The following is a 116,392-nucleotide window of genomic DNA, read 5'->3' as shown; positions in this document are numbered from 1 at the left end:
GATTTGAGTCACTACTGTTTCCATCCTGCCCTCACAGCTAACATAAGGGAAAAGGCAGGAAAGAAGGGCAGTTGGAAGTGCAAGTTCTTGCCTACACAAGGAACAGCCCTGCTTTAACAAGCAGGCAAAATGTATTTGTTAACTGAAGTTAAGCCAATGCTAACAGCATACACGCTCACAGATTAACAAACAAATGCAGCTTTAACAAGCTTTCAGGTCAGCTGTGATTGCTGGAACAAATACAAGTTCATGAATTCAGAACACGTTAAGGAGGATAAAATCTCTGGACAGAGATTTCTGAGAGTATCTTTTGCAAGAAAAGTACCCGATGGGCAACACCATTTGTTTTACACTGAAACAAATAATGAACAGAAAACACATTTGTGAGGGATGCATCCAAATGGGGTAATTCCAGAGATAAGAAATAACCCCTTTGTATTCCCATATCCAATCCCTTTTGAAGAGTTCTTTTAAGCAAATTACAGCCTCCTCTGGAGAGCTCTAAGTGCCAAACTCTACAGAAGTGCATCATTTGCTCATTCCATTTTTGTATCAAACAAAGGCAAAGCACAGAGAAGACAACCTCTGATGGAAGGAGGGAACCAACGAGACAAAGCATGAAACTGTAGGTAAGTGAAACAACCAAAACAAAGAGTTTTAAGAACCTCTGAAATAAGTATCACAGTTTTCCAACAGAAGAAACAACTTAAATTGACTAAAACAAATTTATACTTATAAATGTATACTTTAATTCCAAAATAGTTGCATACACATTTACAGTCACTTAAGCAGCACACTGAATAAACTGCATATATTAAACCATTGCCTTTCTCATCTCTGCAGGTTTGCTACTGAGGCCTATCAGTTTTTTAATTTCCTCTCAATATGTCTGTGTGTTTTGCTGGGGTAAAAGGCTTCCAAATTATTAATGGCAGTTTTCTAAATGAGCAATGAATGTAAACATAAAAATCAGCAAAAATATATGGAATTGCATACTTTTCTGCAATGAAGTAATGATTCATTTTTCGTAACAACTTCCATGAACCATGCTGTACACACAGGTAGTTTCTACAGCTGGCTAAGAGAGTAACGTGTTCAGATGGATAAAGCTCTTGCTTATACCTTCAAGTTAAAGCCACAGAAAAGGTGGGAACAATTTGTTGTATGATCCTCATTAGCAAGCAAGAGGCTAGGAAATTAGTAATAATGGTAGCACAGTGTGAGATTTAGGAAAGCAGTTCAATGAAGTTTACCAAATACTTATTTTCATCATTTTTTCTTACACTGTTAGTACAGTCTTCCCAAAATAAAAGGGAAGATTCATTTCTGAATAGAAATGTTGGAATGTGCAGAGTAATATTTGTATGGCTTCTGCAGAAGAAACAGTTAATTTTTGGGCCAGAATTTCTATCCTGACAGTGCCACAGAAACTGACACAGATCTTGGGAGTCTCCACTTAATCAAGTGAAAAAGTTTTGAGTACCCTAATTTGGATACACTAGTAATATATTGCAGCAGGGGAAAAGGGTGGATGGAGAAAGGGAAATGCAGAGGTGATAACTGGAGTCAGAACAGAGACAAGAGAGTGCTTCACTGGTTAGTCCTTTTCAACTGATGGATGGACTTGGCAGGGAGGCTGGAGCTCGAGGATCTTTAAGGTCCCTTCCAACCTAAGCCATTGTATGATTCATTAGAAAGATGCTGGAAATAATAGATAAATCTGTCATTAATTGGACAAAGAGCTGGAAAGTTGATGGATCGCCACCAAAGGGCTGCATTTACTACTGGTCGCTACACAGTAGTAACAATTGCTAAATTTCTTCATCACCCATTAGGGAAAGCTGTTCTCCAGTGCCAGACAGTGCTAAATTCATGGTGATGCACAGCAGGTTATCTAGCTTCACTCTACACAAAGGACAAATACTGTTGACAGGAGCTCAACTATACTGGTCTATTTAATTTTCAAATAAAGACTTAGAGAAGGAAAAGAGGTGAACGGAACAGGAGGTAATTTTCATCTTGGAACCAAGACTATCTTGTCTCATAATTAAATGTTATGTTGCAATTTGTTTAATTCTATTTTACAGGAAATAAATTAATTCTTCATCAAATGTTATTAGTCACAGACAAAGCTATTAGTCTGGCATTACTCAAAACAGTTATTAATTTGTACCATGTAGCTAAGCCTCTGAGAGAGAACTGTCACTGATTTCTCTGCAGTGACTTTTAAGTCTGACTCTTTGAAAGGGTAGATAACAGCAGGAAAAGGGGAAATGGTTTGAAGTTGAGGGAGGGAAGATTTAGGCTGGATGTCAGGGGGAAGTTGTTTGCTGTGAGAGTGGTGAGGTGCTGGAACAGCTGCCCAGAGAGGCTGTGGATGCCCCGTCCATCCCTGGAGGTGTTCAAGGCCAGGTTGAACGGGGCCCTGGGCAGCCTGGGCTGCTACGAAATGTGGATATTGGTGGCTCTGCATGTGATGGGGGGTTGGAGCTTCATGATCCTTGAGGTCCCTTCCAACCCGGGCCATTCTGTGATTCTGTGACTCAAAAACCCAGTTCTTTTTTATGACATGTTTATATTACTCAAAGTGTTAAAAAACGTATGTACCAAGCACCTGTTACTCTATCAATGATTTTAAATCAGGAACATTTTTAATCTGGAAATCCAACAGCATCTGCCCAAGTGCTTTGCCCTGTAAGGAGAAAAAAACCAACAACCACTTACTATCTAAATATAAAGTCTTTGTAAATTAAAACTGTATCATATGTATATATATATATATATATGTATTTAATCAGTGTAAGTTTTACCATCAGTGTAAAAATTCAGCACGGTCAGTATGTTTAATGTGTATTTATCATTATATATACTTAAGAGATTTCAAGTGAGTTTTCAATCAAGATTTGGACCACAGATTTGCTCAAATTGTATTTATCTTTTCCATAATTAATATTTCTCTCTTCCATTTAATTGCCTCACTTGTGAATTAATGTAATTAAGCATAAAAAAACATTTAATCTTGAACAGATTGAATAGTTTGTTGTATTTGTTACCTACTGGTAAAATAAATTTGAGTTCAGCTCTGCTACCCAATTCACACCTAGCATCATCCTACTCTGTGAACAGTCCCACAGCTAACAACAAACTCCTGAGAAAACAGTGGAATATTCAGTTACAAAAGATAAATGCATTAAATCAATACATGCCTGTGGGTCACTTCTTAGGGATGCTACACCACCACCACCAAGGGAATTCCTCAAAACAAAATTTAATGCATGGATTCCTGGCAATTCATATCTGTAAAATAAAATATACATTCTTGTTGTTATACCCCCTCCAACTGAGATTTTGGACAAAAACTCATTTAAACAGAACAGAAGCAGAAGACTGTGCAGAACAGAGGTGCTTCTGATAGCATCCTCTACTGGTTAATCAAGCCTAGGAGTTAACTGAAGATTAACCTTTCCTACTTTCTTATTTCTCACCCTTTCAGCCACTTGTCAGCCCTTAATAGTTCTAAAGGAGGATCATAAAGTATAATTCTCCTCCTATTCAATGTCAAAATTCATAGATTTCTAATAAGCCACTTTTCTCATTTCCATCTCTCCAGCCATTCAGAAAGGTCTATAGGCATGAGTTTCAAATCCAGTGTGATTTATGAAAACACAATGGACAGAGGGAAGTATTTTTAATATTTCCTAGTTCTGATACTGAAAAAAATGATCACGTAATAACCAGAACTCACTTTTGCTGACACTGTCTGCCAGCTGATTTGGAAGTCATGCTCTCTATTACTGAGAAATAACCGTGACTCACTAGCTCAAACTCTTGCAACTACAGAGAATTTTTAATAAATAACAAGTAAAGCTACATTTCAACACTTCACTGGAGCCACGTGCTTTGTTAAGATAAAACAATTTTATTTTAGTATAACAGACCCATTTTCCTGTTCCACTGCCACTGTATGCTTTTTTTCATCCTTGCTTCTGGCTGGTGCATTTACAATTTGGAAAATTTTGTGGAAGTTTGGCAAATGCTTCATGATTTCCTAGCAAAACTATTTCATATTCCATAAATAGGTCTATAGATATTTCCATTTGCCATTCCTTGCACAGTTTTCCAGTGCTTTGTCTGCTTCTGTGTACTCTTCCAGTGCTCCTTGGTTTTTTGTTTTCCTCCACTACTTTCTTTATCTAAGGACTTGATGGCTTTCCTTTTTTTTTTTTTTTCTTCCCTCTTAGGAAAGAATTTCATCACAACATCAGCAAGACACGAGGAATAATTGAAAAAGACCTTATTCAGCTCTTGCTGTGTCTCCAGATGTTTGACTGCTACAGTTTAAATCACATTTCCTCCAGCATTGCTTGTTTCTCTTTAGTCATTTATCTGATCTTCATCTGTTAGCAACAAATTCTTCAAACCTGTCCTCTAAAAAAGCTGGAATTGCTTGCAGTACTCTTCTATGGTTGAGGTTTATCTTCTCCAGTCCCTTTTAGCATTGTAAAAATGAGGGCTGTTATTGATACTATTCAACATTCAATAGGAATGCGTAGAATAAAGTAATTTTAGAAATGTCATCTATGTAACTGATTAATAATGTGATCAGCAAGGATTAGAGAACCTCACAACATTTTCTTTTTTTTTTTTGCCAACTCTGCAAATTCCAAGTGAACACACACCATGTCTATGAATATACCATACTGCAAGTTTTACCCTAAATAAAATCTCCCAAATCTTCCACGTAAGAAACAATTTCACAACTGGTAGATCTCTGCATCAGAATTAGAATAACGGAACACATATTTAGAAGCTAAGACCTCAGCTCCTCAAACAAGTTCCATGAAAATCAGTCATTCAGATAATCAGGGAGAAACTGGACAGCGTAAACAAGCAAACGAGAAGGAGTGGAATACTTTAAATTTCACCTTCCTCAACAATTCTGGAAGCATGCAATATAAGCTATGGATCTTAATTCAGAACATTAAAGAGAAGCACATTAGCTTCACACGTTTTCAGTAACTAGAGTACGATGTTCTAGCTAGAACTAGATTTACAGAAGCAATATTCAGAGGCAGCATTTTCAATACATTCAGACCTATCTGAAGTATCAGAACATCCTAAATCTTTCTGCACAAAAAATACACTCCTACACAAAAATAAAACACTTTAGCAGAACCATCATAGCAGTCTTAAGCAGCAGCAATGTATCAATTACATGTTGTCGTGCATTTACCCGGCATAATTAAACAAGTTAAACTGAGATCTAAAGTAAGAAAAACTTTTGATTGAATTGTATTAGATCATGCTTAAGAGCTGCTTTTAAAAGTGCAGAAAACAAATCAACTCTTCAAAGAATATTAAGGCTGTGACAGAAACCAATAAAAGAAGGAAAATTCACTGTTGTAGCTCAACTCCTATGCTCATGCACAATGGGGGGCCTCCTTAACTACTTCCTTTAAAGTGCTGCCCATGCCTGTTCAGAGAAGCCAGGTTTCCCTGTAAATTTCCTGTTAGAAATGTACGGAAATAATAAGGTTATAAAATGTGTTTATTGCGTTGGTATCAAGAAAAAGACAGCATTCCTCCTGTCAAGGGAAAGCAGTTGCTAAAAGAGATGTTTGCAATAAAATATACTGTAGAGAGGTATATGACTTCATGATTTTTCCCCATAATAAATGTATATGGAAAAGCAATTTAAAAGTATTGGTATCTGCCAAAAATTCATTGTTTTGTTCCCCAGTTCTTCACAGCAAGAAATCCTTAAAAAAATACCCTCACGGATACAGTTCTAATAGAAATGCAATTCTATGTTACAGAAATAGGTAACTGCAGAAATAATACTGAAAGATGCTGTAGCAGCAATGCCAAGTCACGGCTTGAACCAGTGGTTGAGCACCTGGTGGGAAGGCAGGGCCAACCCAGGGGAGCTGAGGTGCACACACTGCAATGCCATGCAGTGCAATCCCAGATCTCATTTAAGGAATCTTTTGCTGCTGTGTTACCTACGTTCTGCAAGCTTCTGAGTTTACAATGCTTTCTACCAAGAATAATCCCATCTTTTTAATCTATTTTATTAGCCTTAAGGAAAAGGAATGAAAAGCAACCAGCTGTCAATCTCTGTTCTGTACTGAAGTAGAACCATAGTTTTTAATAATAGAAATAATGTCTATTGCTTAACGACTCACATTTCAAATGAAGGAAAATAAGCCCTTCTTATGACAGTAAAATCTAAAAATAAATGAATAATTTAACAGAAATTATGCAATCTGAAGCATTATACTTACAATCCTAAACAGTTCCACATATGGATCTATTCTTTTTCCCACAGACGTTTTTCAGTTGTCTCACATAGCTCCACTATCACATCATTAAAAGAAACCAAACCCAGGAACAGATAATCTAATTAATCAAATTTAATTGGCTTTACCCAGACACAGCAAATTGGAACTTTTATTTATGAACATAAACAGCATTAAGGAACCACAATGAATCTATTTCTATAGGTATCATTAGAAGGCTGACATTTTTTATTTTTTTTTCCCCTTTCTCTGGTCTGTTTCAGAGGAAATGTAATTATTTTCTAGATATCAGAATTTCTTAGATCCGTAGATTTGTTAGCACTTATGGAACAGTGGGTGAGATCTGCATAGATCTGTTCAAGTTCTCTGGGCTTTGAGCTGCACCTTTCTGATTCATGCTCTTTGACCAAGCAAAAAGACACTTATTTCTTGGCATCCACAAAAAGATGTAATGATTTTGGCAAAATGTTGATTGTGGTAGAATAAATAACATTATATCAAAACAGGTTTTAGAAGGGTAAAGAGTTTGTTGCAATATCAAAGTACTTGTTTTTAATGAGACACAGCAGGCTTAAAACCTCTTCTCTGCTTTACTGGGCACACTTAGAAGAATGAGCACTACTTGCTCATCCTGCAAGAACAGGATGTCTCATTTGCCAGGGATTTCCAATTCCTTGTCATGTAGTGACCTGGATGCTTGGGAAGCTTCAGTTACGAAGGCTCCTGCAGTTTCAAGACTAGGAATATGTTTCTCAAAAGTAGACTACAAGTTATTCCTATTTTGTAGACATTCTTCATTAGAACAAAACAAAAAATATAGTGCAACAAGTTTTTACTCAAAAATGCAAAGAAAGATACATTAAAGAAAAAAGAAGTTGAATACAGATAGGTCCGCAATACTCAATTTAATTTAAAATACCTTCTGATACCATCACAAATCTATCGTACAACTGTACTGCACAAGTTCCTTACTACTCACCTTGATACCAGCTCTTCTTCAGGTTTTTCTCGCTCTAAAAGGTGTTCAAAGTAGTTCTCCAAGGCTTGAGCAGTTAAAGTTTTCTTTAGATATGGGTAATACAAAGGATGCCGTGCTATGACACCTGTTAGGTAAAATTAGTGTTAGTTGAAATATGAGCTGCTGAAACCTATTTGTAATTATCCTTTCAAAACTGATTTGAGGTCATCCTCTCAACTGAAAATGTACGTGTGGATATTCTTTAATGAACACCTGAATAAAGTAGCAGGACAGCCTTTCCTCTGTCAACAGAGAGGTAGTGTGTTGCGTGACATGGAAGAAGGCTGCCAAACTACATGATATTAACAGTTTCATTCTTCTAGCTGCAAGCGGACCCTGCCACTGGGAAACACCGAAAGAAAAACAAAATACCAAAAAAAAAAACCCAAAAAACAAACAAACAGACAAAAAAAAAAAAAACAGCAAAAAAAAAAATATATATATGAAGTTATCTTCCCCTAAAGGGTGTGCAGGACTTAGAAAAGTAATTGTAGCTGACCATTAACAAAGCATAATCAGATCAGTAGTGGGTTTGGTTTTGGTTCTTACACCCTCTAACTGCAAGAAGTGACAGTTTTTTATTGCTGTAAGTATTCTTTGATAAACTCCAGGTAACTTTATGCTGAAACCAATGTTCCACAGCAGGATCAGGAAAGCAGATTCATGTCACAGATCTCTTTATCTAGGGACTTAAAATTAATTTCACCTCATAAGTAGTTTGTTGTTCATTTAACAAAGCAATAGTTTCTTTACATCTGAGGAAGCCTACTGGCAGTGCACACATAATTCATGACCTGACAATGTTATATTGTATTAATAGTCAACCACAGATGGAACAAATAAAATAAAATAAATAATAATAATAAAAAAAAAAAAATCAACACCTCTTCACTCTTCAACGCAAAGAAAAGCTTCACAAAGAAAGAAAGAAAACCTCTTCCTTAAATATAAACAAAATCCATCAGTCTTAGCATGACAGCTAATAGCAAATCAAATCCCAAACGCACCTTTAATTCATACTGAGCTTTGAACACCACACGCTCTCATCTTCGAACAAGTTAGAGAGCCAATTGTTGCATGCAGAAGTAAGGAACAGAGGGAATTATTAATCAATACAAGCAGCAGCATAATCAACGTAAAGCCTGCACACTGAAATATACCACTTGGATTTACAATATAATTAAAAACATTCTCTTACAAGAACAACTTTGGTATTTCCTAACAATATTTTAGCCATCTACATGACACAGAATTAACATACACACCTTCAGACAACCAAGAAATTATATGTATATAATAGACAGACACAAAGAAGTAACAACAGATGTGCAGAAGAAACTCTAAAAATATGTTTCTTAATTCTGGGGTGCTTACTCTTTGCAACCCTAAACAAAACTTTATATTATAAGACATTCAAGTATTTTTCTTAATACCTCAGATGTCAAACAGCTGCTGAACAAAGACCTACAGATACTGCATTAGTTAAATATCGTTTCATATGGATTATTTCATTTGAGAAATAATAAAATAAATAATCAAGTTATGCTAAGAGATTTCCCAAAACTTAAGGAGAGCACTTGGTGCCTCTTAGCTGAGAGACTTAAACCACCTTGAGAAGAGAGATAAATACCTATGTTTGCAGAGTTGCCTTTGTCTCCACTTCTAGTATAGGCAAGATCCTCCAGGCGGTAGGTATGGTGACCACTTGGCAGATCTGTACAAGTAAAAATGAGTGCACTGTAATGATAGCTACACACAGTGGTACATTTTAAAGAGGTAACTGTCTTTACAGTCCTCCTGCATTGTTTGTAGTACTCTCACAAACAATGTCGAAGTTTTCTTACCACAGATACCAGAGGAGAAGCTGTGAGGGTGGGGGCAATATCACAAAATTGACTGTTTCTGCCCTAATATGTGTATTTATAAGGGCAAATCAGTTTTACTTTTACATAGCTGAATGCTGTGCCACATGTCCCCAGTTCCGCCATTGAATATGAAAATTCATCTCCATCATAGCAGTGCAGTACCTCTGAAGGAGGCTTAGCAGATATGTGGTATTTCTTGACCTTTTCCAGTTAACACATAGATCTCTCTGCTTCCAATGTGGGTAGAAAAATACATTTAGTTATTGATAATTTGTTGTCTCTAGAAACCAGTCACAATTTAAAACTCCAAAGACTATGTATCTCTCTTGCCTTCCTACATGCTGCTAGAAGGGTTATTTTTTCAGCTGCACTGAAGACTTCTTTTTCAAATAACTAATTTTGCAAATGTTTCAGTGTCATATGGAAAAGGCACTTCATGGTCATAACTGCATTTGCTATCAGAAGCCAGTCAGTTTTTTAACTTGTCTGGAATACTGGACTTTCAAGTCTTCATGAACATTATTACTATTGCCCTTCATAGAACAAAAAGTATTATTTTTATCTACTTATAAATAAACAAATAAAAAGCGGCCCTACTCCTTCCCAAATCCAGAAGTCCAATCTTGTTGAAGCCACGGAGTTTATAAACAAGGATTGATTGTTTAGTCATACATCACGGACCTCCTGCAATTCTGTAATGTAAGCAGCAGGCAGCCACCACCTAGCTGTTCCCCCGAAGGAGAGATGAAGTGCTCACCTTGCACTCAGTTATCCATTGACAGAAACCTAACACTTAAACTTGAACTACAGTTTATATCCATTTTTTTTTTAGGCGGAGAGAATCCAGTCATTTCAAGCTTGTTTTGCTTCTAACCTAACTTCCCTCTGGACTTATCAGCTCTCCTGGCATCCCTGGCTTCAGTGCCAGCATCTCAAACTCATCCACCTATCTGTCTTGCATTTAGAATTCCCATTCTTCATCCTTTCCTATAACCCCTTCCTGTGATTTTCTATCTTTCTGCACATGAGTGGGCAGTTTATATCCTCTCTCTGCTCCTTGAATACCAGTAAAGGGAACATTCATAGCATAGAAGTGACATTTTTCCTGCTTTCTGTCATGATTTCTGGTGTGACACCAGGTGGCATCAGCCACAGGAGACAACTGACCAACACCTTAAAAAAAAAAAAAAAAATTTTTTTTTCTCTTTCTTTTAGAAAAATAATTCAGCCTAGAGCACATTGTCAGTCTAATGTGTTAAAAACTCAAACTTGTATTGAAGAGAAGGTCTTGTAAATCAAACATCAGGTAACCTTCAATGGAGAAAATCATTCGCAGGGAACAATCTGGGACTGACCACAGCAAACATTTTCTGATCTAGCTGTACCAACAGAAAGAGAACATTACTCACATCCTAAAGAAAAATCTAGAAATGTTAAATTACTGAAATTAATTATGGGTTAGTCTAGTATAATAATACTTCACTGATAATAAACAGAACTTGAAGTGTTGAAAATACATGACGAAGACTTAACATAGTAGATGTGTTTTGAGCTTGATACTCAGTCTTTTCTACATTCACTTCCATGAAAAACAGTAGAAGCGTGCCATAAAACTTGCCAGAAAATATTAAAGGGTATATTTATATAGCTGAGAATATTTTTGTGATTAGCAAGTCAGATCCTCTTCTGATGCAGAAAGAGCCCAGGTAAAGCTCATTCCTCACTTCGGCCAAATCTGCCATACTTTGTACATTACAGAAACTGCTTTTCTTTTTTTTCTTTTTTTTATTTTTATTCAATCTGCAATTCCAAAAGAAAAAATATCTTTCAAAGGTTGAAATGTGGTAGTGTTCAAATTACAGAAGATGTAGAAGTCATCAACAATGTTTTAGACAGACTCTGACAGTCTTCATTTAAACAAAACCATTTCAAGATAGCGCTCTGGTGTTCTCATGTATTGATTTATTGATCTATCCTTCATGATCTGTTTATCAGGAAGTTGTTTTCATTTCACAAACATCTTAAATCTACAGAAGAACCCTCTTCGAAGCTAGGGCAAACAGTAAATTCAAATTCCACCCTTCCAGAACCACATCTAGCAGAATTTTTGAAATCCACTTTCGCATATTTCTGTTATCTGTTCAAAGACAACTAGCAGTCCCTCACACTTGAGATAACCATGAAACCAAGAAAAAATATTTCTTTCCTTACTAAATGCTGACAAAATGCTTTAGCAGAGTTTACTGCTTTTACAGTCTAATCCATCTATTTCTCATCTATGTTGTCCATATGTTAAGTCACAGAAGTAGGTAAGTATTTAGTCACATAGAGAAAACATTTCTATTTACAACTAAGGGCAAAAGTTTAGAGGTCCTTCTCAGGGGAAAAAAACAGAGGAGATCTGCTGACCCTCAAAAGTAGAGTTCTGCCTGAATAAAGCCTGAAGAATTCAGTACTTATAAACTGATCTCAGGCACCTCAGAAAGTCTTCTCGAATGAGAAGGCGGCATTTGAAAGCAACAGGAAGTCTGACTGCTTTTTTTTTTTCCCTCCAATATTTAGTGTTGCAGTTATGTTGAAATCAAAAAATAAATAAATGAATAAATCAGTAAATCTGCTAGCCTCATTATTAGAGAAACCATGATCTTCTATTCCTTAACTCACCGAGTCTGATGACGATAATCCCCCACTGCCCTCCCTGGAACTCCCATATATCAAAGAGATTCTGCTATGAGCTTTGATTAGCAACAGACATAATCAAGAGCTAAACACACACTGAAAACTAAAATTTATTTCTGTTTGATGCAAGAAGACTTCCTTGAAGGGATGTCTGAAAGGACAGAGAAAACAAATTCACACATGGCAGTTAAATGTTCGGTATCAGTGACTTCCAACACACAAACACATAGCCACACATGTATTTGAAAATTTCTCTACATTATATAGAATATCTCCCATAACTTATAATTACAGATTCTACTAGTAGTTTTGAGAAATTCCACTCATTTATTTTGGATTCCAGATATGAAGGCACAAAATGTTAAGATGCACTTCTTTTTTTGTATATACACATACTCGAAGATCTAAATTATTCTTTCAGGATCAGTATTATATTTAGAAATAATTTGAACAAATAATCTTTACGTGAAGTTACTTGATTTAGATTTGAAAGGCTCCACCCACAGCTTTAAATTAATTATCACATCTCTCTAGAGAGCAGAAATATAACAATAACGATTCTGTCTGGATCAAAAGGAAATTATGAAGAACGTTATGTGTTACAAAATGCAGCATGCAGTTCTGCCATTAGAAGGGATAAGAAAAACTGTAAATGGCTAGGAGGTTCTGTAATCCTTAATCTAATACCTAGCATCCATGAACAACTCAGACTGAACACTTCATTGCAGACATTCAGACCTGCTCGTCTTAGCTCACTGGTTCACCCAGGTATCTTCCTTTCCCTCTTCAGACATACGATTAGAAAAGTTGAATAAAAATGACCATAAGGAAGCATTATTCTAATATCCTTCCTTCAAAACTTACTAGTTGCAGAGCAGTCCCATTCTTATTCATTTCATGAAGCCCGATGTAATATGGCTGAATTTATTTATCCACATTATTAAGGCTTCTGTACTTCTGCCTTCTATTCTGAGTGCAAGTATTTTGATTTAAGTAAAACCAACTTGTACCAGGATTAATACAATAATCTTGAAATATACTTTGAAACCATGTTTCAATATCAAGTCAGAGTTCAAGTGTGGCTAAGGCTGTAATTTTTTTTTTTTTAAAGCAACTTGATATAGCCTTGTTATTGACTCCAATGTAATACTGTCTGATGCTAATCGCCATCCTTCCTAAGAAAAGTGGCTTAAGACTTTCGCAAAGGAATTCATAATGCATACTGTAAGGAGGTAAAACAAATTTCTTAGACAAAATTTAGCACGTGATTTTCTGGGACAAAGATGGGAAATGATACATTGCAAGTAAAAGATGATCATACCTTTCAATTCACCATTAATCTTGGGTGGATTAAAGGAAACAGTCTCATCTGATGTAAACGTGAGATCCTCCTCAAATGTCTCAACATACTGACCATTTAGAAATAAGTTGATCTGGAAAAAAATACCAATTTCCAAACTGTCAAATTAGGCCAAGAAATCCAGCACAACACATGAATTTTTCTAATTAAATACTCATCTGCCACATTTTAAATAGAATCTTTTCGATCATTTTTCTCAACTGCTTTTCTTAAGATTGTTCTTAGAAAGCAGCTAATGGCAACAAAGGCCTCCACTGGTTATTTAAAGGGAAGACCAAAAAACAAGAATAAGGAAAGTTATTCTTGTCTTCAGAAGGCTTGCTAAGATTCTTTCTCCTAGCACAAGTTTTAGGTTACCCCTTAAACATGAAAAAGTATACGTGGAAAATAACTCATGTTTGCACTGTAAAACCACTCGTGACCTACGGTAAAATCAGGACAGTTGCATAAGAGCAGTGAAAACAACACATAACCAATGAGATATTGAATCCAACCTGAAATCCAGAAAAGCGTTATCAAACACAAAACAAAAGAACCCACTGTGGCAATATTAATGTATCTGAAAATCTCCTTATGTAGTATTTTTGGGTTTAGATCGAATTCTAGGTTTATCTCTATGGCAACTGCACTCTTTGTAAATGAAATTCCAATCTAGAAAAGCAGTTAATTCATACCTTATTTACTCTGCAATCTCTATTGAGATCTTTCTTAATACATGGCTAAAACTTAGGCCCAGGGACTGAATCACTTAAACCATGCTTTTATACAACCTTTGTTGCATTTCAACGGTGACACCGGACATCATTACGAGCATACGAGCCTGCTCACCACATCAGTTCCTCAGAGCAAGCATCCTGATTTTCTGTATTGCTAAGAGACAGTGCTGTCTTCCCTTGCTAAATGAAGTTACTATTTTATCTTAGCAGGCATTTGACCACATTTGGAACACAGTGCTCATTAGTAATTTTACATGTGATTTGATAAAGCAGTAGCCTGAAGTTCCATAAAGACAGAACAACATTCTGGCTTTTGACTGCTTTCTCAGCTGCTGAATGAGCGAGGAAGCTCTCATACCATTATTAGGAAGTGTTGATGTGAGATGTACGCAACAGCAGAAAGTCAGTTCAAAGTCTTAGAAAAGGAAGGACGTGTTCAGATTTTTGCCTGCAGTATCCAATTAAATAATTAAGTACATTAAATTCAGTATCTGATGATATTCAGAAAAGCAAGGACTGTCATTTAAAAATTCAAACGTTTTATATTCAGTAAAAGATAGATTCTTCCTCTGGTCTACCTTGAAGAATTCAAACTATATACAGAGACATACATCATGGAAAAGAAGCAGGGCTCTAGCTTAATGTTTCACCTCATACTGGAATTTCACACAAAGGACTGCTCATCTGAACCATAACTTTTCAGACTGAAACACACTATTGTTACAAACTTAATATCATAAAGCAAACAGATTTCGTTTGCAGGCTCCTCTATAATAATCATCAGCAGCACAGAAGCATCTCAACCTTCTGCAATTTTAGACTTTCTGGAATATTGGTAAGAGTAGGTATCACTTCTTATACACAGAGCATCCAGAAGGAAAAGGGCAGCTCTCTGCTGATATAAAACCTGTGTTCCAGAAGTTCACTGATTTTAATAGTTACTTCCATTAGTATATACAGAGAATGGCAATGGTTTACGGGCTGGTTCAGCCTGGTTCCCTAACTAGAAAGGCAGGGGGACCCACAGACCCATGTCCTAGATAAGGGAAAAAGGGAAAAAGGAGAAAAGGGTAGAGAGATGGGCCTAAAATCAAAGCAGCAGCAATGATCTGAGGAGAAAAACTAATCTATTAAATCAGATATCGGAATGCAAGACTAACACACTGTAATACAATATAATTGGAATTGAAGATAATAAATCAAACAAAATGAGAAAGAGTGAAAACCAAAGGCCTTACTGTAGTGCTGAGCTGAGAATCTAGCCAGGCAGAGCAGAAGAGAAGAGAGAGACAGTCTTGTGACTTGCCAGGAGTTTTATCCTCGCTCTGAACACAAAGTCCCCTGGGGTATATAGTTCTCTTCTGGGACTTTGAAAGAAACAGAGCTGGCTTTAAGTATTAAGTCTTACCTGGACATTGCTCTTCGGATAATGGAAGAAAAATGGCTTCAAAACTGGAGATCTAGGCACACAGAGCAATCATAAATGCATTTAAATACAAATGAATGAAAATCCTCAAATTATTCACGTACTTCACAATCACTTGGAAATCTGAAAGCTTTTTACCCACGATTAGCAACAGTTTTCTGAACAATTTTAGAAAGCTCAAGGAACGCAGAAATTACTTAAATTTAATTATTAATAAAGCAAGATTTTATTTTAAAAAATAAACTTACATTCTAGGGCGCCCTCCGATAACTCCAGTGAGGCCAGGTGCTGGAGATGAAAATGAAATTCACAAAACAACCGTTAAATTCACCTTCAAAAATATCAAAGCTCATTGCTTAAGGCAGTTAAAATCATTTTGTAACACACATTTATTAATACTTAGAAACATCTAGCAAATTACATACGGTATCAAATTAATACAACCAAACATTTTATAGAACGGGTAAAATAGCTAAACATGTAAAAAATACTGTGTCTTAAAAAAAAAAAAAAAAAGATTTTGTCTCAAGACGTGCAAAGCATAAACTGCTTCAAAAGAAGAACCTAATGATTTTTCTTTTTGTAGCCAATGCCAGTCAGGCAATACATCTGGCAGAAGAATAACTAGTCTGAGAGATGGGAGTGTTACTGGTTTGGTTTTTTTCACTTCTCAAGAGAGCAGAGAAACAACTCCGACCAGATCCATACACAATTTCCTGCTTCTTTATTAGATTAACCATTTCAGATGCATCTCTCTCAAGCATTTTCACTGGCTAACATAGCTGGTTTTGGGTTCCTCTACACTGCAGATCTCATTCTTTCTTTCTCTTTTCTACATAGGTAATTTAGGAGCTTTAATCACTAGCATGATTCAAGATTTGTAGTAAATCAGTACTGATTAGATTCTTCTCAACATCTGGTTGTTACACTTTATTGCCATTAAACTCATCTAACAGATCAGTATTCCTGAAATAAACAGTTCTGCTCTTCCTAGCTTATCTTCTATCCTGTCTGCTTGGCACAGATAGTATGAGTACATGATATATCTACTATTTCTTTCCTCTGCAGTTCTGTAAAGTGTGTATGTGAAATCAGCCTAGGAATTAAGCTTCCCAAATGGTGTGTTTACCCAAGTTTACCCTGGCTAACATGCACCCACTTTCCTTCATGCTTCTTCCAGGTGTATATTCTCTCTGACCAAACGCCAAGAAACACACTGTCGTGGCAATAGGCTCACACTGGTAACCTCTACCACTCAGCAAGTTGCCTGAGCTTAGGTTTGGTGCCTTGGTAATGGAGATCAAGTGCTAGCACAGGAGCAACATAGCACAGGTCAATGTTACAGTCCAGATCCACATTCACTGGAGGACTGATTTCCCTGAAACAGCATTTAAGCAAGGTGCCTTACTGAAGTCTTTCATAAGGAATGCTGTTACAGAAATAAACAATCAAACAAACAAACAAATAAATAAATAAATCTCAAGTAAGTTAGCCACGAATAATCAACCCTCTACCCACCAAGTTCTGCTGCAAAGAATATGGTTGTGGACAGAATGGAAACTAATCTCTTACAATTACACCGTTCCAAATGATCCAGGGAAGATTAGACTCTACAAACACTACCTGTGTGTTCTTTCAAGCAAAAAATAATAATAATAATAAAAATCCATGCAATATTAAAACCAATTGCCATTATTTCCTGACTGAATTATGCTCCTAGTTTATTTAGGTTGTTGAGCAAGGAAGTGGGAAATGGTAAGGTCATGTTGAAAATAGGCTCAGAAAGTTAATTTAAAATTATCTGTGGATTGTCACATGGCTCACTTCCCACTAGGCAGCTGAACTGCTCATTAAGGGTACCAGATTTTGCTCCAAAATCTATTTCAACTTCCTGAAAGCTTGCAAAGAGCTGTCTGCTCTCATACAGTGAAACTTGGCTTCCAGAACAAAGCAGTTCTCTGAACACTAACAAGAAAACAATATAAAAATCTAAAAGCATCAAGTACTCACACTCTAAGGCTATGATAGACTTCTATTACTGTTTACTATCACTACTCTTGCAAACTCCTCCAGTATAAGCTTCTGTAAATGTGGGATCTTTCTCAGGACATACTGCACCTACCCTGCACATAAATGTAACTGCAAAGCAACCCTATGTTGTTACATCCCAGCTGCAACATTATTCAGTTCTATGTTAGAATTATTGAATCCATTGCCTACGTTAACGTACGTAGGACTGAAGCACTTGGAAGTATAATTTAACATACACACATCCAATTCCTGTTTAGACTTCAGGCAGAGAAGATGAATCAGATCTTAAATTGACTGTGGTTTATGACTGGTTATTTGTGTGAACAGATTGCACCAGAGCACAAAACCTCACCTCCATCCCAGGGCTCCTATTGCATTTCTCAGTCAAGACTGAAAGAAGGCAATTAAACGTTAAGCACCACTCTCCAACAGCAGGTCTGACCACAGCAGCAAGCCCACTTCTAAATAACTTGTGGTCTCCTTAAATCAACTGTTGTCCCAAGACACCTTCGAGATAGAGAGATCTTCCTGTGCTGTAATTCATGCTTACTATATGTTCCTTATAAATACCTGTGCAGATGTTCCCCTCCTTTCTTGCTGGAAGAAGGTGTACCTATCTACAGTGAAATCTAGCATGAATAATTTGTCATACTTGTGGAGAGTATCAGTCAGACTGTAGCATCAAGTACATAAGGCCATCAGCTAAATCAAAGTTGTTGATCTATTTTCCCAGAAACACTGCATGAACATCTTCTGTTATCAAACTGCATTCATTAGTCCCCCAAGGCAGATAAGCATTGCTAAGAATGGTGTCATCCAATCTGCAATCAGTCCCTTCAACTGAAACTATCAACTCAGTTCAGTTACTCAGCACCAGTCTTTATCAGCTTCTGTGCCTCAGAACAGCACTTGTAAAAAGGATGTGAATGCCTTCAAGTTGATAAAACAGTTTCAGACTTTCTTAATCCACCTATATTCTGTTCATCTGCACGTACAGTACCATCATACTGAATATTTCTTTTGTCTCAAGGGTCTGATCCAGTGACTTGCCATTTCCTAGAACAATTTCATTCCCAAGTCTGAGGACATGGCCTGAAATGACAAATTATCAAGGTGGCTGGGCATTACAAGCAGTGAGTCAGTACAGGAGATTGCGCCACTTCAGTTCTACTGATTTCACTTCTGAATATATGGCGAGACTGGAGAGATGTCTGGCACTAAGTCCACTAAATTTACTTCTTTCTTTGGTTATCAGGGTTTTAAAAGGTGTGAATCTACATTCCACCATTTTTTATTCCTTCAAGCATGTTTTTACTCTGCAGCTCAGTGTTTTTCACTTTCTCACCCTACAAAACTCAAAGAAGAAGTCTTGCCAATACTTTGACAGTCCATATCATGTTAGAAAACACATCTAGTAGAGATTTAAAAGCTTTAAGTAGTTTAAATTCAACAGTTGATACTTTCTTTGAAACTTCACTGTGTTCCAAAGTGCAACCGTGTCCCCTTGTGACGGCTGAATTAGCTCAAATAAAAGCTGGTTAGTGTATTTATGGTATACATTAAGGAATTACATTTGCTATACATTTACAGTTAGTTCTTACAATGTAGTTTAATAAAAGTACAAACTGTATACTTTTTTTAAATGGTGGTCAATTATACATTCTAATTATTACATATCCTCTGCATACAGCAGATAAACTATCTTCTGCAATATTATTCTCAAACAAAAACGGAGACTGCAATAAATTGTCAGAACTACGACGTTCCTTGAAGTATCTTCCAACGCACTTATGAGATCAGTCATAATATTTACATACACTCAAGTACTTTAAAATCTCAAGTTGTATTAACCAGCTGTCATCTTAGTGTCAAACTCTGGTCATTTTAATGTGAAATAAGGGTCAGCACATGATTTGAGCTATTAATAAAACTCTTCTTAGCTACTGAACTATTAAACTACAACTAGTGACACTTTCATTCTGCAAGGCTCTTCTTGAGACTCTTCCCCACTAGGCTTTATTCAGAACAATCTATCCAAATTAAAAAAGTACACAAAAGCACACTTTATAGAGCAAGAAAACAGCTCTAAAATTGCACTATTAAGTCTGAAAATTAAAGACTAAATTGCTAGCAACTGTTAAATAAACTCGCTATTATCAATTTTCAAATTATCGAGAAATAAACCCAGAGAACAAAAAGCATTCTTTCACCAAATGGAAGTTAACCAATCTCAGGTACTAATTACAAAAAATAGAAAATGATTGATTTAATTTTTAATAGCTTGTATCTCCTTAAGCCCATTAAGTAACCAAACTGAAAAATGATTGTTTAAACTGGTAAATGAGGTATCCGGCTCAACAGCAGTTTACAGTACAAATGCTGTATTCCAAACACAAAACAAACAACAAATCATTCTTTCCTGGATTCTTTCCTGTCTACATACAGCAGCATCAAATTCTTCTCTTTGCTTAAGCATCTGCAACTTTAATAATATGAAAATTGTACAGCAGAATGGTACTGTGCAAGTATGCTCAAGTGCCTCACTGGTGATCAATAAAAACAATTAACAAAGCATTACAGAAATGAGCTAAAAACCACATCTCTGACATTCAAGATATAACAGCCTGAGTTTTAAGTCTCTGCTGTGAAGCATTATGCAGGACACTGCTGCAACACATCTACTAATCACAAGGAAAAAATACTGCTTTTTACCCTGCTCTTGCTACCTGTAAGGACTGAAAAGCTGAAATTTCCCTCTAAGTTTTACCAGGTAAACAGCTCAAATATTTTTGGACTAAAGTGATTAAATTTCACTTAAGACACTGCTCTGATAACACGAGCTGAAAGCTGGCCAGTCACCTTAAGAAACAAATGTTCACATACTATGGAAACTCACTGTTAATACTGAACAGTACTGTGCTACTCAAGTCAAGTAACACAGATTTTTTACTATTTATTCTATAGACAACAGTAGTGAAACAAAACTGGACAGAGCACACACCAAGAATTTGGAGCGAACAATGCATGTACCAACTTCAGATCCTAAAAATAAGCAACTGTTTTAAATCCAACCTTTCCTTTATTCAAAAAGACACCTGCCAGGGGATCATCTATGCACATATAAAATAAAGAACTAGTAGAGATTTTACTTTCAGGAACAGAACACAAGAATGACGAAAAGGGAAAAACTACTTCAATTATGAATCTTTAACTAACTTTAGAAATGTTAGCTTGATCTAACCATGAAAACGCTATCATTAATTAACATAACAGTGTTTGGAAGTAATGCACATCTATGGTAAATGCTGATCCACTAAATAACCTTCACAATTGCAAAATATTTTAAAATGAATCTTCCTAATTACTTCTAACTGATTGTATTCTGTCTTGTAGGAGGGAGCAAAAAAAAGGGAAGAAAAAAAAAAAAGAAGATAACCATGCATCGATCCTTCTTTTATAAACACAACTAAAAAGAAGTACTATACTATCTACAGCTCTGATACCTCTGTAAAGACAACAGAGAACATGCTTAGTTCCATCCAATTTTGAATCCACTAAAGGAAAATGTTGACCAACTGTTTAATTGCACAGCAACATTCAGCCGCCATGAATCAAGATTCTAAATGTCTTATGGAAGCTGACATTCAAGTTAAGTAATTTAATTTGAAGATTCATGTAAATCCCCAATACATTGCTCTGTTAGGTACAGAGAAGCAATTGCAACACAGCCGACCACCAGTCTTCCAAAAGAAGCTCTCCAAACTGTAAATGGATTTTAAAAAGATTAAATGAGTATGCATAGCAGAAGCAGCAATCAAATCCCAGCATATGAATGTAGTCCTTACAACTAAGATGGCCACAGTGGTAACACTTAGATTTGACGTGGGTGGAGAAGAGAAAGCAGAGAGAAAAAAAAAATTTGCTCAAAGTGATCAGTTAGTAAGTTCTCCTAGAAAGTTATGACAATCCAATGAAAATTACAATGAATAAATGCAAAGTTTTTCTTGGAACAAATATCCAATAAAACAAAAGAAGCACAGACGATTTCACAACAGGTGACCTTTGTGCAAATACTTCAAACTATATACTCTTAAAACCAAGACTGACTTTTAATTAAATCCTGGTGTTTTGTCCTTACTTCAGAGGTCAATGAAAAAAATCCAGTACAACACACTCACTCAAAGTCAAAAGTTAAAGACATTAACGTGAGGCTAGACATAATAGTGCAAGATCAGAATTTAAGTTGGGGAGCTAACAAGCACAGTGTGAATAAAGACTTAGATGGGGACCATCAGCATTCTCACTGCAGTATACTATTTAAAACTTTTTAATTAGATCTGAAAGTTTGACTTCTCTACATAAGCAGCTAGATTATATTGTTGGAGAAAGATATGAATGTTTACCCATGCCAGTTCCAGCTGGTGCAATCTCTTTGGAGAAGATTTCTAAAGCTTCTTTTTGCTTATGATGTACTGCAAGCCAAATAACAGCTTCTCGAGGACCCTGCTTTAAAAAAGCAGATTAGCTTAGCAGCAGAACAGCAGTTATATCTGTCAAATCAAAAAGCAACTGTAGCTCAGCATTCAAAGCAAATCTAATGGACATCTCGTGCTCAGTACTAGCTACAGTTTTAGTTAGTGGCTTTCCATCCAACAGATCTGTAACTTTCAGTTAACACCATCTTTTACCAGTACATCAACCATTGGGTACTTCAGACTGCTACAATGCTGTGCATCAAAACATCCTTCAAAAATCAAGTACTATAACAAACACTAATTTGTAAGGAAATTGCTTCACTCATGAGACGGGCAAGCAAACTGTACTCCTGTTTCTACATGCACTGAGAATACTCTGGGGCCAAGCCTACTTCCCTTAGCATCAAAAAGTAAATAGATCTGCTCACAGAAAGGAAGTCAAACCCAATCTCTGGAAGTTTAAAGACAGAAAAGAACTAAAAAAATAGCAGGTTTCCAACAAAAACAATAGACACAATAGTTCATCCCAACTTCTTTTAAGTAGCAATTTCTGAAGTGTTTAATAGCTTCCCTAATTATGCATAAAATCATGAATATTTCAAAATAGCATTTCTCCTATTAGTGTAAAACATTCAACAGATTTTAGAGAAAAGCCTATTTCTTTATCTATAGAGAAATTGATGACATTTCCACAAGAAGGATCAAGTTCCACATGCTGCCAGAAACAAACACCTATGAACACCTACAGCCTCAAAACATAGGAGATGAGGTGTGGAGCAAAAGTGCATGTTTTTATGCCAGTTGAATGGAATGACTCCTTTAGGGAGTTTTTTCTCTGGACTAGGGAACAGCATTACCCTACACTTGACCAAATTTTTCATGACTTAACCCTGAAAAGACAAGAGAGTCTTTGTGCTGACAGCATTTTTCTCCTAAGAGATGGGAACAGGAGAGAAGATAATATATGCAGGCAGTTGTTCAATGAGCTGACTTAAAGTTGTGGTCAGACAAAACTCACATCTCAGCTTTCCTGTGGTATGGTTAGATGCTTATTCACTGAACAAAGTTGAATGGGTGCTCCTGATTTCAAGAACTAGAACTCAATAGTTCTATAATGGAGCAACTGCTAATTTGCTCAGCTGGCATAGGGAAAAACACTAAGCCATCATGCCTAAAAAAATACATTAATTACAATTCAAGTAAATTTAACAAGCATCATACAAGAAAAAAAAAATTCTTAGCAAGTTTTAAGACTCAAGTAAGCATTTTAAAGTTAAAAAAATAAATACTTTCCTCTTCAAAGTAACTGGAGAAAACACATGCTGGATCCAAACTCCTAAACTGCTTTTTAATACACTCCTAACTTTAGCTCTACTTATTTTAATTGTCAGTGTTTCTGTAAAGTTGCATTCTTTAAAAACACTGCATAAAAGTAAATACAGATGTCCCATAAGTATAATTTCCAAGCATATATACCATACATTTTCACAAAAATAATACTGCAGAACATGACAACATTAGAAAATCTCAAGTCAGCTTCAGGAACTTAAGTAACTTCACAAATGTAAAAACACGGTCGTGTTTCCTACTGACAGCTGCTGAAATGGTGCTCACAGTACATGCTGCAGTACTGTATGCCAGTCATTCTGGCTACTGTAAGATCATCCCAAAGAGGTAGTTATTTTAACAGACTACTAAGTCTTGTACCCCAACTCAAATACATACTAAAATCCCAAAATGAACAAACCCACAGTGACACAAAAAGCTCCCAGCTCTCCAGCTAAAACATAGTAGTGAAGGGCCTCAGTAGAAAAACGTGGCAAATTAAACTTTCTTTCCACTTTTTTATTTTTAAAGCGCTCACAAAGCTGTCTGGAGATTCATGATATTACTATTACTACTAATTAATAGGAAATACTCTCACAAAAGCATGCTCATGTATTCACATCTGCTTCCTGCTTCTGCACTGCACCTCTTCAACACTGCATTTAAGCCCCAACCTTCTGCTCTGTCCAGGTGCACGAGAGTATCAGTGGTCTATGAAAACAGAGTCCTGACCTCTGTGTGTTAATCCAATACCAAAACTGAAGTCGCAGACTATTTCAGTCATTTACATTACTGTATGATTAAAAAACAAAACAAATTTATCTTTCAAGTTCAGAAATGCGGTGTAGAAGGGTTAGAAGAAAACTACTGCATTTTGGTTAACGAAGCATTATTTCTGTTCTGTTAAGAATCTGCTCACAGCCATGCTCAGCCTGCTTTTGTAAAACCAACTAATAAGTCAGGCACTGTTAATATATAACTTTCACGTGAAACACATCCAGTATTTCTGCATCATGAACTCATTGATACTGTGACACTGCCATAAGCCCTTCTTCCTCAAGAACAGAAAAATCAGAGCAGGAAGTATTAGCAATTAAATACCACGGAGTTACTCAGTGCTGACTCGAGTCCACTGTTTCTGCTGATAAAGCAAGCTATCAGAGTGGCAAAGAACAGCTATGGAAACAGGTGGAGAGACTGAAAAAATAGGAAAGAAAGCAAGGATTTTTGTATTTCTCAAGGCTATTTTCTGTTGTCGGGAATATTCAATGCTATAAACATCATCTCACTCTAGACTAAATGGATCCAACTCTGAGATACACAGCCAGTGCACAATTTAAATTCAGATAGATGAATCTCTGAAGCACGGATTGTTTCCCTCATGTGATAATGTACCACTCAGCACAACATGGCTCTGCTTTTGACCACTGTTATTTGCAATCCAAACAAGCACAACTAATTTTGTGCAGAAAGACATAAACAGAAAGAGAATACATCTACCAAAGGGCATGTGTTTCTCTCACTGGTTTTCAGCTTTGTTTTAAATGGTAAAGCAACCCTCACTCTTCCCCTATTCCTCTGAAGCAACTGCGACTGCTTTCCAGACGAGAACTATTTGGGTTAGGTTCCTCTGTTGGAGAACCAGAGTGAAGAAGATAAGGTTGTAAAGCAGCTTCCTGTGTTGCAGCTTTAACTTTCCTATTGCAGGCATGTATGGAAAGCACGTACAACAGAGATACTGCTGCATTTAATTTTATTGTAAGACCTGGAAGCTGAGGCTAAAATACAGGAAATACTGTAAACATTCAACTTGGTTTGGAAAATGTTTTCAGTATAACGTAAGCAAGGCAAACTGAACAGTAAGAATAGAGAAGCTGTTCTTTTCCAAATCATTATTCACTCTAGTGAACAACACAGAAAACTTCTCATGTAATGATATCATTAAAAAATGAATTACAATGCCTAATCAAAAGGAACTGGTACAAAGAGAACACTGAAGTTGAGTATCTGGAAAATGTGCTCCTATGCTCCAGTATTTTCCTTCTGCAATCTCAGTAACACACTTAATGTAGCAGGGTTTGTCATCCTGAAAAGACCACATCATAGATGGCTCTGCAGGAAGCAACTCTTCCTGCTGGGCAGAATAAAACTGAAGCTCAAGCACTAAAGCACACACAGCTGCAGACACAACTTGTCTCATTTCTAAGAGCAAATAATTTCTATAATAAAAGTTTCACTATCTCTTTTTTTTTTTTTTCTCCTTACAGAGACACATTTTCAGCTTTTCATATGCTGGCATTTCTAAGACCAAACTCACAGAGCTGAGTTTTGACAAGTGTATCATAAGGTTTTTGTAAGGCTTTCATTGACAGAAAAGAATTAGATCCTACTGTTTTAGAACAATCTAAACTGTCTAAATATTTTAAGTGTATGTAAGTGGGGACAAAATTTACAGTCTTCTTCCTATGAAAAGATCTTCCATTTCTAGATAAGGAAAGCAATCTGGGTATCACAGCTGCAGTGGCTACAGTCATCATTCACATTCTTACAGATGAATTCAACAGGCCACAAAACATGCTACAGAATTGCGTAGTTGAGGACTGTTCCACAGATAGGACCCACAGAGCTTCAGTACAAGCAATAATAATTCTGCCTTTCTTTTATAATGCTGTCTTCTAGAGTTGTGCCCTAACGCAATTAAGGTCTACATCGTAAGAACATTTAAGGTATTTCTTCAGATGAACACCACTAGAACAGATCAGAACAACATTTCTGTAAGATTTCTTATCTGCTGGAAGACCCAATACTCCAAAGACTGTCAGTAATTTTGTACACTAAGTACAACACTGAACTCCTTGCAAGATGGTGGGGTGAAATTCCCAGGATGACAGTGACTTTCTTTAAAGTTATGGAAAAAGATAATGATATGGAGAGATTAAGAAGAGGAGGTCAGTGAAAGTTTAAGAACACTGCACTGAATACTTACACCATCTATACTCCTTCTAGCATGCGGTCCATACGTATCTTCAGACCCTAAAACCTGTATGTTAACTGCACTGTAATCTTCGTACCCAAGCTGACTGAAAATAAGACGCGTCCTGCAACAAATGATTTTTTTTTAATTAGTAAACTGTCTCAAAGTAATTCTCTGTAGTAGCCCTGTGTGATTACAGGAATTAGCTCTGCAATGTAAACTGGTTACTGATAGTTTTCACTACACAAATGAACAGAAATATTGCATCCAAAGTGATATGGGCTAAGTACCTGGAATTACGTTAGGATGAGAACATTTGCCATCAATTGACTACTTTGAAGACACTAGCAGTATCACTACTGTTGTAAATATTAAACATGGCACCTGGAACATGATATCAGCTTAAATATAAAGTGAAATTCTCATTGATATATAAAAAAAAAAGAAGGTGCTCAGTATACAACCACTGAGGCCATTTCTCTTCCAATGAGCATGGGAAAAAAAAATAATACTTGATTTACTTGATTTCTAAAAGGTGCCTAGCCCAGAGAGCTTCTTCCACTGGTGTATAATTTGATGGATTGACAGAAGAGAAGTCTTATATAAAACTGAGAGGAAAGCAATAGCTCACATAACTAGAAAGTTTGGGTGCTATTGGAATAAATGGTCCAAGACTTCTGTGAGTACAGAGAACTATATTTAAGAGGAATCCCTCCTGCAAATATCCTGGCATGACAATATGACTAGAGATTTGTCAGGCTGTTTTCCATCCGGAAAACTGATCCAGCAAAAAAAAAATCTTAGTCCCATATTCAAGGTAGTAAGGTATTTTGTTTAAAACAGTTTTGGTAAACTGCCTACATTTCATAGCTTCGAAGTTTTTGATAATAAGTTCTGTGGAAAAAAAATTAAATACAAATCTGTCTGAAATCTAAAGTTTGGGTCTCAGCTGTCCATTTTGAACAATATTTGCTAACCTTTTCCTTTCTGTCAAATAGTTTAAAAGTGTAGTTACAGATTGTTTAGGAAACCTCTTTTCAGTTAACTAAAGTCTTCAAACATCCTCTGACTTTCTGTCTTCTATGGTTCTTACAAGGTTAATGTGACTACCATCACGTCACCGTTCAATTTTCATTATCTCCAAATATCAAATAACCAAAACCCCTTTTGAGCAACAAATACTAACCTTTTGAGAATACTTTCTGCAGTGAGTTTTCCTTTTTGTACTGCCTTTGGACCTCCCACTGGACAGACAGCAGTAGCTCTGAAACCATCAAGGTAAGTGGCACTTACCTAACAAGAAAGGGATTAAAAATTACATGTGATTCAGTACTGATATACTATAAATGCTCTCTAACGGTTATATTTTTTACAATCTCAGTAGTGGAATGATAAGAAAGCACGATAATGAGTAAACTTACTCTACTACTGAAAATGTGAAATGATCACAAGAAAAGTCAAACCTGTAGAACTGTAAAATTCAGAATCGCTTCTCACTGTCATCTTAAATATCTCCTACCTGTACATTTTGGTACGTGAGATACATTCTGGATCTGAAAAGCTGAGTAATCTATCACAATTTATTATTAAAAAAAAAACATTTCAGCCTTTTCTGGCTATATCTGGATTTTCCTGTTACATAAATAACCACATTTTTATGCATCCAGCAATGTTCGTTTGGTCTTTTTCATGTGTGCACTGATGTGTGTCTGTGTAAAGACATTAAAGAGGCAACAATTTTTGGCAGAAAATATTTTAATTTTCTTCAAAACATCAAATTGTATATGGACTGTAAGGTATTCCTTATTTAGAAAGAAAGTAATACCTTATAAAACGTTGAAGGAGGTGATCCTTTCGCTCCACTAACTTTCACTGCACCACCTTCAAAACCTGGAGTGGTTAAAAAAAAAAAAAAAAAAATCAATACTTAAGCTTCTTCAGAATAACTTCAAAGACATCCTTTATGTTAATCAAATGCATTTTATCAGAAAAACAAATCACTGATAGCTGTACTACCACAGAAGAAAGAACCTTCTACAAAACAGTCCTCTCTGCCTTCTGAACTGAAACATGATGGCCATATTTCTAACTTCAATGAGTCTTTTAACAAAATGCTTGAAATGTTTATATTGACATTATAATCACTTAACACAGAAAGAAACCTTAGAAGTTCAGATCCAGTAGTTATTTTCCACTTAACAACCAGTCACTGCTCACACACACAAAGCATATCGTTTACTGCAGCTTGCTGGAGTGGACAACAGTCCCTCACACTTGGCAAAGAAACAGAACCAGAACGATATGAAAACTGAGGGAGCTTATTTGCTGATAGCTCAGTAAGTGGAGGGATCATTTAACTTCAGCATTCCTTTTGATAACAGAAACAGAGCAATTTGAATATATGTTCTTGTGTAACTACCTTGTTCAGTATTAGATATATTAATAAGAAGAAGAAACGAGAAAATGCTGCGATGTCATCAGGTTCAAACTTTAAATTTGAACTGGAATAAGTAGGTGATGTCCCTTAAAAATCAGCAGTACAGGATCAGCATCTCATGTCAAACCGACAGCACTATCCTGTAGCTAATCTGTGCTTGCAAGTATGTAGGAAACAGTTTCAAGCTTTACAGAAATACTTTGATGTGATCAAAACAAAAATCCCTTCAAAACATATCTGAAAAACGGAATCAGACTGACCTTAGTTTTATGTATCATGCACAAATATCATCACTCTCTGCAAGGCTGAAATAAGGTTTGTTCAACAGAAGAAACTTTGTTTTTTTTTTTTGTCAACAGAAAACAATCTCTCTACATTCAGTAAAAATCTGGAAGACTTTCATATGGCTGGTTAAGGAGTAACATAAACAAAATGCATGACATCCATTGACTAAAAGAAAACAGAAGCACCTCTCAGTTCAAACATTGTCACTAATCCAGCAGGACAATAAAATCAGCAATGTAAACAGCAAAACCAGATAGCATGCCCTGTTTTTACTGGTGTACGTGTCAAAGCACTTCAAACTAAAAATATTTAAGAAATCTGTCTATTTTCCATCTGCTATATTTCTAAGAAGACTAACTGCAAGTTCATGTGAAAGTTCATTTTAAGTTCAAACGTGTCATATTGGGTCATTTGTAAGCTGAAAGTTCATAGGAAGGTTAGGGTTCTCTTTTCCTTTTTTCTTAAAAAAAAAAAAAAAAGACAAAACTAGTGGCTATGAGCAATAAACTGCTCTTATCAGAATGTCATTCAGTTATGTTGCACGAGCACAAGGTTCACTGTATGATTTTACAGTACTTTTATTATTGAAGCAATGTATTTTTCCCAGGAAGTTCTTAATTTGAAACTTCAGTTGTTGTAAGTCTTACAAAGGCACTCACATACTGTCACAGGTTAAGTTCCATTAGAATGAAAATGAATATACATATTACAGGTGCAGTAAAACTTTATCACACGCTCTAATCCAATCAACAAATCTTGCAGTTCAGGGCTTTTTGAGTTTTGTTTCGTTGCTCTGCTTTCAAGTCAAACTCAAAACAAGTGTTATATGCACCTTTAGCCTGTTGGCTGTTCATGTGACTGCTGTAGGTTTGAGGATGGAAATCTACTTCTAACAGAGATTTTCCAGTGGATGTTCTCTACCTAAGCAAGTTTCTGGCACTGTGATCCCACTAATTATGCCTAGGGAAAACACTATTATTAAGTGATACTTAGAATGACAGAGCTGTTCATTGCTGTGTTTCTAATTAAAAAAAAACAAACAAAAAAACACCTCTTTGAGCAAATAACTGAGCTATAGTTTAAAAAAAATACAAAATCACAGTGGAGCACAGTTCAAAGTCTTGGCTGGTGTTAGATATGCCTTAAAAATGAAGCAGTAAGAGCAGTGATCAAAGACTTAGATTGCCAACAAGAAAAGTAAGAGCATGGTTACAATTCCTAAGACAATTTCTAACAAAGTTCCTTGAAAGAAAAAAAAAAAGAACTTAAGTCCTTTCGAGGAACTTTGTTTCTATGAAAAAAAATCAGTTGGTTACAGTATGATGCTTTAAGGAATTGATATAGCAAGGAATACAAGATAAAACACAGAAATTAAAGCAAAATAAAGTTGGATCACCCAGTTTACACATCTCTTAACATACAGGCAGACTAACCTGGAATTTCAGTGATGGAAACTTCAGAAAAATCACACGTGACATCTGGTAGAAGGTAGCACTGAGGATTGCCCACTTCATACACCAACTGTTCAGCCACAGTGCCAAAGGAGATCAGTCCCCCTGTGTCCGGTGGTTTGGAAATAACAAAGTCTCCTTCAGAAGAGCACTCTACAATGGGAAAGCCTATGTTGTGCCTAAAATAATGAAAACATTGAAAAAAACCACTATAAATACGAGGTGAAAAGAGGAATGACATAGCAGAATTTCATGGTAATTAATGATTAAATAAACTCGATCAAGATTTAGAATGTAGCTTGGCATTTCTGCAGAAGTGAAGGAAAAGCACTAAATAAGTTAACCAAAATAAGAGGATGCATTTTATTGCCCATCAAAGAATGACACATGTAACACCAAACACCAACAGCAAGCAGACAGGAGTGGAGAATGACACCACTAATTACATTACTAATGCAATCACCAAAAGCAGAGCAGAAGCTGAAAGATTTAGATAGCTTTTATTAAGGAGGTAAATTCAGCAGAAAAACATGATTGCTAATGCTAGCCCAGCTGGCTATAGCAGCACTCCCAGCATCAAGGGTGAACACAAGTAAATGTATCCTGCAGTCTGGATTTGTAAAAAGGATGTCAAAGCACAAAGTACAAACTGCTGGGAATAGGAAACAGAAATAGTCATAAAGGACATGAAGGACAGTATTTCCTTTTTTCTGATAAGTTTTCACAGAAAAGCTATAATCAGAAGACAGAGGAACACGTGGAAGTAAGATCTCTAGCCCAAAACAATAATAAAAGCAGGAATTAACAGAAAATTACAAGGCGTAACAAAGACAAAAGCAGTAAAAGAGAAAACTGCAATTCTCTGTAGATTAACGTACAGAAAGCAATCAAACAGCTCACAGTAATGAGCTCATGCTGATTTATACAGTAGCAGGGTAGAATTTTCAAGGTTTTGTGGAAGATATCTAGGTATTTGCTTTCCATGTTATAAGGCTTTTCTTTTACAGATCATTTCTCTGAGCAAAAGTAATAACCTAGAATTAAAAAGCTGAAAATTAAAGCAGTCTTTACGCTCTCAAGAAGGGCTACCTGGCTCACTTCTGCTCAGAAATTAGAAATCTGTGGAAATACAGCGTTAGAGAGAGAAAAAGAATCCAAATAAAGGAGACTAAGCCCTCTGAAAAAGCAAAACTCTTCTCAAATAAAAAGGTGCTTGATATCACCATTCCCATTACAGTCAGTGATCTTCACGTCCTTTGTATATAATTAAAATCAGTTCATCCCTCAAATTAATTATGTTTGGGTGCTGGAGGGATCCATGTGCTGAACATACAGCCGAACTGGTTGTTAGCAAAAGTTACAAGAACATAGTTTGCATAACATACATTCACAAACTTTTAGAGGAAGTAAGCAAAGAAACCAGTGAACTCTGAAATGACATTAGCAAAAGTTCATGGGAGTTTGGACAGATTCCTTATCTTGGGAAGCTTAAAACTTAATCCTTTTTTAAAATAATGGGGTTAAGAGAGAAGATCTGTTACCAGAGATCAGCAACTTTAATACTGCTAGCATACAAAATTTTGAAAGTACAGTAGCTGGAGGACACCTAGAAAAGCCCACCAGGAATCAGCAAGGATTATACTTCATTTGTCTGGTCTTTGAAACTATTTAAACCATGAAAGAGATAGAGGGTATTAAAAAAGGATAAAAAAGAAGAAAAAGAGGGGAAAAAAAGAAAAAACATAAACTGAACCCTGCGAATACAACAAACTATGTATAAATCTGATTCTAAATATTTACAATATGGGGTTTGTTTGGCTTTTTGTCTGTTCAGAGGGAAAGAAAGGGATGAAAGTTGGCAGCAGGATGTAACATTCTCCATTTTGAAGTGACAAGAAAATATCCCAGAAACTTCTCAATTATCAGTCAAGACCAATCATCTTTTATCTATTTTATAATATCTATTAAAGGTCTGCAACTATTCCAACTTTACAGGTAATGAGACACATCCAGGAAGCAAAGTAACTCACACACAGTCTATGATCATAGACTGAACAAGACGAGAATTAAAGAGCAGTCAACTGCTCAAAGCTATTCTCATATCACCTATCTGCCTGCATCAGGTGCCTTGCTAGCAGGCTGAATGCAGCTTATTTGAATCACTCACCCAAAGTGAAATCGCTTCCACTGAGACAGGAAATCCAGCCTGCCCCACTGCTCCAGGAGCAGACATCCCTACCTGTAACCTACTTTCAGTCGTCGTCACAGACAGGATGTTCATGCACCTACTCCCCAGAGAACTTGTTTTGAAGGAAAAAGAGGTAAACTGCAGACACACACCTTCCCATCACTGGTTCTGAACTACTAACAGAGACTAAATTTCAGTTTAACTAAGCCTTACCCTCAGAAGACTGGACTCATTACACAAAACATGACTGCAAAAATCCTTGTGTCCTATATTACCTCAGAGATGTCAGTAACAATTCATGTTAAAACATAGCTTCTTAAAATAAAAACCTATTTTTATGCTGCCACAAGATAATACTTAAAATTAATTTTTAGCTTGGAAACAAGCAGAGCTAAGCCACCCCTATGATACGATTCAGTCAAGTGACAGCTATTTAAACCTGGAGTTCCAGCTACCTAGCAGCAAACGCCTGCACGAGGTCTTCTAGTACATACCATATGGACCTTCCACTGGAAGAAGAAATTCTTTCCCCAGCTTACCATTATGCTGAATGACTATGGAGCATATGACACTTGCTTTGTAGAGCCAGCACAAACCAACGCAGCCCACAGCCACGTTGTAATTTAGCACAGTACAGCAAGATCACAAAACTGAACCTGAACGTTTCTAGTAGTCACATATCCAAAGTGGCAGAGAGTCAGGTGGCACTGCAGTTCTTTCTTCAATAAAAGAACTGCAGCAGTTTAGTGATAGAATCATAGAACGGCTTGTGTTGGAAGGGACCTTAAGGACCATTTCGTTCCAACCCTCTGCGACAGGCAGGAACACCTTCCACCAGGACAGGCTGCTCACAGCCCCATCCCGCCTGGCCTTGAACACCTCTGGGGAGGGGGCATCCACAGCTTCTCTGGGCAACCTCTTCTACTGCCTCATCACCCTTCTCAGGGAGGAACATCTTCCTAATACGTGATGTAAATCTATACTCTTTTAATTTAAAGTTGTTACTTCCTCGTCGTATCATTATACTCCCAATAAAGAATCCTTCTTCAGCTTTCTTTACTGGAGGAGATAAAATCCCTCAGTGGGATGAGGCAATATAAATGATTCTGAAAAGAAACTCCTGAAGTGAATTCTAATTATTATATGATCATGTAATTAGCAGAATACAATACTCAAGATAAAGATGAAAGTACTACTCTAGAAACATTTTGAGCAGTTCTTCAATAGTTAAAATGCAGAAAGAATAATAAACATGAGTTTGTGAAAGGAGAGAATAACAAACATCACTTTGTCCAACGTGTGTTTTGAGTTGCATTTTTGGTATTTAACAATTAAATTGTATGTATTAGTAAACCACAGAACTGAATAAATCCAAGCTAAGACTAATCCTCAGAAACTCATTCCAATTGGTTAGAGGAGGAGTTACCAGTTAAAGTAGGTCCTCACTGACTACAATGGTAACAAAGGCCCCAAACTGGTTTTGCTGAAGAAGCCATCTTCTGATGATTGGCAACAGAAGACGGGACAGCATACTATTGTACATTCACTAGCAGAAGATCACAAGAAAGAAAAAGAACCCACAACACTGCATACGACATGTAAGCAGACCAGAGTTCAAGCTGGCTGTGATATCAACTTTTAGCTTTATAGATAATGCAGTTTCCTGGGTGACTGAACAAACATTATGCTGAGGAGAACTCTAAACCATGTGTCTCAACTCCCTGGGCACCTATTTTAGACAGAATGTTATTGGGCAAAAAGTAAGAATTGCTACCGCTTCCAGGAATGTTTTTATAACCCATTCAAAACTATTTATCTGTGTCCAGCAAGGTCAGCACATGTTTTTGGATAGGTAACACACATGCATATCTACATGTAGGTACCAACACATTTCCCAAGCACTGCTGCAACTCCTGTTTTAAGAAAGTGTACTGATCATAACACCTACCTCCCCTAACTAGGGCATTTCACAGTATACACAACATGCATACTCTAAATGGCTTGAGAATTTCAGGCCAAACAAGCTGCCAGACAGTTTCAGCTGCGTGCAATAGGTGGTGCTACAGAGAAAAAGGCATACCACACTGCTTAACCTGGGACTTGAACAGAATCCAGTACGCAAGTCCCAACAGCAATCTGGATCCAGCCCCTAAGCGACTACAACTACTGACTTACCCTTTTGGTCATCCCAGGCCAGAGGATTATGCAGTCTCAACCACTCTACACTCTTAGCTTAGGGCAAAATTTCAGTGTTTATCATCTTCTCAAAATGATTATTTTACTGATCAGCATTAGCTTATTCTCTCCTGCATTTCAAAACAAAACAAAACAATGTACTAGTCACCCACTGACACTAAATAATAATGAGACAGCAACGTCTGGGGTTAATTAAAGTGGAATACAAAGCTGTGCATTATCAGTATACTTCTGACATCGCAGTCCATTCTGACACTGGCATAAATTCTGAGTGCCATGCCACTAGGGATTAAATAGGGAGTAGTAATGTGTTACTAACTTCTTTTCTTTACCTAATACATATTACTGCACAAATAACAGAAAAGGAGTAGGTATCTTTTTTGACAGCATTTACTTATAATCAGTAATTTAAGAACGCTGATTAGTCTTCTACAAACTCAGTGATTTCTTCAATTTTCTCTGCTAAGCATCAGAGAATCCACACAAGGAATGACGCAAGCAGCCTTTGCCTAACTGGAAACAACACATAGTTGAGTTTCATAGGCCTAAAATTTGATTTTTATTTTTTTTTCCTTGTTTAAAGCTCAGAAAAACCGGTAGTTTTTCTTAGCAGTGCACTTAGATCTGCTTCAGCAGCCAAAGATTGAACAGCAACTTGATCACTGTTCAAAACCAAACCTACCTTCTGCAATAAAACATGAGGGAACAAGAGAGATTGCCTTCTAGCGTTCACTGGAGAACAGTGTAAGTACTGTGAAAATATCCTTAAGCTCTAATGTAAAGGCCCAGTAACTGTTTGCAGACATGAATGCTAAGCATTCTCAGCCGCACGACTACACTCACGGTGGTGAGAAATTAATGTGCCTCTGACATAACATACTATTGAGAACAGACATTTCAGCCTGGCTTCTTCTTCCCACATTTAATGACTTCACTGAGCTGGTTTAGATATAAACTTGCATATCATACTTAATCTGATTTATTGAGATTTAGATTACACAGATTACTTCAGAAGACTTAAAGCTCTTTTTAAACTAAGTACAAATCACTAACAGACTATACTCACGTGAATTCTGCAAGCCCCTTCAGAGCTCTGTCGACCTGGCGTCTATAGAAGTTATACCTGGAGCCAGCAGGCCTCCAACTTCTATCATTACTGAAAAAATGAATTTGACTATATAGATTTGCACACACTGAAAACTGATTCAAGTTGTCCAAACAATCAGAAAAAATCGTACCATCAAGTTTCCTGAACTTACAGTCAGGCTATTACTAACTATGCTATCAGACGGAAAATTCATTTACTTGTAAACCAAGTGCTTTCATAATACATGGGGCACTCCCAAAGTAATGCCTCCTATTTATTCCTACGCAAACTACAACAGATACAAAGAACAGAATAACATTTTCTGATAGAGCAAATTCTCAGCTATGAAACACTGTTTTTCAACACAGTCATCACTACCAACTATGCATTCTCAGTAGCAACGAACAAGAGCCTGCAACTGCCACTTCTGATTGAAAAATCCTCAAAAATACAGAGCTACCAAGATTTTTAATAGGAAAAATGTGTCCTGTGGGTCCCTGCAGGACCAGAGTCAAACAAAAACCATCTTTTTCTCTTGTATCTTTCCCACAGTTCTTTAGCTCTCCATCATGTAAAGGTAGTGTTGACTCTGATGGACAACGCATGAGTCAAGATTCCTTCCTTTCATCCCAAAGAAAACAGGAATAAACTGCAACTGGAAAATCACTTATTGCGTGCCAAATATGCCCCGCAACTGCTTTTAAGCTACTCTTAAAAATTAAGTTCATCAAAAGCAGACTACATGAGTCTTTTCTCATGGCAATTCTCAGCAGGGAGAAAGACCTACCTATGAGAAGGTCTCACCGAGTACATCTGAACTCAAGTAATGTATGTAACACTTTTTCAAAGATAAGTAATGTATATGCAGACACCAACAGTTCAAAACTGGGGGACTGGGACATACAGAAAAGAAGGATGGTGGAATACATAGCAAGAGAGGACTGTTATCCCTGACAAAGCAAACTCTGTAAGACTGGACAATACACAACTCTGATCTAACTGAAGTCTGACAAATCAATCTAAAGTATTCTTATTGCCTTTTCTATTACACACACACACTCCTCCCATGGCAGGGGGGTTGGAAGCAGATGATCTTTCAAACCAAGACATTCTATTAGTAGAATGAATTAGAAACTGATTTTTATAACAGATGACCTTATATTCGGCCCTGCCTGCAGAAGAGGGGTTGGAACTCGATGATCCCACCAACTCAAGCCATTCTATGATTCTATGATTTGGTCTACTACAAACATACATGCTGTCCTCAGAGTTACTTACCAGTCTGGTACCATATGCCAGTCAGTGAATATTCCACCAGTACACTGAGCACCACATTCAATAAGATGACCTGCAAGGCTGGGAAAACAGCAAGTGTTCAAGTAACAAAATATTCTGTAAAAGGATGCATCACAAATCCAGTCTGAAAATGTAATCATACGATGGAAATAAAGCTAAATATCAGAACATGCTCACTTTTTTTCCTCCCTAGAATTTTGTTTATAAACTGCATTAAACACAAGTAGGAATTCTGAAAGATGACTAAGAAGAGTTTAAAAGAGTAACGTTTCATATGAAAAAAAATTTGGTATGTTCCACCAAAAATCAAGCTCCATTAGTCATGTCAAAAAGTATTGATCTAAAGTCAGTATTTTAGCTTTTCACATTGTCTATAGCTGAAAACATGCAAGGCCCATTTTTAATCAAGAGGTGTACAATCTCACACAGCGTGAAGGATATCTTTGAACAGAACACATTACAATTTTCAAATCTTTAACTGTGGTATTTCATAAATGTGTGAGTGAATTACAGGCAAGATCATGATCTCTCAAAACTGATTACTAACTTCAATCCCAAGTCAGAAGAGCTGGAGTTTCTTTCTGCAATAATTCTCTGGCAATAGGATGTCTAATGCAACTACTACCAGGTGCAATCAGCCTACTTCAGTACCCACCCATTCTAATGGGCTTCATTGTAGTACGATGAGATGCAGAAAAATGAAATTAGATGACAGGATTTTACCTAATACTTTCCACAACAGATTCACAATCTTAGGACTTATAGCTAGGGTTTGCAAGTGGGGCTATTCATATTCAGCTTCTGCAACACCAGGTAAGCATGCTGAGCTATGACCAGGACTCCTTTGGCATATCTTTTTAGACAGTAGTTGCTGTCAACTTCAACTACTCAAACTGATGGACAAACAGAAAAAGCTGGAGTCACTGTTCTGTACCATCAGATTTCACAGGAAGCTAATCTGTTAAATCATTAATTTTCTCCTCTTATTTTATAGAATTGGTTCCAAAACAATTGTTTTTAAATTTTGGTTTCAAACATAATAGGATTAAGTAAGCCTTAAAGAACCATAACCAAAATCTTTATTTGGAATAACTTTCTAATAAATGAGCTCAGTAATAATATCTAAATTCTCAAAATGCTTAAAAAATCATTATCCTGGCATTATACAAAATGAAATACAGATTTACCCATTTCTTCTTATATCATTTACCTTCCTGCAGCTAGCAAGTCAAATTCATCCCTATTCCAGCCAAACTAGAAGAGAAATACAAACATATTACATATATGGAAGTCTTACACAGTACAGGAGACTGACTTGATGAACAATATATTTATCACATTTTTACTTAACTGCAGGAAGAACAATCTAGTTAACTGGAAAGAGCTGCATGTGGATCTGAGCTGCTAAGCAGAAATCCGTGGAAGTACTCTGATGTGTTTCAGTTTCCACTGAAATTTTTAATCACCCCTCAAAGTATAAACTCTTAAAGTCAAACCCTCTTCAAAAAAGTCTAGCACCTTTTTCTTTTTCATGTAAGCAAAGCACTGTATTTTTCCAACTTCTGAAAATTATCAGTTCCTAGACTACCACCAATCATCCTAGCAGTATGTCTTCTCTTTAACTACAGACTTCAACAGAAAGCAAGAGATAAATAAAAAACAATCAACATAACAGAAACTTCCCTGATGTATTTTTTTTCTTGGACCTTGTTCTCATTAATAAGGAGAGTCTGACTGACGTGGTGAAGGCTGAGGGCAGCCTTGGTTGCAGTGACCTTGAAATGGTGGAGTTCAGGAACTCAGAATACAGAGTAGAATCACAACCCTGGACTTCAGTAAGGTCAACAATTGCTAGGGGAAATCCTGTAGAACAGGGTACTTGAAGGTAAAGGGGCCCAAGATAGTTGGCTAGCATTCAAGGACTACCTCTTCCAAGCTCAAGATCAGAGCATCCCAATAGGTCAAGAAAGGGAGTCAGGAGACCTGCACAGTTAAACAGGGAACTGCTGGGCAAACTCAAGTGGAAGAGGAGAGTCTACAGATCATGGAAGGAGGGCCTGGCCACATGGGAGGAATACAGACTGTTGTCAGAGAATGTAGGGAGGTAACTAGGAAAGCTAAGGCCTCCTTAGAATTAAAACTTGCAAGAGGAGTCAAGGAAAACAGAAAGGGCTTCTTCTAATACACTGCAGATAAAACTTAACACCAGAGACAATGCCAGGCCACTAATAAATGAGGTGGGTGTCCTGGTGACAGAAGATGCACAGCAGGATGAGTTACTAAAGTTTGCCTCAGTTGATGAGGACTGGGGTAAGGACCAATTAAGCAATCTGGACATCCATAAATCCATGGGTTCTGATGGGATGTACCCACAGGTGCTGAAGGAGCTGGCAGAAGTCATTACCAGGCCACTCCACTATCTTTGGTAAGTCATGGGGAATGGGAGAGGTGCTTGAGGACTGGAGGAAAGCAACCGTCACTCCAGTCTTCAAAAAGGCCAAGGAGAACCCAGGTAACTATAGACACGTCAGCCTCACCTCCATCCCTGGAAAGGTGATGGAACAACTTATCCTAGGCACTGTCTCCAGGCATATCAAGGACAAGAGGGTCATTAGGGGCCATCAACATGACTTCACCAAGGGGAAGTCATGCTTAACCAACCTGGCAGCCTTTTATGAAGATGTAATCAGGGGGATAGATGACAGTAAAGCAGTGGACATGGTCTATCTTGATTTTAATAAAAAAACTGACACCATGTCTCCACAGCATCCTGCAGCTAAACTAAAGAAATGTGGGCTGGATGACTGGGTAACGAGGTGGACTACTGTGAACTGGCTGTAGGAAAGAAGCCAAAGACAATGAGACAGAGTCTAGCTGGAGGCCTGAATCTAGTGGAGTCCCTCAAGAGTTCTCATTCAGTAGTACTGGGTTACAGTAGTACTAATCAATATAATCATCAGTGACTTGGATGAGGGAATAGAGTGCACTATCAGCAAGTCTGCTGATGACACAAAACTGGATGGAGTAGCTGACACGCCAGAAGGATGTGCAAACATCCTAGACAGGCTGCAGAGTTGGGCAGGGAGAAATTTAATGAAATAAAAAACGGGCAAGCGTAGAGTCTTGCATCTGGGCAAGAACAACCCCAGGTACCAGTACAGGCTGGGAACTGACCTGTTGGAGAGCAGTGTAGGGGAACAGGACTCGGGGGTCCTGGTGGATAGCAGGATGACCACAAGCCAGCACTGTGCCCCTGTGGCCAAGAAAGCCAAATGGCACCCTGGGGTGTATTAGAAGGGGTGTGGTTAGTAGGTCCAGCGAGGTTCTCCTCCCCCTCTACTCTGCCCTGGTAAGACCACATCTGGAATACTGTGTCCAGCTCTGGGCCCCTCAGTTCAAAAAGGACAGGGATCTGCTTGAGAGAGTCCAGCACAGAGCCAGAAAGTTGATTAAGGGAGTGGAGAATTTTATGAGGAAAGGCTGAGGGAGCTGGGTCTCCTTAGCTTGGAGAAGAATGAGGGGTGACCCCATTGCTGTTTATAAATATGTAAATGGTGAATGTCAGGAGAATGGAGCCAGACTCTTCTCAGTGAAACCCAATAATAGGACAAGGGGTAATTAGTACAAGCTGGAACATAAGAGGTTCCACAAAAATTCTAGAAAAAACTTCTTTATAGGTAGGCTAACAGAACACTGGAACAGGCTGCCCACGGAGGGTGCGGGGTCTCCTTCTCTGGAGACATTCAAAACCCACCTGGATGATTCCTGGTTGATCTAATCTAGGTGTTCATATTCCAGTAGGGGGATTGGAACAGATGATCTTTGAGGTCCCTTCTAACCATTCTGTGATTCTGTGATTTTTAAAATATGCATCAAAAGAAAGCCTCTATTTTCCATAGCAAGTGGTCATTAACAAAACCATAGAAAAGTCTGGGTTGGAAGGGACCTTTAAGACCACCTAGTTCCAACCCCACTACTGTAGGCAGTGATACCTCCCACTAGACCAGGTTGCTCACAGCCCCATCCAGCCTGGCCTTGAATGCCTCCAGGGAGGGGGCATCCACAGCCTAGCTGGCAGTCTGTTCCAGTGTCCCATCACCCTCACAGTAAAGAATTGCTTCCCAATATCTAGTCTAAATCTACCCTCTACCAGTTTAAAGCCACTTCCCCTTGTCCTGTCGCTACCTGCCCTTATAAAAAGTCCCTCCTCAGTTTTCCGCAGGCCCCTTCAGGTACTAGAAAGCTGCTATAAGGACCCCTTGGAGCCTTCTCTTCTCCAGGCTGAAAAGCCCCAGCTCTCTTAGCCTGTTCCCACAGAGGAGGTTCTCCAGCCCTCTGATCATCTTCGTGGCCTCCTCTGGACCCACTCCAACAGCTCCATGTCTTTCTTGTGTTGGGGGCCTCAGAACTGGACACAATACTGCAGGTGGGGCCTCATGAAGGCAGAGCAGAGTGGCAGAATCAGTTCCCTCAACCTGCCGTATTTACAGCCTATTCAAAGCACCTCAGAAATCTACATATCCTGCTTCTACTATTTGTGGAAACTTGGGGAATTTGAGATACGTTGTTCAACTACTTAACATAAAACTGCTTACCCACTGAAAAAGACCTGAAAAAGACACTGAAAACCACTACTGCCACCTTGCGGTACTGAAAATACATTTGTTCTTTAACCTGACATTAAATTTTAAAGTTGGGGACAAATAAAAAGCAACCCAAAAACAAGAGCGAAATGCTGGTGAAACATGGCAAAGTTCCCTTCACTTCATTGAAATTGTTTCAAATTTCACAATACTTAAGAACATAAGTATCCCTGTTATAGATTTAGCAGAAGTGAAAAGGCAGTAAACTTTCATACGTGCATGCAAAAAAATGAAACAAAAATGAAAGGGCTCATCATTTTTAAACTAAAATTTCCAAAGTAGCAAAAAAAACCCTAATGATTCCCGAATAGCCGTTCACTTCTGTTCATCATCACCTTGTAAATAACTTGTACTTACAGAATGAATGAGTGGCCCTAATACAATCCCGCTGTCGACGCATCTACCAGTGATTACAATATCAGCCCCAAGGTCAAGAGCTCTGCTTACTGGTCTTGCCCTATTAAAAAAAAAAAAAGCAATATGTATTCTTACTTTTTAACACACTATCACAAACAAAATAAGAATCACTTAACGAGTCTGCATGAAATCAGCTTTGCTCATACAACAACTAAGTGATTGTTAATATTTTTAAAAGCAAGCGACGGAACATCCAATCAATTTCATGACAACTGAAAGACTTGTCTTGACATTCATTCAAAATATCCTGAAACACAATGTTGAGAGGATCACTTTTACTACCAGTAGAATACAAAGTGTTTTTGTAAGAAGATAATAACTACTCCTATTTCATTTGTAGATGAGTGTATAAAGACCAACAGCAGGGACACCAACACTAACAAAAGTTGACCAGATGACTTCCAAAGGCCCCTTCCAACCTAATCTATTCTGTAATTTGATATTATTCACAGACTGCTGACTTAGTCCTCCAAACTTAAACCCTTCACATCAATCTCAATTAAGTATTACTGGAACTTAAAGAATCAGCCAACTTCAAGTAAAGTGTCGTGCAGTTGTTACTTCTGAAGAAACTCAAGCAACAGGTTTTCCAGATTGGCCAAGTAAAAGTTGGCCCAGTCAGAATTAGCCAGGCTCGAACTTAACTGCTTGGGCTTGCAGAGGTTGGTAAATGTGAGGGTAATGTCACGTCACGGCCTGAACTGATGACTGAGCACCTGGTGAAGGGGGTGGCTGGCCCAGGAAGCACAGGTACAAGCAATTCACCCATGCTTCCTACATGACCCTGGGTCCAACCCCTCCCTGGACCCATTTAAGGGTTAGCCTCCAACTCACAAACCTCTTCTGGATGAAGGCTGCTTTCCAAAGAGTGCTCTGTAGCCAGAGAACCCTATCACTAACTATCATCAACTTTTTCTTATATGTGATTACTGATATCCTCAATGATACTTTGCCTAGTATCTCAAATAATTTATTAGAAGCAATTTCACTGTTTCCAAGGACAAACAAGTGAGAAAGCTTGGGTTTAGAACCCCAGAGCCACGTGCTCTGGTCAAAGCTATCTAATGGAGTCTGCCACTGTTTGTGGGTTAGGCAGATTGAAAAACGCAAACCATAATCTGGGTGTCTTTAAAAACTAAGAATGCTCTTTTTTGACAGATTTAATAGACTTACTCCTACTTTTTTTTAAAGGAAAAAAATAATGCACAAAAGTTCTTAGAGATGTAAGCAAAAATACGTATTTACTGACATTTTAATATGAAAGAAATAAGGACACTGATTAGAGAGACAATAAAATATACATTGTACAACAACTCCTGGCACTGGGCGCAGCGTTATGTAATGGTCATGTAAGAAACGCAAATGGATTTCTGTGGGATACTAATAAAGCCATGTAACTACATCTAAAAAGCAGTCAATTAGTAAAATTGCATCTTACTGAAAAAAAAAAAAAAGAACTCAATCCACAGAACATAAATCAGGAGAGACAGAAGAAATATTTATAATCTATAACAATGATAATTTTTCAGATGTAGCTCATGTACTGAACCAAGAATCAAACTGTAAACATAACTAGGTTTACGGAATTTAAAAAATTATTTTAAGTATCTACAGGACTTCTTGATTTTACCCAGTACACTATGAAGCTGACTTGTTTAAATACACCTACATACACACATACAAACCAAAAGAGACACTTATGCGATTAACCATCTAATGCAGATGCTATGAAAGAAAAATGTACACTATGAAACTACTGATTTAAGAAGCTGGCTCATAGCTTTACATTTTAATGCATCCCAGATGAAGGGGCCCATAAAGAAATACTGTTTCTTTGAAACAAATAAAAGAATAAAGCAACATCAAAACTCACTTGTTTTAGCTTCCATTAGTAAAGCAGAGCCATACACAATGGATTTTTAAAATGTATCTTCCTCATACTAGTCTGTTTTTGTCCTCTCTGCTATGAGTTGCCTTTTCCTAAAATTGTGAATCATGAATCACCTGAACTGGAATTAACACCTCAATATTATAAACATTAACCACTGTTTATTAGATTTCATTTACAGTTACTCATGATCTGTAATCTTGCAGGGCAAAGATTAACAGAAGGTTAAAAAGAAAATCTAGCAAGAACTGTAACAGAAAACACTGAATACAAATGCAAAGAACAATTTCTTAAAATATTCTCATTTCTGAGGAACAAATATATGCTGTCTTAAGCACAGCCAAACCCCTGCTGTCTTGCCTGGACACATTTCTGCAAAGTGCAATATAATGGTACAAGCCAGAACAGCAGCCAGTCATAATGATTCATTATTTCAATAGAAGGGCTGTGCATTACTCCAGCAATGGCAATCCTTAACAACTGCACCATGCAGTGACAGAATGCTCCACTTTTGGAAAAAATAGTTTTAATAATTGTAATTATGGCAACTTTGTGTTGAATCAAACCTGAAGATTCTCAGAAGAGGTAATGCTGAAGTCACAACTGGCAAGGTTCTAAATTAAAAATCTATTTACAGCTTAAAAGGAGAAAATATTTTCTAGTTTCTTAAATCATACAAAGGTGAACCTTAAGTGCCTAGGTGGTTATACTTGCAAATCAAAACGGGTTCATGTAGTCAATATACTAAAAATTACTTTTTCATTCAAAAAACAGCTTGTTAAAGTAACTCACCCAAGATACACATTCATGCTATGAACACTCTCTGGAAATGGTTTGCCACTCTCCAAATCAGTGATGCCAGCTCCTCTTAAGTTCTCTTTCTGTTAGAAAACAGACCACCAAATTTATGAGTATTTTGTAGCATCTACTGTAAAACTTCCATTAGTAACAGACAACAGATTCATTTCACAGCAACTCTAAGAAGTATAATCATTAAAATTAATAACATGTAAATCAGCTGAATGACTAAAAGCTCTAGACACTTATTTTTCTTAGTGCTGGAAAATAAAGATCAAGTCCGTTTTTAAAGAATTCTTTTCCTTTCAAAGATGATCAACAACCATGAAGTAGTACACTCCTTAGGCTTTCAAATCATCTTTAATTCCTATAAGACTGAGCAAGTCAAACCTTGCCAGCAGAAATGTTTACTGTAACAGCAATGGTGACGTGGCCAGAAAACAAGAATAATTTTGCAGCTCAAGACAGTTAATTTCAGAGTACATTAAGTTCCCAGAGAAGCATAAGTGTACTTTGCAAATAAGGAATTGGACTTCTTCACCACGCTCTGTGCATTAAAAAAAATAAGAAGAGTGATTGTTTTAAATGCTTTTAAAAGTAAATGCCCCCTCCTTAGAAGCACTTGAGGCCAGGTTGGATGGGGCTGTGAAAGACTTGGTCTAGAGGGAGGTGTCCCAGCCCATAGCAGAGGGGCTGGAACTAGACAATCTTAAAGGTCACTTCCAACTTAAACTATTCACTGATTCATTCTATGAATAAAGATAATACAGAAAGATGCAAAAAATAAATTTGGGCTAATTTTTTTCTCAATACGGAATAACTTGCACAGTCCTACTAAGCCTAAAGGCGAAGTGCCATACCTCACTCATTAGGTCATCTCCAGTAATAACAGCTATTTTCAAATCAACGTCTGCCTTCTCTGCCACCTCCTGAAGAGCGGCTGCACAAGCCAGAGGGTTAATTCCACCTGCGTTACTGATGACACGAACACCTTTGCAAAAAGAACAAACCAAGCACAGAAGCATTAACATTTCAACAACTCAAAGCAAGCTGAAAGACAAGCAAGACATAATCTTTGCAAGGTACGATGCATCTAATCAAGTGAAATATTAATGCTAAGTCTTGAGCCCCATTAAGTTTGTAAAACGAAAGGAGATCAGACTAAGCCAATGAGCCAATGACTGCTTTCAGAAAAGTTAATTGTTGTAGGTAGGCCTCATGATGTGGATGACCCCACCGTTCCTGGAGAAGTTCAACAAACGTTTAGATGCTGTACGAGGGATATGGTTTAGTGGGAAATACTGGTGATAGGTGGATGGTTGGACTCGATGATCTCAGAGGTATTTTCCATCCTTGGTGATTCTATGATTCTACAATTATCTTCTTCCCTTCCTGCAAGAAAGGTGAAAGTGACCACCGAGACAAACACTATGAGGAAATGACAGCATCATACCAGCTCCTACAGGTACAACACAGGAGAGCAATTTTTTAAAGCACTATACTTTCACAATGTCACTTTAGCAGAAACATCTATTTCTCTGAATTCCAGACTACGTCAGCATGGTACTGGGTGCTCAGAGGAAATGATTTCTCTCTTCCTTCCGAACTGAGTAAGAACTTGTAAAGATGTAGTCATATAAACAAAAAAAAAGAATTGCATTAGGAAAATCAAAGTATTAGAACTACTCTGGAATGCTGACAAAGATTGTGTTAAACCACGAGATTCACAAATTTTAACAAGAGATTTTCAGGCAACTCTCCATTCTCAAACTAAAGCTACAAAAAGAATTACCCAGAGGCACGCATACATGTTTATATTTACAGGCAAGCATTTCACACGTGCCTTGTACATCCTTTGCACTTCTTGTCGCGTCTTTGGAGGTCACGTCCATAGGGCGGCACAGCACTGGTGTGACAAACAGGAACACAACCTACACAGAGCTCATTTCGCAACCGCACTTCATTAAGGTGCGAACACGGAGAGGAGCCTACCTTTCCTGTGAATATCTTTTATGTACGGAGCCATGGCAGCGGAGACGAAATCCGGAGCGTAACCCAGCACCTGCAACGGCAAACACGGGGCTCGGAAGGGGCACGGCGGAGCCGGCGCCAAGTCCAAAGCCGGCTGTACGCCGACAGCCGCTACTCACGGGAGAGCGGGCTTTGGCAGCCGTCAGCAGCGACATGGTGATCTCGGAGAGGTAATCGAAGACGAGGAAATCCAGCTTCCCGCCGTACAGCAGCTGCGGCACTGCGAGGAGGGAGGAACGCTCCGTTAGCCCCGCTCCCCGCTGGGCCGCGCGCCGGCCGCTGACGCGGCGCTCCGTGCCGCCCGGCCCGGCCCGGCTCCCCGTGTCCGCCAGCCCGTCGCCGCCGCCTACCCGCGGCCGCCGTGTCCCCCCAGAAGCCCGAGGCGCAGCCGATGCGCACCGCGGCGCCCGCCGGAGGCTCGCAGCCACCGCCGCGCCGCTGGCTCCAGCGCTGCGGGCGGAGGACGGCCCGGAGCGGCCGCGGCCCGCGGAGCCGCAGCAGCGCGGCGAAGCTCATGGTGGCGGTGGCGGCGGCGGCGCGGGGCTGGCGGGCACCGCCCGTCATCCGGCTCGGGCCCCGGCCCGCCGGGAACAGCCGGCAGGTGGCGGTGTCTGCCCGCGTGTCCGGCGGAGGAGCCCGCGCGTTCGTCTCCATTTGGTTAAAAGACGATTTTCCTTAAATCAAGACGAGGAGCCCCCGCATCATCCTTTCTTTCTGCCAGCTAACTCACTGCTCCCTCGTGAAGCAGGTCCCAATCATGACCTTGTCCTTGCTGCCTGTTGCTGGGCCCTCTCCAGTTCCAACAGCAACATTTTGGCGAGCAGGACAAGAAGCACAAGGCAAAGACGAACAGGAGATGCACCTATGGCGTTCTCTGGTTAGTTCCGTGCTGCCTTTCTTGCAGTTCCAGCGCAATATTTGGGGTTTCATACTACTGAGCACTGATACAATGTTTACACAGACTTCCCCGCCAGCGGCTCCATCAGGAGCAGCAACAATTGACTCTGAGATCATCACTTTCTGCACGAGATTAGGGTTATTTTGATGAAAGCAGAGGCAAGTTGTTCCAACGACCTTTTCTAGAGAAGACGTGGGAAGCAATGTCCCGTAATGTTGAGGTTTTGGCTTCTCCGTGACTTCACAAACTGTAGAAAGAGCATGTTGCTCTTTGAGGACATCAGGCAGCGCTGTGAGATTTGGAGCGAAGCTGAGAGCGACAAGTCCACGTGCAGTGCGAACAGAGGTGCAAGTAAAAACTTCTTTCTGAGTGAGGGAAGAAGCTTAATACTTAATACTAGTAAATGCCATAGTTCTCTGGTGTGGTAAGGGCCTACATCCACTTGCCCTATTGCTTAATGCACAGCTTGCGAGACACATTTTGCCCTCATAAATTGAGAGAAGGAAAATAACTTGGCTTTAGTTTTTGTGTTGAAGAAATATAAAGGTTCTGATTTAAAAAAATAAATAAATATATAATTATTTTCCTGATCGTAGTTCAAACATTCATTGTTTCACTCAGCGACTCTAAATACCTGTATTTACTTCTACTGTGTGAGTGCTGTTAATGGCTCAGATTTAGGCCTGTGCTTCCCTCTCTGTAAACAGAGATGTGAGATTAATCCTTCTCCTGCCATCATCCTGAATTACTAGCAAGATGTCAGGGTAGACAATGCAGACTGCATCGTTCCTAAGCAAATAAGCTTTTTGTAGGATTTCTCTGGCAGTCAAGTTTCTGCTGCCTGCAAGAAAGTACAAGCAATGCATTTCACAGGCTACATTTTTATTGTGAAACCTATTACATTTTTGCTATGTGTCTGTTAATGCCACTGCAAATAAGTTCCTCTCCAAAACAAAGCTATCAGCAGATACCAACAAATTTTTCGGTTTATAAAGGAGGCTCTATTTAATTTAATGAGGTTCTGTCATCTCAACAAATTACAAAGTATTCCGCAAATATTTGAATTTATTACTTATCTTATTCCCACAAAGTAGTGGATGCTTTTGTTTAACAAATGGAGTTCACTGCTCTTCCCTTCAAGGTAAAGCATACATTGCAATCTCTCTTTTGCAGATAGTCTAAAAGCCAACCTTTTCTAAGGTATCAACAGCTGAAAATGGTCTTTGTAAATCAGTAAAGGGAGAGAATTTGCAGTGTTGCACCTAATAACCCTTATTTAAGGTACAAGCTGCTCAGGGCCCAGTAATGATTTTTAACTGATCCCAGTTCATGGTTTAGGGGCTTTCAGTATGTTTGCTGGGTTTTTACTGTGTTGAAATATAACATCCTGTGCTCTGGAACTTGGAAAAACCTAAAAGCAAGAAAACACAAGTATCGTTCCTGTATCCATGGTGTGCATGCAGCAAAATATCTTCTGCACTCTTTTCAAAGCATTCCAAATGAAACCATACCGTGAATGATATGGATTTTATTATTTTTCCTTGCTCAGCTTTCAGGGAACAGAACTCTTTTCAGCCTCATTTCAACTGAAGCATAGCCCATGTCTGTGCTGATTTCATAAATGAAAAGAAATAAGAGCTTCTCCCATGCAGAGCAACTGGCAGCTGATATTTACGGACCCAAATCCTCTAGGCATTTCTCTTCAGGAAGGTTGGAAGAGTACAGATGCACAGAGTGGACTGTTGAATTGGCAAAAAATGTTGCCATTTGCCTTTTGCCTAAGACTCAAATATTGAAAGAGAAAGATGACTTACTGAACCTTCTCTTTTTTTCATTTTCACTTTGCTATTTGTAAAGCAGAGTGTTTCTTAACATACCAGAAGCATAACATCAGCAGTAGCTTTTTAACCATCTCTGTTTCTCATCCTAATTATCACTTGCTCATCAGTTGACCTAGCAAAGAAGCTTAGTAGTAGTAGAAGCAGGGCAGTGCATATTTGTGATAGGTTGCAAAGCAAAATAGGCTTTTTCTTTTTCGATACTTACTTTTTGAGGTTTTTAACATTTATGTTTTGTATTTATTTTTACAATCAAGTTTCCATTAAAACAATTAAAAAAATGTACTGGATCACTGTAGCGTTTCTGAAAATTTTATGAACTGAAATCTCACATTAGATTCTTAAGTCATGTATGAGTCATACATTTGGAAAACTGTTATTTTCCGAAGGCAGTCATAAGAATAATCTGCTATTCAGGAACTGGTTTACAAATACATGCATATTTGTTCTGTACTTCTGTGATTTACTGTGAGTAATGGGAAGGCACTGGATAGTTTTCCAGTGTCTGTTTGACAAAAATACTAATCAAATACTAGTTGAATTGAACAAGACACTTTTAAACAAATACTGATTTGATTTTACCACCCACTCAAAAAATAAACTGTGAGGAAAAGTTAAACTGAAATTGAGAACTCTTTATTCTGCCTGTGTGGCATTAATCATTCCTCATTTGTTAGCAAATCAGCAAACAAGCTTACCGGAAAGAAAAAAAAGCTAAACAGAACAACAGAGGTTACATATGTTGGGCAGACTGAAGGGTAAAATCAGGTCTCTAACACATTTGTTTTGTAAATGGGTCAGCTTTATGCAGCCGGAATTATATGAGAAAATGGTACAAAAAGGAGGAGAAGACTACCCTGATGTTTCACATTAGAACATGTACTGTTTTTGATTTAATGAAAAGTGGGAAAAAATCATTTCAAAACCATGCAATGTGAATTAATGGAAGGAAAGAGAAGGGAGCAAGGATATGAAAGGATTCATTATTCAAGGCTACAACACGACTGTATCATCAGTAAAACACACAAAAATGTTATGAGGTTTAAATATTTACATCTTCTGCTAAGAAGTACAAGAGGTTACATCCAAAAATAGAACTGGACAACTCTTGTAAGTGCAGCTTAAAGATATTTGGTAATCATTAAGTAAATTGTTTAGGTTGATTCCTTCATGAATGTAGATCTATGTGATGATAATTTTATGTAAGACAAGAACCACACTGAAAATTCATAATGAATTATGAACAACAAGTAAGCTTTGTTGTTGTTATATAAGATATTGGTAACGTTAGCAAAAATTATTGCATTATACATTGAAATTATTTCATCGCAGCCATTGTCACATTTTTATCCTAAAATGTTTGGAACTTTTTCTCAAAATTAACCAATATAGCTCTCTATCAGACTTGACTGTTGTCATCTTTTCCAAATCCTGAAATTCTTATCCAGGGATGCTAGATAAATTTTACTACGTTCCATGATGAAGTATTCCCTTGAAAGCGTTTCAGATCTACATGGACTATTTTCAGTGACAAAGGAGAAGAGTATGCTCTTTACTCTGTGTAAGAACAAGGGATACCTGAGTTGAATTCTGCAGCCCACATATTCTGTCCCAACCACTATGTACCCATCTGCCCTGGAGGGGACATCTGTGATTTAACCTGACCCAGTTGCTGGCAGAGTACAAGCACAAACTCGGAGCCAGTCACCATCCCTGGAGACAGCATTTTTATCTGCAAACGTTCTTTCCCAATTGTGGTGATTGGAAAGGAAAGCTGTTTGATCCAGGGATGGAAGGGCTAGCTCCCGGCAGGGCAGCTTTGATCCAAGTCATTCACACAGGCTTCCTAAATTAGAGGGCAGAGAAGATTCCCTGCCTGTAAAGGAGACCATGGGCGGCTTCTCCAGATATTCCACTGCCTGACATGGCCTTATAATTCTCTCTGCCTGAGTTTTGTCACTGCCAAATAGGAAGAATGATACTGAATGCCTTAGAAAAGTATGTTCTGCCTTATGGAAGGAAGGTACTAAACAAGCATGAAATATTCTTAATATTTAACTTTAGGCTATGGATATGTGTTTGCATGTAATTAGGTAGTTACCTCTGCTTTTCCCTGTGCAAGTTAAGTAACTACTCTGCCTGCCCCCAATCAAGAGCCACGTGTGCATTTGCTTGTGCTCATGTTACAGCTTCTGCACACCTTGTTTCACCTTTCTGCCTCCTTTAAGACCCAGTTGGATCAGAGATAAAGCAGATAGAGTGGAAAGCAAGTTCTGCAAATGGGAGGAGTAAGAGATGCGTGCAAATTCTGGGAATCCACCTCATCCCCTACTCCACCTCTTCCCGCTACCTCACCGTGCCCGCCCCCATCTCCAACTGCTCCCTTAAACCTCTGCTGCCCTGCTCTGGAGCCAAATCTGGCAGCCCATAAAGGTGCTGCCTCGGCTGCTGGGGAGAACACTTTCAGCTGCTGACAGTACAGATGGCACCCAGTGAGATGGGGCTGAAGCTGGGCAGATGGGTGCCTCTGGGGCATCTCCTCTCCCTGCTCTTCTCCACCAGCATGGCGGTAAGTGAAGGTGCAGAGTATTAGAAAACGTGTCAGTGCTTAGAATGCTTCTGGAGAAAACTCACTGAAAGTGCTCTTGTTTCTTCTCTTCAGTACATTGCTACCAGAGAAAACTGCTGCATATTAGATGAGCGTTTTGTAAGTATCGGATCCATTTCCTTTTACATTAAGAGTCTAGTCAAAGCCTGCCTACGCCACTTAGTAACTGCCATTTGTAGCTTCATTAGATCCTCATTGTTAGCTTCAAAGCTCATTAAATGCACTGTGCTTAAACCTGTTCTTGACTGGTAGCGGTGAACATCTGCTGAGAAAGGCAGCTATGCTGCTGATAAAAGTATGTTAAAGACCCTACAAGTAACACCATGTACAAATTTCTTTCCATGTGTGGATATATATACAGCGTGAAACTAAAACCTCTCTATAAATTATGTACTACTGCAAACAGAGGCAAATGTCTATGCTTTTTTTTTCCCTGCAATCATTTGTACAAACTGTTCTCCTGCCCAAATATTCTGTTGTCCATTTTTGCTACTGAAACACTATTATTATTCTTTTCTCTTTAGGGTAGCTACTGCCCCACAACTTGTGGCATTGCAGATTTCTTTAACAAATACCGTCTCACTACGGATGGTGAACTGCTAGAAATTGAGAGACTTATGCAGCAAGCTACTAACTCCACAGGATCAATAGAATATTTGATTCAACACATCAAAACCATCTATCCTGCAGAGAAGCAGACACTACCACGTGAGAATATAAAAATAGCTACATAATTGAACAAATTGTCACTGTCTTGTTTTTCTAATTTGCCAAACTGCAATAATTTCATGCCTTTGTCTATTCTTCAGAATCAGTTGAGAGTTTGACTCAAAAGTCCAAGAAAATAATTGAAGAAATTATCAGATATGAAAACACTATTTTGGCTCATGAAAATACTATACAGTAGGTATCTTTCACCTTTCATAGCACTTTATAATCCAAATCATTTTCTTTCTCTTCTTTTACTAACAATAGTTATGGCTTCCTCAGATAAGGTTTTTGTGCTTATGTTGACCGTTAGACACTGTCATTAGAAGTTCCCTTACAAGACACAGAGCAATCATGAGGATCTGAGAGTGCATTTTTGGTTCATCAGCGTTATCCATTAATTGTGCAAATAAAAGATAGGAACGTCAGGAAGCCTGGCAATGGTTTTATTTGCGTTTCTTTTGCTTCATTAGACACTGATAATTTCTTTTTTCATGAGCTATGGAGATTTTATTAATATGCATTTGTAGAGTCTACAAAATATTTGTACAATCATTTATTCTGATTAATTTTGTTGCATATATTTGAGAAAATCAGCTCAGTTGCATAGGTATAATTCATAAGTTATTACAAACTCAGTAGTGGTCTTCAGTAAACCGACACTGAAAATAGAATTGAAAACTTCATTAACTTTTCTAAAATTTGAGGCTATTTTTATTGACCTGAAAGTAGCAAAATCTCTAATTCTATAGCATTATATCAAATATGATTTAAACATTCTGATCATTCAGGCAGTTTATGTAATTTACGTAAAATTCCATACTTACGGAAGAATAATTTATAATTTGCTAACGAGAGCAAAGGAATACATTCCACAGCATTACAATCATGCATTAATTGTGTAATTAATTAATTAGTTAATTAATTACATGAGATTAAGTATGTACATTCTCATTTTGGCTGTTTTACTCAACTTTACATATCAGTGCTAAGAGAATCAACCCTTTTGCAGGGACATATGTAGCAGCATGCTAACTCAGTCGGGCATATGTGCAGGTAAACATGTATTACTGTCAGTAAGAAGCAGCTGAAGAAACAAGCTAGTTTTGTCTCTCTCTCTCCAGACAGTTGACAGATACGCATATAATGAACAGCAACAAGATCACACAGCTGAAACAAAAGATTTCTCAACTCGAGTCACACTGTCAGGAACCATGCAAAGATACTGCTGAAATACAGGAGACAACTGGAAGAGGTGCACAAAATGCTCCTTGTATGGTGGAGGTCTGATTCAGTTACAAGTACTGCCAGTTGGCATTGCAGTGATGAGGTTTTTGTGATCTTAAGGGCCATAGACTTGTGCAAAGATGTAAGACTGCAAGGTTTGGAATCAATGCTTGGATCAATTTTAGGAAGATAACTTACAATCACATTTCTGCTGATTCACTTAGAAAAACTTAACTCCAGAAGTGCTGTTTTTGTTGCTGTAGAAATTGGTGCTATGACTGCATTCTACACGTAAGTTGCTTAAATTCCATGTGAAATAACGTTCTCGTTTTCAGAGAATCATAGAATGATTCTATAGAATCATAGAATGATTTTACACAAGTCCTGTGACCTTCAGTACTTTTTTTTTATGACAATTACATTGAAACACTTAGACTAAACAGCAAACTTTGAAACAATATTTGAATTAACTGAATTTCTTACACTGAGAAAGTTGCCATATCAAATGTGAGGATAGAGTGTGAGGATAGAACTATAGCTAGATTAGTAACAATCCTTTGAATATCTTTACTTCAGATTGTCAAGATATTGCAAATAAAGGTGCAAGAAAAAGTGGTCTTTACTTCATCAAGCCTCAAAAAGCTAAGCAGCCTTTCCTAGTCTACTGTGAGATTGACACATATGGCAACGGCTGGACGGTATTACAGAGGGTATGTCACTAATGTATTATTATCATAAGGAAGTGTACTGCATCAAGTGCTGTTTTCATTTGCTTACCTGAAGTACATAACGTGGTTTTTTTTGAGGGTTGGTTTGTTGTTGTTTTATAGAGATTGGATGGGAGTGAGGACTTCCGGAGAAATTGGGTCCAGTACAAGGAAGGATTTGGCCATCTGTCTCCAGATGACACCACAGAATTTTGGCTGGGCAATGAAAAGATTCATTTAATAACTACGCAGTCCACTCTGCCATATGCCTTGCGAATAGAACTGGAGGACTGGTCTGGCAAAAAAGGGTATTTGCTCATGAAACCTCTGAAAATGGCATCTTAAATCCTGCTCCTTTTCCAGTACTGTTAGTTTGTACAGATTTAAAAAAAGAGTGGCACTATTAGATATGTCAAGATGCATAAGATATGCACGGGCTCCTGAACTCAAAACTGTGACAGCAGCCCTCACGTGTACATGTCTGAAGGCCACATGCCAGAAGCCCTCGTTGATTTGGCAGAATGAATCTGTTTCTCCTCTTCAAAGTTTCCTCAGTTATGCCTTCCATTCTCCAGGAGGGCTTACTACGTTTCCTATTTCTTGAGATACCTGTCTCTTCCTTCCACCAAGAACTTCCTCATGACTTGAGCAAGCCTAAGCAGTAGGAACTTGGTAGATAAACACATAAGAGGGTGTGTAATGTAGGTCTTCTGTGCATCACTAAAGAACAGTAGAGTCAAAAAAACACATCTAATGGTGGATGACAAAAACTGATTGGATGTCTGTTATTGAACCAATTCACACGGTTGATTAAAAATAACCCTTTTACAAAATTACATGCTAAGATGGCTTAAATCCCTTTTCTGCAGTTCTAACATCTATGTATATTTCATTTGTGCACATACTAGGAATGCAGCATGCTTATGTTCACTATTATCCTCTGTTAATAGCACTGCTGACTATGCGGTATTCAAAGTGGGAACTGAAGAAGACAAGTACAGATTGACCTATGCCTACTTTATTGGTGGCGAAGCTGGAGATGCCTTTGACGGCTTTAATTTTGGAGATGATCCAAGTGACAAATCCTATACCTACCATAATGGCATGCGCTTCAGCACCTACGATAATGACAATGACAACTTTGAGGGCAACTGTGCCGAGCAAGATGGATCTGGATGGTGGATGAATAGATGCCATGCTGGTCACCTCAATGGACAATATTATATAGGTGAAATATCTCCTAAATACCTAATTTCACATGGACAAATGTAACAAAGGACATCACATTTCAATGTCAAAGGAAAATGGGTCACTTTCATTGAGAATATTTTGTCATCTGGTTTTTCCAAAGCTGATGTAGTGCATTCTTTTCAATAATTGTTTATATTGACACCAATTTGTGGCAGTTCTCCAGCCCAAAATGGAATTCTTGGCCCTGATAGAAGCAAAGAGAGGGAGAGCGACACTGTGTGCAGTGTGTTAGTGTACCCAGGGATGTCACAGAGGTGTTGGTGCCACAACTATGTAAGGGATGGGCACATTAATGATTTAGAAACAACTAAATATTTTGCTCAAATTGCTACTTTTAGGTGGTGTGTACACATCTAAAGATGCTGGCTCAGATTCATATGACAATGGCATTATATGGGCAACATGGCGTGACCGGTGGTACTCCATGAAGAAAACTACAATGAAAATCATCCCATTCAACAGACTCTCAATAGATGGACAGCAGCACTCAGGCAGCATCAAGCAGGTTTGAACATTGGACAGAGGAGATATTTAAAATAACAACAAAATATGGTTATAATTGCAAGTACAAAGCATGGACAGCTGAAATGTTGTATCTACTGCATCTTGGATGCGTCAGCTTTGTTTACCATTTCATCACAGAAATATTTGCGTTTTGATTTTAGTATACCTTCCTTTTCACTGTTTCTTTTAACAAATAGATAAGTAGATAGTCCCAGGACTGCAAATAATTCCTTGTCTTCATGTGTTCTAATTGCTGAACTTTAAATTTCCAACTAGTATAAATATGTATGAACACAGTCAACATATCATAATTAAGCCTTATGTACTTCATCTTTCTTTAGAAAAACATTCAAATACTGTCTTTTTTTCTCTTTTTTTTCTATTCCAGGTTGGAGACTCATAAAAGGACAATTTAATAAAGACTGACCTGGATGGAGAAAATAAATCTTTTATTTGTTCGACACTGAACTTATCTCACCTTCCACAGTTTGGACATCAGTGTTGTGAAATGCCACTGACTATAAAATGCCAAATGGTTTTCCTTGAGCAGTGCTTACCTCTTTACATGGTTATTTTTTCTGTACACATTCCCAATAAATTTTTGATTATCACAGAATAGCTGAGTTTGCTATTTATGTTCTATTATTGGCCAAACACAACACAGTAAACACTGTGACTGCTGGAAGGATACTCTGATCAAATCTGGTTCAGTTATTCCTTCTCTTTATTTAGAAGTGTGTGTTGGAGCTATTTCTCCATAAAACGTGGCTAGCTTTCAACAGTCTTCACTTTGTTTTCTGATGAAATTCTTAGTTTGTGACACAGATCAAAGTACATTTGAAAGGGACCTAGTTTACTGCTAGAGCTGCTTGAGCAAACATACAGCAGGTTAGGAAGTGTACTATCAATGACAAAGGTATTTTACTCAACAGCATGCATATTAGCAGGTTTCTCAAATATTATTCAAAATAAATGTTTGGTTTTCTATATAGCACATAATACTACACTGTACAAGTATTATAACTGAATACCACATTTATAAACTTATTAAATTATTCTAATGTTTTTTAGCATCATTTTCAGACCAAACTAATATCATTTTTAGTATTAATTAATTATGTTTTAGTTCCATTTGCTTTTACTATGTGTGGTAATAATTTTTCAGTGACCCACACTGACAGCACAGATCAATAAAAGCAGAGTTTGAGATGCTGTCTGAATGTAATCACTCAGAATGTTTGATGAGTATTTCTGGGTAAGGGGTTTAGAAAATCATATTACTTTTGTGGATACATTAATCAACAAAATATGCAGAGAGAGCTAGAATAGAAATATATATGTCAAGCTGATACATAAAGAAAAGCATCCTAGTCTTTATTTTTAGCTACCATTGAATAGCCAGGAGTTCACCTGGCATTTCTGAATAGCACATTTAAATGGCTTTTTTAGAGACAGGGAAACATTACACAAGTAAGATGGACCTCAAAGGCCATTTATGCCACCTTGACACTTTTCCTGCTGAGGTGAGCAGGTCTATGTCTAGTTTGCAGCCAAGCTGCTTTGCTTGAGTCTGAATGTCTACAGCACAACAAGCTGCTATCCACTTATTGCTTATATATATATCGTTTTGAGTGGCCAAGCCACTTTCACTTTCTGTTTTCAGTTTAACTCCATCTATGATATGACTTTAAAAGTTGTTTTATTTATATATGTACAACATGGAATTAAGAAGTATTCCTTTCTACTCTGTTACTTTGATCTCTGAATCCGCATTTCTCTAGGTCTGAACTGCTCTCCCACTCTTTTTGCTGCAATGCCTTATTTTATGAGGATATGCTGTAAAAACAAATATTCCACTGGTGTGACCTGGCATTTTATGGATTGCTAATCAGAACTAAGACTAACTCATTCTTTCATTTGGTTTGCTGATTGGTGTTCTGAGGTCTCACAAATAATTTTGAGCCTCTTTGGAGAGGACTAGAGATATGGAGGGTTAGAGCTGCTGAATCCAAGAAGCCTGATCGTTCACAGAAGTCTTGTGCCAGGACTCATGACAGGGTCTGCCAGACACTGCAGGTATATTCTGTGGGCCTTGAAAGAACACCGTCAAGAATCATGCCTTTTGGAGATCTTTTTCTACTGCTTCCAACCATGGAACTATCAGAAAGGGACCTGAACAGATCTTCTGTTTCTTCTGTCTCGTAGAGAGAAATTAATGCTCTCACATTTTGTGGGTTTGTTTGTTTGTTTTTGTTTGTTTCTTTGTTTTACAAGTAAATACATTGTGTTTTGACTTAATGCCTCTGTTTTGTATTCTGAAAGATCTTATTTATCTTCCCTAAATCAGTCTAAAATTGCACAAGGCCTACAGGGCATAGCGTACATAATATAGCATAGCACTTTATATTTAGGCAAATCTATCCCCCTCTGAGTTCCTGAGATTTCATCACAGGACTTGGGTGCTATCCACTGCCTTCCTTTCATACCCTATGCTTGCTGTCACCCTTCCTATTTGTCAGACCACTGTAGCACAAAGCATAGGAATTGGGAGCAGAAATATTTTCCTTTTGGCCCTGTTGGAGCGAGGATTGGACCAGATGGATCCAAAGATCCCTTCCTACCTCATCCATTCTGGGGTTCTGTCATTCTGGCTCACATCCTGGGCTCACAAATCAGCCCTAAATCCCAGACTCCTCAACTATTGCTGTGGCAACCTGCCAAGAGTAGGGCAGCCGAGCAGTAAACTGCACTTCTGTCCTTTGATCGTGAATTAAAGGTAAACCCAAAGTTTATCTAGCTCTTAGCCTGTAACCTTTATAAACAAACACACAGAGAAGTGACTGGATGATTGCAACAAGAAAGCAAAGGTACAGGCTGAAGGTCAGGCACAGGTTCAGCCATCAACTGGAAAGTCTGAGAAGCTCCTCTTCTACCCCAGCCCCACACAGCAATCCCCTTCACACAAAGCAGGAAAGCCCTCTTGGTTAACCTAATCCTTATGGTCACTTACCAGTTACCAGTTACTCAGTCCCCTAGGCCTGCTGACTGAGTTTTACTTGGACCAGAGCTTAAGTTTTTTCATGATTGAAGGTCATCAGTGGGCCCTCGCAGCCACTCAGGCATTGTAAAGCTGGCTGCTCCAGAGCCCCAGTGTTAAGCAGAGAGCTACAGCTGATGTCAGTGGTATCTGCACATACAGACTATTCTGAAGACCCAGAGTATCAAAATGGATCCCAAAAGCTACAAACTACCTCAGAACTTAGCCTTCTCACCAGGTTTCTGCAGCAGTGAAACAGGTAAAGTAGTGTTCCATGAATAAGCGGTTGGCATTGGAATAGTTGGGTGATGAGCACAGTAGGAAAATCTTTGACATTTTAAACAGTTGGCAGAAAAGAATGCACAGCTTTCAGCAGCACTGTCCATATTACATGCAGTCGGGAAGAGGGTGTGTTGGGCAGGAGCACCACAGGTGACACAACAGTACAGCAGATGATGTGACTGTACACACAAGGAGGGCACACAGGGATTGCATGTGCAGTTCTTGTGCTCCTGAGCACCAAAGGCACAAGGTGTGATCTTCAAGCAGAGATTTTGATAAGCCAAATTAGAACTCATTGGTGCAAGTGGGAGACTGTCTGTGGACACCAGCAGATATTGCATATAGCTCATTTAACTCTGTCCTTTTAAATAACTCATCACAATCCTGCAAGTCTTCCTCTCATTGTGATCTTTTTGTCCTTTAAGCATTTTCTTGTTTGAGCTTTTTATGATTCTTTAAGATCATTATAATTCTTCCACAGCACCATTACAACAGAGTGAACTAAATTGCATTGGACTTGGACTGGGAAGGCATCTTCAGTCTTGCCACTGCTGAGATCAGCAGTGGAGTACGCATGTGTGTCATTGAACCAATGCACACAATAGTATAAAAATAACCCTTTTACAAAATTACATGCTAGGACAGCTTAAAATGGCATAGCATTTATGTGCGTAACTCTTTTGTCTGCTTTGAGTGCAGGAGCTTCCTTATGGACAGCACAGACATGGATAGCTGATCCTCAGACAGCAAAGATAACGTGGAGTCTGCTTGGACATTCGTTGCTAAAGTTAGCTGAGCTGTTCCATTTCTGAAATGGGAAGAAGTTGTTGCATCATGGTATTAGTGGCACTGCCCAGAATTCAACAGAACAATTCACAAAGCTGTGGGAAATTGAAATAAACAATACTTTTCAAGTATGCACAGGTAAGATTAAGCTTTAAATATAATAGAAATCTCCAGTCATACAAAAACAGATTTTGATGGTGTAGGTGTAAATCAGCGACATAAATCAATGTAGCACCATCCTATCCATCTGCTCTGTTTCTTGTAACCTGAGAATATGACTTATTCTTAGTGATATTTGTATGAGTTCTGTTCTAATTTAAGAGGGTTTACGGAGACAAGAGAAGCATGCAATCCAAAGCCAGACAAGGGAGGAAACAAAGGGTCCAGTTCAACTTCAGTGAACCTTATGTGGAGAGTGATGAAGCCTTCTGAAGGCAGAAGACAAGGAAAAGCAGAGAAACAGAGTAAGGAAAAAACCCATGGTGTTGCTGCAATGGATCTGAATTTTGAATTTAAAATGTTGTGCAATATCAGAGTCAAGCTTAAATATGGCTCTGTAGAACAGAGTACAATGAGCAACCTGCAGATGATGGACAGTTTTGTGAATACCAGTTTCCTCCTAATTTCTGCTCACTGTGGTAGCAACTTTTAATATGGCATCTTTAAGCATTTGACAGTCACATACAGTATTCCCCAATAACACAATGGCTTGTTAAAGATCTCACAGTAGCAACGCATTTTAATCAATTCCTATACACAAACTATAGCAATTTTAAAAGTACCTATTTTCTGCCCCTTAAAAAGATCTAGTAATTCTCAACTTTTTTTTTTTTCTTTTTTTCTTTTTTTTTTCTGGGACATTTTCAAATACCACTTTATTGTGTTCTTCATAAATATGTGTGCAACTCACACAGTTCATTTCAATTAACAAAAAGTCTGTCTAAGAAAGAAGATGACGCTAAACAAGGTGTGTGTTATACAAACACCAGCAGTGTCCAGCTGTAGAAACATATGCAAACTGAGCTATGCAGTCCTCAGGGATTCATTTCTGTTGACAAACCATAGTAAACTTTCTTACACTGGTACTTGCTTCAGAAGGCCCAATGGTTTTCATGAGCATGGAATTGCAAAGAAACGACAAAGCAACGACTTTCAAATATCAACTGCTTGATTGCATTAGCTAAATTCTGGCCACACAGCATGTGTTTTCCATCAGTTAAGTATTGCTGGCTCCTGCTAGCACCTGCATACACCCTAGATGAACAACCATTTACAAGAAATCAAGCTTGAAGCAGATATATTATTCTTTTTCTTTCCTGGAATACACAGTGTTGCCCTCATGGTGGTGCTGTACAAATTTATCTGGAGCAAATAACACCACAAACTTGTGCAAGAGGCCTTAGGTAATCAACTCAGGACATCTGGCATGTTTTGTCTCCAAACAGAAGGGAGAATAATGATTAATCTCAGCTCTTCAGCAAGGTTTAAATTGCATCAAAAGACAGAGGAGAGCATCCTCTCATCCACAGTTCTGCTCGCTCTTCTCCGAAGATGATACCGTTGAGGATACTCTGTGTGTTGCTCTGCCTCAACTTAGCTTGGGTATGAGTTTGTTTACTTCATTCTTTCCATATCTCTTTGATTTGAAGAGTAAATGTTTATTTAATCTGCATTAATCAGATGTATGTTTGCTGTCACCTATCTGGTCAAATTCAATGCACATACATACGCACAAGCTTACTGTGACTACTTCACTGCTGGACTTTCATAGCAGCAGTTCTTGAATATCCAGTTCTGTTTTGCTTAATTCAGTCTTGTTGAACCTGCCTGCCTTCAGAAAAGCAAAGCAAATAAATTAACATGAATTCATAGATTCGCAGGTGCTGCTGTGAGACTTAAAGCTGGCTGAATTGGATGCTAGAGGCTCCAGCCAGTCATGAATTTTCAATTTCACAAATTTTAGGATGAATTATAATTTCTTTTCTACTGTCTCAGTTTACTTCAACTGCATTTTTCAGCTACAAATGATGCACAATGACTTTATTCTAAAATACCAATTTAAAAACAGTGATTCTTGTGGCTGCAAAAACAGATTAAACTAGAATCTAAGCAAGATTACAATAGATTATCATATACTATATTATAATATATAATGTAATATTTATTACATAAAATAAGCAAGAAGCAATTTTTAGATAAGGAAAGTGATAATCTTGATTTTCTACTACGCTAACATAACCTTGCCATTTTTTTTAACTTATGTTTCAGCAAATAATCATAGATTAGTCTTTGTCTTTCTCTTTGTGACTGTGTTTTGAAGGAAGAGAATGCTCTCACAAATTGCAGAAATTACTGGGAGCAGATCTGGCTAAACAGAAGCAGTCCTGTTGGAGCTGCCAGTGCTGAAAGGGCACAGACCACCTAAAATTAAAGGTTTTATTGGTTACTTTTAGTGGACCCTTGGGCCAAGATGAATCAAACCAATGTGAAACTGCTGAGTTCACTAATGACAATCCAGTTCCACAGGGCTGAGGTTCTGGCTCTGAAGGCTGTAATTAGAAAACTTTCTCCGCATGAGAATTAATCATCTTTTTCAGCATGAATTATACTGCTTGGTAAGAACGTAATGCATATACAGAGAAACCTAGGCAGATCTAATTAGGTCTCTAGCAAATTCCTTCACTTTTTATGAAAAAGAATCATTTTCCAGTTCTTTACTGAGCAATAATGCAGTAAGAACCCTTACAGCATTTTGGTTTAGAATTAGTTGGTATAATTGCACTTCAGTTTCTCAGATTTCAAGAAAAACTCAGTACATTTGTTTCTGTTCCTTCCATTAGTAAAGTGCAATCCACCCATCACTGACATTATTATTTTCATTACAATGTTATCAGTTTTCTTGTTCTTTATGCCAACCAAAACAGTGCTACAAGCTTATGGGACTAAAACCAGAGACACTAATGAATGGGAAAACTCATTTCATGCATATCTCCAAGCCAGTTTTGAGTAGGCAGAAGGAGTAGAATGAAAACAAAAATTTAGGAATATGAAAGCAAGTGAAAATAGAACACAGATGTTTCAAAGTTAACTAATGTCAATCTAATTTCAAGCTAATTTTGCATTTACACACAGAGCTCAAGATTGTCTTGTAAAGATATTATCATTGTATACTCTAAGCACCATCCATTCTCCACATGAGCATTAATTTTAAGAGTGGTAAAGCTTTATTCTGACAAAATAAACAAAACCACAAGAAATGCCTTTACGCTGTTGGAAGATGCGTTCCACAAGGCTGCACTTTCCACAGCAGCAGTGCCACTGAGTGCTTGAGGATATCGGCTTTTCATTTCCATTTTCTTGACCGCTGCTCCGACAGCCACAGTTTTGTGCTTCTTCTTATTCCTCCCCCCAGGCTCAGGATGGGGAGACCACCTTTGAAAAGGAGGGTGCAGCCGGACGTGGCCCCAGGATCGTGGAGCACATGCACCAGTCCTCCTGCAAGTATGAGAAGAACTGGCCTATGTGTGTGGACGATGACTGGGTGAGCAATGAGCCCAGGGGACAGCAGGGCAGTCACAGACAGGAGCAGAGTGCTCCTGTGGCTTCTGTGCTTTTGGGCCTTAGTCTGGGGGATGATGGGTGGCCCTTTATACTGGGGCAGCATGGGGAAGCGTCCTGGGGAAAGGCAAGAAGCAAAGCGGAGCTGCAGTGAAATCAAGGGGGAAAGAAAGAAAAGAAAGAATATTTTTTGGGTGGGGGAGGCTGGGAAAAATCATTCTGAAAGAGAAAGATAAAATAGAAAGAACCAATAAAAAGAAAAATAGAAGTTCTTTTCATGATTTTGATGTTGCTGCTCTTGGAGTTAGTAAGAGAAATGCACTTGAAAGAAAGACTTGTAACAAAGGAGAATATGTAGAAAGAACTGAAAATTTTTAGGAGGTCTGATGACAAGGCATTCAGTAAAAGCTTTCCAATGGCTGACTGAATGTCTGTGTATAAACTGTTGGTTTGTCTATCTCTTGCCTCTTGCATCTCTGTGCTACATTTCTAAGACGTAATCTTGCCAAAGAGCTGTAATGCATAAGAACGTGAGGCTTTTCTGAGGAAAGTTCTGCTTAAACGAATGGGCCTAGGGCATCCTTGCTCAAACAGAACAGCTAACTTCTCTTTACAGCAGTCTTTTGGAAAACAAATGTGGTGAGATTATTATTTTGGTTTTATTATTACCGTTATTAATATTGTTACTGTTATTATTGTGGTTTTGTTTAATTTTGTTTCTACTCTTAAGGAACAGAGGAAAATGAAAATAAAAGATTCCTCACTCCCACTTAAGACAGGATTCTATGCATACCTTTCAGCAATTCCACTGCACCAGTGTCAGAGGCACAAGATGTGAAGGGTCAGCTGTGAGGTGTCTTGCTCCAAGTCATACAAGCCCTTTTCAAAGTCACTGCATGAATAGGACAGCAGAAGTCACATAATACTGCCCTAAGTTTTATTAGAGGGTTATTGCTGGTTTAAACATATTGATTTAAAAAAACAAAAAGGCATGCTCATGGAGATTTTAACACAATTATTTCTCTTCCACTTTTAGGGTATAAAATGTCCATCAGGCTGCAGAATGCAAGGAATAATTGATGACACGAACCAGGATAACAGTCACAGAATAGAGAAAATTAGGCAGCAACTTGCAGACAGTCAAAACAACTATAAAACATCCAATCGGGTAATTGTGGAAACCATAAATATACTAAAGCCTGGTCTGGAGGGTGCCCAGCGTAAGTATTCCCCTAGTTTTATTATCCATTGCTAATTTTTGACCGTGTGCGTGTTAGCAATACTTTGTGGAACACATGCTACACTGGACCTGATTAACAAAAGCCAGAACAAACATGGTGATATACAACTCTTAACTACTAACTTGTAAAAGGTAATGTAATTTTTACCAGCTTTGTGTTACAAGAAATTTGTTCTTAATATCTGTTTATATTGCCTATTTTAAAATACGATGCACTTCTAGGAAAGAAAATCACACCTGCATACCTGACCGTGATGCATTTCTCTTTCAGAGCTGGATGAGAATTACGGTCATGTGTCAGCAGAACTGAGGAGGAGAATTGTGACATTAAAGCAGCGAGTTGCCAATCAAGTGAACAGAATTAAAGCTCTGCAGAACAGCATCCAGGAGCAGGTGGTGGAAATGAAGCGTTTGGAGGTAGGCAGCCACTGCACCATTCCCACTGTTCGCCGAGCCTAGCTACAGGAGGGTCTGTTATTTACACAGTGCCTGGTGAGCAGTGCTCCATGCAGAAAGAAAATACAATGCAATCCTCTCAGGATCTGCCCCAGTGAGGCAAATTCCCCAATGAGCTGCTTTCTGTGGGCCTTGTTTTATCTTTCCTGCTATGTGGGAAGAGGTATGAACTCAGGAGGGCCCTTTGTCCCATCTGCTCTTGGACAGGCAGCTGGGATTCCTGATGCTGTATTTACTGGTAATCAGCTCCATGGAGGGCACTTCTCCACTTGTGAGGAGCTGCTGGGCAACAAAGACCAGGAGAGAGGCCCTGTCCTTTTGTGATGCTGCCCAGCAGCCACCAGCCCCAGGAGTACACACTTAGGCCCAAAACAGCAGGAGCAGAAACTGTAAACATTCCACAGAATATCTATATCTCTCCATGGAGCTTATGTGCACTGTGTATTGTGTGTGATAGATTTCAAAATGGAGCTTTGGAAAAGCTCATCTGTAGATGGGAGGTACCAGGGCAGCTCCCCATTTTTCCCAGCCCAGGTAAAGGATACACTAGCTTGAGAAAATTCAGGAAAGTTCCCTAATGCAGTTATTTCTCTGTTTATGTAGGTGGACATTGATATTAAAATACGAGCTTGCAAAGGAAGCTGTGCAAGAAGTTTTGATTACCAGGTGGACAAAGAAGGCTATGACAACATCCAGAAGCAGCTTACCCAGGCCAGCTCCATTGACATGCACCCAGACTTTCAAGCAACCACCTTGAGCACACTGAAAATGAGGCCTCTTAAGGACTCGAATGTTCCCGAACATTTTAAGCTCAAGCCTCCACCAGAAATGCAAGCTCTGAATGTATTTAATAACATCAAGCAGATGCAAGTGGTATTAGAAAGACCAGAAACAGACTCAAGGCCCTCCCAAGGCGAGACCTTTTACCATGTGGCAGAAGCAAGGGGGGATTCTTCACCTCCCCACACCAGCAAATTAGTTACTTCTGCTCATGGGAGAGAAACCCCTAGCCTGGTAGATAAAACCTCCTCTGTCCATAGATGCACCAGAATTGTCACCAAGAAAGTCATTAGTAGCCCCGATGGTCCTAGAGAAGAAATAGTTGAAAAAATGGTTTCCTCTGATGGCTCAGACTGCTCCCATTTACAAGGAGGACGAGAAGGAAGCACTTACCATTTTAGTGGGACAGGTGACTTTCACAAGCTAGACAGGTTTCAGCCAGACCTAGAGTCGTTCTTCACCCATGACTCTGCCACTGGTAGCAGGCACTCTGTTAGCTCGAGCACCACCACAACCAGCAGCCGTGTGACTGGGGCGGGCAGCAGCCACCTAGGTACTGGAGGGAAAGACAAATTCACAGACTTAGGAGAGGAGGAAGAAGATGATTTTGGAGGACTTCAGCCATCTGGATTTGCTGCCGGCAGTGCAAGTCACTCCAGGACTGTAGTGACCAGTTCCTCTTCTAGTTTCAACAAGGGAGGCTCCACTTTTGAAACCAAGTCACTAAAGACCCGTGAAATATCTGAGAGGCTAGGTGGGGTGCAACATGATCAGAGTGCAGAGGATACCCCAGACTTTCAGGCGCGCAGCTTCAGACAAGCAGCAATGAGTACAAGAAGAGACTACAGTGGGAAAGGTACACAGAAGTAGTAATTGAGGTAGTGGAGCCAAATTCAATTAATAACCAAACTGACAGAATGTTTTCAGATACTGCAGTATAACAGTGTGATGATAAAATGCCAGAACTGTGTCTGATTGTTGCCACTTTGGAGATAAAAGGGAAAATATATCACTAATACTCGGGTATTGCATAGACAATTAGCAATTTAAGATCTGTGTAAGGTTTTCCTCTCTCAATTCTTTTTAATGTTTTGCCTGTCACTAAACTTTATGTAGTCCAAGACACATTTAACAAATTTTCCTCAGATCTATTGCTGCTTGGATTCCTCTGAACTTTTTATTAAACTTTACTGATAACTCCTGTCAAACCAGATCAACTTTTTTTTTTAGACTGCGATGATATCCGCCAGAAACACACTTTTGGTGCCAAAAGTGGCATTTTCAAAATCAAGCCAGAGGGATCCAGTAAGGTTTTGTCAGTTTATTGCGACCAAGAGACCACTTTGGGAGGATGGCTATTGATCCAACAGAGAATGGATGGATCAGTGAATTTTAACCGTACGTGGCAAGACTACAAGAGAGGTTTCGGCAGCGTGGATGGCAAAGGGCGAGGAGAGTTGTGGCTGGGCAATGAGAACATCCACTTGCTGACTCAGAACGACACTCTGCTTCGAGTAGAGTTAGAGGACTGGGATGGAAATGCTGCATATGCAGAGTACATCATGCAGGTAGGGACTGAAGCAGAAGGCTATGCCCTGGCTGTGTCCTCCTACGAGGGGACTGCTGGGGATGCACTGGTTGCTGGCTGGCTGGAGGAAGGCTCTGAGTACACGTCCCATGCTCAGATGCAGTTCAGCACCTTCGACCGGGACCAAGACCGCTGGGAGGAGAGCTGTGCTGAGGTGTACGGGGGCGGCTGGTGGTACAACAGCTGCCAGGCAGCCAATCTCAATGGCATTTACTACCCAGGGGGCCACTACGACCCCAGATACAATGTTCCATATGAGATCGAGAACGGAGTAGTCTGGATACCATTTAGAGCCTCCGATTATTCCCTCAAAGTTGTTAGAATGAAAATCAGACCCCTGGATACCTTGTAGAAGGACAGGCATTTAATATATGTGTCACAACTAAAAGTCGGAAATGTCTTTTATATATCTATGTGTGTGATGTATCTTTACCCTATGAATTTGAAGGCAACATGGCACATCTATGGCATACAAAATAAACTGATTAATTATTAACAAAACAGTTCTTTCATCTTGTTTATAACTGACAAAACTTTTCAAGGAAATGTTGATTTTAAAAACCTTATATAAATCTCTGCAACCTTTTGTCCCGTTAGTGCTTTTTACTACAGGTTTAGTTTGACAGCTTTAAATGTTGAAATCTCGCAGAATGATATCCCTAATGTCCTCATGCACGGTTAAGCAATTGTTCTGAAATGGGAATTGAAAAATGACATAGTGCTGTGATATTCTAAACTACAATTTGAGTTTATCTTGATGGTGATGGGGAAGAGAAGTCTTGAGTATTCTCCTTTTGGCAATGGTAGTGATATCAATCTACTGAAGAAATAATTCAAAGTGACAGTGCTCTTCGGAGCAAGTCAACAACCTGAACTCCAACTTAGTAACATTTTCCAGACTTAATTACTTACTTCAGCTGAGGAGAAAAATCGCGAGTGGCACCTGTATCAAAGTTTCTGTCTCAAATTTTCTCACAATCATGTAATATTTAAACGCCAATTTTACAACTTCATCTTTAGAACTGAAAATCCATTTATTTTCTCTCAGGCTTATTCATTGTCAGGGGCATAAAAGGCCTCATGGATGGAAGACTTTGTTATAGCTGTTTGTACTGGATAGAGTGGGACATACAAAGTGTACTGCCTACATTCCAGCAGATATGTCACCTATGCAGAGCCAGGCAGAATATCAAGTTTGAAAACAGATCCTCATCAAGCTCATTGTTCTACACAAGTGGAAGACATAAATGGAGGCAGAGATCAAGCCATAAAACTTATCACTAAAACAAGGCAAATTGATAAAACTAGATCTACCTAAAAAATTAGATATTACTTTTTAGCAACCATAAAAAGACTTTGATAGTAATCAGTAAAAGCAAGATGAAGAGCACCTAGGTGAATATCTTACCTTTACTCAAGGTTTTAGTATGTTTTTTGGCATATGTGTCAAGCAATGATTAGTCTACATGTATGGTTTTGACATCAGCAACTTGCTGACAGGGTGTGGTAGGGATTTTTTAATAAAAACTGGTTTGCATGGAAACCAGCTATATCAGTTACGTGATTGCACAAGAACATACTGTATTCATCTTTATACCTAGTGACATAAAATTGCATAAGTATTTACTCTGTTTATTTTTTTCCATAATTCTATTAAAGGACAAGCATAGGTGGACTTCCTTGCCTAAAATCTCACCAATCTGCATTATTCATGTCATTTAAAAATATCAAATACTGAGAAATGTCATTTTAACCTTTTCTTTTCAGGCCTTCTCAAGTACAGCCACTGTGCAAACACATTTATTACAGCCCCATGCAGGGAAGTTTCTGTGCTTTAGGAAAAGTTGTTGCTGCTTCATGCCACCTGTTTCAGTTTTCTAGCCTCAGTGTTCGTGCAGCTGTACCCAAAATTGCCTCCCTAATAGACACATTAAGTAGGGAGATTAAAACCTACTACTGTGTCCTAGATTTGGCAAATGCATTCTTCAGTATTCCAATTGCTGAAGAATCACAAGACCAGTTTGCATTTACATGGAGAGGCAGGTAGTGGACCTTTCAGGACATGTCACAGGGATACGTGCATTTGCCAACGTATTGCCATAACGCAATGGCATGTGACCTGACAAACTGGGAAAAGACTAATAATGTTAGCTTCTGTCACTGTATTGACGATCTACTGTTGATGTCTGACTTACTGGGGGTAGTAGGACAGGTGGCAGATTCATTAACTACCAGATCTTTTTCTGGAGATCTGTTCCTTGTGGAGTCTTTCCTGGGTGCTTAGATCTTTGGAGATGGATGAGTGCCTTTACTTCTCCTTTATAGCACTGCTCTATCTGTGCTAGTTCCTTTGCTGTTATGGTCTTCTATCATCTTTCCACCACGTTTATCTTTCTGACTGTAACACACTGATACATCTCTGGAATTGTGTTAGACTTCTCTAGAGTAGAAGTACTTTGTGTAGTGTTTGCTTAACCTACTTTTATTTGTTGTCTGCAGGTGATGTACCTGGTGATGTGGGTAGGATTTATGGAATCACAACTTCTGCCTGAAGGATTTAGCCACACGTAAGAGAACATTTAGCAAATGTGTTTCTCAGCAGTGCCCATGGCCTGCTACTGTTTAGTCACCAACTGGGTTGTAGTGCAGCCATGCAACTTGCAGGCAGAGTTCACTGGTTATTGAGCCACAAATGAGAAAGTTCCATATAAAAATTCCACTATGCACTGAGCTACTCAACCTTGTTGTCTAGCTCTCTTACTGTACACCTGTCCATCTCTCTTTGCGACAAATATTTTTGTCTTGACTGATCACTGTCCTTCTGTACTACCATGTCAGTGGAACTTCACCAGGCCTTGGTGCAAGCAAGTTGTTGATCTAGCAATGGGAGCAGCGCGGGGCAGTTCCCTATGATGTGGCTGCAGTAATGAGCCTCAAAGTCACATGGCAACCCTGTCCCATTTACCCCTGCTAAGTTGTGAGGGTAAGGGAAGAATATAAGAAATTGGTGGCTTGAAAAGACCAAACAAAAAGCAGGCAGGGCCTGGTGTAGTGGAAATGCTAAGTCACAGCCTGAAGCAGTAGTTGAGCACTTGGTGGGAAGGCAGGGCCAACCCAGGGGAGCACCTGAGTGACTGGAAGGCATGGAGACAGGATCTACCCCTTCCCAGACCTCACTTAAGGTTGGCAGTGAAGGTAAGGGTATCTTGATGGAAATCCCTGCCTACTTGAGGCCTTCCAAAGGTAAGTAGCTTTTCTTCCTTTGTTTTTGTGTCTATGCCTGCTGTGTTTGGGCTTGTTCTCATTTGTTGTAGTCTAGGATTGTGCCACCCCACTAGTACTGCTGTACTTTCCATCACATTATTGCATAATACGTGATTACAGCCTCTCTGCTGTCCCATGTGCAGTACTTGATGCCAATAAGGATGTCATACTCCATTTTGGGTGCCCCTGCACATAAATAGCCAATGGCAAACTGGCAAAAGGCCCTCAGCAACTTGATCTAATTCTGAAGTTGAGCAAGAGTTTGAACAAGATGCTTTTTAATGTTTCCTTTAAACCAGAACTACTTTGTGATTAGAATCATGCATTGTTCTTGTCCCACAGCAGTGACTCAGCGAAAGACAAACCAGCCATGTCTGATAATACTGTATAGGATACACCGTAAAGAATGTGGGATGGTGGAAATCATTGTCATGAGGCACAGTACACAAGCTAGGTTTCAGGAAAGGGCTTTTCTGTTCCAGAAAATAGGATTTGAACTGGCAGTTGACCTACAGGTGTGTTTGGGTTTTTTTTGGTGGTTTTTGTTTTTGTTTTTGTTTTTAATTTTAAACTCTATTCCTTCTCAATATGTTACACAGGTAGTTTACCATGCCTTTATGGTATAAAAGAAGAAATCAGTCCTTTCTATGGTGGGATGTTTGCTTCTTCCCAGTTTATGTACAAATACTTAGGAATTGTGATGAAAACTTCATTTTCAAGGCTTTATTTAATTTTAGAAAACATTTTACAGTCATCTGTTCCCTCTTCAGATCTGGTATATAACTTCTTTGTAAAAGAATGAAGCAGCTATATTTTTATACATATTATTGCCTTAAGTCTTATTTTAGACCAGTACTTTTGTCTTGTGAACAAATGAAAAAATGAACAAAATGTTCTTTATGGCTTATATTCATGGTTCAGATTTTGATTTTCAGTTGTCATCATGTTTCACTTTGGGTCATGATATGGTAGGACCTGCATATTTGGTTCTCACATGCAGAGACAAGCCTGAATACAATACAAAAAAAAAAAAAGGTACAAATATGAAAAGAAAATTCCTGATTCTATACATTTTCATAGTGATTAATCTGGGAAGTATGGCTTGATTTTCATGCTCATCTTCTTCATTGAATACCATGACCCCTTCCAGTTCATCCATACAATACCATCATCTGTACCATGTTTTGCCATATCCCAGCTGTAAGTCCCTCCCCAGTAGTATCTGCCATTTGGGTTGGCTGCATGGCAGCGATTGTACCACCATCCACCACCATCTTCTTTGGAGCACTGTTTTCTTGGATCTGTATTTAACCTGATGAAGTAAAAAAGGGAGTTGGGTCACAGATGAATGTAAGCAAATAGATCTGAGTATGTATGTGTCCCTGTACTGAAATTTTCAAAGTACAACCAATACTTAAAATCTTATTTGAACTTCCTGTGAAAGACTGACTATTGCAAGTATATGCTATGCTGTGCGCCTGCAAGTGAAGCTGCTTATAGAGACAGTTAAAATTTCAGTTGCATCTCTTTGGGAATTACATTATGGTTTACCCAGGACTCATCTCTGTATTCCTACTTAACCAAAAATATACTCTTAAGCACTACCACCATCAACCTCTGATAATGAGTAGATTGTATTCAGAAGGACATTTTTGTCTATGGTAACATCATTCCTGGAATCAGTACAATTCAGTATTCCTGTTCCTTACTTAGCTATGGAGCAGCACTAACACAATGTAGATTTAACTCTTCTTTGGCTATGCCAATTCTGCCTTAGGCTGCACCAGAACAGGATAGACACTTGGCTAGCAACTTACAGTAAGAAAACACGTTTTAAGATACTATAAAGTGCTGTGCAAACTAACAGCAAGTTAGTTGAAATATTCTGTGGGTTTTTTTAAGCAGATACATAGTCTGGAAATTTCTTTTAAATGTCTAATGCAAGTACATACCATCCATCATTGTCTCTGTCGTAAGTACTGAAGAACATGCCGTTGTGAATTGTCATTGTCCTGTTTTCTCCATACAACTGTGAAGCTCCTTCCATCAGAGCATTGCCTGCATTGCCTTTGTAGTTACTAACAGAAAGTTGATATTTGTTTCCTTCATTATGTATGGTGAAACCTCCATAAAGAGCTGATACTTTATCACCATTCCAATCTTCCATTTCAATTAAAACTTTTGTGGGTCCTATCTTGGTAAGTTGGCTGATTTTGTCATTTCCAAGCCAATATTCACCTGAGAAGTAACAAAGGAGAGTTTGGTGAAATCAATTTCAGAATATACTTCAAGGCAGCTTTATGATTTGCTTGCAAATCTATCAAAGTTAATTTCAAAAATTCAAAGAGCTTCAAGAAGTACAAGAAAATTGTTTCACTAAGCACTGTTCACATTTCATGCTCAGTATTTTACCTGGTGTATCACAGTATTTCTTCCCTCCGCTCTTTGCAACATTTCCAAATCCTTTCTTATATTCATCCCACGGTCTTCCAAAATTAACGCTGCCATCCTGGCGACTCTGAATCAAAGTCCAGCCTACAGAAACAACAGGACTTAGATTAAATAATCTAATCTTAATTGGATAAATTATGAAAGGAGCTCTAAGTCTTAAGATACAGCCCTTCTACCATTATCTCAGATGAAAGGAGCAAGTGACTTTTTTGTAGCAAGACTGCTTATGAGTTCAGCATTGCTATTTTTACTCACACTGAAGCAGTGCCTTGCTTCATGAGGAAATGTAGAAGAAGCAGAAGGTGAAGATGCACCTCAGATCTTTTTATATAGCATGTAGTAACAGGGTAAGAAAAAAAACAGATCCTCCACTTCTGTCCACCAATACATTGACAATTTTAGCTATAGTAAGATACGTTTTTATTTACCCATCCCTTCACGCTTATTCATTTACAGTTTCATTATAGCAGTATCCTGCTGGGTATCTGACAAACATGACTCTTTTGAATGAGTCAGACTTAATTCTCAATTATATCTCAACTACGAAAATTGTAACTCCGTATTAGTTTGTATAAATTGAAAATTATTAGTATATCTGTTCTGTTTTAGAATTCATATTAATATTTTAATGACATTGTTATTTCATACTAACCTCCTTTATCTGTTTCCATGTCACAGTATACTCTGTATGGCTTGGTAAAAGGATCTGGCTGGATGATGTACATTTCAGACGTTTCACCTCCCTTTCTGTAAATATCCTCACATTCTGCAAGAATAAACCGGAGACTCTGTTGCTAAAGGAGCTCTGAATTCCTTGATTTGCTGATTACAAGGTAACGCTCTTAAAGAGGTATTTGATTTGATTTTAATATCTATAGTACACCATTTGGAAGAATAAAGGAGGAAAGGACAGCATACTTGTATTCTACATTTCCAGATAGGCATTTCTAAAAGTTCAAGCCAAGCTACTGAAGACTGTATATATTTCAATAACTTTTTGAATTAGTCAAGCTTGTAATAGAGGAATCTTTCATAACTGAAAAAGAAATGAAAGATGTAACTAGGAGAGTCACCTAAGGATCGCCTTCATCTTACTGAAGGTGAACCTGACGACCAGATATCAGGTAAGAGGGTTTTTTCATATTGGATAATTATCCATCTTTTCTGCTACCTTAATCATTGTTACGGGTTTCAGAGAACAGTCACACCTACTGAACGGTGCATCCAACTTGCACAGTGATATAAAGGTAAGAAGAAAGAGTTGTTATTATAGTTAAATGAGTACCTCTGCCTGAAACCACCGGGATGTTACAGGAAGCAACACATGGGGAACGGCAGTAGTCTGTCTGGGTTGCAATTGCATTCTCCAGTTTCTGTATCTTTTTGTGTAAAGAATCTACGACTGCACGGAGGACCCTGAGGCTAGAGGGGATGTTATTGTCCAGGTTATCCTTTATGTAGTTATAATGCAATTCCACTTCTGTGTTATACTCAGAAAGTATAATATCATTGTCTAGAAAAAACAAATAGATGAGAAGTAGGTTAGTTTTCTATGTTATGAAACAGTGAAAAACAACATGTAAGCATAATTTGAAGATCTGCTTGTTTCCTTAGTGGGAAGGAAGGGTATGCATGTATTTTGCTTGCTTTTCCCAAATGTAAAAAAAATATATGGAGATGCCTGGAAAATTATTTCTTTGTACTACAATGGTTCTTTCTTGGCAAGCTAGTAAACTTAATGGTGTTGCTGTAAGAACTAGTTCTTGCCAAAGAACTATAACTTCTTCACGAAGAGCCATGCCACCAAGCTAGGAGCTGGGCATAAGGGAGTTGGATGGATGATAGATCACAGTATCATAGAATTAGGAATGCAGGTAAAAGAAGGGGAGCCCATACATTCAGAGGCCTCATGTGAATCTTGACTCACTATAGGATACATTCCTTTGCCTCTCTCAAATGAATTTTTTTAAGATTTATGATTACATATTTTTAACTTTTAAAGATTACTGCTAGCAAGTAATGGAAATCCTATTTCAATGCAGCTGTAGCATTATTAACGTTAATGATTCATAATAATAGCATACCTTTTCTCTGTTTTTGTGCCTTTACCAGTTTATCATCTATCATATTCACGTATTGATACATAGTTGTAGAAGTGTCAGAAAATTTGGCCACTTTGTCTTTTAGATCACGCAGAACTGATGTCACTGTTTTTTCTTGTTTTAGCAGTGTCGTTTGCAGTTCGCACCCAGTTGGACACAGTACTCCCTTAAAGAAATAAAAAGAGCTGTGTATAAAGATCAAGACAAAAAGAGAAGTTTCTAAACTAGTCAGCAAATGATTATACCTTTGGAAACGCTGAATAGTTAATAATATTTGACCACATATTTAAGCATTTAGGTAAGGACTCAAGACAACTATCAGCTACAACTAAGCTGCAGTTTGCAGATGAGGAGAGAGTGCTTAGTTGCCCAAGAGCATCTTTTTGTTGAATCCCTTGCGCAAAGTCCCACTTTTGGGTCCAATATATGCTTTTAGCTGTTCTGCACAATTAAACGTTCCTGGAAATAAAGAACCTGCACTAGGACTACATTCTGTCAGGAACAAATGGAGCCCGTGCATGTTACCTATTCCTTTTTTCTCTAGCCTCAGAGAATCAAGGAGCTTTTCCACAGCTTGGGTGAGCTTCCTCTCACAGGAAGTAGCTGCTTATGTTTATTAAGAAATGGTCATCTCAAGAAGCTGAGCACTGTGGAGGCCTGGCCAAATTCAGGTGGAAAGATAGAGAATTGGGCTGTTTTAAATGCATGACCATCCTACACTTGGCAAAGAAAGTGCTGTCTTCAGCACCCTTCCAGCCAAACAGGCAGACACCTACCAGCTCAGCAAGGGGATGCTTGCAGCCACCAGCATCAGGGTAGACGGTCCGCTCCTTCTTCATGCCCTGCTTGTCCTGCTTCACGGGCCGGACCGGGTACCCGGTGCCAGAGATGGGGGGTGCCACGGGCCTGAGTGTGGGGGCTGCTTCCAGCCGCTTGTCCAGGGGTCGGTGGCTTCGAATATCGACCTGAGGGCTGTCCTCCTGCAAAACCGGGCAGAGAAAGATCTCTGAGCCTGGGCTGAAGCCTTTCTGCAGCTAACGCCTGTCCTGGAGAGAACGCTGCCCCTGCGAGGCCACGACTCCGCCAACAGACACAGATTGCCATCTTAACCACGTCACTTCTTTGAAAATCTTCCGTCATCTTTAGCCTGGAAGTCTAATAGGCTGAGTAAGGAGCCTAAGCCACCTGTTGAAACGAAGCCTTTTGAATCATGGAACAAGTGCATCAAAATCCTCAGTCACCTCCAATCCCTCCAATTAAGACTTAGCTACAAAGAGCAGACAGGGATAAGAATTAGAGACTTCGAGGAGTTCCAGATGTAGGCAGCATGCAAATCACAAAATGGATGCAAAAGGCTAAGCAAGGTAATCTCACCAGTAGTCAATGCAAACACGTAAACACATCCTACAACAGAAAATAATCTCACTGCTGGTCACCCTGACCTATTTCATTTTGGCTGGGATTTTTGAAAAAAAAAAAAATACTATACAAATACAAATACAAAACTATAAATAAAATTTCCTATTAAAATATTTTATACAAAGCAAACTTAAATATAAGTTAAATTGTTATTTTAGACTGATCCTCGCTGCTTACCTTTTGGTTTAACAATGATCACCTCTCCCTTTCAAACATAAATCATGTTTATAATTTGGAAATTCATTCTTTTTTTAAATGTCTGCTGAATCCATAGGAAAAAAAAAATCCCATCTTTTAGGCAGGACACAAATACACATTTCTGTGCCTTTGCACAACACAGAGGAATTGTCTAAAACATCACTGGCCAGCATTACTAAATAAATATCCTTAAATACATATAGCTAAATAACTAATCTTACCAATTTCCGTTCTGCATTTGCACAAAGAAAGAAAGGAAATAGAAAGTACCTCCAAAACCAAAACTAGCAGTAGCACAGTAAGATATACATGAAGAAAGAAAGATTATTTCTTTGAGCGATAGAAGAATACGCATGTATCATTTTCTAACTGAGCTAACTCACACAAGCCATGCATACAATTAAATAAAATTCATCATTCTCACTCTTATTTTCATCAATTCTAATCAGTATTACAACCTCATTATCATATTCAACAGACGCCTGGGCTTTAATGGCAGGGATGCAGAGCAGGAGCAGCAGGAGCAGCTTCATCGTGCTGCCTGCTTGAGCTGCTCGCTGACCTCCCGTCAGCAGCTCTGACAGAGTGAGATCCACTATGTTCCTATATATGCACATGGCCACGCCAATTTTTCAGCTTGATAGTGATAGGATGAACCCTTCAGAGCAATCATTGCTCTGTTAATATTTAACCTTTCTCTTCTCTGTGTGCCTGAATACAGTTGATGTTGAGCAATTTCTCTGGACAACTCTTATCTGCGTGTCCCGGAGACCTCTGTGGCTGCTGGCACTGACTAAACATTTAAATCCTTAAAAGTACGTCCTACACAGGTTACACAAGATTACCGTATTCTCAAAAGTCACAAGTCTTGTAAAACAACCGAACAGGTGAATGTCCAAAGAGAAGAAATGCTGTCAGACAGGGACTCTGACATCTCCTTGCTTGGTTTTTCTCCGCTGAAAATTTGAATGTTTCAGAAGTATCATATTAAATTTGAATTAAATTTATCTCATACCTTATGTCACAGTCTTCTAAGCAGGTGTGATAAGACCTGGGTAAATATGCAAGCCTTTGGCCTCTTTCAGTATGGTACATTTGAGTAAATTGTTTTTTCTCATGAGGAAGCGGATGTAGTACCTCAATGAATATTGCAAAAATTCACATTGATAGAAGACTGATGTTTTCTCTTTTCTTTCATTGCTGATAAGCCTCTTTGTGCACTATGTGGTTAGAATATCTTCAGTAGCATTTTAAAATAATACAGTATGAGGTTATTTGTAATCATAGTGGAATAAAGAAACACTTTCTGGTGCTTTTTAAGAATACGGCATATTGCTGCTCTCTTGTAAATAGTTTTAACATTTCAGTGTCTGCATATCCTATGCATTTCTCATGTATCATAAATAATAAATGAGTTATAGTGAATTATTCAAGTGTGCACACATCTCTTTGATTTCTGAAGACATTAACAGAGGCAAGTCATGGGCTGAGCTTCCATTTCAGAGACCAAATGGATGGAGAGGTTAATTTTGTGATAAACAAAAACACAAATAGCTAAAATTGCTTGTTTTAGGCCTTTTTCCTGTATTTGTGCTGTTGTCAGAGTTCTGGTAAACCATGGAGATTCCTGAAATATGAAAACAGTTTAACCTGTCTAGTTTAATCATTAAACAGCTTGGCCCAGAATCAGTCATGGCTCAAGGAGCTCTTACTCTCCTGAATTTGATCCCTTGCAAGACGACATCCCTAACACTGTTAGATTTGGTAGAACACAGATTAAGGTAACCTGTCTCTGACCAAAACTGTTGTCATTAGCATGTTATTCATACGGAAATATAAAAGCCAGTCAAGTGCCAGTCAAGACACTGTTTGCCCGTCATTATTACTGTTTCTGGGCATTCTTCAACCTTAAATACAATTTTCATCACACCATACCTGGCAGAAAGTTCAGTCACCACCATTTCATGTATAAGGCAGAGGCACAGTGATGCTGAGCCTCTTGCCCAAGGCTTATAGGTAAGGGACCAGTGCAGATCTATCCTGGGATCCCACTAGCCCTGAACTAGCAACTTGCCATTAAATTATCCTTCCTTGGTCCGTACAAATCTTAACAATATTTGTCTTGAATTTATTCTGAAACCACCACCATATTCTGCAGTAACTTTAGGTGTCCTTCTTCAGGCAGTCAGTGATCTTTGGTCTGTGGTGGCCAAAGGTGGCTGCATCCATGCCAAGCGTGTTTGGCCTGGGAATCCCCCAGCTTCATCTGCCTTCTGATAGGATTTCCCCTATGAAATTCAGCCTTTGACTCTCCCCACTCCAGTACTTTCATTGGCTTCCCAAAAAGGGTTAGCCAGCTGTGTCTCCCAAGGGAATTACCAGGAACCACAATGAATGAACCATATGCCTATTGTGCCAAGGCTTCGATGCTTGCAATCATTACAGCTAGGATGACATTGTAGGACTGGATAAAGCCTTACAAACAACCAAGAACATGGTTTAATCTTCTTCTAAAAATGGTGTCAAGGAGGCTTTCTCTCCAAATAGAACATCTTTTTCCTTGTGTTTTCTTCAATTCCTCTCCAGCTCACACGGTTAATGAGAAGTTCTTCCTGAACTCACAGAGTTGGTGATATTACAACAAATCTTCTATGAGGATCTATGAAAATAAAGCACTGACCCGATGGTGTTCCAGGACATCTCTTTGTACACTGCTTTTGTCCTGAAGAGCTACTTACTGGCAGAGGTGTATGTGTGTGTTTTAGGAATGAAATTTTGTGTGCTGCCTCTCATGTTTGCTTTGCCAAATCATCTGCCCGTGGTGCAATGTTCTTTACACAAACCCCATCCTTGTATGTTGGCTCCTCCAGCCTGAACATGTTCCAGAGGTAGTTTTGGTGAGGGGGAATAGAGCCTTCTTGGACCACTATCAGTAAATGTAATTTTGAAAGGAATCCAGTTGTTAGTTGATTTAGAAACGTCCTTTGAACCCACTGGTATTGTACGTGTCATGCTGAGACATGTTACTCTAGAATTAGATGTTCATCTCAGATGTCCTCTTTCCTTTCCTTTACTGGCAACGAATTATTTCAAAGGCTTCTTGTAAATGAGAATTAATGTTATCTTCATATTCTGGGAGTAAGCAAATCTGTAAACATGTATGGGGGGGGGCATCTACTTTGGTCATTAAGACAACACTGAAATGTGCGCAATATGCCTTTTATCTTTCCATTAGTGTAAAAAAATGACAAAGCTTGTTCTTCCTGGAATTACAGCTAGAGCTGACGTGCAAGAACACATCAAGCAGCTGCATTCGATTTGAAAAAGACCATGAATATGTTAGTGAATTCTTGGAATTAACCTGCTAGGAGATGAAATAATATATGTATGTAACACAGATAAATTTGACCTTTGATTTTTTAAAGCGTTGCAAGGACATCAAGGGATTTGATTCCATCCCTAATAAATTTCTGAGAGGAATCCTTCCTTATCAAAACAGAGAGTAACTACAGGGCTTTGTAAAATCTAACGATGCAGTAGTGAATAGCATACAGAAGTGAAGTTTCCTTGCAAAATACAAACTATTCTTTTCCTGGATTGCTATAAAGGTCTGTATTTCAAGCAGGCTTTCCTTTAAAGACGCATTAAAAATGAGCCTGATTCATTTCAGCTAAACGACAGAACGCAAAACGCCAAAACTGTACGTTAGAAAAAGCGAACGCGGTCACGTGACGTGGGCAGACGAACTCAGCGCACGTCCCCGCCCACCGCACGCCCGGGATCCCTCCTCAAGCGCAACATCGCCCTCTGGCGTCGCAGACCCCCGGCTGCAGCCCGCGCGGGGTTCGAAGCTCCACAGTGCCTCGGGGCGCGCAGCCCGGCGCCCCCTCTACACGTCACTTCCGGTGAGGTACGGGCAGGCGCCGGAAGTGCCTCCATAGCTGTCGGCGGGGAGCGGGGAGCTGGGACCGACGGCGCCATGGTGGAGGTGAGGGCGGGCGGGGGTTCGCGGGGTGGGAGGCGGGCCTCTGGCGATCCCTCACGCCGCGTCGCTGTGGGGATGGTCCGCCGCCGTGCCTCTGCCTGGCCGGGCCGCTCCTGCTGCTCGCGAGCGGCCGGCGGGGCCTTTCGCCGGTCGCCTGGCAGCGATGCGGGCTCGAAGGCCTGTGGCAGCTCTGCTCATCTGTTACTGAAATGCTGTTGGTAGGAGCACATAAGATCCCAAGCAACTGCCCCCTGTAATAGTTTTTTTACAGTGTCATCGCTGTCCAAAACTATCTGTGGATGTTTAGCTCCTATTGCGGAGGTATTGCGTTACCTACTGCTCTTGTTGCAATAAGCAGTCGTTTGCTGCTATAATTCCTGCTGCTTTTTTCAGTCGCATGGAATTCCTAGCTTCCTAGCGCTATTACAGATGTTCTTTTCTTGATTTGGTATCCAGAGTTTTAGGACCTTTCTGAGCAAAAAGCTTCATGCAGGCCTGCTGAGTTAGGGAAATATAAAGTGTGGCAGAATGGGTCGATAAGTGGGCAAACAGAGTTCAGGGTAGGAAACCCCAGTTTATGGAACATGGAGGCGGGACAGCTGAATGATTCTGGAGCCAGAAGTTCTTAATGTGGCTTACAGTCTGTTACTGCTATTTGTGACATGCAGAACAAGTACAAAGAATTTCAGTTTTGTATACTGAACAAAGAGGCTCATACTCTGATTAGATTTATTTATTTTTTTGTGCCCTGGGAGGAAGGTAGGAATTAAAACCTGAAATATGTGATGCTAAGTAAATATTCTGTGTAAGTTAATAGCTGGTTTTATTTTGAGTAGATGTTGAATTAAAACAACTAACAAACTTAAATTTTTGGGTTTTAAGAGGAGCAGTGTTTTCTTTGACATAAATAGAGTTATATCGTATGTAAGTCTGAAATTGCTACTCAATTTATTTTTCAGTTTTCAGTTTTTCATTTAAGCATGGCTAAATTTATTTAATTTATTTAAATATGCTTTCCTTTATTTTAGGAAGTCCAAAAGCACTCTGTGCACACACTTGTGTTCAGATCTTTGAAGAGAACCCATGATATGTTTGTAGCTGATAATGCCAAACCTGTACCGTTAGATGATGAAAGGTGAGTACTGTGGCTGAGTTGTATTTTGTTAGTGATGGCTCTATCCAAGTAGGAAGTTCAGATACTTAGTGCAATTAGCAGTTAAGGAAATTATAAAAAAACACATGAGGATTGTTACATTAGCTGTATCAGGTGTTTCCTGTTTTTAAAATATTTTGAAACTTAATAGCAGTCAAAAATCAGGGTTTGATCGGGATTATGCTCTGTTCTTCCAACAGCCACAAAGTAAAGATGGCAGTCAAGTTGCGTACCGAGTATGGCTCAGTGTTGCACATGCCTACACTTAAAGAAAACATGAGAGAGAAAGGAGGCCCAGCCACTGGGGATCCATATGGACATAAACAGTATTCTGGAAATGAAGGTTTGTTATTCCTAGCAGTGTGTTTGTTCTTTGTTTTGTCACAGTCTCACTAGACTTCTGTCTGAAGGCTGCGTTGTTAATCTATTGGATGTAGAAGGAAATAAAAATAATTTTGGTGTTTTCCTTGCTAGAGTCACAAGAGTTAAGTGATTCAGAACAAGGAGAAAGTTTGTTTCCACAAGGAAATAGTATGAGACTTAACTAATTAGTAAAACAAGCATGTTTTAAGGTAATGCTAGTGTGTGCTGTATTTGGGTGTTAGAAAGCTGATAATGGTTGAGAACGTGTCATTTTGTTGTTTATTTTTGTTTGTTTTATATAATTTGTTCGGACTTCTGTTAGCTGTGCAACTATTAAAACGGAAAAGTCATTAGTTGAAAAACACACTGGTTTGGTTATATAAAATAAATATGCATTGGGCTGATCTGTATAGAAACTTCTAAAGAATGTCAAATGACTTTTTATTTTAGCTGAGGATTTATCTTACAAAACACTTCTATTGAAAATATTCTGTGACTGAAAAACATTGAGAGACTGGAAAATATTTTAAGGAAACAAACTTTTGCTTGCATTTTTCTTTTCCAATGTCAGGCACAGTTTATTGTCCATGAGTGGCTTGTGTCAGACAGTCATACTGCTTGTGTAGTTGGCTCTTCTTCCATCTGCTTCAGAAGGCGTCTTTGACAGCATGAACATCTTTCTCATGGGAGAGAGATTGTTCCTTTTGGTAACAAATGGTGTTTAAAAGACTGACCTCTAGAAATCTGAGATAACCACAACAAATAAAATCAATGTAAATAAGAGATTTGTAAGTGTAATACATTAGAAATGATTGCTTCTGCTTCTGTTTGTGCTGCTTTGCATCGCCTACTCTGATGTACTCAATTTTGTTTGAATGCATTAATTTGTTGATCTTTAGGAGAAGAACTGGAGTATGTGATAACTGGCACACATCCATATCCACCTGGGCCTGGTGAGTAAAATTCTGTGTTTGAATCAGATATGTCAGGATTAAACTGAAATGTTTTTTGTTGTTGTTTCTTGTTTTAGCCTTGGCATCGGACACGAATATTATCTTTATTGTCAACTGCCAGAACATTGGCTAGGGAAAGAAACAGAGAACTGGAAGTGGAATAAACTCTCCAGTCTGCACCAAAGATGTACTTTGAAAAATGGTTTTGGGTGTTTGGTTCGTTTTTTGTTTGGTTGTTTGTTTTTCCTAAATTAATCTACTCTTTTTAGGATGAGAGTAGAGATTACAAGCTTTAGTCTGAAATGCTCTCCTCATTAGGAGTAAATCTTTCACTGCCCCAGAATATCTGCAGTTATATAGAGACTGCATAGTAATAAGTAGTGCTGAAAGGGCACGACAGCAAATACTTGTCAAAATATGGTTTCTTTGGTGTTTGGAGTCCACAATGGTTGAGGCCGGATAAAAAGCGTAGCTATTGCTAGATGAGTTTGTTTCATTTCTGATGACAGAATCATACTATTTTGTACTTTAGAAACTGTGTGCTGGAGGTAGTAAAATCATGATGGAATGGATTTGGACCGAGATAAATATTACTGTAGATTTGACTCCCCTGTGGAAAAATAGCATTGAATGATGGTATTTAATATTATAAGTTCATGATATTGTCCTTGTACACAGGTGTGCGTGTGTAAATGTGTTATGTAATACCTTTTCCTGAATTTTCTTTTTAATGGTTGTCTTTGATTTTGCTGTGTTGTTGTTTTTTTTTAAGGTGTGGCTCTGACAGCAGATACTAAGATCCAGAGGATGCCTAGTGAATCTGCAGCCCAGTCCTTAGCTGTATCTCTTCCTCCTTCTCAGTCCAGGTACTGCTGCATTACTTCATTAATGTTTGCATAATCTACAAGAATTACAAGGCAAAACAAAGTACTTTGAATATTCAGCTTTATAAAATATCTGAAAACCTGATCTAGCGGTTGGCAACCCTGCCCATGGCAGGAGGTTGGAACTAGATGACCTTTAAGATCCCCTCCAACTTAAGCCATTCTGTGATATGATTTTAAGGTTGTCAGGCATCGTCTTGGTGTAGTTTTTTCTTGGCTGTTACTAGAGGCAATGGACAGAAGGGGGAGAATGGGAAATTTAGATTAAATAGCAGATAAAAAGGGGGGCTTGGTTTGTGGGTACGTCTTGTATGTTGAGTTGATCAGACACTGGAACAGGCTGCCCTCAGTTCAAGACTCAGCACAGACACTGCTCTGTGATATCTTCTCACTTACTTTTTAAAATACAGAGTTGATTTCAGTCAGTTGACTGTTTTCATTCAATTTAGGTTGGATGCAAATCGGACAGCTGCTGGTGTGGGTGAGATTTACAGACATGCTGGGATATCTGAGCGTTCACAGCCTCCTGGGATGTCTGTGGTGAGTCTGTTGCATGTCTAATGTGAAGTATTGGCAGGTGCTTTTTGGTTTCATTTCTGTACTGTGTGGAGATCTTGCTACCTAAGCTTCATTGGTGTTCAGATGTCAGGGAAGAAGGTTTTAAATTTTACTTGAAGAGGTAAGTTATGAAATACTTACCTTACTTGAAAGGTGTAATTTTTCATTTACAGGCTATGATGGAAGCTGGTGGAACCAAAAATTCTGCATTAGTACCAAAGAAGGCTCCAACCATGCCCAAACCTCAGTGGCATCCACCTTGGAAACTGTACAGAGTAAGTTGCAAACTGACAGTGTGAACACAAATGTGAAAATGTAAATTAAGTTCTATTAGGGTTTTGTTTTAGCACTGTTCATCTAAATATAAACAGCTTCAGAAAAATCTTCGGAATGCTGTAGTGTTAGATAAATACAAAGCTAATTGTTAAAAGCAGTTTTTCTGAAAAACACTTGAACTCAAAGGAATATGTGTTGGTTCTGCATACAACAGTGTTAGTTCCATGCTCTATATGGAAATTAAGAAAAATTACACTTCAGTGCAGTCTGCAAAACTGCGTGTGTTGAAGCATCATGTTATGGTTGTAGAAACTTCTTTATAGGAGCAGAGAGTTTCCCTATTCCTAGTTTCCCACTGTGGTGTAGGGCATGTAAATTTCCAGTGGTCTCATCATTTAACTAAAGTAGAAATAAAAATAATGCTCTCTTCAAATCTAGTTTGAGATTTGTTTTTTTTTGTTTGTTTCTTTGTTTTTGCAGAGCATGTGTTTCTTAGCTAATTCTAACAAATTCCATTGTTGGAATGGAAGCTGTGCTGTGTGATATTTCTGATATTTATGTGGATGTTATTTCAGATTTAGGAATTTTTTTCTTTTTCTGAAGGTTATCAGCGGTCACTTGGGCTGGGTGAGATGTATTGCAGTAGAACCAGGAAATCAGTGGTTTGTTACTGGCTCTGCTGACAGAACTATTAAGGTAAGAGATTGGATGAAGTTACTAGCAAATGAAGCTTTGGAGGTTTTATATTTGTTTTTCTTCTTGATATTTAAAAATTTCTATAATCCTTGGAAAAAAAGTCACAGTTGGTATAGACAGAATGCTGTGTACAGAGCTGCAAAATATTTTTCTTTTACTTCAGAGTCACAAATGGAAGAAAATTTGTGGAGTATTACTAATACTTGAGATTTCATTTGTTGTGTGTTAGTAGCTGGAGAGCAAATGTTTCAGTTACTGTGATCTTTAATGTTAACTGACCTGACTGCATCTTACCTGGACTGTTTGTCCACCTATTGCTGTGTAGCTTCTAATTGTCTACCTCAAACGACCTGTTTTGGTGCAGATTTGGGACCTTGCTAGTGGCAAGTTGAAATTGTCTTTGACGGGACACATTAGCACTGTACGAGGTGTGATAGTAAGTGCAAGGAGTCCTTATCTCTTTTCCTGTGGAGAAGACAAACAAGTGAAATGCTGGGATCTTGAATACAATAAGGTAAGCTGTAGTTTCTTGAACTGGAATTAATTGGCAGTGGCAAATATAAAAATAAAAGCGTTTGAAATATTATTTTAAACATTTGGTTAAAACATGTATGTTTTTTATTCATTTAGGTTATCAGACATTACCATGGTCATTTAAGTGCTGTCTATGGCTTAGACCTGCACCCAACAATAGATGTCCTGGTAACATGTAGCAGAGATTCAACAGCACGAGTAAGTATAACTTTGTGTTGTAACATCTTCCATTTGTAGAAGGAACTAGCTAACAGGAGCTAAGAACACATTAAAAGGAAAACATGACAGTTCATGTTAACTTTGTCTTCCTTTGCAGATTAAAAAACTAAGCCTTCAATTGTACCCTGAAAATTGTACTCCAAATTATACCTTAGTTTACTAGATAAGACTCCCTAAATACACAGGATTACTCTGTGTGATTTATGTGCTTATCCAGAGATTTAAAGGTAGGCTCCCTTCTCCCCTTGAAATTTATCCACTGGGGCAGTTCATCTTCTGATGACCTGCTTGGTGAACAAAACAATTTAAATGCCTAAATGTATGGCAAGCAGTTAGCATAATCTATTACAATGTCTAGAATTCATAAAATTCACACCTTTCTTGGCCTATTTGCTTCTTTTTTTTACTGTGATTTCATAGATTTGGGATGTGAGGACAAAAGCTAGTGTGCACACGCTCTCAGGACACACAAATGCTGTAGCAACAGTGAAGTGCCAGGCTGCAGAACCGCAAGTTGTTACAGGTAGAGTGGACATGGTTTTGCAAATATCATGCCTAATAAACCCAATCTTAGCTGTATTTGTCATGTATTTCTGTGAGGTTCAAGCCTTTTCTCTTTGTTCATTTATTACATTCATTTTTAACTAGCTTTATTTTGAAAATGGCTGTGCAGTGGTTAGCTATACCATTAATAGTATGACATAAGGAAATATAGCTATGTATTGTTTGAATGTCTTTCTGCATCTCCCATGCCAGAGTTCATAAAAAGTGCATCTTTTTCATTATGTCAAAATTGGAGCTGCAGCATAAATCCCCCATAAGCAGGAGATTTCTCAGATACTGGAAGGATGGAAGGTAAATTCCTTGCCCTGAGCTCTGCCCCCCAAGGCGTTTGAAGAAAATCAGGCCTGTGTTTGGATGGGCTGGCATCCAGGGCCTGCTCTGCCACAGTTTTCTCTGGAGGGGAACAAAGGGCAGTAGGTTATCTGGCTGTGACAGTGCCCTGCTGAACTACATCTTTCTCTTTGAATTTCAAGCTCTGTAAAAAGTTATTACAACTCAGTATCTTTCTGTTCTGAAATGAAATTAATGCCACAGTTTCCTAACAGAGATATCAATGATTTTATATTTTTCACATGTGAAGTTTTGTCTGTTCTATGAGAACAATAATAAAAATAGAATAAATAGTGTTTTTTTTAATTTCATTGCAGGCAGTCATGATACTACCATACGGCTTTGGGATTTAGTGGCAGGAAAAACTCGTGTTACTTTAACAAACCATAAGAAATCTGTAAGAGCAGTAATACTACATCCAAGACAGTAAGTTTTCTTCATTCTTTTACCCTCTCATAATTCATGGTATGGTGCTGGAAAGCCAGTGTGAGCCCTGATTAGGAGTAGCAGGGCATAATAATGAGAAAAACAAACAAACAAACAAAAAAAACAGGAAGCATGTAATGCTTAAAAAATGTATATATCAGTAAGCTATTTTTGTAGCACCTTTACTGCTCCTGGCTTCCCAGGAATTGGTTCTCATACTCAGAATATATTGTAGTCCACAGAATTTCTTATGCATGTGCTTTGGCATGTTCCTTGAAAAATGAGCAATGCTGGGCTTGATAAAGCTAATAATGTATGTAACTGAATGATTATTAGCAGAAAGAGACACGTTTTGTAAAATTTCACAGGTGTAAATATTGCTAAAGGAGGTGGTGGTTAATACAGAGTGATGTTTTTTGTAATATGTGCTTCATTGCTCAAGATGTTTCAATCTAAGTAGCCTTAAAAAAAAAAAAACCAAAACCTTCTTGTGGGTATTTAATCTTTGAAGCAGGTTTGCAATGCTTTAGGTTAAGATAACTCTGTTTTGATGCATCCCAAGTTTCTTCAGATAAATTACCATTAAGACAATGGAGAAAAGAAATTTGCACAGAATTCACTTTTTTTGCAGAGCTTTGTCCTTGCTTGTGTGCCTTTGAAAACCAAAACCTGTTTTCCCCTCTGATTCCTTTGCTGATGATGCCCTTCTACTGAATTTCTCAGAATAACAACAAACAAAAATATTAGCTTTCATGCTGTCCAAAGAAATCCTTTATACCCCTTTCTATATTTTCAATATACTGTGCTTATTTTCTTTCAGTTATACATTTGCATCTGGTTCTCCAGATAACATTAAGCAGTGGAAATTCCCAGATGGAAACTTCATTCAGAACCTCTCTGGTCACAATGCCATTATCAACACATTGACTGTAAATTCAGATGGAGTTTTGGTCTCAGGAGGTAAATGAGAAATGCGCATTCGTATTCCTTCCACTCACTTCTCAAAATGTACATATGACTGAAGATCCTTAAGGTCAGGACCCCTTAGCTCTCTTGGGCTTATGAACCTGCTATAGCCTACATCTTCATTTTGAAGGAAGTAGAATCCCTTATATCTTTTGGTGCTGCACGCCCAAAACTCTGTTCGAAAGCAATCTGAAATGTACAAGTCTGCAGAGCCCATCCTATGTGATCTCTTGAGTTTGAATTGTTTAATATCCCCTCAGAAGACTGGAAATTGGAATCTGACTAGAACACATCTGTCATATTGGCTGCTCTGTTAGTGACATGTTGATGCAGGGAGAATGGATGGAGGATATAGGAAGCTTGTGCTGTTTAAATCTGAACACATCCTTGAGTTGTGTGCATACATTTGTTTGGTTGTTTTAAAGTTTCTTAAATGTGTACCAAAGTAAATTAGGAGGTGATACTATATTGCTCCAAATTACTAGCAGGGCCTGAGCTTTTACCTCTTGGTTTTGTTTGTCTGATCTTTTGGTTAGTTGTAAACAAGACTCAATTAACGTTTCAGTTTAAGACAGATTTCATGGGGTTTCTCAGAAGCAGGTTCTTAAGAAAAGCAACTGTTCTTGGAACAGCTCAGCTATAGCTCATTGTTTCAGACTGGGTTTGGCCCCATTTGATACAGTGTGTCATATAGTTTAGAGTTGGGGAGTGAAATGGAAATGCATTAAGTGGGAGTTGTGGAAGGTAGCTAATGGTATTGTCAGCCTGCTATGGCTATGTTTTTAACTGCATGTGAAGGGGACTCTTGGTTTTAAAATTCTGTCAGAGATCTATTTGACAACTGGTGTATTCACAGTGAGAGCACGAACTTCTAGCAAATACTGGACTGATCTCATATTTAGTTCTGTATTATTTTGAAGGCGTTTCTAAAAGGTCCTTGTAGACTTTTCTGTTAGTACTGTTGAGGCTTTCAAAAAACCTATTACTTCTTCACACTAAACAAACAAACAAGAACTGTTATTTTAGTGATTCTGTGAATTTTTTAAAAATTAAAATTGGAATGTAATCGTCATCCCCTTCTATATCTCCATGCTACTTACAGCAACCTTAAAGAAGTTCGGGCTGACTTAAAATAAATTGAGGTTACCTTAAAGTGTCTTACCTTGAAAACACCCTCTTGAAATGTACAGATTTCTTGTCTAGCTGGCAACTGTGGAGAAAGGAAAGTTTTGGTAGATTTGGTTTGGCTAAACAATGCTGTTGGGGTAAAATTGTTTTTTAATTGAAAAAAAATTGCTTTAAGAGCATCTTCCAAATACAGATTTCAGATTGCTATGAATATCCTGTTGTGACTAGCCATTGCAGCACCAGTGGTTTAGACTGGTATGTGAAGTAGAACCTCTACAACTGATAGGTGTTTGTCTCATTAACAGGTTCCTTAACGTCTGTAATTTCCTTGGAGGCATGATGCCTCAATTTTAATGGAGCTACTGAACAGAGAGCTTAATGCTCAGAATACCAGTCCTTTCTTTGCTTCCAAAGCAACACACTGCCTTGTGGGTTATTTGATTCAAAATGGGATGAGATTCTGAGGAAGCTTCACCAGCCTACTTAAACAAGATCAATCTTCCTTCTTAGCTAAGGAAAACAGGAAACCTTATATGATGTTACACGTCCTTGCAGCCCAGAAAGCCAACTGTATCCTGGGTTGCATCCAAAGAATCGTGGCCAGCAGGTCCAGGGAGGTAATCCTGCCCCTTTGCTCTGCACTGGTGAGACCTGACTTGGACTACTGCATGCACATGCGAAGTCCTCAGTACAGGAGAGATGTGGACCTGTTGGAGCACATCCAGAAGAGGGCCACAAATATGATCCAAGGGATGGAACACCTCTCCTGTGAGGACAGGCTGAGAGAGCTGGGGCTGTTCAGCCTAGAGAAGAGAAGGCTTCGGGAAGACCTGAGAGTGGCCTTCCAGTATCTCAAGGGGAGCTATAAGAAGGGACAGACTCTTCAGCTGGTTTTGTTGTGGTAGGACAAGGGAAATGGTTTCAAAGTGAAAGGGGGGAGCTTTAGATAGGATGTGAGGAAGAAATCTGTTACAACATGGATGGTGAGGCACTGGAACAGTTTGCCAAAGATGTGGTGGATGCCCTTTCCATTCAAGGCTGGAGGGGCTCTGAGCAACCTAGTCTAGCTGTAGGTGTCCCTTTTCTTTGCAGGGGAGCTTGGCTAGATGGCCTTTATAGGTCCCTTCCAACTCAGACGATTCTGTGTCCTCTTGTACTTTGAACGTTGCTTTCAGTTTTGGGCTCATAAAGCTCTTCACTACAAGAATGGTATTGAGTTGCTGCAGACATGTGCAGTGAAGGGACTATGAAGCAAACGTGAGAAGTGGCTGTGGAAACTTGATCACAAGACTGTTTTTAGAAAAATGGTAGAAATTAACTGGGAGAAATACTAATTGTGTTTGCTTTGGTTTCTTTTTAGCTGATAATGGTACTATGCATCTTTGGGACTGGAGAACTGGATACAATTTCCAAAGAGTACATGCAGCTGTACAACCAGGCTCTTTGGACAGTGAATCAGGAATATTTGCTTGTGTTTTTGACCAGTCTGAGAGCAGATTGCTAACTGCTGAAGCTGATAAGACCATAAAAGTATATAAAGAAGATGATACTGCGGTATGTCAAAGTGTCTCTTTTATGTATTTTCATGAAATCAACAGATTTGAAATAAATTTTAGGCACATCAACAAGGAACGTGTGTACACCCTTGTTGAATCTGTTCTATTAATATTTGAAAATAATGTGTATGCATAAATCTAAAGAGGACAGCAGCTTCCTCCTAATTTCTTATTGACTGCTGTAGAGCAAATAAGTTGCATGTCCATCAGCTCTTCCACACAAGTCATTTATGATAAAATTTGGATAAATTACCCAAAATAATAGTGTATTTTGTGTTTTGAAGGTGGTAAGGGATTTTTTTATTGTAATCATTAAAGCATGAATTAGCAAGATTACATTTTGTATATTGTATTTCTGTATATGATATGGATTAAAAATTGTCCAAGACAAATTTCTAGCATTTAGAGTAAGTAGAATATTTTCAAACTGATGTTTTCAACTCTGAGTCCCATCTACCAACATGAAGGAGAATAGATTGTAGGTTATCAGAGAACAAATAATATACTGAAGTGTACAGTGTAAAGATTTTTTTTTTAACATTTATCAAAACTTTTTGTTCAACTTTGGGATTGCTGCATTGAATTAGACTTCGAGCAACTCATTTTGCTATTGGGCAAACTGTAGGCACTGTGATATTTGCCAAAATTTGTACGTCAGTGGAAGGACTGACTATGAAATTCCTGCTTCTGTGCTTTGATCACTACAGAGTTTTTTCTGAACTGCTACTGGCAACTCTATGCTCAAAAAAAAGAGGAAAAAAAAAAAGGCAGGAACAAGTTCTGTTGTTTCTTTCAGGCAGGAATGATAATGTAATTTAATTTGGTTAAATGAATTAGGTAGCTGTAATGTTGTGTATAACATAGAGTGTATATCCTATGTAAGTAATATTTTAGACTAACCCCTAATTACAGATTAGTCTCGAGTTTAAAAAAAAAAAAAAAAATCCTTATGGAGCTTCTGTTCTTCCCTTTTAGACTGAAGAAACTCATCCTATCAGCTGGAAACCAGAAATTATCAAGAGGAAGCGATTTTAATGTGACAACATACTTGTGCTATAATTTTTTTCTGGCTTTTTTGAGAGCTTTCAGTCACATTACGTTCTGCCTACCACAGAAGAGCAGGAAGTCGGCAAATCTTTGCTTTTTCGGTGTGTTTTCTAATACATTTTATTTCTTCCTTTTTGTCTTTTTTTTGGTTGCGTGATGCCAGCAAACAGGTTGCAGCTGTCAGCCTTCTCCTTGTAGAGCATGTATGGTTCATGAAGAGGATAAATGTGCAGGTGGTTACTTTTTTATATGCCTCTACTGAGTGTGAATCTGAAAAGATTTGATGAACTGGGTTTTCTGCAAGACCCTTGCTTTGCTCCAAAAGTAACTGAATTTACCACAGAGTCCATCTACAGGAAATTTCTTGAGTGACACTTTTAGATTTTAGAGCAATGTTGTTTAGTGTGTATGTGCTTAGTAAATACTGTAATGGAACATTACATGTGCTAAGTTAGAGAATAATAGATTAACCAATAAAGATAATGGGATAATACAGTAATGTGGTTTCCTTGGAAAGCACCACACTGGCACTCCCCAGTGGCTGTGTTATTAAATGAAATTGATTTTCCAAGTGTTTCTTTCCCTAGGAAAGCTTTCATATGCGACTTCATATCTTCGCTTATTTCATTTTGCAGTGGACCTGATAATAATGAAAGCCACTGTCAAATTGTATTGCTTAGTTAGCACTGGGTTGGACCAGTTGACTTGATAAATCACATCTCTTGCTTTCTTTCAGTTATCTGAAGTATTTGTGACATTCAGTTACAGGGAACTTCTAAAACTGAGGTCCGAAGAAAAGCTCTTAAGCGATTCCAGCCTTAATTTTAATTATTTTTGACTCCCTGTGATCTTAAAAGGGTTTAAAGCATGTATATGCACGTATGTATGTACACACTCTGAAAGTTTACTAATACTCCTGAAGGGACAAATGTGTCATTGTGTTTACAAACAGTCGTGCAACTAGCAGTAACCACGTAATGCTCTTTGCTACAGCTTCTCTTTGGTGTCAGTATTGTTCTTCATCAACTTTGTTCTTCAGATTGCTACACTTGAGAACTAAATAGAAAAAGATGGGAACGACAGTGTTCTTAGAATTATGAAAAATAGAAAATTTTTAAAAACATGGATTGAAAACAAGCATTCACTTTATGAACAACCATAATAACATCAGTTATTATAACTTTCAGGAATTTTAAAAAAAATTATTTTCTTGTGATGTTTAGAAGTAATGTTTCAAGGGGAGATGGGAAGGAGAGAGTGAACTACAGTAATGTGCAGTAATGTACAGTAATCCCCCTCTAACCTGCTTCTCTTTGGGTATCTGCCTGGCCTGCAACTTCTCGCTCATACAGCGTTAGTTTTCTTGCTGTCCTAGAGCATGGAGAAAAATACACCGGTTATTCTTGTAAAAAAACAAAAAACAAACAAACAAAAAAAAATGCTAATAGAGGGTATTCACAGGTTGTATCAGACACCTTTTATTTGGTTGCTAGTACAACACTTCTTTTATATCATTGCATCTGTTTTCATTTTAATTAATTTAATGGGGGAAAATGTAGATTATGGCCTGTGTGTGTTTCGGACCTGTTGCTAATGCTTTGTTCCAGAAATCCATGAAGCATTTCATGGATTCAGTAAAATTTTCTTGCTTGTAGTTAATTTTCCATAGGAAACCAGTGTGGAGAGGAATAACTTGGAAGAAGGTATTTTTTTTGTTGTCATCTGTTTTTAACAGAAATGTCTGTTTTGATAACTTGGGAGAAGGGTGAGTAGAGGTTTCTGCTCTGTTCTTGCACATCTTTTCTGTACTTGGTATCATTTTTTCCACTGCTTGTCACTTAGAAAAGAGAAGAAAATTCCTCTGCAGAGCCTATGTTTCTTCCGTGAAGGAATCCACTAGCACAGGAGCAGTAGTTGCCACAATGTTCTCTGTAGTGCTGTTGGTAAAGATGTGGTTTGGAAGTGAAAGGCTGTCTCACCATTGTTTTGAACTGTACTTTTCCCTTCTGGCTCTGTTATGCTGTCCCAGTTCTAGTGTGACTTGTTTTTTTCTCAGTGTATTCTTTGCCATTTGATTTGCACATTCCTTTCCTTCCCAGCTGTGTTTTCTTTCACTACTGTGAACAGTGTCGTATATACTTATGTAAATATTATCTGAGACATCAAGATTCATTTAAAAAAATAAAGTTCATTTAAGTGCTTCTGTAATGCAGAGTTCACCAAGATGATGAGCTGATGCACACTAATCTGATTGTGTGGGATTTGCCCACATAGTCATAAAGTAAAGCTAAATGTGATCCTTGAAATACATTTTTCATGCTTCTGGTAAGTGCCATGCTGCAATGTCAGTTAAAGTAATTTTGAATTGGACTCTCATCTCAGAAAATTGGCACGTTTCATGAAATCTGATGTCTCCTGAATATGATCAAATCATAAACATTTCTAACAAACCTCGGGTTTTGTTTTATACTGTACATAATTGCACAGAAGTAAGAAAATGGGTTTTTTCAATGTAACAGTTTTTAAGAATGTGTGACCACTAAAAGTGATAAATTCTCAGATCGCTCTTTGCTGTATGATAAAGCATATAATGTAAGCTTAACGGCTAGAGTGCTGTCATTTGCTGGAGCCCAAAAGTTGTGCACGGCAGTATGTATTTGGCAACCTAAAGGCTTGCAGAAGTAAATCTTCAACTGTTGGTCCTATTAGGTAAGAGTTAATGTGTCTGCCTGATGTAAGTGACAGCATTTTAGCCATCAATAAAACCTTCAGTATAATATGATTTTGTGTCTTTCTTTCGCACTTGTGCTAGTAAATCCCATCAGTCAAAGGGGTTCATTCTGTTTTACAAAACGTAACACTCCATTAGCAGGATTTGAAACGAATGTGAAGATGACTTTCTCTGGAAAATGTTCCTTAAGGAGAATATAGTTAGTGAGTTGCTTCATTCCTTTGATAGCAAACGAGTCTTTGATTGCAGTGAATTTGAAGGCTGTTTGAAGGCACAGAGAAGCCAAATCCTTTTCAAAGATGATCCATCTCAGAATTGTGATGCACAGGGGGGATTCTGCATTTCTCATTGCTCTTTTCATAAATGCTTTCATAAATGAACTCTGCAACAGAGGCGATTACAATCTAATTGCCTCTATGAATGCTGTCCTACCTGCATTTTTCCTATGCTTGGGAAAAGAAATAAAAAGCAGGTCAGGAGTCATTCAGTATTGTAACTTGTCTACTGTATGTCAGAAATTTGTAGATCATCAGCATAAGCATTCATGAGTTTTGGTGTTGGAAATGATATTTTCTGGCAAAGTGATGCCTAGGCTAACCATGAGGCTTTGCTCTTCAGAATGTCTCCGAGCCACTGCTGTATAGCAGCACTCATATTTTAAAAGCTATATAAAGCTCTGGGCTTTGCTTTAGATGGTAACGTTGGAGTTTCTAGATGCAGACTTATTTATTGTTGTGGGTTTGTTTGTTTGTTTTCCAGCAGTTTGAACAGCTTTAAAATCGGCCTCACTTTATCTTTTCCAGTTGAATGTAAGTTGGAATGCAAGGAATACTTCATGACACCAGGTCAGCTTCTCTTTCAGTCAGGTGGTGGAGCTGAGGAGCGATGCGAGCTCATAGCTGCAGAGCTTTGTGCTGCCCAGAGGCACTGCTGCTGGGAGACTGTCATGTGATAGAGTGGAGTGTGTGCAACCAGAAACTTTTCTGCCACATACAGCAGCGTCTTTTTCTTCTTTTCTAGTAGAAGATATTACGAATGTTAACGTGACCTAACTATTTCCAAGTAAATCCCCTTGACAAGCAGGCTTCCTGCATTGACAACTAGAGATCTAACTCTCAATAAAATCCTGGAATCACAGAGTCACTCAGGTTGGAAAAGACCTTAAAGATCATTGAGTCCAACCATGACCTAACCATATTACTCTAACTAACAACCTTCCTCTAAATCATGGCCCTGAGCTCCACATCCAAATGGTTGTTAAACACATCCAGGGATGGTGACTCAGCCACCTCCCCGGGCAGCCTATTCCAGTGCTTAACAACCCTTTCTGTAAAGAAGGCTTTCCTGATCTCCAGCCTAAACTTACCCTGGCACAACTTGAGGCCATTTCCCCTCGTCCTGTCACCAGCGAGAAGAGACCAGCCCCGCTCTCGCTGCAATCATCTTTCAGATGTTAGAAAAGAGCAGTAAGGTCTCACCTCAGGCTTCTTTTCCCCAGACTGAACAGCCCCAGTTCCTTCAGTCTCTCCTCATAGGCCATATTCTCCAAGCCCTTCTCCAGCCTTGCTGCCCTTCTCTGGACCTGCTCCAGCACCTCAATGTCCCTTCTGTACTGAGGTGCCCAAAACTGAACACAGCACTCGAGGTGAGGCCTCACCAGTGCCGAGTACAGGGCAGGATGACTTCCCTGGTCCTGCTCACCACTCCATTCCTGATCCAAGCCAGGATGCCATTGGCCTTCTTGGCCACCTGGGCACACTGCTGGCTCATATTCAGCCCACTGTCCATCAGTACACCAAGGTCCCTTTCCATCAGGCAGCTTTCAGCCACTCCTCCCCAAGCCTGTAGGCTTGTCTGGGGTTGTTGTTACCAAAATGCAGGACCTGACACTTGGCCCTATTGAAACTCATACAGTTTGTCTTGGCCCATCGATAAATTAGTAATATAGAACATAAATAGAAAAATTCCATACAAAAATTTGAACAAGACTGCCAGATGAGTCAAATTTCATGTCCTGCAAGTATATTAATTATTTCCTGCAATTATTTCTTTTTGTCCCATGTGACATGGTAATAAACATGTTTCTTTCTAAGAAAGCTTGGCAAAGCAAATCTACCGGAATTGATCCATTCTGCTAATGACTTGTTCTATTTTGGAACTGAAAATTCCATTGAATGAGTTTTATTATTCCATGCTGCTCTAAATTAGCCTATAAAAGGATATACAAATATAGCCAGTGAACCAAACGCACTGTGATAGCTAAATGAAATTGTAGTTACAATGTTTCCTGCTAATTAAACCCTATAGAGTAGGGTATTGCTCATCCTAAATAAACCATCTGTTAGTTTGGGAGTGGGATTGCAAACGGCCTTTAAATACGTAATGGAGATGAGAGCTTCACTCCTGATGTTTTCCACTTTCACAGTGCTGTTGGCACATGCAGTTGCCAGGTCAGTGATACACCTTTTCTCCCATTACTAACAGAGGATAACCATGCTTAACACAGCACGGTGTGTTCCAGGCTTTAACCCACTGAGGAAAGCGTACATCTGCTTTCTTGATAATGCAGCCCTGAGATCTATGACTGTGCATTTTTTAAAGGAGTGTTTCCAATTTCTTCTTCATTTCTTTAGGCAACTATTAACTCTAATGGAATGAACATTACTACGAAATTGAAAGCCATCTCTGGCCTGTATCTCCAGCTTGATTCGTTATGACCTGGTAATTCCTTTCCTTCCTCCCTTTTCCATCATTGTAGAATTGAGTTGGAAGAGACCCTTAAAGGCCGTCCAGACCAACTCCCTTGCAGTGAGCATGGAGACCTACAGTAGACCATGTTGCTCAGAGCCCCAGCCAGCCTGATTTTGAATGTCTGCAAGAACAGGGCATCCATCGCCTCTCTGGGCAACCTGTCCCAGTGCCTTATCACCCTTATTGTGAAAAAATTTTCCTCCAAACTTGTCCTGCCCTTCTCCCTTCTGAAACCTGCTAAGCCCTCAGCTGTTCTGGAAAGATTCACATAATGTAAGCAGCACAGTGGTGTGCTGTGGGTTGTCTACCTTGCTGCAATGCAGTGGCTCAGCCATGTGGTGGTGGTGTTTTTGGGGGGAAACAGCTCTCAGAGGCTGTCCTCCCTTGCTGGAAAGATCTCTAGTTTTTCATACCCTACTTTCAGTTATCCTTAATTTCTTAAACCTCATAAATATTTGCTATGAATACTGTAGTGAAAAGGTCTGGTATTGCAGGTAATGCAGATTATAAAATTGGACAGAACTTGCAAACTGTCTTCAAAATGCAGCCTTCAGGATATCCCAGGACATACAAGGCTTTGCAATAGCATGATATCTGCTGTTATAAAAACAAAACAAAAAAGTCATGGAGAGGATGCTATCAACAATGGTCGTAATTAGGAAACGGGTATTTTCTGCTCTTCAGAATACAATCTGCCTCCACTTTTCATAAGAAGAGAGTCTGAATGTTGTCCTCCTATTCAATGAGACAACAGAAGAGGGCAGGGAGGAAGAAAATGAAGGCTTGGGACATAAATGGGCATGTGCTGTTCTCTAAATGTATACAGCTGGTTTGCGCTGAGGCAGCTCAGTGATACAGCCATGCTGCTAACTGGTAGCAGTACTGAGAGAGGCAAGACTTACGTGAAAAACAAAACTGACGATGACATACGGGGACACCTCACAATTAACCATAAAAACCCATTAAAATAACAGAGCTGCTGACATCCCTATCTCAGGATAATGTTGTTCTCACACTGCCGTGGTTGTAAGGCACGTCAGCTCACACATTTCTTAATGTGGTGGATTCCTCTGGTGTAGACAGGGCCTAAGTCATATGTGACAGAATTTAGGAATGTTCCAGCATGGACAATGCGTTTTGCTAAGAATAGGAAACTTCATTTTCTTATTTCTTTCTTTCCTTTTTTTTTTTTTTTTTAATATTCTTGTTGAAAGGTTTTCCTGCACATTCTCACATGCAGTTCGTGTAAGGTCACTTTTCTCCCTCAATAGATGGAGAACAAAATTGGCATTAAGCAAGATGGGATAAAGGCAATGTCCCTGAGACTTCACCTGGAAAAAGACTAAAAACTACTACCTTCGATTACCTGGCTCATTGGAGCCATGTGTTTGTTCCCTATTAGTTGCCGCAATTAATGTGTTGAGTTTCTTTTGCATTATTCTTAAATATTGCATTTTAAATGAGAAAAAAAAAAATTACACATTCCTTCAGTAGTCTGATAAATTGTTGAACTGTGAGAAGAGCAAGGAGAGAATCATAGAATCACTAAGGTTGGGAAGACAATTAAGATCATCCAATCCAACCACTGTGGTTAGAAGCAGTATTCTCTTTCTGGGTTTGTTTTGTCGCAGCTGTTTTAAATATCCCTCTCAGATGGTTTCCTTACACTCTTTTCACGTATTTTTAAAAAATCAGAGTGCAGAAGAGAGTGAGTATTGAGAAATAACTCTGAAGTGAGATTTTTCATGTGCTGTTTGAGTCCTACAGGCGCACTACAGAAGTGGGACCACAGATCAAGCCTTCCAAATGTTACGCTACCAAGCTTCCTCTATCAAGACCTTCCATTTTCCGTTTCTTCCCCCTTGCAAAGATTGAAGCCAACAGATAAGCCTTTCCTCATAGCCCACAGGTCATAAATGCAATCTGACATACACCTGCAGGGAAATTAAACAGTTACTGGCTGCACTTTCTAGAATGTCTCTTTTCTGCCAATGTTTTTGGTCATAAGCCCTTTGCAGCAAATTCCAAATGTCTCTGCCTTGAGTCTGCTCTAGTAACAGTAATAGCAGGGGAGAGTTGTTCTCCACCATACTGAGTGGTCTCATTTTTCAAAGTATATTCAGATACAATCAGTTAATCATGGCTTAGATGAGGCTGATGGAAAAGGGCAAGCTGGGAGTGCTGGGATGGGACGTTTTCATGCCTTTTAAAATGCTCTAGCAACATTCATGTCTTGCTGTTTTCTTTCACATTCTTCCCCAGCTCAGAAAATTACAGACTGAGATTATTATTTTTTTCAGCCTGAACACCTGCTTGAAGCACTTTCTTATTTTCTGTCCTCACCTTTTCTCTCAAAATAGTCAAATAAATATCAGTCCATTGACTGAGGTGTAGTCCAAGTACTTTCTTATTGACAGCCATCAAACAGCACAAAACAACCATGTGAACTAAGGGATGCAAAAACTCCCCACAACTGTCTGCTTTGGATCTAGGTTTACTATTGTACTCGTTGAGAGGAATTTCAATATGTTTCCCTTTCCTTAATGCTCTCTTTTACAGTTTATTCCTTGTTCCACAGTAATGTCTTTGAAATTGGACACGGACGCATGTATGGGTGGAAAAGCAAAGGACAGGTTCAAGCCATGCTGTTATACATTATTAACAGGAGGGCTTGAAGCCAGTAAGCTCACTCAATTATGCCAAACCCCAATTATGCAGTACAAACTCTGACAATTTGGTATTAATTTCTAAAGAAGCTATTTCAGGTCTGTTTTCTGGTGGGGAGAGAAGACAGGGGTTTTTTGGTAAAAGAATGTCACTCTTTAGCTGTAGAACAAATACAGAGCATCTGCCTAATAGGCACTCTGAATATCTGAAGAAATGGAGGTGAAAGAGGTTTGTTTAGGAACTGAGGGGATGAGATCCTGTCCCTTTACTATAAATGGGAGATTTGCCATTGACTCCAGTCAGGCCAGCCAATACCTTTTACATTTGTTTTTATATGTTATGATAATTCTTAAATGAACTAAAGCAATCCCTGTAGAGAATATATAAAGGTTTTTCTTCTCTACCTTACAGGGAGCAATCTTTGTTGCTTATACAGGGGTTCCTGAAAAGATACAGGTTGGAGAGCCTTTACTACATTAACATTACATACTTTATTTTGTACTACTCTTTTGTATAATCCATCAGCAGGAGCATTGCACAGAGGTTAATTGAGAAAAGAGCACAGGCGGGAAGAAAATGCCTGAAGGTGAGTCTAAATGGAGCTGAGGTGATGCTGAATTGGCGTTGAGGAGAAAACAGAGAATGTCTTGCCATTTCTACCTCAGATTTATATCGTTCCAAGTCTACAATCCAAAGACATGGTTGGATTTCCGATCCCATTCTGGCTGCATTTCTGAATGCTCAGGGCAGCATTTATAGCCAGGACAACTTTTTGAGGTAGTGGTGGGGTAGGGGGGACCTGTTTCTGGCTGGAAGATTCTGATGAATCCTTCTGGAGACAGATCTTGTTTTTCCATCTAGGTCATTCTTCTCCCCCACAAAAAGTTCATTCAACATCTTCCCTAAAAGATGTACCTTCCATCTGATGAGGAAAACAGTACTCATGGAGATCACGGGCTGGTTTATCCCCTGAGAGCAAGCTGTTCCTGTGCTCTACAGCCTGTTTTGGCTACCTCATGTCTTTAATTGAACATGTTGGTTTTGGCCGGAGCAGTTCCAGCAAGCTGAGAGAGCTTGTCCTGTCCTGGCCCAGGCAGCAGGCGGTGCTGGCCCGTGGCCTGGAGGGCTGCTAACATGAGAGGAAAAGGGGCAGCTGGAGAGACATTTTCTGCTCCAGATCTTTGATGTGGAAACTCACCTTCTCCTCTGGGTCAGAATGCTGTGAGGGAGGTGAATAAGAAGTGCTTTGGAGCTTATGCAAAGGAGAGAGTGAAGCTTGTGTCATGCCTTTTTCTGTTGCAAGACTGTAGGTGGTTAATAGATAATTGAGGGGATCCTCTGTTATCATAACTATGTTCAGTTTAAATATTCAGTGGAGTAAAAAGTGGCCACACAGAGAAAACAAAACCCACAGCTAATGTAAAGCCTATAAATTAGAATATGAGACGATATTACGCCCTGAGGGTGCTCAAGGCTGGGTGGGACGGGGCAGTGCCTGATCCAATGGGTGGTAACCCTGCCCACGGCAGTGTTGTGGTTCTGTGATTTTTGTTGTCAGTATTCCACATCACAACATCACGTAAGCAGTGGAGTTAAAGGGTTAATGTTCTGGTTCTGTGGACTGCCATTTTTGGGTGTTTTGTTCTGGGAGTGGAGGGGAGGAGCGGCATTCCCGGAGGAAGAAAGGTGGAGCTCCTGACTGCTCATGAGTAAGTCCATCTGTCTGTCTGTCTGTCTCTTTGTTGGTGGTGAAGTTCATGGTCTGCCTGCAGTCGATAGAGTAAGGCCTCGGTTATGGACACTCTTTCTCATGCTGTTTGATTTGTTGACTTCAGTATCAACTGTATTGTGATATCTTGCATTCTGGGATCATATTTAGTAAATTAATGTGCCTCCTCAGATCATTGCTGCTGGTGGTTTTTTTTCACTTGTTTGTTTGACTCATCTACTACCTCCCTACCCTTCCTCCTTTTCCCCTCTCCCGGGGTGCAGGTCCCTGAGTCTCCTGCCTCATTAGTCACAGGGCTGGGCAGGACTGGCAGTAAACCATTAACGCTTTTTTCTTTCCCTCTCTCTTTTTTTTTTTTCTTTCAGACACCTGCTGTCCCATCACAGATCTACAGATAACTCTGTGACACAGAGATTTTAGAAATAGATGCGACCTTCAAGGTCCTTTCCAACCCAAGCCATTCTATGGTTATGAGAAACCGACCAGGAGAAAGTGCTGGTAACACTGCTGACTGCAGAGTGCAGAACTTCTAAGCCTTGGCTGAAAAACTGCTGCTATCCAGCTCAGGGGTGGAAGCAATAGGGCTGTTTGAGAGGTGCAAGTAAGCAAGTTTGGTTTTCCAGAGCACACCTGTGGTATGACCAGCTCCCAGTAAGGGTTATTTACTTCTAAGTGATTGAAACCAGTCTGTATTTCCAAGTCTATTTACAATTATGACTACCTGGCTGTTACTTATGTGATTGAAAGGATGTATTTTATATTGATAATTACATTTTTCATCACAAGAGACTCACATCTGCCAAGCAATGTGCAACTCTCAGTAGTCCACATTTTTTTCATTTCCCTGGTACAGCCTTGAATCCTAGCTTCCAATTGATGCTTCTGCTATAGCCTTGTCAGGCAATTAATCTGCAACAATGGCACAAAAATTGTTGCAGTAAATAAAGCATTCCATATAAGCAGTTCTGTGCTCAGGGAAAAAAAGCCTCTGGGGATGCTTCAGCTCCTTGGCCACAAAGTATTACGATCTGTCCTTGCAATGTGATTATTTTCTGGAAAATATTAGCAAACACAGGTTTTCTTGTATTGTCTTATAACCAATGATCGTGATTTGGATGATGCTCTGGTTTAAGTCTGCTCTAAAATGGAAGGAAGTAGCCTAAGATAGTAATTAGAAGAGAGATTTGAGGGTCACGAATTGTTTTCTCTTTCTGTTAGTTCGGAACACCTTTGAAATCAGAGGGAATCCCATTACTGATTTCAGGGGGTCTGAATCAGGGGCATTCTGTCTGAGCTGGGACATGTCAGGTGCCTTCTGGGCTGGGGAATGAAGTGTGCATGCTGCTCTCCACTCCCAACAGGATTGGTGCAAAGCCCAACTCATACACACCTGCAAAGAGCATTAGGACTCGCAAACGAAGGGCTCTTTCCAAAAATGCAAAGTGTTATTTCTGTGTAGATTAATTCATTTTACCTTCCCACTCGCTGCCAACAGTCAATTTAGGACAGTGAAGCCCTGACAGCCTGTGTCAACAACCAGAAGCAGTTCTTTTGTGACAGAGAGAGGAAGAAAGGAGAAAATACAGACCTGAAATCTTCCCCTTACAGAGAATGCATTAATCAAAGAATTTCATTGTGTATGAAAATAAAAACCATGTCTGTCATTTTAAAAGCTTTCTCATAAAAGAAATGCATGTTAAATTAAAACCACTTTTACTTTTCTCTTTCCCTCATAATATGGACCCCTCCTGGTTCTTTATGAAGAGTGAGATGAAATATCACACAGCTGAGCTGCAGAGAAAATACAGACTGTTCCAAGTGCACGTGCCAGAATGAGCGCTCAGAGAGAGATCACTGTGTCATGAACTCATGCTGGCAATGTATTTTTTTAGTATGGGTGTAAACTGAGATTTAAGCCTGAGAGACCCTATTGCTAGCCTCATGGGGCACTTGCATGTGTGTTGTTTCCCTTAGCATCAGTGAGGAGGTTGCGAGCTGCTCCCAGTCCTAGAAACACAGTGGCAGCCCCAGCAGATCCCATGGTCACCTCCACCTTCCTCGCCACTATATGGTGATAAACTGAAGATGGAGCCCAAGATGAAAACATCCAGACTGTGGGGATAAAATAATCTGTCCTGCACAACTATTTGCCTTTCCACTTCCATTGCAGAAATGGTGAAGATGATGGTCAGGGTGGGGAGGCAGTGGTCAGGGGCAGGGTGTTGGTCAAGTTGGCCTCTTTTCCCAGGTAACAGCGATAGAATGAGAGGGAATGGCCTTGATATGCAACGGGGAGGTTCAGTTTGGATGTTAGGAAAAACTTCTTCTCAAAAAGAGCAATGATCATTGGCACAGGCTGCCCAGGAAGGTGGTAGAGTCACTGTCCCTGGGGGTGTTCAAGAACTGTGTGGATATGGTACTTAGAGACATGGCTTACTAGCAATACTGAAGGCAGGTGAACAGCTGAACTAAATATCTTAGAGGCCATTCCCAACCTTAACAATTCTGTGATTCTGCCAGGTCGTTCCGACCCAATGGTGGAGATACCTGGACCCACCATTTCTTCGGGATGCCCTGAGCATGGTCCAAAGTCAGGGAAGCACCAAATTTCTTAACATCCTGAATCTCCTGTCCGGTGATTACTGTGCTGCACATACCCATTTTAAAATTCCTCTTAAGAGTTTCCTATCTGTGTTACTGGCAAAGCCTGAAAAAGCATATTAACAATTATTTTCAATGTGCTAAGAAAGGACGGTAACTCGTTAGGAAAAATTGTATTTGGAAATAGGTGTGTTTGTCTAATCCCTAAGGTGCTGCCCCAGCTGTAGGATATGGCTGAGGCACAGGACTCTGGCACCAGGAGGGGATATCCCCTGTGGCGCAACCTCTTCAGAGGAGCAGGTTTAGGAATCCAGTTTAATTTGCCCAATATTGCCATCAGCAGAGTGATGTTCTGTATTATTTTGAAAGAAGCAGCTATGGAGCCCTTGACACTGGAATTCAGAATTGAGGCAGCCAAATCAGGCAGGAACAAATGGTGAGCTGGGCACACAGGCAGCTCTTGCCCAAATTAGCTCTATCAGTTCAGTCTTGCCCTATTTTCTTGCTACTGTACTCATATGCATGTATGGATATGGTTCTAGAAGTATTGCTTTGCTTTTGCAGATGCCTAGCAGTCTTCCTTTTCCCTCTAAATATGATACCAAAGTTTATCGCTTGAGGGCTAATGAACCTTCTCTTTCCTATCCTTGTTCATTCTGAAATGGAAGTGCTAGTCCCTGTACCCACTGCTAAATGACATATGCTTTACAACCCATGAATAGTTACAGGTAATAAGGTCAGCAGGTGAATAACTCAGGAGTTAGTTCTGCTTGTCTGGCCCTTCACCTGCCTCTAGGCCTGCTACCTCAGGGCTGTCACCCTCACCAGCTGAAAGGAGGGTTGGCATTGCCTCAGGGTTCCTTTTCCTTTGCCTGATGTACATGTGCTCTATAAATGAATAATTTAACATTTGCATGCACTCTCCAGTATGGGATGGTGATAACAAAACTTTTCAGCCTCATAAAGATACTGTAAAAAAGGAAGAAGACCTTGTGTAAGCTGCTGAAAGCAACATAAAAATAAGACTTCCCCCTACAGACATGATGTGGCCAATAAAGGTGCAAGAAAACTGCTTTCAGATGCTGTTGTACTCCTTACATTAAAACAGACAATCAATTTATATCACCAGTGTTTGGTCTTGGCTTACTTTCAAAAAAACGTGATCCATTAAGTAGGATTTGCACAAACGTGTTTTCTCACACAGTAAAAATGGGTGCCTGTCCAAACCTGTGAGGTGCTTCACCAGCACTGCTCACCAGCAGTCTACTCCCAGCTGACAGCAAAAACAAACCTGCTGCAGAAAGCTATGCAAACATCCACTGCTCTCTGGCTTCCAGAGTGTGTCAGCTTCACAGTGTGGTGCTTGAGGCTGGGTAACATCGTGTGCTCAACAGCACATGGGTCAAGGCACCTGCACAGCAGGCAGATAAAGGTGGTGATGTGTCTCAGCAGTGGCAACAGCAACAGGGCGTCATCTCTGCTACTGCCAATTTTACAGTCATGGCATGCAGGCTCTTGCTCATTGCTGGTGAAAATGCATAGCTAATGGTGATACCTATGCTGAAAAAGAGAGTTTTGTAGCTGAGAATGTCCTCTATCAAATTGGTAGTTCCTGTCTGAAGCCCTGTAAGTCGTGGTTGAAAGGGAACTTCTCTGTTAGACATCTAATCTTGATTGAAAGCTCTAAGTGGCAGAAAACGCATCTTACTCACAGTATTCTCTCACAGTCATCCCTACAGCTTGAAGGTGTTTGCAGGCTGAACTCCGCTGACTTTTTAACTGCTGGCTTCAGGAGTGATTGCTGCCTGGCCCCACAGGGTGAGTTCTGCTCCATCTCAGAGGGATCTTCTAATCTGCACCGGTTTGTCGGAATAAGAGCAAAGGAAAGCAGCTTTGCTTTTATTTTAAAGATTACTTTTCAAGGTGTTTGTTGTGATCTGTATTGCAAACATATGAGGAAGTGAAGAGAAATCAAAAATAGGGGTTTTGGAGAACTCTTATTGCTAAAATAATAAAATCTGTGGCTAAGCTTATAAACTAAATATATAAAAGTCCATATGTATATAAATTAATAGAATGCCAAAGTCTGAATGAACACCTGTCACAGAATCATAGATTGGCTTGGGTTGGAAGGGACCCCAAGGATTATCAATTTCCAAGCTCCCTGCTACAGGAAGGGCCACCAACCTCCAGATCTGGTACTACACCAGGCTGCCCAGGGCCTCATGCAGTCTGGCCTTCAACAGTTCCAGAGATGGGGCATCATCCATAGCTCGTCTGTGTAATCTTACTTGGATGGCTATACTTGAGGGCAGGAGCAATACCTGCTCCACAGAGGAGGTTCATCTGCAACTAAAAAGAAATGACTGCTATTTCTGCTACCTCTAGCCCCACAGCTCTCAAAGTGACATGAAAGCCCTTTCTATCTCAGAAAGCACCATTAGGTATGTAATTCCCAATCAGGTTCTGCTCACAAAATGATGGTTGATTAGTGAGTGCTCAATCATCTGTTATGCAGCAAAATGAGCTGTGCAAAACACTTTGTGACCAGGAGTGAAAGGACGATTCCCAGTAAAACCATCACTCGTAGCTGCATTTCACTGTGATTATAAGAAAACCAAGCCCACACATAGCTTTATGTTATAGTCACTGTGACGATTACAGAAGTCCCCAGCAAATATGTTGTGCAGCTGGCACTCCTTCAAAGAGGTGTTGCTGAAAACACTATACGTCTGCTTGGGAAACTACAAATAATGGAACACCTGGTGCTGTGTGGAGCTGATGCTTTCTCCATGGACTGCATAATCCAGGCTGAATTCCTGCAGCAAATCTTGCTGGTGGGGCAGCAGGCAGATGTCCCTTCTGAGATGTGTTTGGAAATATCCCTGGAGGTGCTCAAGGCCAGGCTGGATGGGGCCCCGGGCATCCTGAGCTGGTTGGGGGGGCAGCCCTGCCCATGGCAGGGGTTGGGGCTGGGTGGGCTTTGGGGTCTGTTCCAACCCAAGCCATTCTGTGATGTTATGGTCAAAGAAGCCACCAAGTGTCATCACCACACCAGTGAGCTTGTTGGAATGCAGCTGGTGCACTAAAACTTAGCACCCTTCCTTTAGGGTAATGCTGCTGTGGTAGCTCCTGTCATAGAATCATAGAATCGCCATGGTTGGAAAAGACCTACAAGATAATCCAGTACAACTTCCACCTATCACCAATAGTTCTCTCTAAACCATGTCCCTCAGTACAACACGTAAATGTTTTTTGAACACCTCCAGGGTCGGTGACTCCACTACCTCCCTGGGCAGCCCATTCCACTCTTTCACAGAAACAGTATTTCCTAACATCCAGCCTAAATCTCCCCTGTCGCAGCTGAAGCCATTCCCTCTAGTTCTATCACCAGTTACATGAGGGAAGAGGTTGACCTCCAGCTCATTGCAACCTCCCTTCAGGTAGTTACAGAGAGCAATAAGGTCTCCCCTGAGCCTCCTCTTCTCCAGACTGAACAATCCCAGCTCCTTCAGCCTCTCCTCGTAAGTCCTGTGCTCCAGACCCCTCACAGCTTTGTCGCCCTTCTTTGAACCCGCTCCAGGGCCTCAATGTCTTTCTTGCAGTGAGGGGCCCAAAACTGGACACAGTACTCGAGGTGCAGCCTCACCAGAGCTGAGTGCAGGGGAACAATCACTGCCCTGCTCCTGCTGCCAACACCATTCCTGATGCAAGCCAAGACGCCATTGGCCTTCTTGGCTACTTGGGCACACTGCTGGCTCATGTTCAACCGAGCATCAATCAATACCCCCAGGTCCATTTCCTCTATGCAGCCTTGTTGAACCTCATCCCATTGGCTTCAGCCCAGCGATCCAGCCTGTCCAGATCCCTCTGTAAGGCCTCGCTACCCCCAGGCAGATCCACACTTCCAGCCAACTTGGTGCCATCTGCAAACTTACTGAGGGTGCACTCAATGCCCTCATCCAGGTCATCAATAAAGATACTGAAGAGGACAGCCCCAGCACTGACCCCTGGGTAGCACCACTTGTGACCGGTCGCCAACTGGATTTAGCTCCATTCACCACCACTCTCTGGGCCCGGCCCTACAGCCAGCTCCTTATGCAGCAAAGAGTGTACCTGTTCTCATCCTACCTGATGCTACTTCTCCCTTTTATGAAGGTCAGAGTGTCACCAAGGACAGTATGGCTGGCTCAATGTATCTAGGAGACTGCAAACATCTCAAGATCTAGGGCTTTCTGTTTGTCATTTGTGGAAGAAAAGGAGTGAGGTCATGAACAAGAGCGAGAGAAAAAGCTGAAGTAGGGAACAGAGAGAAAAAGAAATGGCTCAAAGAAAGCAGAGGGACAGAGGAGATGGAAGAGCACCTACAAGGTAAGGCTCAGGCTCAGAGCTCTGTTCTACCCCAAAGATGTGGTATTTCTGGAAACATGCTGTGGCTGAGGAGGGTTTGACATGGCGTTGCTGGATGTAATATGCCTCACTGAAGTTAGGGATGCCTGGCTGTCAGTTTGCACTGCCAGACATCAGCCACCTGAGTCCCTCCTATTTTCCCCATGTACGCTGTCCTGAACACAGAGCTCTGCTCCTGAGGCAGTGCCTGAGCTTGGCAGCTGCAGGTTGTGTTTAGTAAATGTGTGGGATTGAGCATGATTTGCATCTTTTCCTAGTGACTGCACAGGCTGCATGGGATGTGATTGTTTTTCCAAACTCGCTGTGATTCAACAGAATTCAGGAATTTTCATCATGAACAGCTGTGACTTGGGGAGGATCCGTGTGTTTTCTCGGTGAATATGAATGGAACTGTCAAGGGCTTCAGTGTCTCCTTCTAACTCCTATGCTTGTAATTATCACAGAATATAAAAGTACAGAGGCTTTCTCAGAATGTTGTGTCGTGCCTAGAAAGACCTGACCTGTGGTTTGGCCCAGCCCCGGCTCTGCAGGAGCCACTCAGACCCAGCAGTACGGGGAGCTCTGCCTGCAGCTGCTCCCCATTCTTTCAGGAGGAGACCAAGAGCAGAAGGTCTACCGCTCTGAGCTCTGCCACACTTTTACTTGCCTGCAGCAGCACCAGCATATTTTCCCTGGGGACAGTCGGAAAGGTGAAACTGTCTTTAGTGAAGGTACGGTGGGAACAGCAGGAGCGAGGGCTGTTACGTACTGCATTTAGTGATCGGGGCAGAATGGATGTCTGGTGGCTAGCACTTACATGATGCTGTGTATTCTCAGTGTCATTGAAAATACACAAATTCATCTGTACACTATCCCTATTAGATATGGGAGTCGGGAGTAGTGAAAAAGGGAGGAATTTCTTGTCTCACTGAAGCCGACTGAAGTTTCCACCTGGAGCTTCTTTCAGGCGCACACTTCCCTGCCACAATGAGCGCTGATCCCACGCGAGGCTACAGCGTGAGCAGCGGGCAGCGCAACATTAAGACGAGGAAACCGCTGGCAGAGCTCAACCATCCCCCGTTCAGCCTCGTGGATCTCTGTCCCATTCACGGCCTCTCCTGGGGGCAGCCGCGCCCGAGCCCCTGCCGCTCCCGAGAGCCCCGCACCCCCAAGAGCAGCCTCCGGCCCCAAGGTGGCGGTGACGCGAGGCTCGGGGTCCCGGCGGGGCGGGGGCTGCGAGGCGGTGGCGGCGAGGCGCCTCCCTGCCCCGCCCGCCCCTCGCAGCTGCTCGGGGCTCCCGGCTCGAAGCTCGTAGGCGCCGGCGGCGCGGCGCGGTTCGGGACGCAAGCGCTCGGCCCGGGAGCATGGCGCGGCGGCGTGCCGTCGGGTGCCGGAGCGGGCCCCGGGTCGCGCCACCGGGGCTTGCGCTGCTGCTGTCGCTGTGGCTGTGCGGGGCGGCGGCGGGCGCGGGGCCGGTGTACAACCTGACGCTGGCGGTGGCCGAGGGGCTGCCGGCGGGAACGCTGGTGGGCGACATCCGCGCCGGGCTGCCGGCGGGTGCGGGGCCGCCGGGCGGCTTCTTGCTGTCGGAAGGCGGCGGCGAGTCGGTGCTGCTGGCTGATTTTCAGGTGCAGCCCGACACCGGCGAGATCCGCACGGCGCGGCGTCTGGACCGGGAGCGCCGGGCGCGCTACAGCTTCGCGGCGGCCACGCTGCGGGGCGACGTGGTACAGGTGGAGATCACGGTAACCGACGCCAACGACCACCCGCCGCGTTTCCCGCGGGGCCGCCTGCGACTCGACGTGTCGGAGCTCAGCCCGCCCGGCAGCGCCTTCCGCCTGCCGCCCGCCAAAGACCCCGACGCCGGGCGCTTCGGCACTCAGGGCTACACACTGCTGGAGGCGGGCGGCGCGCCAGGAGAGCCTCCGCTCTTCGCGCTGAGCTGCGGGCGCCCGGCGGCGGGCTCCGCGCCCGGCCCGCTGGACCTGGTGCTGCTGCGGCGACTGGACCGCGAGCGGGCGGCCGAGCACCGGCTGCTGCTGGAGGCGTGGGACGGCGGCAGCCCGCCGCGCCGCGGTCGCCTGCGCGTGGCCGTGCGAGTGCTGGACGAGAACGACAACGCGCCCGTCTTTGACCGCGCCGAGTACCTCGCGCGGCTGCCCGAAAACGCGGCGCCGGGCACCGCCGTGTGCCGTTTGCGCGCCACCGACCCCGACCTGGGCGCCAACGGCCGCGTGCGCTACGCCGTCAACCGGCGGCTGAGCGACTCCGGCGGCTTTTTCTCGGTGGGAGAGCTCAACGGGGTGCTGCGGCTGCGCCGGCCGCTGGACCGCGAGGCGCGGGCGCTGCACCGCGTGGTGGTGGAGGCGCGGGACGGCGGCGCGCAGCCCGAGGCGTCATCCGCGCTGGTGTCCGTGGACGTGCTGGACGTGAACGACAACGCGCCCGCCATCCGCCTTCTCTTCCTGACCGAGAGCGGCGGCCCGCGCGTCTCCGAGGGAGCGCGGCTCGGCGCCTACGTGGCTCGCGTCTCCGTGTCGGACGCCGACGAGGCGGACGGCGGGGCCGGTGCGGTGCTGGCCCTGCGCGGCGGGGACGGCGCCTTCGCGCTGCGCCCGGCGGCCGCCGGCGTTTTCTTCCTGTGCGTGGCGGCGGCGCTGGACCGCGAGCGCCGCGAGCTCTACGCGCTGCGCCTGGTGGCCCGCGACGGCGGTTTCCCGCCGCTGTCTGCCGAGCGGGCGCTGCTGCTGCGCGTCGCCGACGTGAACGACGAGACGCCCGCTTTCGCGCGGGCCCGCTATCGCGCCGTCGTCTCGGAAGCGGCCGCTCCCGGCACGGCCGTGCTGCGCCTCAGCGCCTCGGACGGCGACGAGCCCGGCTCGCCCAACGCCGAAGTACGCTACGCGCTAGAGGGAGAGCCCGGCGCGCTGGCGCTGCTGCGCATCGACGCGCGGAGCGGCGCCGTCAGCACCCGCGGGCACCTGGACCGCGAGCGCCGCGCCGCGCTGCAGCTGCGCGTGGTGGCCCGGGACGGCGGCCGCCCGCCGCGCTCCTCCTGGTGCCGCCTCAGCGTCCGCGTGCAGGACGCCAACGACAACGAGCCCCGCTTCCAGCGCCGCGTCTACCTGGGCCGTCTGCCCGAGCACGCCGCGCCCGGCCGCTGCCCGCTGCAGGTGAGTGGGCCCGCGGGGGGGCGGGGGCGCGGGGATGGCCCTCGTGCCGGGGTCGGAGCGCAGCACCGGCGGCCGTCGGGCCCTGAACGGTTGAAGCGCGTCGCGTTTGACGCCGGGGCCCCGCGTGAGGTCCGTGGTGCTGAAACGGGGAAAGCTTTTCTCCCTCGGTGGTTATCTTCATCCCACTCCGCCTCCTGCCGTTTGGGTACGTTTACAAGGTGCCGTAACCTGCCTTTCATCCCGTCTTTTGCCACGTTCTTCCTTTCTGCAGGAAGCCGCCGCTTGGAGGAATCCGGGAGGAGTGAACGGCTTTGCACTTAGGGGACACGGAGCTGCCAGCGGCTCCTGTCAGCTGCAGGGACTGCTCTGCTCCACTCATAGCCACAGGATTTTCGGTGCTGACAAATCTGCCTCCCAGTATTCATTGCCCAGAAAGGGGCAATCTGTATCTCCCAAAACAAGAGTGGTTTCATGTATTTGCTTATTTATTTTTGCACTGGTCAAGTTAGAACCGTGCTGATGCAGTGACTGCATCACCAAAGCCTGGCAGCTGGAACTGGGTTTGACACATGATGATGTGTGTGTGCTTCTGTGAGTACTGCACTTCTGTGGGCAATGCGTGTGACCAATTGTGTCCCTTGTGAGCCACTCTCCTATGTCTAATGCAGTGAATTGAGGAATAACACTTTGCCATTGGACTATCTTGATAGAACAGGTTGCATTTTCAGTAACAATTTCATTTTCAAGCTTTTTAGGTGATTGTATTTCCTTCCCATGCTCACTGAAATGGTTCTACCTAGTACATTGTGTTGCAGAGTACTGACTTGCCAGGTGTGTCAGGACTTTCCATCTTTTGGCTGAAGTTGCACTCTGTTGTCTTCGTTTCTCTTTCAGTCAGCACCTAAAACTCAATGGCAATAACCCAGCATGTCAGGTTGGCACCTCTTCCTTGGGCTGTGCCTTTTATCTTGGTAAGGCAGAGATGCACTAGCTCTGTCTCTTATAGAATCATGGAATCAGAATTGTTTGAGTTGGAAGGGACCTTTAAAGGCCATCTAGTTCAACTCCTCTGCAATGAACAGGGACACCTACGGCTAGATCAGAATGCTTGGAGCCTTCTGAGCTTGGATATCTCCAGGTTCGGGGTATCCACCATATCTCTGGCAACCTGCCCCAGTGCCTCATCGCTCTCACTGTAAGAAACTTCTTCCTTATATCCAACCTAAATCTCCCTTTTTAGTTTGAAGCCATTTCTCCTTGTCCTGTCACAGCAGACCCTGCTAAAGAGTCTGTTCCTTCCTTCTTATAGCCCCCTTTTAGACACTGAAAAGGATCCTCCAGATACTCCTGCATACATGAGTATGCCTCCCTTATGGGGCTGTGCAGAGCTTAGAATTAGAAAGAGATTCAGTGCCTGTGGCAGCTTTCAAGTGAAAGCCTACTTCAAACTTAGTGCAGGTGTTTGTTTTGCGTGACACCAGATGATACGTTCTGTGTATGTGGGGATTTAGGTGAAGCATGCTCTTGCTGCAAATCTGTGCTGGAGCTCAGGAGGTACTTATGTAAGCGCGGCTCACGTTATTCTGCATGTGAGTTCTTGTGAAAAGTGCAGTGCATTACTGTAATGGCATCTTGAAGAGAGCATAAATTGTCATGAATTAGTGACAGTCACGTTAGCAGCTTTTTGTGGGTTTTGTTTTTAAATTCATTTTCCTTTGTAGTTCATTAGAAAATGTGTTTATTGGCTTTATAGCGATCTCTGTCAGAAGAGAAGAGGAGGAAAAACACGTTATCTGTCAAATGATGAAGGCCTACATGCATTCCGCTGTTATGACAACTTGCACTTTGTGGGTCCATTAAGAAGGCTGCTTTAAGTCACTGCTTAGAGCTCCTCCATTCCCTTTCTTTAAAAATAACTGTCTTTCTGATGGTGAGATTGTGAGGCATTTGTGAACACAGTGACAGCAAATAAAGATTTTGTTTAAAGCTCTGAAAGGTAACTTAGGTGCACTGGGAGTTGCTCCATGATTAGGGAAAGGCCTGTGGCTTTCTAGAGAACAGCATTTAAAGCCGTAATGCCTGTCAGAAGGATGCTTCCCTTTTGAGGGCTTTTAAAGTTCTTGGCATGTTTGAGGAAGGATGCTTATTCTTGCAGTGTCAAAGGAGAGGGATCTGTAAAAGGTCTTTCTATCATACAGCCATTCTTCAGGTTTTTCTCTGCTTTCTGAAAAAGACAGTTAAGAGGAAGAGAAGGGGTTCTCTGCAGAATTTGGTTTTAGAGTGTTTTCTCCACGCTGCAGTTACTAGAAACAGAAATGAAGGCAGCCATCTAGGCTGTGAAGAGCTGCAAAAGCTGACTGCTTAGAAGTGAGACTGAAGGAAGCCAGAAGAGGCACATCTTTTAGCTTCTTAGATTGACAGGTCTGGCTTCACTGTATTCCTGTTCAAGAAGTCAGCTTCAGAGGAGAGTTAAATGTTGTTTGTTGACTCAGAATGATACCTTTTAACACTAATGTAATTGACAGGAGGAGGACCAAAAGCCAGGATTAACTAAATTTACAGCAAAGAAATGGATCATCTAGCCTGTAATTATAATGCAGTTACTTATTTGTTTATCCAGTTCACATCACTGTTTTATGGGATGTGACAGCAATTACCATACTAGCATTTATCTGTTAGTTATACGATTTAGTAGCAATTACTTTTTATTAGTTCACAGCAAATATTTCTTTGCTCCCCAGAAGCCGTTCAGTGGCTTCTCAATACATGGTAGTAGCTTTGTGGAATAAAGTGAGTTTTCAGGGCTGCCCAGAACAACATGACATCTGTACGATGGGCTGGTTTGGCCCAGTTCCATGAGTAGCGTGTTGGAGGGACCTACAGATCCACACCCCAGAAAGGGTCGAGCAACAGGGAGGAGAGCCT

General features: G+C 40.1%; 5 protein-coding genes and 1 pseudogene across 7 annotated transcripts; 4 read left to right on the top strand and 2 right to left on the bottom strand.

Annotated features, from left to right (window-relative positions):
* Positions 1-725: 725 nt before the first annotated feature.
* Positions 726-48,059, bottom strand: LOC100546750 (uncharacterized). 3 transcript variants are annotated; one of them, XM_085221973.1, is made up of 20 exons: positions 47,237-48,057; positions 47,006-47,106; positions 46,848-46,917; positions 45,716-45,846; positions 44,850-44,938; positions 42,110-42,209; positions 38,320-38,363; positions 37,092-37,169; positions 30,325-30,521; positions 27,995-28,059; positions 27,356-27,462; positions 26,182-26,293; positions 21,798-21,900; positions 15,612-15,651; positions 15,346-15,397; positions 13,183-13,294; positions 8,948-9,031; positions 7,279-7,402; positions 3,207-3,297; positions 726-2,692 (listed from the first exon to the last, which is right to left on the bottom strand). In XM_085221973.1, the coding sequence occupies exons 1-20, from the start codon at positions 47,538-47,540 to the stop codon at positions 2,618-2,620; spliced, it is 2,079 nt and encodes a 692-aa protein (XP_085078099.1). In that variant the 5' UTR covers positions 47,541-48,057; the 3' UTR covers positions 726-2,617. The 3 variants fall into 3 exon arrangements, with proteins under 3 accessions (XP_085078099.1, XP_085078100.1, XP_085078102.1); XM_085221974.1 differs by having other exon boundaries at positions 21,798-21,897; positions 47,237-48,056; XM_085221976.1 differs by lacking the exons at positions 726-2,692; positions 3,207-3,297 and adding an exon at positions 8,325-8,364 and having other exon boundaries at positions 47,237-48,059.
* Positions 48,060-52,034: 3,975 nt separating this feature from the next.
* Positions 52,035-57,243, top strand: FGG (fibrinogen gamma chain). The gene is made up of 10 exons (XM_003205351.5): positions 52,035-52,191; positions 52,285-52,329; positions 52,755-52,938; positions 53,040-53,133; positions 54,063-54,193; positions 54,742-54,875; positions 54,996-55,180; positions 55,823-56,100; positions 56,462-56,628; positions 57,016-57,243. Exons 1-10 carry the CDS (start codon positions 52,105-52,107, stop codon positions 57,028-57,030), a joined length of 1,320 nt encoding a protein of 439 aa, XP_003205399.2. The 5' UTR covers positions 52,035-52,104; the 3' UTR covers positions 57,031-57,243.
* Positions 57,244-62,224: 4,981 nt separating this feature from the next.
* Positions 62,225-68,855, top strand: FGA (fibrinogen alpha chain). The gene is made up of 6 exons (XM_003205350.4): positions 62,225-62,334; positions 64,145-64,273; positions 65,327-65,510; positions 65,802-65,947; positions 66,590-67,622; positions 67,997-68,855. Exons 1-6 carry the CDS (start codon positions 62,284-62,286, stop codon positions 68,704-68,706), a joined length of 2,253 nt encoding a protein of 750 aa, XP_003205398.1. The 5' UTR covers positions 62,225-62,283; the 3' UTR covers positions 68,707-68,855.
* A 3,471-nt stretch (positions 68,856-72,326) lies between these two features.
* Positions 72,327-78,401, bottom strand: FGB (fibrinogen beta chain). The gene is made up of 8 exons (XM_003205349.5): positions 78,247-78,401; positions 76,948-77,151; positions 76,154-76,337; positions 75,355-75,582; positions 74,722-74,835; positions 74,031-74,153; positions 73,571-73,856; positions 72,327-72,930 (listed from the first exon to the last, which is right to left on the bottom strand). Exons 1-8 carry the CDS (start codon positions 78,319-78,321, stop codon positions 72,702-72,704), a joined length of 1,443 nt encoding a protein of 480 aa, XP_003205397.2. The 5' UTR covers positions 78,322-78,401; the 3' UTR covers positions 72,327-72,701.
* Positions 78,402-81,685: 3,284 nt separating this feature from the next.
* Positions 81,686-96,208, top strand: PLRG1 (pleiotropic regulator 1). Its single transcript, XM_010709427.4, has 15 exons — positions 81,686-81,776; positions 82,802-82,908; positions 83,127-83,269; positions 84,189-84,242; positions 85,015-85,108; positions 85,576-85,666; positions 85,858-85,959; positions 86,564-86,656; positions 87,021-87,170; positions 87,287-87,388; positions 87,830-87,932; positions 88,621-88,729; positions 89,550-89,689; positions 92,184-92,377; positions 93,355-96,208. Exons 1-15 carry the CDS (start codon positions 81,768-81,770, stop codon positions 93,412-93,414), a joined length of 1,551 nt encoding a protein of 516 aa, XP_010707729.1. The 5' UTR covers positions 81,686-81,767; the 3' UTR covers positions 93,415-96,208.
* Positions 96,209-111,658: 15,450 nt separating this feature from the next.
* LOC146544388 (protocadherin-23 pseudogene) lies at positions 111,659-113,788 on the top strand (annotated as a pseudogene).
* The last annotated feature ends 2,604 nt before the right edge of the window (positions 113,789-116,392 follow it).

The sequence above is a fragment of the Meleagris gallopavo genome, chromosome 4, assembly GCF_905368555.1.
Source record: "Meleagris gallopavo chromosome 4, MGAL_WU_HG_1.1, whole genome shotgun sequence".
NCBI lineage: Eukaryota > Metazoa > Chordata > Aves > Galliformes > Phasianidae > Meleagris > Meleagris gallopavo.
The sequence above is the reverse complement of the archived record's forward strand: the minus strand, read 5'-3'. Positions and strand labels throughout refer to the sequence as shown.

Coding starts and splice junctions, on each gene's coding strand:
- FGB (XM_003205349.5), bottom strand. CDS start 78,321: ATGAAGCTGCTCCTGCTGCTCCTGCTCTGCATCCCTGCCATTAAAGCC. Junction 75,583..76,153: donor GGCACAAAAACAGAGAAAAG/GTATGCTATTAT, acceptor TGTTTTTTCTAG/ACAATGATATTATACTTTCT. Junction 72,931..73,570: donor GACAGAGACAATGATGGATG/GTATGTACTTGC, acceptor TTACTTCATCAG/GTTAAATACAGATCCAAGAA.
- FGG (XM_003205351.5), top strand. CDS start 52,105: ATGGCACCCAGTGAGATGGGGCTGAAGCTGGGCAGATGGGTGCCTCTG. Junction 55,181..55,822: donor GACTGGTCTGGCAAAAAAGG/GTATTTGCTCAT, acceptor CTCTGTTAATAG/CACTGCTGACTATGCGGTAT. Junction 56,101..56,461: donor CAATGGACAATATTATATAG/GTGAAATATCTC, acceptor TGCTACTTTTAG/GTGGTGTGTACACATCTAAA.
- LOC100546750 (XM_085221973.1), bottom strand. CDS start 47,540: ATGGAGACGAACGCGCGGGCTCCTCCGCCGGACACGCGGGCAGACACC. Junction 47,107..47,236: donor GGGGGACACGGCGGCCGCGG/GTAGGCGGCGGC, acceptor CCCTCCTCGCAG/TGCCGCAGCTGCTGTACGGC. Junction 7,403..8,947: donor AGGCAACTCTGCAAACATAG/GTATTTATCTCT, acceptor TTTACCTAACAG/GTGTCATAGCACGGCATCCT.
- PLRG1 (XM_010709427.4), top strand. Junction 82,909..83,126: donor GTACCGTTAGATGATGAAAG/GTGAGTACTGTG, acceptor TTCTTCCAACAG/CCACAAAGTAAAGATGGCAG. Junction 86,657..87,020: donor CTGCTGACAGAACTATTAAG/GTAAGAGATTGG, acceptor GTTTTGGTGCAG/ATTTGGGACCTTGCTAGTGG.
- FGA (XM_003205350.4), top strand. CDS start 62,284: ATGATACCGTTGAGGATACTCTGTGTGTTGCTCTGCCTCAACTTAGCT. Junction 64,274..65,326: donor TGTGTGTGGACGATGACTGG/GTGAGCAATGAG, acceptor TTCCACTTTTAG/GGTATAAAATGTCCATCAGG. Junction 65,948..66,589: donor TGGAAATGAAGCGTTTGGAG/GTAGGCAGCCAC, acceptor CTGTTTATGTAG/GTGGACATTGATATTAAAAT.